The sequence below is a fragment of the Rutilus rutilus genome, assembly GCF_951802725.1.
Source record: "Rutilus rutilus genome assembly, chromosome: 19".
NCBI lineage: Eukaryota > Metazoa > Chordata > Actinopteri > Cypriniformes > Leuciscidae > Rutilus > Rutilus rutilus.
The window spans coordinates 29952274-30061517 of record NC_140232.1 but is presented as its reverse complement, the minus strand read 5'-3'; the positions used below and the strand labels follow the sequence as shown (position 1 = coordinate 30061517).

The window sequence follows — 109244 nt, the reverse complement described above, 5'->3', positions numbered from 1 at the left end:
AGTTTTCTAGCATCAGATTTGCTCTCTGATCTTTTACAACTCTTTGATTTTGCCAGTAAAATGTTTCACAGAGGTCACGTGCCAGAGGTCAGATCAGATTTACACTAAGCAAATGCATTCTGGGTGTCTTATGATGTGGTTCAGAGTGTTTGCACTGTGGTTTTTTTTTACTTATTTGCTCAGGAGAGACAAGCAGGCAGCAGATCTGTCCTTTGCTTATTTGCCTTTAATGAAGTTTGATGTAATCTGCGAGCAAATAGCGACGCAATCCAGTTATTCAAATCATGTGGCCCAGTAAATGGCTGTTTAGAGAAAATGACACTGCACAGTAAACAAACACCAAAATCGCCTTTTGTAAACACAGCAAATCTACGAATCCGTGCCTATGGCACTTCAATTGTAAAAGCTAATGGTCTTAAGAATGACTTCACTAATATGCGTTTTACAACCTCTGACTCCGGAGGGGAAATTTCCAGTCGTTTTTAGATGGAATGTCGGTAAAAATAATTTTCAGATATCAGATGTGAAGACAAAGTTTAAATCTAATGCTCCAGTTAGTATCTCAACGCTGAAACTACCGAGGTCCCAAAATAACCCGACGGCGGTTGGGTGGGATGGTAACGTTTGACTTCCCTGCTCTCCCCCTCCTTCTCCTCCTGTGATCCAGGCAGTGTTTGTGCTTGGCACGTTCTGCCCAGCCCTGTTCCCTTCCTCTGTAATTGTGAGCATCTGTAATTGAAGCCACTTGAGCCCAGCAACCCGTAGTCTTCGGTTCCTCAACCACATTGGGCTTTTGGAGGATGGTGCTGCTCAGTGCCGCTGTGCACATGCTGCGGCCCAACAAGACGGGTTGGAAAATGCAGGAAAATGGAGAAGAACGTGGGAGGAAACTTCCGGGGCTGATGAAAGAGTGTGGTTTGTCCTTGCAAACATAAACCTCATCTGAGTAAAACACTGTCGCATCCCAAAAACTAGCAATTCCAAAAGTATGACATTTAGATGGTGGGCTGTTCGTTTCATTGCGAAATCAGATTTAGAAACAAGTTTTTATCAACTAAGATCATCAGTCATGTGATTCAGGTTCCCAAGTTCAATCATGTTGGTTTCGCTTAGAAAAAAATAAGTGTTTGTCCTACAAAAGTACACAAAAATGCTTAAAATCAAACTCTGAGATATATTAATCATGTGATTCAAGTTTCCAAGTTCAATCATGTTGAGTTGCGGCTGGTTTTGCTTAGAAAAAAGAAGTGTTTGTCATAGAAAAGTACACAAAATAGTCATAAAATCAAACTCTGAAATAGATTAATCATATGATTTAAGTTTCCAAGTTCAATCATGTTGAGATGCGACTGGTTTTGCTTAGAAAAATGAATGTTTGTCATACAAAAGTACTTAAAATCAAACTCTGAAAAGCACTTTTGAGAAAGAAATGTTTTTGAGCCAAAATACAATAGAGTTTGATTTGACGCACAGCTTTTGACATCAACAGCAAAAAAAAAGCATCTACCGCTCATTTAAAAGGTAATATTCCTGTTTTGATCACATAGTAATATTTTATTATTTGCATTTAACATTGATTTAGCACATTCCACGACCCACTTACTGAACATACTGAACATCATTTATGCATTTAGCAGACGCTTTTATCCAAAGTGATAAAGCGATCACAACAAATCAATGCATTTATACACTTAAACGGCATCTAATGATGCTGTCTTTTGTTAATGCAACTAGTTAGTAATCTTAAACACGGCTGCTTAGCTCATCTGAAAAATATAATTTGAGTAATAACCTCTCATTTCATGCTACACCATGTGGTATCAGGGGGAATAAAACAACCTTTTCATCAAATGTGATGTCTGCTCCTTTTTATCATGTCATGCAGTTCCAGTGAATCATGATTTATTGCAACTCTAGAATTATTTGATTTTGCCAGTAAAACATTTTGCGGAGGTCATGTGATGTCTCATCTGAAGGTCGTAGTAAAACATATTCATGAGATGATGCCACATGTCTGTTTAGGGCCTCATTGAAACTTTATTAACCTTTAGAAGGATTCATAATGTTTATCACCAATTACCCTGATGTTTTTTTTTTTTTTTTTTTTTTTTGCGTTCTCATTTTCAAGTGTTAATTTATGCTATCTATTTTCTTTGAGTATACACTAATGGTAAAAAGTTTGGTAAAATTATGATTGAAAGAAGTATCTTATCAAAAACAGTAAAAACATCAATATGTGAATTATTATTACAATTTAAAATTACAGTATTATATTTTAAAATGTAATTTAGATGATTTGAGCAGCAAATCAGCATATTAGAATGATTTCTGAAGGATCATGTGACACTGAAGTTTTGACTGCTAGTGTACCTTAGACTGCCATATAAACACTATGGCCTATGAATACCCATAAGAAACAAAAATCACAAACGAGTTCTCATGATTATCTTGTGAAAGTGGATCTAAATGAATCATAACTGAGAACTTTGAGCAATAAAATTGTGCTTGTCTGCATTATGCGCTGTTTATTTAGACAATTTAAGACAAAAAATCAGCAAACGTGCATACAATGTGAGCATGAATGAAAAGAGTTGCTGAATTCGGAACCACATACTACGATACAACTCATAGTATCTTTCTATGGCATAAATAGTAGTATGCTAGAATGCAGTTCCGAATAAGCAGCAAGTTTCTCTGCATTGGGATGGACAACGTCGGTCCTGGAGAGCCACTGTCCTGCAGAGTTTAGCTCCAACACACAAACAAGCTAATTGTGGTAGGTAAGGGGACACTAAGACCTGGGGAAGAATTGTGCGAGGCATGACCGGTAAGGGTGCTAGGATTAATTGTCACACAAATTAGACCAGGTGAAAGAACTAATTTAAAGGGAGACAAAACGATCAGAAGAGCAAAGGGTGAACGGGAAGCTATAGGCTCTTTGATCGTTTAGGAGCAAGCTGATGATTATTGCAGTGCATAACGCAAGCTGCTAAGGCAAGGTATTAACTGCTTTTGTTTACTGTTTTCTAAGCGTGATGTTATGTTCCTTGTTGTTGCAGCATTTTGATGCTTCAGGAGCGGGGCTGATGACTAATATATCAGTGGATAGCACGAGCTACTACAACCAGGTATTAGCCGAATCGATAGTTGTTAGTAGCTTTACATAAGATTTACGGCCACTGTACATATCAGTAAGGATCTTAAAAATTCTCTCAGCTACCTCTCTCTCACTACGGGGACGTAATTTAATCTCCATACATGCCTCCCCACCCAAATGATGGACTTTTTCGGTCACTGTACAATTTCTGTCATCAATATAAGCTCGTACCTCCTCCACCCAGTCCTCAATAGTAACACTACTTGACTAGTCATTACCATAAAACTTAGGACATTTACGCTCTCTAGGGATAAATCTTTTTTTTTCAAAAGGCACATGATGGCCAGTGGAGGTACTTGGCCGAGAGGCATCAGGCTGTAGATGAGTGGACTGTTCTCTCAGCAAACGTTCATTAGTGGCTTGAAGTGCCTCTAACTGTTCCCTTAGTGCAGATAGTAGCTGTTCCATGTCATCAGCCATTGAATAGTCCTTTATAAACAGCAACAATCAGTGAGAAGAAAAATTATGGGTAGGAAAAAGAAAGTTCAGTGTCTCAGATGTTACTCCAATACAGGTTCACCCCAGCGAATAAGGTCTCTTCCTCTACTTGCACCGATTGTTATCTGTTACATCAACTGAATGATAAAATAAAATTTACACTGAATTTACAAAAATAAAACATCATGACTGCTGTGTTTACCCTGCCGACTACGCCAGATTGTAACCTCGCCCACTTAAAGAGCTCACAGGTAAATCATGTATTAAATCAACCAGCAGTCAGGATTTTGATAAAATGTGATAAAATGTAAAAGTGTTTATATTTAACAAAGTCCCTTCCATATGAACACATAAAAGAAACCTAATAATCAAAAAGAACAAAATAAAAACAACCTAGGCAGTACACTGAGGTACAAGAGGAGTGAAGAAATAAATAATACTCCAAACAAACAATTCATTCACCACAGCATTTACCTATATGTGACACCCTCACACCAAACCACTGCATCCACTAAGTAAACACCACACGTGCGCCCACTGCCCCTCGGGTGTAACCGCCTGGAAAAACCTAAAAAGAACAAACACAAACACACTTAAACAAACAACTCAGCAATCCTTCATTCTCATGAACACCATGCTATGTCATTACTTCCCAACAAATGTCTAGTCAAAAAGAGGGATTCACTCGACATATGACACACTTAAAACACCATTTCCAGTGAGTTAAAAAACTCACCATATTAAATAAAAACAGTAGAAAACAAAACTCTAAATTAAACAGATAACAATCGGTGCCAGTCCTACAATAAAAATGCACATGTTAGTACATTTTTAAAACAAAAACAATTACTAACAACTATCGATTCGGCTAATGATTCGATTCAGCCCCGCTCCTGAAGCCTCAAAATGCTGCAACAAACAAGGATCATACCATTATGCTTAGAAAACGGTAATCAAAACGTCTCCGGTTACTATCGTAGCCTTGGTTACCTGAGAGGCGGGAACGAGACATTGCGTAGCTACGCTGCGGGAACTCCTCCCTTCTCCACTTTTGTTGAAATCTTATGAGCTAACGGCAGCTTGAAACAGCTGGCCAATTGTCGCAAAGTATGCAAATACTGACAGGCTCACGGGCAGTATAAAATGGGTTCTTCCGGGTTCTACAAAACAGGTTTAACTACTTCCGGCCGTCAGCTACTGAGGTAAACACAGCGTAGTAATGGCAACCTTAATAGCAGGTGTTTACAGGAGCTACCCCTATTGCCAAACGGATGTCCAGAGCCCTGAGTACTCTGTTAGACAAGGGTTTTAAGTTTTACGCCTCCTCATTTATTCATAATTATGAAGGTATGTAGTATATGTAGCTTTTGCTAATGGCACCTGATATAGCGTTAGCTATCTATCAGTAGTTAGTTTAGACTTTTATTTTTGTTCGCAGACGATTAAAACAATCAAATGAAGACTGCATTTTAGCGATGGGGTTATAGTACCAACAGTATAATTACTATGATGTCCTGTGTGTTTATGCTGGTCAACCTTCAATTATGTATTCTTGACCCGCGGCGCCCCTTCCCGTTCCCGTCCGAGGTCTCGGTGTGGCCGGGTGTGCTCGGTCTCACCGGTGCCGAGGCGGGCTCTCCGGGGACCAGGGGAATCTGACTGTTTAATTAAAACAAAGCATTGCGAAAGGCCCGCGGTGGGTGTTGATGCGATGTGATTTCTGCCCAGTGCTCTGAATGTCAAAGTGAAGAAATTTAATAAAGTGTAGGTAAACGGCAGGAGTAACTATGACTCCCCGACACAGAGCAGATTGGCATGCAACAAAAACTGCTGTTCGGATGTTCCTGTTTCTGATATTTCAACATTCGTGACATTTTAATTAAAACAAATACACTAAAGTTTGATCAGAAATCTGATGCCTGATGTGGGGGGGGTCTGCGTCTGGACTGAAGAGAATACCTGTTTTGAATAATCTCCAGTAGCCAAGGTGAAACGCCTGGAATAACGCATCTAGAAAATTACACCGGCCATATAGTTCTATGGCCGCTGTTGCCAGTTTGTAGACTGGAGCCCTGCCCCAGCCAGGCTGGCTGCCGATTGGGCATGAGCGGTGTCGTGCACGGCGGGGGAACATTGGCACTCTCGCATTTTTCCACCGGGAGGCCAATATAGGCACGGACTGCGACTCCGTGCTGCTCGGGGCAGGGCGAGTGACACAGTGTTGAGTGCATGAGGAGGAAACGGCCCTTTGTGTGAAGGGATATGTGCTCTTATTGTGGAGCTCACACAAACAGCACACAAACATTGCAAATGTCGCCTACAGGAACAGGGGGGACATGATACAGAACATGGCGCTTGGGGTTGGGGCCTCCAACGAACTCTCTCCTCCTTTTGGATGGTCCATAGGACGAAGGCTTGGCAGCCGAGGATGGCGCTTTCCGTGGTCTGTGGCGCTACATTCCCGGTCCCGCCGCAGCGGGCTGCTCAGCAGATCTGTGACAGATTCGTGACTCATAGCCTTTGCGCTTCTGCGCCTCAGAGAAATGCTCCGTAACTGACTCCCGGCGTCACCAAGGAGGCCGGAGGGAGTGATCGGAACCTTTCTTTTTTTCAGCCAGATGAGCCGTGAACTTGCACTGAGATCAGTGCCCAAAGATGAATGGACGGGTACAGATGCACAGCGACGGTCTCCTCGACGGGGGGAATGCGCACATAGCCGTGGACTTCCGCCTAGTCCCTTTAGACGCACGCCGATTGTGGTGCAGACCACGACTTTACCATGTGCATGTGGACGTCGTGTAAGAATGAAGTCCTCCTCCTCGAAGCAGCCTGGCGGCAGCTTGATTAGATATGCCAGTCTTACTTCCTTTTTACAGGAGCCTTTCGCGTCGAGTCCTGCGAAAAAGACCTGGCCTCGTCGTCACTGTTGTTTCTGGGTGGGGGAAGGCCCACCAACGGCTCACTGGCGGCAGTGGGCATCGACCCCGAATAGCAAAAACCCTCTTGAGTGCGCACCGGCAGGTCGGCACAGTGCACGCACGTGGAGTCCAAGAGGGACTATGCAGTACTCGTAGGTGTGGGGTGGGTCAATGGGGCCCGCACAAATCCTGCAAAGGTTGGCCATTGGATGGAGATGGTCCTCACTGCAGAACACGAAATCCAGATCCAACTCCTCCCACCTTACATATACCTAAACCTACCCATCTCCACCCCCGATCCCTAAACCCACCCCTAAACCTACCCATCTCCACCCCCTGATCCCTAAACCCACCCCTAAACCTCGTAGGTGTGGGCCGGATCAATGGGGCACGCACAAATCCTGCAAAGGTTGGCCATTGGATGCAAGGAAGAAAAGATAACTAGTCCTCAGGTGCAACTTTAACGATGACAGCGTGAAGAAAGAGATTCTGACGCAATTGTCTCACGCCCATGCATTTTATACTGCCCACGAGCCTGTCAGTATTTGCATACTTCGCGACAATTGGCCCATAATATTTCAACAAAAGTGGAGAAGGGAGGAGTTCCCGCAGCGTAGCTACGCAATGTTGAGTTACCGCTCACGAAAGGGAACCAAAAAAGCAGTTACTACCTTGTCCCCCTACCTACCACATAATCAATGTCTTCAGGATTACTAAGGCTGCATCAAAAATCGCATACTTCCCTACTATATAGTAGGTGAAAAACAGATGTGACAAAAGTATGTCTGAACTCACAGTACTCATAAAAGAGTGGGCAAAAAGTACCCGGATGACCTACTTCCGGTGAGATTCTGAAGTGAGCATACAGTGGACACTTTACCAGTGTAGAGAGGATTTATAAATGACAGTGAATCGACACAACTGGCACTGGTAGGTCACATGATAATGACAACATTGCGGATGTAGTACATCCAGATTACATTCATACTATATAGAACATACTTTTTAGTGGTCGTGAAGTAATCACTTATTCAAAATAAGTACCTACTCGAGAGTATGTGATTTCGGATACATGTCTAAGGCTAAAGGCAGGAGAGATTTTTATCAAGGAGCTAAACTCTGCAGCCCTCCAGTCCAGGACCTAAGTTGCCCATCCCTGCATTAGTGCAACAACAGCCCTGACTGACACATGATCTTTAACCTCTTATACCCCTCGCTGCCCCCTGGTGGTTGGAGGAGCAAACCTTGAGGCTATTTTATAAGCTGTCTAGTAGAAACATGAAAAACTTATGAAACAAAAAGCACAGACAGGCTCTTGTGATTGTCATGGTAACAAATTTAGATATAGATCTCAAATTAAATTGCGATGCAAGAAAGGTGTTGCGGATTCAAGGCAAGTTTATTTATCTAGCACATTTCATACACTATGCCAATTCAAAGTGCTTTACATAGAGAGGAATAAAAATAATCACAAAATAAAAGCAGGAGAAATTAAAATAGTTATAAAAGGAATTAAAAGAGATAAATTATACAGTTATAAAATGAATTAGAGTAAAATGAATTAAAATAGCAAATAAACTTCTCATCTGGCAAAACACCGGTGTATCTTATTTTGACTCTGAGATTTCCCCATGACGGTCAGTATTCTTCTGTGGATTTTCATATACTGTGGATTATCTGAGCCCACCAGATTAGTAATCTGTACTAGTCACCACAGTGTTCTCTTGATAATCCGTACCAGACAAGTAATCTGTACTAGTCACCACAGTGACAGGAGCCTACAGGAGCCTCCGGACTAAGACCACCAGGTACCGGAACAGCTTCTATCCTACAGCTGTCAGACTCCGGAATTCTGCCTCCTGACATCTCACCCACATTAAAACTCATAGACTGAACATACACGCACTCTCACAACCACTGACAACAACCCATAACTGAACATACACACAATGGACAAAAAACCCCAGTATCCTCATACACACTCATACACAGTGGCTGGACCACCACTTACAGCCACATGCACTTTAATATTACTACTGTATAAATTATTCATATATATCTTACTGTAAATACTGTATAGACAACCATGCTGTACAATACAATACAATAATTATAGTTCTACAGCTGTTATTAATACTTGCATATTGTATATTTATAGTCTGTTATAGTCTTTTATTTATATCCATACGTATAACCTGTTCATAGCCTGTACATAGCTTGTACACTTACTACAGTTATAGCCTGTATATACTTATAGTTATAGCACTCATAACATTCCTTCATACCGTGTACATTGTAACATATCTAAAATATATCTATATTTTGTAATATATCTATATTCTTGCTAAAGCACTTCTGGATGGATGCAAACTGCATTTCGTTGCTTGTACTTGTGACGTGCAATGACAATAAAGTTGAATTCTATTCTATTCTATTCAGTGTTCCCTTGACCGTCATGAGTCAATCCCTCTCAAACTCCACCACAGAAAGGGGAGCACTTGCTCACAAATTTGGTCATCAGGACCATCGGGGTTTCCCCCACTACTACAATACCCTTCACAAAACACCGGTTAAAAGGAATTCAGTTCCATAAACAGCACATAAGCACACAGTCATAATGCCAATTACCAGTTTTTTTTAACCCAAAATTGTACGAAAAAACCAGGCCCAGGCAATCAAGCACTTAAAAGCACAAATATTAGGTTCATATATTGACTAGTTAGAATACACTTGCTCTTCCTCTGAAATGGCTTTTAATTCTGGCTGACATCATTTGGGTTGGATAATGCTAACTATTTGCCAAATAGCTAGTCAAATTAAATAAAAAATAAATAAAATCACGTCTTGTACTGCATTTTTGTTAATTGAATACAGGGTTTATAGTTTATACAGGATTATAGTTAACTCAAACTAAAACCATAAAAAGCATTTTTGTAACATCATGAAATAAAATAAATGCTAACATGTGGTTTAAATGTGTCATTTTAAAGAGGGGTTTGTTGTTACTTTTCTGTGTGATCTGACTGATGATTTTCATCTGGTGGATTATAAAATATAAACAAAGTCATGTCAAAAGACCAGAATATCATGTGGAGCTGGACTCTTTTGACTTTTTTTGACCAGAAAACAGTTATTCACCCTAAAATGAAAATGAAGTCATAAATTATTCACCCTGGCGTTGTTCTAATGCTGTATGCTCTTCTTTCTTTTATGGACCACAAAAGAGGAATTTTAAACAAAATGTCCCGCTCGTCCATATAATGGCAGTGAATAGCGGCCAGCATCAAGCTTTTTTTAAAAAGATGAAAAGTATCAAAGAATGATCCCATGCGACACGTGACATGTTCTGGGGGTATGGTTTGGTGAAAAAACAAACTGAAATGTAATGTATTATTTAATGAAAGTCCTTCGGCGCTCGACTGCACATTCAAGAGACTGCTGCTGTTCACTACGTCTCGTCCAGAAAAAGCACACAAGTTTTGAGAAATCTAAATGAACAAAAACACGACATAAAAAAATACAACCCATGTACCTTCTTCTCTGAGGTGAATATATCCGTTGTGTTCGTCGTAACGAGAAGTCATCGCATTCACATCTGTCAAATGTCATTCTAACTGTCATCAGACAAACTATTAAACTCAGTGAAGAAAGTACGGATACTTTTTTTTTGGAGATTTCTAGGCGTTGCATTTCATGTGGTGTATTTATTAATCTTGATTTCTCACGTCACGTGTCGCATGGGATCACTCTGATACTTTTGCTTTTTTTAAAAAAAAGCTTGATGCTGGTCGCTATTCACTGCCATAATATGGACAAAAGTGGGATTTTTTTTTTTTTTTTTACCCTTTTGTGGAAGGAAAGAAAGAAGGCCATACGGCATTAGAACAACACCAGGGTGAGTAAATAACTTCATTTTCATTTTAGGTCGAACTATCCATTTAAATTTAAATTCCACTGTAAAAATCTCACTTTAATTATCTGTGGTTGGCTGTCTTCTGTTTACACACATGGCACAAGGAAATAACTTTCAAGTGAGTGTGCAGCGGTAGATGAAAAGAGTGAAATAAAATGTTTTACAGCGACAGGGGTAAATGAAGGACTACTGCTGGTGCTTTAATAAGATCCCTCATCACCAGAATCGAGCTGGTTCCTTCCCAGTCTCTCAGGGAGGGGTGCCTTCTGTGGTTCAGACCCTCCAAAGTGCACACGTAATTTGACTAACAGCTGCAGTGGCTTATAGGGGCCAGATGTGCAGCGTAAGAGAGGCAAGAGAAGCTGAACAGGGCGGTTTTGGGGGTGTAAAAGCAGGCCCTGTCAGGGGGCCGGAGTGCCCAGCAGTGAAAATGAGAGAGAGCTATTGTCATGCATGCTGCTCGCTTTTTATGGTGACTTCTGCAAATTACAAGGATGTAGGCATCAATTTTCACTTGGGGGTTCGCTGCGCCGGGTGTGTGTTCCAAAAATTTCCTGCCATTTACACTTGCTTTATGAGCTCCTGCAAAACTTTCTGCTGCAGAGTTTTGTGCTTTTTTCCAGCAATTTAGTATGTCCACTTTAGTATGTAAAGCACTTAACGGAAAACACTTAACCATCTATATATATATATATATAGATGGTTAAGCTTTCCGTTAAGTGCTTTACATACTCATATATATAGTAATATTGTAAAATAAGTTTTATTTAGTATCAGAGATACACTGTAAACCCCCCCCCCCCCCCCCCCCAAAAAAAAACTCAGTGTAGTTCTTTACAGTGTAGTTTTTGTTCATATTTTGAATTACATTTTCTTTTTATATTTTCTTTTTTAATTTTAGTTAAAGTTTAAGTAATTTTTTTGTGCTGTAATCATTTTTTATTAGTTATAGTTTTTTTATGTCTAGTTTTTATTAATTTTATTTTATTTTTTGTTATTTTAGTATGGTGCTGAAACTACAACCTATAGGTAAAAGTTTTTTAATATCTTATTTTATTTCACTTAATGTTTATTTGATTTCAATTAATGAAAATGTTTTTGTGTGGTTTTATTTTTAGTCAATGCTAAGAACACTGATATGCAGTCAGACATTTTGTTGGATGGCGTGTTTTTGCTGTTTTATTATGCTGTAGTTTTCATGTGGCATTTCATGGCTTTTTGCCATCCTGCGGAAAACATTTGTAAAACTTCAAAGTGGAGCTCAAACAGTTGCCAAGCAACAATTCTTTTTGTACAGTACCCCAACAGCAGGTTGCACAGCATTATTGTCAGTGGGGTAGTCCTTTGGGAATTACTTGAGCTCAGTATTCAACAGAATATTGGGAAGAGGAAATCTCAAATCCATGTTTCAGTAGTGATCATGATCACTGGGCTCCAAATTACATTTATGCCACACACTGCAATGGATTTTCGACAAAGTATTATTGTAATAACACGCTTGTTCGACACTACTATGTTAAAATTCTTTAAAGCTCCCTGGAGTGTGCAGTTTAAATAAGGTGGTATGTGCTATACATACGGTATATTGGTAACTGAAAAAATATAAAACATTAAAGCATTTTTTCATTAATTCATTAATACATTTTAAAGTGACCCTATTCTATTTTGAATGTTCCTTGTTTTCTTTTGGAAGTCTCCTACAGTAGGTTTATATGCATCCAAAGTCAAAAAACACTTTAATTTTCTCAAAGAGTCTAAAAACGGTTTGTTTGAAGATTCAGTCTCTCTAAACTCCTCCTTTTAGAGATCCCACTCTGCTCTGATTGGTCAGATGGCCCAGTCTGTTGTGATTGGTCTACCGGAACGGCCATTAGCATATCTGAATTTCAGCTCCGGATCTTCCTCAGCTCATGATACACAGCGATCCGAACAGTAATGATGGCTTCAGCTTTTCCGAATCGATCCCAGCGCGAGTCCTCATCATTTGGTAGAGCACGCAAAATGGATTTGCAACTCTCGACATGTCGACAACACCAAACTCTTCCAGTGATTATAGTTTATAAAATTTAAATATGGATATTTTTCGCTTCACTTCAGAAGGCATTTATTAACCCACTGGAGCTGTATGGATTACTTTTTATGATGGATACTCTTTTTGGAGCTTCAAAAATGCACTATTCAGTGCCTTTACAAAGCTGGGAAGAGCCAGGATATTTTTTATTATAACTACGGTTGTGTTCGGCTGAAAGAAGAAAGTCATTTACACCTAGGATGGCTTGAGGGTGAGTAAATCATGGGATAATTTTCATTTTTGGTTGAACAATTTTTTTAAGTAGGTATGTAACAGGAAGTGAGATTGGAATCGCTGACGACTCCAGAATCAATTCAATCCAGAATCAGAATCAATTCCTTCTTTTAGGAGACAATAACTTTATTTGTCGTGCACTTTGATCTTTAAAACCTTGCAGACCTTTTACATTCACAAACAGCTATATTTCACACTGAATGAAGGGTAATATTCGAAAAAAGCATAATAGGGCACTTTTTTTAATCAATAATTATTAATATTAATAATAATATATATTTTTAAATAATTATATTAAATACATTCCATGTTTTTAGACATGTTTTTCATGATCAAGATTTTAGGTTACAATTCATAGGCCATAAGTGCATATTCTATAATAGTTCTTTTTACCATTTTAATCACCTTTTTGCTTTTTTTGTGGTTCCCTCAAATAGCCTGTGGTGTGACCCATGTATAAAATATCATGTGTGACCCATGTATAATAGCCCATGTATAAAAGCATCATATTATGACCATCTATACAAATCACAGAACATTTTTTGAAAACCTGAAAGAGAACTGCTTACGTATTTGTTGGCAAGTCAATTTTGACACACAAAAAGTGCATTTGTGAGTGATTTTCACCCTGGAAACTAGAACACCGCGCTCCTTGAATTCTGCTCACGTCACACGTATGCTCTTCTATAACTTGCCCACCTGCTACGAGCCAGATATTAGCTGAAAGCAGAGACATAATATCCTTCTTGTCACAGAATTGAATTTGGAACAACTGTTTTATGTAGCTTTCCTGTGCCCTTGTTAATTAAAACACATGCTGGAAATTACCTGTCACCTAGCAACAACGTGGAAGTCTATATTCAACAGAGCGAAAATGAATAATCACAGTTAGAGGGCCGTCGTGGGGGAGTATGGGAAATCAGCCCATGTGACGGAGAGAAATGATACGTCAGCCACCATCACTAAATCTAACAAAATGTCACAGGTGGTGTGTGTGTGCAACAGCCAGAGTCCCAAATAAATATTGGGAACTGCAGCACAGCGAAAATCAGTAGAACACGCCGCACAGTGTACACAATGTCAGCAGAACGCACTCCAGGTATTGATTCCAGCAGTTACAGCTAAATAAGAACAGACACACAAGGATGACAAAGAGCAGATGCAAACTTACAGTCTTATAAATACATCTTCTTCGATTATCATATTTTCAATAATAAAGAAAAGTTATTTAGTTAAGTTATATGACTATACATATATATTATATATGTTATAATTTTAATATATATAATTACATATAAATATATTTATTGCATTTAGTAATAAAATACATACACTTGCTGCCCAATTATATGCATTATATACACATTATATATATTATGTATACTACTTTAAAGATATGTGTGTGTGTGTGTGTGTGTGGTCCGGGTAAACCCAATGTTATTGGGATAAAATGTCCAAAAACATGGCAAGATCTGAAATTCTTGTCCTTGTGGGAAAATGTTTTGGTCCCCATGAGAAAAACAGCTTATAAATCACACTAAGTGATGATTTTTTGAAAATGTAAAAATGCAGAAAGTTTTCTGTGATGGGTAGGTTTAGAATGTTTGTACAGTATAAACATCATTATGTCTCTGGAATGTCCCCATAAAACATAAAAACACTACATGTGTTTGTGTGTGTAAAATGCATCAGAGAAGGTCATGGCTCTAAGAGGATGCATTTGTTCTTACTGTTATTTTAAACTCAACATTTCTATCCTCCAAAAGCAGCCTGTTCCAGTCACATGTTGTCACATAACCAGGAGACTGTGTGAGTGTGAAAGTGAATACACAAATCGTTTGCACTTTTGTCAGTGTGGATGAGTACAGATGTCTGTTCCTGGAGACGTGGACATCTGTAACGGAGAGAGCGAGAGTTGGCAGTGCCAGGTCCTGGCATCCGTTCACTTGAGTCTGGACTGGTGCTGGTGCTTTACAGAGAACGTCTCAATAGGAACAAGCTGTTGCTGCATGGAGATGACTGAAGTATCGCCTAAAGGGCTAAGAATTGGATTTTTTTTCCCACCGTCCTCGTATTTAGGGTTAGTGATATGAACAAATCCCTAACTCGAATTATTAAACATTCATGTGTAACATTGTTTGTGCTACAGACATGAATGAAACCTCAAATCATGCTGCTTATCGAGGAGATAAGAGGAGATGACTTATGAGGAAAATAATACATGATATCATGATAAAAGTGTAAAAATCAATGTCACTGTAGTAAATTGAAGATATATATGAAGTCATATCAGGTCACACAGGTTTACTTATCAGGTGAATTTATACTGTTTAAATTATTATTTTTTTTATTATTTTTTTGCTGTAAAGGAGTGTGCTATTTTGACTTGGGGCATACGCAACCCAAAACATACCAACCACCTAGCAATGCCCTAGCAAACACCCAGAACACCATAGCGAATACCTATGGTAACCACCCAGAACACCGTACAAACCATATAGCAATGCCCTAGCAACCACCCAAAAACACCTTAGTGATCACATAGCAATTCCCTAGCAACTACCCAGAAACAACCTAGCAATAACAGAATTGCTCTAGCAAATATCCAGAAAAATCCAATCACAAAGAATACATAGTAAAGCCCTATCAACCAACTTTGCAGTCACCTAGCAATGCCCTAGCAACTACCCATAAAAACCCTGAAACCACCCAGAACACCTTAGCAACTACCTAGCAATGCCCTAGCAATCATCTGAACACCTTAGCAATCACTTAGCAAGTCACTAGCAACTATCCAGAAAACCCCAGAAACCCTTAACGCCTCAACAACTAATGCCCTAGTCCCCCATACCACCATAGGTACTACCCAGAATGCATTACAAACCACAAAGAATGTCCTAACCACCTACTACACCCTAGCAATCGCCTACCAATGCCTTAGAAAGTACCCATAAAAACCCTAGAAACAAAATAGCGACACCTATACAGAAAAACCCAAGCAATCACCCAGAACACTTAACAAACCACATAGCAATGCCCAAGCAACCACCCAGAATATCTTAGCAACCTAGAAAGACCAGAGCAACCACCAAGAATATCTCAAAAATCACCTTAAAAATACACCCTGGCAACCACTTAGAACAGCATAGCAACACCCTGGCAACCCCTCACAACACCCTAGCATTCTGGCAGTGACTTTTCTTTTCCTTTGGCAAATTTTCGGAGAGGCTAGCAATAGCGAGTTGGCTTTGAAAGCATGAGATCCCACCCTCCCTTCAGAGCGTCTCCAAAGCCACGCCTCCTTCAAAACACGCGTACAGCAGGGAGCAAATAAAAGCGTCACAAGAGACGGCGTTAAACTACCTCATGTCTCAAAGCACACAACATTACAATAATAATGAACGTAAACAACTTAGAGAATTCTTTCTTGTACCACCTGACTGCTGCAGATTCATTTCGGCGTTGATAGTGTTGCCATTGAAACGCAAAAATTGGAGTCACGAACCACTCCGAGTATAACGTCACTGGTTTCCATCTATTCCAAATTACAGTAGCTATACCGTGAACGCAGCATATGCTCGTTGTTTTGGTTCAGGAGGAACTGTAAAAAGCAGCTGCTGTTTCGGTTGCGGCACTCAGTGACTGACGCACTGATGATGTGTGATGTCTGCGTGAGCAGGTGTGCAGAGGTGGAGATACATATGTAGGACATCAGACCGAATGCAATGACTGGACGAACATTTTATGGTCCTACGCCTTCCACAGACATATATACATCACTTAACTAGGTTAACTATCAGGATGTGAAGAGACTTTCAACCAGCATAACAAAAATGTTTCTGGAACACATCGCCTATACCCTACCTTTAAATGCCTCTTACATTTTCAGTGTGTTCCAAACTTACAGGTAAAGTGTTGCACTAGGAATTGCAAAAACAATTCTTCCAATAGTTATTGATCAGACCAGATAGCAGATATTTGAACTGAACGAGTTTAAAGATCTCAGCATCAACACCAGCTGCTGTTCCCAGAAACACACACACACACTCTCATGCCTGTGGTCTCTCTTCCACCCATTCAGCCAACACCCAGAGCTCAGCCCACGCCGAGCAGCGCTCACACTCACCAGCGAGCGCCCTCCCTCTGAGCCAGCGAGAGACAGACGGGTAGGTTGGTTACGCAGTGTGCAGCTCACTGTCCCTGGGGGAGTATAATCTGTAGTTAACCACAGGTCTAAATACTCTCCCTGCATCCCCTCATAGAAGCGCAACTCTTGCTCGGAGCAGACACACTTCAGCTCTGCATGAGGAAAACAGCATTAGACATGCATTTTATTTTAAAGATGTTGAAAATATGACATTTTAATAATTATTAGCACAGATTTCCATTAACGAGCCTTAGAAAAACAAACTGAACATGCAGAATGCCTCTCAGAGGAAAATGATACTGCTCAAAGGTTGAGCGTTCTTACCTAAGGAGACTTAAGGGAGTTCTCAACTATGTATCTTTTTAAAGTAATTTGTATTAGATGGTTATCCTAAAATTCATTGGGAGAAATAAAAATAGACAGGATGATTAAGATGAAGATTAAGATCACATGAACAGGAACTAAATGTTAAATTAATTATAAAATAATTTTTTAGAACAAAATAAAGATAAAAAAAAATGTCTAAATAAAGACATTATTTAGATTATATTTAATTTTGCATATATATATATATATACACACACACACAAATTAAAACTATATACAGTCGGCATGAAACTAAAGTCGGTCTTCCCTGTTGTAATGCATATGGTGGATCTCATGTGAGTGACAGGTTGTCCTGCCCTCACGTTAGTAAACACATCATCGGAGAAGAGAAGTCACTGCAAGAGGGAAGGGACAATATTTTGATTAAAGTTTACAATTAAAGTTTAAATACTGCAATATTCCATAAAAAAATAAGAATGGTTGATTTTGATTTCATGGAAACTTAAAGGAACACGCCGACTTTTTTGGACTTTAGCTTATTCACCGTATCCCCCAGAGTTAGATAAGTCCATACATACCCTTCTCATCTCCGTGCGTGCCGTAACTCTGTCTGACGCACCCACCGCTAGCCTAGCTTAGCACAAAGACTGGAGGTAAACGGCTCCAGCTAGCATACAGCTCCCAATAAGAGACAAAATAGCGCCAACATTTTCCTATTTACATGTTGTGATTTGTATAGTCAGGTGCTGCGAGGAAATCACTCCGCCCAAGTAGCAGTGCTTCGCCCTCTGAAAATATAGTTCCCAGAATGTATACGATTAGAAGATAGCTATGTCTCATGTGACCTTGTTATTTGTGACTATACAAATCACAACATAGGAAAATGTTAGCGTTATTTTGTCACTTATTGGGAGCAGTATGCTAGCTGGAGCCATTTACCTCCAGTCTTTGTGCTAAGCTAGGCTAGCGTTGGGTGCGTCAGACAGAGTTACGGCACGCACAGAGATGAAAAGGGTATGTATGGACTTATCTAACTCTGGGAGATACGGTGAATAAGCTAAAGTCCCAAAAAGTCGGTGTGTTCCTTTAAAGCAATATCACATGGACAGGAACTAATGGTTAATTATTTTTATTTTTTTTCATGTATCATTATGATCACAGCTTTAACATACTCAGTATTCCTGCTTAAATGAATACAGGATTTTAGCTAACTGCATGATTTATCTTAGAATTGTACATTTCTGCTATATGAACATTACTTTGACATAGTCACCTCTGACAACAAATTACTCTTAAGCTGCTGCTTTGAAACGAAATGTATTGTGAAAACGCTCCAAATAAATGAATGGATTCAAAAGAAACGAGGAGATTATTGGTGTCTTTTGCCGGAGAAAAATCATGACAGCAATTTTCTCAATTTATCTCATTGCCTACTAGGAGAAACAATTCAGATATTAAAGAGATGTGCTCAGCAACTTGGCCCGCCCTGATGAAGGGAAGTGTAAGTTAGCCAATCATAACAGAGTTTATTTTAGAAGTCATAAATGTACTTAGGCTGCGTCCGAAATCTCTTGAGTAGGTACTTATTTTGAATAATTAGCATAATTTGCGACCGCTAAAAAAGTGTGTTCTATATAGTTTGAATGCGTGTAGCATGAATATAATCTGGACATACTACATTCGCCATGTTGTTTTATCATGTGACCTACTAGTGTCAGTTACATCGCTTCACTGTCATTCACAAATCTTCTCCTGTGGCCTCACGGGATAGTAAAGTGTCCATCGCATGCACACTTCAGAATCTCACCATAAGAAGTAGGTTATCCAGGCACGTTTTGCCTACAGTTTTATGAGTGCTGTATATTCAGACATACTTCTTTTGTCACATACTGTTTTTTACCTACTATATAGGGAAGTGTGAGATTTCGGATGCAGCCTTAGTCTACAAAGATCTACTAGGATGATAAAGAGATCTCAGTTGTAATTTATCTTTCTTCCGTTCCAGTTTCTTTATGCACTATAAGCATTCATGAATGATATGATGCAGTCCATAGCATCAAATTACATTTGATTCATTCTAGAGCAGTTTTCATGCTCCGAACGCTACAAAAGGATATGAACACTAATGAATATGTAGACAGTAAAACACATCCCGACCTGTGGTAAATGAAGCAATATTCTGGCCCGAGTGAGCGGAAATTTGAATGAGTCAGACACAAAAGCAAATGATGTCAGAGAAATCTGACAAGGCAATTAAGACAAAGGCAACCATAATTAAACAGGAAGGGCTTGCACAGGATTCTCCTGCGCTGCCGTAAAGGCTTATTTTTAGTCCTGGAATACATCAGGAATCTTAAAAAAGTGTGTTGAGCGATGAGATTGTCATGTGTACTAGCTTTGCAGCGCTGGAGCTTTATGGCAGATGCCTGCGAGTCCATTCATTATCTGGGTTTCATTACAGTTATTGAACTTTCGCTTCCATGCTTCAGAGCCAAACTACTGGGCCTTAAATCCTGCGAGGTTCTTAATCAAAAGCAGGCCGAACCTCCTCTCTGCCTGTCTTACAGCAAAAATGTCATCTCTTCTCCAAACGTGCACCCTTCAACTCTCTCTCTCCCTCGCTTGGGTTCTGCTCCTTTCTCTCTAATGCGCTCCCTCGTTCAGTCTTGGCCCTCGAACTTCTGGAAAAATGCACCCCCCTGAAGCGGCGCTCTCTTATCCGAGTCCAGAAGAAGTCATCAAAAAGCCCGTGGTCGACCCGTTTCCCTCCCTCTCACAAAACTCTCCGCTACCTCAGCGAGCACATTCACTAGGAATGAAGCGAATAGACACATATGTGCACAATATATAGAGCCAAATTCGGCTTATAAAGTTAATGCTCAACTCTGTTTATCAATATTTATTGAAGGGGACATATAATAGAAAACATGATTTCTCTTGCTGTGGTGAAATAAATGCTATTTTACACAGTGCATGATTGCTTTGCCAAGTGCACTAGCTAATGAAATGAACTGGATAAAATGGAGAATTCAGTTTTGCCATCGCAGGAATAAATTACATTTAAAATTATATTCAAATAGAAAACATGTTCTTTAATATTGATCAAATAACTGCAGTCTTGGTGAGCATACTTCTTTCAAACATAAAAAAATCTAAATTTTTTCAATATTTTGACCAGTTGTGTGTGTGTGTGTGTGTGTGTGGTGAATGTGATTTCACCAAGTGCAACATGTTCCTGGGTCAACATATCTGTTGATCCTGGAACAACATTCCAATCAACCAATCAGATTTGAAGGACAAGTTTACAGTTTATGTCAAGTTTAGGCTCTCAACCAGGGTTAGGTGCTTCTAGATCAGTGTTATTCATCTATAATTTCTCTCTGATTTTATAGGGATAAGTTATGGGTAGTGTTAGGTTTAGGGGTAGGGGCAAGGTTAGGTCTACAATTTTGGATAAGAATGTAGTTCCAGGATCAAAAAAACATGGTCATCCAGGAACATGTCTTACTTGACAGAATCAATGTGACTGTGTGTGTGTGTGTATATATATATATATATATCACACTATGGGGTTGTTGAATGCTTGAATCTGATTGGTTGACGAGCGTTCTAAGGTGTGCAATTATTTCCAGGCAGATCTTGACCACATTACATGTCCATATCACTTCACCAAATGATTTTGCTTATTTCAAAGGTCCTTATAGCCTACAACACAAAAGAACCAAAACCCACAACGACACTGACCAAGCAAATAAACAATAGGATAAAAACGAAAAATTATTTCCATGTTTTTGCCACAAATTTACGTGTTGTCAGCGCTGCTCTGACGATTTTATCAGAAAAATTGTTTAGCAACTCAAAAGCTACATGACATTTCTCACTAGCTCTGTTCTTGAAGCAGATACAACTACAGTTTCACTATTTGTATGGCCGAACACTGTTGAGAGACGCACAGACTCAGATCATTCATACATGCTTAATCTCTCTCTCTATCTAATAACTGCACTGTTACTCTGCCATCAATGGCTCAAGCCACCATTAAAATTACACTTTGGAATTAGCAATGGAGGCTTGGGATGAGATGTGTAAGAAATTAGTCCTACACACAAGTGCGTTTTAACGACAAAAACCTGACAAACGCCTTGAAACACATCATCTGAACAATGTCTTGAGGTGTAGTAATCGTATTATAAGCGGAATAATTGACTCCCGGCTGTTGAATTATTGAAAAATAATGCTAACTTGAGGTATAACTCCGCTTCACATCGTGGCAGCATTACAACCTCGTGTGTGCATTATTTATCAAATAATTCAACAACCCTTCGTCAATTATTCTTTACATATATCAGTAGTGTACCATTTGGGACGATGCCTATTTCACTGCCCAATCAAAGGTTTTACAACCAAGGACATTTAGCATGAACATATATTAAATATGCACAACATTTTCTGCAAAAATGTTTTTTTCTTGCAGTGTAGGTTTTTTATAAAGAGCTGATTGTGTTTATTGTAAATGCACATGCATATTGTTGGTGTACTACTGAAGTCACTTTTGATAAAAGCATTTGTAAATGTATGTGACCATGGACTAATCAATAAAAGTCAAAGTTAAAAACCAGATTGACAATCACAAAATGGCCACCAAGTAGAAAAAAATAGTTGTCCGATACTGTAATTCAGTGGGATAAATGGATTAGTCTCCATGGAGACGGCAGGCGGGAGATGTAGTATGGAGGTATTGCAGTCTTCACCCAAACAGATGGGCAGTGAGACGGCAGGGAGCAGATCAATATCCATGTGCTCTAGTGAACACAGGCCTCCCTTGTCTGCTGGATCCAAACCAGCCCGAGGGCCGCCACGGCCTCTCTTCTCTCTCGCTCACTCGCTGTCTTTGTCTTCCCTCAGAATTGACTGTTTTCTCACTGACTGAAAGGGATGCTTCTGATCCCAGGGTCATAAAGAGACTTGCGGCGGTCTTTGGAGGACACTGAACGCTTTTTAAAGTCACACTCTGATTAATAACCTAACAGATGACTGTGAATCCATCTTGAAACAACAACGAAAGAACCTCACAGAGTGTTAACTGACTTGCCTTCATGGGAGCTGGTAAATGTACCAACTGTTCTGGATGCGCCAAGCGTCCTGTGCTTTATAGCCGTATGAGTAAAACTTCAGTAATAATCAGGAATAAACTGGGGTTAAGTGCTTAATGAGTGAATTTTAATGTAGAACAAAACACTGGAAACTATCAAAAAGCTCATTATATAAATCAAACTGTGAATGGACACGCACACAATACACACAGCATAAGCTGCCAGAATGCCAATAAAGGTGTTTACATGCACAGTAAACAGGGGTTAATGGGCAAAAATCTACACACGATGTTTCCCTAATTTGATATACTTTATTTGGTTTTTAACTTAACAATCTGGTCTGTAATGATGATCTGAAGTTCAAACTGAGCATCAAAATGGAGAAGAAGGGTGATTTAAGTGACTTTGAAAGGGGCATGGTTGGTGCCAGACGGGCTGGTCTGAGTATTTCAGAAACTGCTGATCTGGGATTTTCAAGCACAACCATCTCTAGGGTTTACAGAGAAAATATCCAGTGAGTGGCAGTTCTGTGGACAAAAGTGTCTTGATGCCAGAGGTCAGAGGAGAATGGCCAGACTAGTTCGAGCTGATAGAAAGGCAACAGTAGCTCACATCACACTTGTTACAACCGAGGTCTGCAGAAGAGCATCTCTGAACACAACAACACATCAAACCTTGAAGCAGACGAGCTACAGTAGCAGAAGACACACCGGTGACACTCCTGTCAGACAAGAACAGGAATCTGAGGCTACAATTTGCACGGGCTCACCAACATTGGACAATAGAAGAGTTGAGGTCTAATGAGTCTCGATTTCTGCTGCGACATTCAGATAGTTGGGTCAGAATTTGGACTTAACAACATTAAGCATGGACCTTTTATCAACAGTTCGGGCTGCTGGTGGTGAAATGGTGTGGAGGACATTTACTTGGCACTTTTTGGACTCCTGAGCATCGTTTAAACGCCACAGCCGATCTGAGTAATGTTGCTGCCCATGTCCATCCCTTTATGACCACAAGTACCCATCTTCTGATGGCTACCTCCAGCAGGATAACACACCATCTCACAAAGCTCATCTCAAACTTGTTTTTTTGAGCATGACAATGAGTTCAAATACTCATATGGCCTCCACAGTCACCAGATCTCAATCCAATAGAGCACCTTTGGGATGTTGTGGAACAGGAAATTCGCATCATGGATGCGCAACCGACAAATCCGCAGCAACTGTGTGATGCTATCATGACAATATGGACCAAAAGCTCAGAAGAATGTTTCCAGCATCTTGTTGAATCTATGCCATGAAGAATTAAAGGAGAACTCCGGTCAATTTTAACATTGAGCTCATTTTTTTGTACATTTGGAGTGCTGTCAGCACAGAGAACAACGACAAAAATCGGTGTTGCCTACACCGTGTTATCCTCTTTTTAAAATTTGCACCCTGTTGACTTCAATGGGGCAAGTTTTAAACCTGCTTTTAGCCTCTTCACATCATCTTGATGTGTCATTACAAGTGCACAGGTCATGTGAGTGATTCCTTCTGAGTGAACGCGAGTGAATCTGACTGCAGTAGATGTGAAAGAAATATATAAAAAATGATGTTTATTCAGCCAGCGCACATACCTGTATTTACATCCTGTTTTCGGTCGAAGTCCACAGTAATCGATTGTCGAGTTCACGCGCGTGATCATAGGTACTAAACCTATGCGCGTGAACTCGACAATCGACTACTGTGGACTTCGACCGAAAACAGGATGTAAATACAGGTAATAATCTGCCATTATTTTAGTCATCAGTTATTTTAAATTGTAATATTTCACAATATTACTGTTTTTACTTTATTTTTGATCAAATAAATGCAGCCTTGCTGAGCAAGAGACTTCTTCTAAAAAATATTTTAAACGTTTTACTGACCTCAAACTTGTGAACGCTAGTGTATACACTGGACAAAAAGTTAGCTTTTAAAAAAGTTGGGACTAAAAGTAGTCTCTAATTCTAATCTTGCACGCTAGATTCAAGTTCAAACTAAATTTATTGGCATGACTGTGGTACACTATATAGAACTGATACTATGCAAATTGGGATATTGCCAGTAACTGTGACTGTACTGTAAAATTACAATAATAATTCACTCAAACCATAACGCCTGACCCGCTCTGCAGCGATGTTGTGGATAAGAGAGATTTTATGGTAAGATGGTTTGTTCACTGGGATGCTTGTGTGTGGGGGCGTTCTTGGAGAGAGCATCTATGAGATGTTGCTGTGAGATTGCTCCAGGCCTGGGTTGAAAAGCCATGGCAGAAGGTCATTAGATTCTGGTTTCACATTAGCATGTGCTGAATGGGATTACCCAGCCAGAGGAGCTCATAGAAGACCAACACACACACACACACACCCTACAGGCTTTACTGCTAACAGAGCAGCCATTAGCAGAACACTAGCAAACATCCTCTCTTATTTGTCTGTCTGTAGATGTTCCATTGTTATTTTTTTCCTAGGAGTTACCATCCGTCGGTGTGTCCTCAGACTCCTCTATTGAGCTCTTTCGGTCTCATCACACTCATAAACACACGCACGCACGCACACACACGCACAGACACACACACACACACACACACACACACACACACACACACACACACACACACACACACACACACACACACACACACACACACACACACACACATAGTTAGTTGGAGCATGGCTGGAGTCAAAATATTCACTGCATGACTAAAAATGAGTCTCCGTTGACTGCAACACCTTCAGAGAAAATCTCCCTCAGGCTAAAACACATCTTCAGGGACTTTTTGATATAATAATCATTATTTTTGTTTTGGACAGCTCTTGTACAGCAACACGAATGATCAAAGGTGTATTACAGTAAGCAGTTCACCATTTATTAGTCAAAATAAAAATAGAAAATTTATTTCCCCATATATTTTAATTTTTTCCTATTAAATTGTGTTACTTAATACACCTTTGATGTATGTGTGTGTGTGTGTGTGTGTGTGTGTGTGTGTGTGTGTGTGTGTGTGTGTGTGTGTGTGTGTGTGTGTGTGTGAAAAATATACATAATATAATACACACACTAAACAAAAAGCATAACAAAAAGCCAGTTCCTTTTATATGTATATATATATAAAAAAACATAATTACATTAACATATTGAAGAAAATAACAACAACATACTTACAGTACATACATGTAAATCATGTTAATCTTTTAAAAATAACACCTGATGACAATGACATTCTACATGTTCTACATGCAAAAATATGCCACTGAAACTTTATTTGGAAAAATCAGAATGTTATCTTCATAACATCAGCACAATTCATGCTTATATTCATTCATTAATAAAGTAGCATCTTCCTTCACGGTTGCAAAAATGCCATACAAAGTCAACCTGTATCACATTTCACTAACGGTATATTGACCAATCAGCATCCAGGACCAGATCTATCTGTTTTATAAGAAGTCTTCAGACACTTAAGTCATCAGACAGGATATATGATTTCAAGTCTTTATGCTGCGGCCACATTAAAGAAGTCCGTCTTAACCAGACGATGCATGTTTGATATGGTGTAAAAGGCATCTCGCAGCATTTCTGCATGATATTGCTGTTACCATACTGCAAGAATGATTCATCATCAAAAACACGCATCCAGGAACGCTGCCAATAGGCCGAGCATCTGGGAAAACGTGCTCTCTGCTTTAAGCACAACTTAAGATTCCATTGATTTTCATGACGGAAATAAAAATCGCACTGGAGTTTAGAGGGCAAGTTTTATGGTTCTATCTCTGGAATGAGTGCTAAGATTGGGCAGATAGTCCTCACAGGATTTAGAACTGAATTTAAAACTCTTATACACAGCACACCATGTCATGCATTAAGATGTTCTTATGGTAAACTATCAAAAGGGTAGATTCATATATAAGATGTGGCATCAATAATTATGCACATGTTGTATTGTATGTAAATGACTTTATTTTTATGACCCGAGAGATCTGTCTTTCTGGGGAGTGCCATGAAGAGAAACTACACCTCAACGCTGCCCTCTACTGACAAACGCATCATATCGCAACAGTGACAAACAAGCTGTTGACTTATCAGGGATGTCAAACTCAGTTCCTGGAGGGCCACAGCCCTGTAGAGTTTAGCGTCGACATTAATTTAACACACCTGATCCAGCTAGTCAAGTCCTTCAGGCTTATTTGAAAACCACAGGTATGAGCAAATTCCAATCGGAAGCGAGCATCATACTCACTTTGAAGGGTACTGTAGATGCCTTTAAGTGGGGGCTTTGGAGGGAGCAGGGTGCTTGTGTGTCATAATGAAACCGTCTAGAACGCACTTCTAGGGAGCAATGAAAGACCAAGTCATTTCCTCATTAGCTTCACATGGAACGTTACCACAACAAAGGAATATCTTATTATTGCTGTTAATATGATACAAACTTATGACATTTAAGTTTTTAAAATATGCTTTATACGTGTGTGTGTTCCCAATAAGTTAAGCATTAAACACATTTCTTACCTATGAAACTTTTTTAAACTTAATATGAAATGCATGACGAAAATGTGCGTAATATATCACAAAACAAAACGACTTGAATTATTCTGTTTATACATTAACTCCAACTCTCCCGCCATTTCTAGATTTAAAATCAAAGGTGAGGACTTGCCACCCTGGGTCACATGACCATAAACAACAGAATTACTTCCTTGAAGTGACCATCGCATAGCTAACCGATTTGTGGAAGGGCCCTTCGTGAAGGGATTGATTTGTTTGGAATTCCCCCACAACTGGTGTCCCCTTACTGAAGTTCAAGGGTGTAAAAACGCAGTTTGGAATTGGAACTAAACTCTGTAGGACTGTGGTTTGACACCCCTGCTAAAAGGTCATATCAAATGATTTCCTTGATTTCTTGAGATAAAAAGGTTTGATGTACTATGAAAACATATCGAAAACCATCCAATAAGAACATTTATTGAAACTAAACAGCATCCTAAATAACAACTTACAGATGTCAGAATTTATTACCATACCATATACAGATTACCACCAACATTTACCATTATGGCACATACAAATGTGAATAACGTAAGTGGACAAAAAAAGAAAGAAAGAAAATGGCCCCTTTTACTGTACATCACACATGAGTTCTAAAATCAGAACTAACATTTTCAATTTCTTAAAGTTGCCACACAAATACATGAGTAAAGTAAACTACATAATCATACATTGCTACAATAATTAAAACCATAATACAAACAAAACTAGAAACGAAACGTCAGAGGGAAATAAATAATTGCTCTATTACCCAGCGTAAAAACAGCTGTGCATCATGTTCACTTTTTTAAAACCTAAAACCTGTTGCGGTTTCATCTTTCTGCACGACTCCATTCGGCCGGTGGATCTCGTGGGCCTTTGGGTTTCTTTATGCGACTGTTGAAACCTGAAGCGCAAGACAAACAAAGATTTAAAATCACCATGTGCCCTGAGAAACACAAGACAACAGAGCACAGGTCAATATGAAGTAATATTTTAAATGGATCTTGGTTCAGGATCAAATCTAGGTCAGTAAGATTTGTACATGTTCTGAAGAACACAACATCATCGAAAGGGCTTGGCGAGCCTTCAGCTAATTTTGAAGATTAGCCGAATGGGAAAACCTACTAGATACATACATAAGGAAAAACGTATTCTCGGTTAGCGCCACCTATCGTGCAGCCGTGAATCAGCTAAAGGCATTGAATCGTTTCGCATTCAGTGTGAAAGCTCCATTCGTCTGCAATTCCAATTGCGACAACGGAACAAAGATTTTTGAAGAATCTTCACAGCTAGTTTCTAACCAATTTTCTTTCAAAGTGTAATTTTTGATGCACAGAAGAAAAATTCATGTTTCCATCGACCTATTTTTATTCAAATTTTGGGATACAAAAATGCTGGATGGAAACATATGCGCTCAATTGAGTCCAATAAGAAGACATGCGCATAAAACTACGATGGAAACTCATTTACTGAAGGAATCCCTCAATGCGCAGCAAAAAACTTGCATGACTTTGCCTTAAGAGGATGTCATTGGATAACTGGACCAACCAGCGGATCGGTTTCACTGCACAGCATCTCAAATGCAAGTCATTTATGATGTAGGACAAAAGAGCCACAGTTGCCTCCCTGATTGCAAACTTCTATTTTTATTACAGATATTTTGCCACTTTTGTGTGTGTGTGTGTGTGTGTGTGTGGTTTGGTTGGTTGGTCTTGGTTTCTTCTGAGCTCCTCTGACTGGGTAATCCCATTCAGCACATGCTAATATGAACAAGTTTGTTCTCTTGAACACATGGGATAGAAACGGCGCTTTATTCGCAAATGTTTTAATGCGATATTCCAATTTTGCACAAAAGTTACATTTGCACCTTTGGATGGAAACATATTGTTGAGTGAACAATTGCTTTTAATAACAAAGATAGGGGTTTGTTTAAACATCTAACCCTAAATTCGAGCAACAGCAAAAGTAATGTTGGCATTTCCCAGATATGAACACGGTTGCCTGGAAACCACCACGTGATGTCACTTCTTTGTGGTTGTAAGTGTGTGTGTGTGTGGTCTGGAAAGTTGTGCCCTGCCCACAATCTATCAGATTACCTATTGTAAAACAGCAATTTATTTATTTTTATTTACTAAACGACAATTTACATGAGTACAATAAGATTGTTTTTGAAGACTGAGAAACTAGAAACTAGCAGATTTGTCCAAAAACCCATCCAAACCTAAATATTTATCTTCTTATGTTCAGAATGAAGATTTAGTGTGCATATGGTGTAACTCACCAAGGCCGCCAGGAGCAAATGGGCTGTTAGCGTCCTTGACAACGCTAGACACATATTCATAATCATCATCTGTAGAAGATTGGCTCTCAGCTGAGAAAAACATGTTTAACAATGTTTAATAACCTCAGAGCATTAGATTGCAACCAACACTGATCTAACGCTTCCTGTTTACTGCTAGATAGCGTCGATAAGGAGTCTCAGGGGAACTGAAATGACTCCTACATCACTATCAACACACCTTACTCTTTATAGTCTGTATTTAAAAGCATTCAAAAGTGGATTGATGACACAAAATGAGGTCATTCAACATCAAAATTCACCCGGCGGTGTGACCAACGCTGCGTCCCAATTCGCCTACTAGAAAAACGACATACTTTTATGCGTGTTTGTGTGTATCAGAAGATTAGTAGACATAATACTACTTTAAAGGACAGCTGTCACTTAGTTACATCCATCCTGTCACTGTTTAAACTGCCCTGTCAATCATCTTGTCACAGTTAAAATCCTTCACATTCAATTTAATTGAATGTACTACTTTATTTAAAGAGTAATATAGTAACTAGCACGTTGATCTGCCAGTCGTGGGTCTTTCATGCGGAGACTCATCTATTTGCAATTTGCATAATGATGCATTTAAAAGATAATGACTAAACATGTCTGTACAAAAGTTCACAATGCTGTTGCAGATGAAATATAATGTGGATAACACTGAATAAATATATTTTTGTCAGGTTAGATACTGATTACTCATCACTCAAACCCCTTTATCTAAACCTCTCTACTTTCCCTACTACTGTCGGACTCGCACATATACGTAATTTTTTTGTTTGTTTGTAGTTCTAATCATTATATAATCATTCTAACTCATTTCTCATTTCAACATAAAGTACTATAATTTGGGATACACTAATTCTAATACTATATATTCGAATAGGATAGTATGTGAATTGGGACGCAGCACAATACTTTTTTTTAAAGTACAAAAAGTCCTTGTAGACTCTCAGTTAATAGACCATAAATCATGTATCATAATTATAAAAAAAAGGGCTAAAATTAATCAACACCCCATTTAGCATAAGCATTTTTTTTTTTTGACCAACTTGCATAGTACATTTAACACGTAACAACGCACTTACTTGCACTTGGGGATCGTGAAAGAGGAACTTGTGGCTGAGGAACACAAATGCAATTTAATTAGATTTGATTATCAGGGTTACAAAGACTGTGATCATCAATCAAATACACATTAGAATCATATTCAGTGGAAATATTCAATCTGTCAGGTTATTTTTACTAAATGTACGTGTCTGCTAAAGCTTGTTAACTTGTGAGTGTGATCGCAGCTAGAAGCCTCATATTACAGGAAGAGGCGGAATGTGTATCTAATGTGAAACTAGTAAAAAAGTACAAATTTCACACATCTACAAGTGTGCACTGCAGAGAGGAAATATGGGCCAATAGCTGCATATAAATGAGTCGTATAAGATAAATATGTACTTAGCACTTTAATTTGACATCTAATATGCTAACATGGAAACCGAACGAACCCATCTGCCAAGCATAAATGACTGCAGAATCTTAATACCAATCAGATCATTTACCTGTGCATCTCTATTCATGGACCTCAACTCCCCTGAGAAAAAAAAAAGAAGGTTTATTCAGAAATCATGAATAAAATATATATATATATATTTTTTTTTTTATCTTATAAAAATTTATTTTTATCTATAAAAAGTATATAACCAGACCACCACCACTATTACTACTACAAAAACAAATTATTATTTTTCCTCTAAAACAGTTTTAAAAAGGCGAAATATATATATTTTTAGGCTTTATGCCATCTACATATTAAAGCATACAGTAAGCCATTGGTAGGTTGATATGTAACTGGTATGTAAACACTGGTGCTGTACAAACATCTGACGTATTACCCTTTGGCTCAGCAAATGAAAAAAAAAAAAAAACTGACTATTTCTGTTTTGTGGCACAGAAATTTCACACTTCACCTGTTAGGACTCTGCCGATACTTTAAAAGTTCAATAATAGATGAAACAAAAAGGCATTTTAATTCCCTGAGAGATATGGAAATATGAGCTTAAAATAACTGAACTTTTAACAGATAAACACCAAATGAGAGGGCTCTGAATACCCTGGTGATCACATGAAAGAGAAGAACTCAAATAGAACAGTCATGAGAGGACAGTGAAAGCTGCAAGCAGAAGTTTCCCAACTTTACTCTCCTAAAACAAACAAGTTCCCTCTGTCTGAAATGATCTTACTTTTAGTGTTGAGCTGAGTTTGCAGTTTTTTTGTCTACTTTAATTCCTTTTCAATTCAGCGAGATTCTCAGTATATAAGAAAATGTGTTTGGTCCATGGAAAACTTGAGTGTTGTGGATCGTTGCCAGGGCAGTTTTGTGTGGTTTTCCCTGAACACCCTAGCAAGTGCATAGCAACACCCTGGAAACCACCCACAGCACTGTAGCAACTGCAGCCACGCTATCAACTATCCACAACACTCAAGTTTTGCACTGACCAATGTCTGTGTTGTTGGTCTAATTAACTATTATACTAATAAATCTTTTTTTTTTTTTTATTAATTAATTGAAATAAAGGTGAAATAAAAATATATTAGATTAGATTAAAAACCTAAACAAATTGAGAAATGTTGCATTGGCAACTAACTGAAAAAAGAAAAAGTTTAATTTGCAGTATTAAAGAAAATTACTAAAATTAAACAGAAATCAAAAATAAATGAAAGCTAAAAACTATATTTTTAAAACCTATAAAACTACAAAAGTTTATAAATACTATAACAAGCATATAAATAATACTAAAATAATTCTGGTTCAGGGCCGTTGCTTCGTGGTTACTTAACGGCTACTGACATTTTTATTTGTTTCATTCGTCAGGTGAAAATTGAAAAAAGCCACCACTAATTATGGAATAAAAGACGAATTTAATAAAAATACGAGCCATTCAAATAGTCCCTTACCTGGCAATAGCTCATAACCCTCATGGTCCATTACTTTAGGTGACAGTCCTCCTCTCTGATTGGCTGTCGTTGATCTGTCATAAACCGGTGAGGTGGGAGAAGGCAGGAGTGATCCAGGTCTGTTTTTAGGTTTAACTGCACTGTAGACAGCGTTCTTATTGATTTTCTCTGAATTAGCATTGTCATAGTAATGGACAGAGTTCGAATGGGGGGCAGAGCTGGGGGGCTGCAGTTTTGGCTTGTTGACGACTGCATAAGTGTCGTTCATCCTGGTCTGAGGAAGAGGATGAGAAAGCCTGGGCTTGAGAGGAGGATTTCTGAAACCACAGACAGACAAGTACACATTTAAAGTCGGCATGATATGAAAAGTAACAGAGACCAGCTAGTAGGAGCTGTGCGGGTAAACCTCACTCCCCTGGCCTCAAGAGACACACTAGCGACTGATGCTAGAGGATGCAGTCTTCAGCGCACTTGTTAGCGTGTCCGCCTCCCATACCAGAAACGCCGATTCAAATCCCGCTCCGAGCGATGCGAGTAGAACCAAAGGGGTTACACTGGTGCCGTGACCCGGATGGGAGTGAGGATTAGGGGGATTGAGTGTAATGGAGGCCAGGTAGTTAGAGCTGCGCTCAAGAGGCGCACTAGCAACTGATGTTAAAGACTGCGGTCTCTAGACCGTCTAGGCGTGCCCGCCTCCCATCCCATAAAGTACACTTATCAGGGGCATTCTGTGATCTGACTTGTTGAACGATAAAATAAGCAAGAAAAAAAAAATAGACATATCTACAGACAGAATATTAGAGACATGCAGTTGAACTTCTTTGAAACAACCATTGCTAGCAACTAGCTAGCAACACAGCGGACAGTTTTGCGCAGACAAGCGTCCACAAAAAAAGCAAGAATCTAGTCATAATATAAGCCTCACTATGGTAAAGAGATGAGGTCACTAACATGTCAATTACATTGCTAGTTTATAAGTCAATGGGTATTTGTGACAATGTAGATTGCATTAAATTATACAGTGACGTAAGACTTGTACCTCACTCACATTTTGCTCTGGTTATCTTGAATACATTGGTGCATTGTGGGACCCCATATACAGCAACGTATAATGACCAATTGTCACATTTGCTTTCAATATATCTTAAGAAATATGTTTTTGACACAAGGCGAACAGCAATAACAGAACACATTGACTTAAAAATGAATAAATGCTCCATATAATCTAAGCATGCAGTCATGCAAAATAGTCACATTTTCACAATATTCACTACAAAAGTCATATTCATCTGTATGCAAAGCAGAAACGCCACCATGAATCCCACTGTGCGAAGAAATATATCCAGCGATGACTCAGGAGATTAACTCACATTAACTCTGATGAAGTTAAGTGTTTGACAAGAAAAGTGTGGTGTGCGAGACAAAAGCGACAATAACAGCTTGCATCTTGGCTGAGTCCACCTGTGTGACGCACGGCGCCGTAGTTAGCAGAACTGCGCTGTTGTCAATCTCAAATTGGCCTCTGGCTGTGTGGCCACCACTGATTTTAATCAGACATCCGCAAACAGTCAAACGAGGTTAGAAATTTGGAAATAAGAGTCATTTGTGGTCTTACCGTGCTTTAGAAGGTACGTTGAGGCTGCCTAATTTCAATGAAGCCTTCGGTGAAACCGCATTGATGTACAGAGAGGTCGAAGTCTTGTGTTTCCAATATAAAAAAAAAAAAAAAAAAAAGACAAACAAATAGTGAAATACGTACTCGATGTGGGAGAGCAGCTACACAGAGCGTCTGTGTTCAACTGTTGAAGGATGCCTGAGCATTTGCATAGAGGAAGCACACAGCAAACGTGTTTCCTGCTAAACTGCCTTTTTAAAGCTCAGGGCTCAAGGTCTTGAGGAAGTAAAACAAGATGTGATGTAAACATGCGAGATGCAATGGCAGAGAGATTTTATTTTAAACAACATGGTTATAAATGTAACTTTTAATTTATTACTTAAAGCACACTTTAAGTACTTTGATACCACAGCAAAAACTACTAGCCTACCCAATACAGTTCAAACATGACTGGAGGCAAGTGAACAGTCAGTCGAAAATAAGATCAAATACACTAATTACAAGCATAGATAAATACAATTTAACAAAGTTACAAATAAAGTAAGGTCTAACTGTAGTACAGACATGTAATAGTTAGGCCTAAATGTTAATTAACACTATGGTATAATACACACTGTACAAATTAAATATAAATTAATCTTTGTTAAAACTGTGTTTTGTTGTTTGATTAAAGCGTTAGTTCACCCAAAAATGAAATTCTGTCATTAATTACTGTCATGTCACTCCAAACCCGTAAGACTTTCGTTCATCTTTGGAACACAAATGTGTCACAAAAATCTTTTTGATGAAATCTGAGAGATTTCTGTCTCTCCAACTGACACTTTGACGCTTCAAAAAGTTCATAAAGAGATCATAAAACTAATCCATATGAATTGAGAGGTTTAGTCCAAAAATTTCTGAAGAGACTTGATCACTTTATATGATGAACAGATTGAATTTAGGCTTTTATTCATATATAAACATTAATTAAATCACACATCAGATCTGGTAAACGGAAGCTCAAGCATGTTCGCTTCACGTACGAGCACCAATGAGGTTCATTCTCATGTTATGCAGCACGTTTGAGCTTCCACAAGAACCAATGAGGTTCATTCTCGAGTGTGAACGAAATTCTTACGGGTTTGCAACGACATGAGGGTAAGTAATTAATGACAGCATTTTCCTTTTTGGGTGAACTCTACCTTTAAAGGGATAGTTCACCCAAAAATGAAAATTACCCCATGATTTACTCACCCTCAAGCCATCCTAGGTGTAAATGACATTCTTCTTTCAGACGAATACAGTCTGAGTTATATTAAAAAAATGTCCTGGCTCTTCCAAGCTTTATAATGGCAGTGAATGGCCATTTATGTTTTGAAGTATATCAGTATGCATCCATCCGTGATAAAAGTGCTCCACATGGCTCCGGGGGGTTAATAAAGGCGAAGCGATGCTTTTATGTAAGAAAAATATACATATTTAAAACTTTCTCGATTAAAATAACTAGCTTCCGGCAGACGGCCTACGCAAGTCGATTTACGCCAAAAGAGTAACACTTTGTAATTGGGTAATTGTCATTTACACCTAGGATGGCTTCAGGGTAAATCATGGGGTAATTTTCATTTTTGGGTGAACTACCCCATTAACATTACTGACTTAGATAGCAGCTTGCTGTCACTTTAAGACCGAATGCACGGATCCAATATAACGATACACATTTGATTTCTTTGTCAACTGTTTACGTTCATTTAAGATGCAACTGGCTGTGTTCACGAGAATACTTGCTGAGACTGGTATTTTGACATTATTTTGGTTGAGTTTGTCTGATGATAGCTTAGTATGAGGACAAGGCTGACAGTTTGACATTATTCAAATGCCATATTTGAATGTATTTAAAAGTGAATTTCAGCGCTATGGCAGAGGGGACGATTATCAATGAATAGCAACTTAAATTTCAGTGTGTTTTTGCACTAAAAGTTGTCATATGAATTTAGGTGGCTTTGAATATAGTGCACAAGTCATATGGACTACTTTTATTGTATGAAAGATAGTATGAAAGTATCATGCAGGTTTGGAACAACATATGAGTGAGTAAATGATGATAGAAATGTATTTTTTTGGGGTGAACTATCCCTTTAAATTGGATTTAGTTACACTACCGTTCAAACGTCTCTTCTGCTCACCAAAGCAGCATTTATTTTATCAAACATACAATACAAACTTTATTGACTGACAATAAAATCATATTTTGAAATATAATTACAACTTAAAATATGTTTTATATTTGAATATATTTTAAAATGTAATTTATTCCTGTGATGACAAAGCTGAATTTTCAACATTATTACACCAGTCTTCAGTGTCACATGATCCTTCAGAAATCATTCTAATATGCTGATTTGCTGCTAAAAAAGCATTTATTTTTATTATAAATGTTGATAATGACAATATTTTTGTATCTTGATTTTTTTTAGGATTCTTTGATAAATAGAAAGTTCAAAAGTACAGCATTTATTTGAAATAGAAATCTTTTATTACATAAAAAATGTCTTTACTGTCACTTTTGATCAATTTAATGCATCCTTGCCCAAATAGAAATATTAATCGTTTTCAATTAAAAACATCTTTTGAGCAGCAGTGTGCGTCTTACCTCTGTATTCTTGTTTTTCTCCTGCAAGACCTTCTGAAACATCTCAGCAACCGTATGAAAGACAAATCCATACTGCTCCTGAGGAGATTCACATAAACATGACAAAATGACATCAGGAATTCACATGGTGTTGTGGAATATGACAGACAGGGCTGAATGGGTCTATCCATGTGCTCGGATTAGATAAACACATAAGCATCAAGGCTTTGATATTTTACTTTAATGGGAAGAAGGTTCAATTACAGTTGAAGAACTTAAGTTGTAAATGCTTTCTATTATCTGTGCCATGCAAAAAAAACAAAAACAAATTTGTAATGTCACCTTGGTCTGCACAGCTGAAGGTCTCTGTCTTCTGAGCTCTAATACCAGGTCAAATATATTAAAATCCTCTTGTATTTGCTGAAAATAAAATAATGCATATGCATGTAATTTCTTTAGTCAGATCAAATCATATTAATAGTACTGATTTCTAGCATGTGTTCTTTCAATGGTATTTCTATCTATCTATCTATCTATCTATCTATCTCTCTCTCTCTCTCTCTTGTATTTTTATGTTGCTACATACATTATATATATATATATATATATATATACTGTATGTTTCACCTTCAAGCACTGTATATACATTTTGTACTGGTTATGGTGTTAATACCTCTGTCAGTAGTAGATCATTGACATAGTCAACTGCACAAATGACCCCGGTTCTACCACACCCGGCACTGTAAAGCAAGAGAAGCTGTCACATTTCCATACCATATGATATGATCCATTCTCCCCCGAGTCTCGGTTCAGAGGGTCACGGGGGGAATTATGGGCCATATTGTTGGACAGAGCCTCTCTCATGTATATAGAGAGAGGGTAATGAGTGAATCTGTGCTGAAGTCTGGAAGTTAACAGGCTTTTCCAGCGCCACATCAGGTGCTGAATATTTAACATGTCTCACTTCATTTAAATGGTGCCATTAAAATGCATGGAACCAGAGGAACACAGGCCGGCCCCTGCTGCACCCTAACAACACGGACGGACACGACCTGATGAATTTTCATGGGCAGATGGGTCATTTGTCAGAGGCACAGAAAAAAAACACAGAGACGGCTGTGTGTGTGATACAGACCTGCAGTGGATCACTACAGGGTCCGTCTGGTTGCTCTGTTTTTGGCGAGCCAACTCCATCATACCCAGAATGCCATCCGGCATGTCTGGAATTCCATGGTCCGGCCAGGCAGTATACTGGAAATGAAACACTTTACGAGCTTCCTGTGTGGAAAAGATGGCCAGTTTTGACCTATGAATGGAATATGGTTTCTACACCAAATTACAATGTTTGAAATGAGCTAAAATGTGAAACATCACACACTGAGATGGTTATAGCGGTTCCTTGTTTGGAACCGTTTCAGAGTAAACAGTGTTTTACAAGACACTCAATATGAAGTACACTGCAATTTTGTGGTTTGACAGATTTTCTTTAAATAGAAACTCTCAAAGGAACAGTTTACCATAACATCTCATATATATACAGTACCAGTCAAAAGTTTGGAAACATTACTATTTTTAATGTTTTTGAAAGAAGTCTCTTATGCTCATCAAGCCTGCAGTTAAAAAAAAAAAAAAACCAACCAGTAATATTATGAAATATTATTACAATTTAAAATAATGGTTCTCTTTTTTAATATATTTTAAAATGTAATTTATTTTTGTGATGCAAAGCTGAATTTTCATCAGCAAGTACTCCAGTCTTTGGTGTCTTATGATCCTTCAGAAATCATTCTAATATGCTGATTTGATACTCAGTTATTATCAATGATGGAAACAGTTGTGCTGTTTAATATATTTTTTTGGAATACTTTTTTCAGGATTCATTGATGAGTAAAACGTTAACAGCATTTATTCATAAAAACAGCATTTATTCAAAATAAAAACATTTCTAACAATATAAATCGTTACCATCACCTTTTATCAATTTAACACATCCTTGTTGAATTAAAGTACTAATTTCTTTAAAAAAAAATAGTTATTGTTCCCAAACTTTTGAACGGTAGTGTATATTGTTACAAAAGATTTCTATTCTAAATAAATAAATACAGTTCTTTTTAACTTTTTATTCATCAAATAATCCTGAAAAAAGTATCTCAGGTTATAAAAAAAATATTAAGCAGCACAACTGTTTCCAACATTGATCATAAATCAGCATATTAGAATGATTTCTGAAGGATCATAAGACACCAAAGACTGGAGTACTTGCTGATGAAAATTCAGCTTTGCATCACAAAAATAAATTACATTTCAAAGTATATTAAAAAAGAGAACCATTATTTTAAATTGTAATAATATTTCATAATATTACTGTTTTTTTTTGTTTTTTTAACTGCAGGCTTGATGAGCATAAGAGACTTCTTTCAAAAACATTAAAAATAGTAATGTTTCCAAACTTTTGACTGGTACTGTATATATATATACAGGAATTATAATGGAATTGTTTAAGAATATATATATATATATATATATATATATATATATATATATATATATATATATTATATTCTTAAACAATTCCATTACATCAGGTCTATATCACATCTACTAATGACACACTGGAGACAACACTTACATCACAATATTTTACCACCAACGTCCGAACAACGACTTCCTCATTTGGTCGCAACTCATCAAACTGCAGACATAAACATGACAGTAATCAGGAGAACTTCATCTAGTGGGGCCTTGCAACTGCACTTTGCATCAAACTGCAGACAAAAAACTGACACAAATTTCATGAAGCGTGGAGATAACATCAAAAGGAACTGTTGTAAAAGTTGTGAATATCCTGTCTCTTAGACCTAACTGTTGAATTACACACATTGTTCATTGTTGAGAAGCACAGAAAACACTTACAGTTGAGACAGTAAAGGGACCAAAAGTGGATGTGTCTGTGGTTGATGCCCAGTAGACTTCACATTTTTTCTAAACAACAGAGGTTGTTAAAACAGTAAATGGCAAGAAAATGACAGGCGTATGACAGAACAACAAAGGAAATATTAAGATTACCTTTCCCATCTCAATCTCGCGACAAGCCATGATTATGACCTAACAAAAAAAGAACAGACCAGACTTAGAAAAAGTAGAAATAGTTCAAAAGCAATGAAGTATGCATTGAAGCTATAAAGCTATAAATTACCTTTACATTGTGTTGCCAAATCATACGCCAGAAATCAACCACAGTGCTGCTCACAGGGCCTTGGGTGGCAATATACAGCTTGTTCTTAACAGCTCCCTAGTGGTGAACAATATAGAAAATGAATATAATACAACAAAAATAATTTCTATCTATCAATGAACAAAAACTACCTCTACACCAATGTGTCTTACACATACTGTACAAAATGAACTACTACGTTCTTAAAAAGCTTTTTTTCTTAATCACAAAAAAAGTACATAATGCTCCAAATAAGAAGTGTTGAAGTTAAAACACTGCAGTACCTTGATGAAGCTGGCATTAATATAATCAGACTCATATTCAGATGTGGTTGGAGTTAGACAGACTCTGGTCTGATCATCTGGAATACAAAAAAAATTAAAAATAATAACAAGGATTTGCATATTTTTCCTCTCATCAGTGTGAGTAACTCATAATAATTTATCAGGAAACACACTGTGGAGACTCAGTTATGAAATATTATGACATGCTTTTGGCATTGCAATGCTAAAAAAAAAAAAAAAAACAGTACTGTAAGTTAACTATAGGAGGCATGTTTTGACAGATGTGACAGATAATCATGTAAAATAACTTCAGTGCATTATTCTGTGTCACACTGAGAGGAACTGTGAGTCACATATATTTCAGAGCTGATGAGATTTGAGATCACTGTCAGATGTGAAAATCCTGATAGAATATTAAAGCATGCAATTTACGAACACACAAAAAGTGTTAGTCTTAGCATCAGTTAAATGGGTTGTAAATAATAAAAAACACCATTTATGCCATTGTTTTGATGAGTTATATTGTAGCTGTAAAATGTATTATTAGTTATTATATAAACAATACACTATTGCAAACTGTTTTAAAAAAGTAATGTTTAATGAAAAATATAAATATTAAAATGTATATGTAATGTATATGTAAAAAATAAATGTAATATAGTTTGTGGAGGGACTGACTGGGCCAGCACAAAAAGCCTTATTGTTAAGCACTGACAACATTTTTTTTTTTTTTTTTGTAGAATTATGCAAGCAGCTTTTTTGACTGCAAGTATATATTTAATAAAGTTCATTTGTTGAAGTCTCACTGCAGGACTAATTGAATTGCATTGAATTTAACGGAACTTTTAACCTAAAACGTTGATGTTGGAAAAACAATAAAGGCCATGTCCATGTTATCAGCTAACACATCTTTTTTGTAACAACTGCATGGTGTGAATTGCACTGAATTTAATTACAGAAACTGTTTCACCAAGAAAAAGCCTTAATAACCTTTAATAGAATTAAAATAAACCTTTTCTGATAAGACTACGTACAGGGTAGAATATCCCTATAGCGGTTTTTCTTCACATTTTCTTTGATTTCTCCTGCCGCAGTGGTCAGGCCACATTCCTCTTTCAATGATGCACTTTTCTGTCGTATCAACTGAAAAAGGAAAGAGAAAACACACAGGTATGAGATCAAAAATATATTTTTTATTTGTTTTATTAAATACATCACGGTTGCAACATGTGACCACAAGGTGGCATCCTGTTGCTTGTTATGCTATGGTGAATTCCTTTTTAATAGCTCATAAAAGCCATGAAAGGGTCTTTTTTTGAGGGTGGATATGGTTTTAAAACATTACAGATCAAACCCAAATGAATGCTATTATGCTACTATGACCAAACATACTGAAAGTATAACATTAACTTAAACATGTACAGTACATTCATGCATTTGGCAGATGCGTTTTTATGCATAGGGATTTGCATTGCATTCAAGGTATACTTTTGACCCATTCATGCATTCCTGTTTCACACATGATTCTTTGTAGCGCATATCCAGTTTGTATGCGGTGTGGAAGCAGCAAGTGGCCATTGTGCACTGCTTCACCGCACCGATCCTGCAGCTCACTTGTCACCCAGCATGTACAGTGTGAGTGCTCTAATAAATGCTGAAATCCATATATGAACTGGAGTATGTGTGAAACGGACCTAGGGGTTGCTAGCGAAAAGCCGTCAACTCATCTCAAACAAACAAACAAGTAATGAATGTCTTTAAATAGAGGCAGCCACAGACTGCTCTCTGTTGTACTTCCACGTCTAAAAACAGAAGAGATCATCTCACATGCGTTATTTTCAATACGATGCTCTCGGTTGGGTCTCTGTAAAAGAAGCCACAGAGCATCACAAACCATTTCTGTCCCCTTTACCACAAGCACTAGAGTGTCGAGTGTTTTTTTCCACAGACGCTTCATCTTCTGAACGCTGCCAGTAAAAACCGAGAAACTCAATGAGGAACTGTAGACTGTGCTTCTTACAAATGCCCTCTTACTTTCACTAATGCAGCCAAACGAGTCAAAAAACAACAGATACTTCTGTAAAATGTTGGTATCATTGTAACCACATGCAGTAGAATGTAATAACGAACAGTTAAAGGGATAGTTCATCCAAAAATGAAAATTCTGTCAACATTTACTCACCCAAGTTGTTCCAAACCTGTATGAGTTTCTTTCTTCTGTTGAACATAATTTTGAAGAATGTCGGTAACCAGACAGTTGATTTCCACAGTATTTTAGTCCATACTATGGAAGAAAGTCATTGGTGCCTGTCAACTGTTTGGTTACCCTTATTCTTCAAAATTATCTTCTTTTATGTTTAACAGAAGAAAGAAACTCATACAGGTTTGGAACAACTTGGGTGAGTAAATGTTGACAGAATTTTCATTTTTTGGGTGAACTATTCCATTAAGTCTAAGATAATTATGATTTTAGATTATTAAAGTTCACTGGCAGGGAACATAAATGTCTTAAATATTAAATATGGAGCTCTTGCGCGCGCTCTCTCTCTCTCTCTCATATATATATATATATATATATGTGTGTGTGTGTGGGATATATATATATATATACAGAGGCGGACAGAGTACACAGCTTCATTACTTGAGTAAAAGTACAGATACCCCTTGCTAAATTTTACTCAAGTACAAGTAAAAGTACTACAGTCAGATGTCTACTTAAGTAAAAGTACTAAAGTACTTGTTTTTAAAAGTACTTGAGTATCAAGAGTACAAGAGTACATTTTCTAAATATTGCATTACTACTGCCACAGTGCTTACATTGGTAAACACAGCAAACACTTGAAGTGAAAACTATCATTAACTTGTTCAGAAAATTGAAATAGTCTGGCGAGGTGGGTCCATGGGTTGGCACAGTCCCGGGATGGACCTGCTGCGTCTTCATCCATTGTTTCGTCCATGGTTTTGTCTCTTATCTAAATCTGACAATGGAGTTGACTTTGGTGGAAAGCTGAGGTGATTGCTGATAGGCTGTCCCAATCAGTGGCGCCTGCACAATCCAATCACGTTTGAGAGGGAACCAACAAATTGAGGGTTTCCGAGATTTTTTTTTTAGAAGAAGTAACGGGTACTCACGGTTATGGATAGAAATGTAGTGGAGTAAAGAGTACAATATTTGCCTCTCAAATGTACTTGAGTAAAGTCATGAGTACTCCCCAAAAATGATACTTGAGTAAAGTACAGATCCCTCAAAATTGTACTTAAGTACTGTACTCAAGTAAATGTACTCCGTTACTGTCCGGCTCTGCATATATAATATATATACACATACACATACACACACACATATATATACACACACATACATACATACATACATACATACATATTATATATATATATATATATGATGTAGGCTATGGTATAATGTGTCCTGGCTCTCACATCTAAACAGGACAGTTAATTGTCCAGTAGTGTATGTAAAGTGCACTCAATACAACCACAATCCTCTTCCCAGCTAACGGAATTATACTCTAGAACATTTTGCTAATGTTCCTATTAAGTTATGAAAACATTATTTCTGAATGTCCTCTGAAAGTTTAAAACATTTTGAAAAAACCTGACATTTTGAAAAAAAATTATAATCTTGGTTATAAGAACGTTAGAGAAAACATTAAGGGAAAGTTACATTTGATAATTTTGCAAACATAATGGGACCGTTGCTTTTGAATGTACTCTAAACTTCTGAAAGTAGCACTGTTTAAAAATGTTCCATGAACGATGTATAAATAAAGTAATTTTTTGTGTGTGTGCCAATGTTTTGAGAATGTTATTAAAGACCACATATCTTTGAATGAACATTCTATTAACATTACTGGAAGAACGTTTGTTCATAACTTTGAGAGAATCTTGAAGGTTCCCTGTCAGCTGGGTTTAAGATTCTGAAATGAAAAAAGCTTGAGTGGAATGAGCAGAAAGATCTTTCAGCTGTTTACTGTTGCTCATGCAAATGTTGTGTGAATTGTTTTTTATCTAGCATGCCGTAATCAACTCATTTGCAAAGAAACATAAATAAACGGTTGTCTAAAATATATTTAACACTAAGGTAAAACTAACTCTCACTCATAAAATTAGCTACAAAATTAAAAACTAAAGCACGTTCATGTAGTTAGAAATGTCCATAAATTGATCATGTATTTACACCACGGTATAGTGATGATTCAATATATGATGGTAGTTCCATGGAACTTTGATTACCATAATCAAATACCATGGTACAAAGTACTTCAAATACTGCTATCATTACCATGGTATCATGCCTACAAAACATGGTAATGCAATGATACAGTGGATGTCCTTTGGTATACAATGGAACTGAATTATTTCCAAATCCATTTACCGTGGTCTCTACACTACTCTAAGGAACTTCACTTACAAAGAAGTACTCAAGAGTACTATGGTACCATTCTTTTTAAATGTAAGTTACCATGGTAAAACCATGGTATTCTTAGAAGTAGCCTGTCTGAGAGTGCTATGTACAGTACCAGTCAAAAGTTTGGAAACATTACTATTTTTAATGTTTTTGAAAGAAGTCTCTTATGCTCATCAAGCCTGCAGTTTAAAAAAAAAAAAAAAAAAAAAACAGTAATATTATGAAATATTATTACAATTTAAAATAATGGTTCTCTTTTTTAATATATTTAAAATGTAATTTATTTTTGTGATGCAAAGCTGAATTTTCATCAGCAAGTACTCCAGTCTTTGGTGTCTTATGATCCTTCAGAAATCATTCTAATATGATGATTTGATACTCAGTTATTATCAATGATGGAAACAGTTGTGCTGTTTAATATATTTTTTTGGAATACTTTTTTCAGGATTCATTGATGAGTAAAACGTTAACAGCATTTATTCATAAAAACAGCATTTATTCAAAATAAAAACATTTCTAACAATATAAATCGTTACCATCACCTTTTATCAATTTAACGCATCCTTGTTGAATTAAAGTACTAATTTCTTTAAAAAAAAAATAGTTATTGTTACCAAACTTTTGAACGGTAGTGTATATTGTTACAAAAGATTTCTATTCTAAATAAATACAGTTCTTTTAAACTTTTTATTCATCAAATAATCCTGAAAAAAGTTATTAAAAAATATTAAGCAGCACAACTGTTTCCAACATTGATCATAAATCAGCATATTAGAATGATTTCTGAAGGATCATAAGACACCAAAGACTGGAGTACTTGCTGATGAAAATTCAGCTTTGCATCACAAAAATAAATTACATTTTAAAGTATATTAAAAAAGAGAACCATTATTTTAAATTGTAATAATATTTCATAATATTACGTTTTTTTTTTTTTTTTTTTTTTTTAACTGCAGGCTTGATGAGCATAAGAGACTTCTTTCAAAAACATTAAAAATAGTAATGTTTCCAAACTTTTGACTGGTACTGTATGTAGGCTATGTGTATTTCCCAAAGTATGGTATTACCATTACAGTAGCTACCATGATATCACTACAGTATTTCCGTAAGGGTTCACACACCAATAAAAATAACACCTTTCAAGCAAAACGTTACACAAAGAGAAGTTTGTTGTTTTGACTATTGACTATACATATCATGACAATATCCAAAAACATATTAATAGCATCGTGTGTCAACGTATTTATACTGATATGATCTGGTAAGTAATATGAAGCATTGGCAATTATATATAAAAGTTTAGGACTTACGCTGAACTCGGTGGAGATGAGTTGGTCTAGACCGCTGTCATGGTCGGGCAAACTGCGGACCCGCTCCACGAACCTCAACAGGTGCGCTTCCATCACCATATAATCACTCTCATCAGCATCTTACTGTGTCATACTGGACTCTTCTAACTTTCTTCACCACACATATGATCATTTAGCAGCTAATATGCCCTGTTTCCGTCTTGGTAAAGTTATCCAGGCAGCAAAACTGACACAGGGAAGTTTCTCACGCTGATTGTTGTTGGTCAATGGTCACCTTCATGTTCGGCGTTGTCAATCATCAGCCGTCGCCACACCCACTTTATCATTCCAGCCAATCCGCGGTCAGAGCCTCACCTGAAGCGGTAAAGGGAGAAACCAAACCACTACAACTTCCTCATTTAGTGAAAAAGAAAGATCACAATCACGTAATGTCACAATTGCTATTTCCAAACTTGTAACGTTAAGTAGGAACTTACACATGCTGAACTGATCTGCCCAATAGTCATTTTGGGACACCAAACCAGCTTATATAGAACAGTTTTCGCTTAAATAATAGGCTACACAGTAGGCTACACACACACAAAAGCGCTTATTGTGTTGTAATGGAATATCAGTCACCACTGTCAGTCATTATGAAATTAATTAAACGATTTTTACAAATTATCAGTCATAGTAGTAGTAGGCTAATGTTATTTCATAGTTAGGCCTATGTCATAAACATTGGTTATTATGGTTTTGATGTTAATTGTGATGCTATGTGGTAGCATTCAACTTTAAATTTTTTATGGACTGTATTTTTTATTAATTATTTTGATAAATGTTTATCATATTTTACATTTATATATCATATCATATCAATTTCCCTTTTCTTACTTGTTTTCGAGGTCTAAATCTAAGAGCTAAATCAATAGGTGGCCTAGGTGTGATGGTTTCATCAACTCGTCCAAAACATTGTCAAAGTACTCCTAATTGTATACCTGGATGCAATATTTCCACTGCATTTTGACAGTGCTTTAGCATTCAATCAGTTTTATGTCCCACTTTAATATAATCTAAGTCAGCAATGCCACAGACCAGTTCTTTCAGCAAGAAACGAAGCATCATGTTCATCCTATTACACAGTTTTAACCGTTCTCTGATCCCCAGGCATCATGTGATACCTCTGGGATTCCAGAGTGAGTAATGGAGAGCCACAGAGATCCATTGTGTGACATCAATAGAACAAGTGTTTACACCCTTAAAAGAACACCAAGTCCAGACACTGAAGATTTTCACTTTGAGGGAAATGAGAACGAGACGACATGCACAGGAGCGAGAATAGAGGAAGCTGGGAGTTTCAACCTGAGGAGACCCTAATAGAGGATTCTGGTGAGTTTCCATCTTGCTTGGCCCAGGCGAACCTCAACGGGCAGAAAAATGACCCCACTGCAGGTTGTGCTGTGGATGTCCCAGGTCCATCTTATCAGAATGAAGATATAATGTCAGAGAGTTGGAGGCAACACAGGAAGCATGTGTTTGTGCTGAGCGAGGCAGGTAAACCTATCTACTCGCGCTATGGCAACGAGGAGGCCCTGTCCTCCACCATGGGCGTTATGATGGCGCTGGTCTCCTTCGTCCAGGCTGGAGGCAACACAATTCAATCTATTTTTTCAGGTGAGATTCACCATCTTCATCTAGGTTTTAAGTCTGATAGCTGTCTTTGAAAAATACAGTGGTTCTTTGCAGCACCTTAAAGGTATTGCGGAGGATTTTCTTTTTACGGGTGGATCATCAAGACTATTGGTCCTCCTAGTTGTCAATCATTCTGGTGATATGTTTACGTAAGGGCGTCGTACGTGCTCGTCCCTAGGTAGTTTTCGCTTTCTGCGCATGCGCACTTTCGGGTGTATGTGTGTGGTGAGCTAACGTTACGGTTTCAGCCATTCATTGAAGCTCGCCGTTCTCACCGGGTTTTTTCAAAATGTCGCAAGAGAAAAAATGTCTACGAATTGTATGACAAGAAGAGAAAGGCCTCTGAAGAAAGAAACAAGACCAGAGTGTTTTTGGGAGAATATTTCACACGCTGGTGTGCGCTAAAAGCACAGGTTGGGCTTCCCACTGATGCCTCAGTCGCGAAGTTTCTACTCCACAGAAAGTAGGCTTGTATGAGCCATGCCAACAGCAACTTGTAAACAGAGCGTGCACGAGGAGAACTAGGCTCGTGCATGCTCTCTCGTGCACACGTTTAATAGGCGTTCCCTCTCGGGAGCAGGTAGTGTTGCGCATGTGCATTTTTTCAAAAAGTGGAGAGGGCGGTTCTTTTCTAAAATTCGGGAAAATCCTCCGCTATACCTTTAAGTTTAGCAACAAATCAAAAGACTTCAGGTTCAGGTTGTAGATTTCTTTGGAACGGTGTAGTAAAGTAAAAAAGAATAGCGTCTGATTGTTTGAATATATGTTGAATGTTAAAGTTTATATATATATATTTAAATGTGAATTAAAGCCCCCTTAAATCAAAGTTTAGAGGTCACCATCAATATGTTAGTGTATAAACAAGTTGACACAAAGAACTGTTATCACATTTACATTTAATATTTAGAGTATTTTTTTTCTGGGACAACATAAAAATATTTTTGAATTATTTAATATTATATAAATTATATAAAATATTTTATTTTGTAAATATACTGTAAACACTACATTTCAAAAGTTTTTAGTCAGTAAAAGTGTGTTTTTAAAGAAATTAATAGTTTTTGTTCAGCAATAAATTGATCAAAAATGACAGTAAACAAAAGATTTGTATTACAAATGAATGCACCAAATCAGCGTATTACAATGATTTCCGAAGGTTGTGACACTGAAGACTGGAGGAATGATGCTGAAAATTCAGCTTCGTATCACAGGAATAAATAAAAAATTTCAATATAATAAAATAGAAAATAGTTATTCTAAATTGAAATAATATTTCACAATGTTACAGATTTTTTGAGCAAAATATTGCAGCCATTGTGAACATATAAAAAAAATCTTATCAACCCAACATTTATTCTTATTCTCAGCATTTGGTTGCAAACAAAAAAATAAAAGAGCTGGGTCAATTTGCAAGCAGTAACTTTAATCAGAATAAACTCAAAATTACACTTCCTCAGGAAATCTAGTAACAGAACAACCACAGAAGAGACAATAAAAGCAACTGCTAATATTATTATGTTCTTTCCCTCAGATAATCGCACTGTGGTATTTTTGCAGAAGGGGCCGCTGGTGTTTGTATCCGTTTCTGCCACTCGCCAGTCTGAGCAGCAGCTCCGCAGTGAGCTCCTCCATGTTTATCATCAGATAGTCAGCCTGCTCACGCAGGCCAGCATAAATCGTATCTTTGAGCGCCGGAAGAACTATGACCTACGGCGTCTGCTGTTTGGCTCAGAGAAGATTCTGGACAGCCTTCTCGATGTCATGGATTCTGATCCCGGCTTCATGCTCTCGGCGGTCCAGTGCCTGCCTCTGCCATCCTCTTCCAGAGACGTTCTCAGTCAAATCCTACAGAAAGCCGTCACCCCGAATCTGGTCTTTTCCTTTCTCATTGCCAATAACCGACTTGTCTCCATCGCTCAGGAGAAGATGGTCCTGGAGGATGCCAGGCTAAAACCCAGTGACCTTCATCTCCTCTTCAACCTCATCAGAGCCTCTGCTTTTCAGGCTGGAGAGATATGGATGCCCATCTGCCTGCCTCTGTTCAATCATGACTGCTACTTTTATGCTTATGTGGCATATCTAGACCCCCCCGAATGTACTGTATGCCTTGTTCTTCTATCTACGGATAAAGACGCTTTTTACGCCATGGCAGAATGCAAAAGGAAAATCGAAGAAGCTTTCGCATCCCAGAATGCCTTGCAGTGTGTAGCAAACACTCAGATGAGCTGTTTTGATAATATTGGTGTAGCTAATCTCAGGCACTTCCTGTACAAGCCCTCAAATGTGCAAGACTACCATCGCCAGCTCCCACAGTTCACATGGTGAGTAGCTTGTAGTGCTTCATTTAATGTACAGATGAAATTAAAATAGACCCTATTAACTTTTTAAAAATGTTACGCCTTTTGTAAAGTCTAGATTTTGTTTTTGGGGTCTACTAAACAGGTTTTCATGCTTAAATCTTCAAACAAAAACAAAAAAATCTTCTTGTTTTTCACATATCTTAAATTGTCGCAGAACCTCTATTCCCAGTCTATCAGTAACACTCTGTGATTGGTCAAATACTTGTTTCAAGCATGTTTCAGAAATGTCATGCCCCCTTACCATAATTGTGCTAGATTCAGGGTGTATAAACAGCGTCTCTTGGACATGGTGACAACACTACCGCAACTCATCCAGGCCTCGCCCCATTCATTTTACTAATGCCTTGTGTGGGAATTATTTAAATGAGGAATATTGTGATGTGTTAGTTCCTGGAAGAAAATTCAAGACTACAATGGTGGCATTTTAGGGAATTTAGAAACTGCTATAGTGATATAGAGAATAACTTCCTTTAGAGTGACTTTGTAAGACCTTTTTCATACTGAAACAGCAACATTACACACTTAGGAAAGTTGAAAATATAAAAAAGCATAATAGGTCTTCTTTAACACATGTTCCTGGTCTTATGTGCACTTCACCAGTGCATTTTATTCCAAATTAAAAAATGTTTTGCCTTCGTTTACTTTCACGAAAATGTAACAACTTGATCTTCCTCTGAAATTTATTTTCGGATGTCATGGGCCACATGGACAGGAAAAATAATATAGCTATTCAGGCATTGTAAAAGTAATTGAATTATAATTCTAAGTAATTCTTAAGTATTTTAATAGTTAACAATTAATTAATTAATTAATTAAATGCTACGACAATAATGACAAATAAGAGTAGATTCGTGGGCAAAAAGTCTTCTCAAAACACAGAGTATTAAGATCTGAAAACACCCACTTTTCATCATCCAATCAAGTTGCGCGACTCATGGCTTGTTTATTACAGAAGTAAAATGGGTTATGAATGCAGTTTTCACTTAAAGCAGTCACTAAAAAGCGTTAACCACAAGTAAATGAACAAATCATTAGTGGTTTGACTCATTTACCAGAATCAGTGGTTCTTTTGCCAGCAGAAACAACAGATGGGTCTCATATCCTGATAAACGATGGCCTATAATCCAGGATTTCCACATTCTGCTAAAGATTAGACCACTTTGCCATGAATTCTACAACAGTAATCACTTGATTCAGCTAATCACATGGCTGAAATGTTTCAGACACAGTTGAGAGGTCCCTTTTATGCAAAAATGCAAGCAAATATGGTCAACTGAATGATTAGACTGAAGCATCAAAGATCACATGATGTCTGGTAACAGTCTGTGTCTGTTTAAACCGTGTCTATCTCGAATTGACTGAAACTGAGTTCTGTTTTCATCATCTGGTTTGCATTGAGTCTATGTTTTCATATGACACATCTCTGCCACTGTAATAATGTAGGTGGTGTGACCAGGTCACATGTCTTAGTGAATAATGTCTGTTGTAATCGATGATGATATCGATTATCATGCTAAATGATGCCTCTTTTTTTTTCTTATATCGCTTCACTCAGCCCAGAGATGGATGTGGCATACAGAACCCAGGATGAGAAGATACGTTTGCTGGATCTGTATCGCAACATGCACAATCGTATCCACAGTATGTCACGGCCCCTTAAACTCATCTACCATTCTGCAGAAAGAGAAACTCTGCTGGCGTGGGTATGTGACAATCTGTTTTTAGAAGAATCAAGATCACTTTAGGTCAGGATACTTGAAAGAATGTTCTGGGTTTAAAACATTCAACAAGAAAACAAAACGGACCTATTTAGGTTTTCTTAGTGTGTGTGTGTGTGTGTATAATATATATATATATATATATATATATATATTTTTTTTTTGACAATCATGTGACAATGAAGACTGGAGTAATGATGCTGAAAATTCAGCTTTGATCCCAGGAATAAATTACATTTTAAAATATATTCAAATAGAAATAAATTATTTAAAATTGTAACAATATTTCACAATATTAATTTGTTTACTGTATTTTTGATCGAATAAATGCAGCCCAGGTGAGCATAAGTGACTTATTTCAAAAACATAAAAAAATCCAACCCCAACCTTTTGAATGGTAGTTAATATTTACAGTATGTATTTCTTAAACTCACCCTCTTGTTCTATAGGTCACTAGCAAGTTTGAGATGTACGCCTGCTTTACTCCTCTTATCACTAAGAAATCAGCTATCAGTGAACTCACTAAACTGCTGCGATGGATCAAAAAGGAAGATGACCGTCTCTTTATCTGTAATCTCCCAAAATACTCCACTACCCCGCAGCCAGGCAGGAGTTCTACAGACAGGGGGAGATCAGATAGACAGAATGCATCAGACACTGGCATTCTGTCTCTCTTGTAGCCAGGGCCGTCCTTAGGAAAGTGCAGCCGGTGCACCCCCACCCCGGAACCAGATCTCAAAAGGACAGAGGAGGGGGACCCCAAACCAAACGCTATCGGACTGAGGGACGGCCCTGCTAGCCTTGTGTAACCTACTGGCCACCACACTAGTTGCTGTTTTACTTCTATATTTCATGGTAAATTCAGTTTGTTTGTTTGAATGGGAGAAGTGTTCCTTGTTTGTGGGTTCGAAAGGCTTGTTTCCTTAATGAAGTTCTGAAATTCATGTTAATTTTTCAGTTCAACTTTTGAGTCATTGTTCTCCTGGTAACATAGTTTTGCAATGACAGACTATTGTACTAATAAAGAATATACACATATATATGCGCCTCTGTTGAATCATGAGTTTAATCATTACTTTTATGCTTATGTGGCATGTCTAGATCCTCCTGAATGTACTTTATGTAATAATAAGAAATGTTTCTTGATCCTTTGACACTGAAGACTGATGCTGAAAATTCAGCTTTGCCATCACAGGACTAAATTACATTTTAAAATAAGCTAAAATAGAAAACAGTTTTCTTAAATATTTCAATATTTTACTATATACTGTATTACATTGTTTTACTAAGAAAGCAGCATGTGCAAAACTGGCCCACTAAAAATTAATAAAAAGTTTAATTATATTCAAAAGCAGGATGGATTTTTATCCGTGCCACTTTTAAATCATATTGAAGAAGAATTTGCTGGTAACTGCTTGTAAAAGTTGTTAACTAAGCATGTGACACTTTTAGATGTTGCGCATGTGACACTCAGATGTTGCATATGCTTTTTCTACAGATACAGTAAAGTTCATTGACTTACAAACCTTATCAGAGCATCGGGTTTCTGTTATGTGTTCTGCAACAGCAGTCATTTGACAGAAACATTTATGCTTTTCCTTTTCATTCTCTGTCACAACCAAGAGATGTTAACCTGGTTATTTTGTCAAAAGCGTTGATTGTCTCTTTGACTGTGGTGACAAAAAGAACATTCCTGTAGTCTCAATTCATTCATCTATGTGAGTGCTTGATCTGTCAGTATATATAAATAATTTGTGACAAATGAGCACAATAGGGTGCCGTCGAGCTAGTCCGCTCACTGTGTATGTGTTTGACAGCCGTCCCCAGAACTAGAACTACAGCAGTGAATACATTGTCTGAGTGCGCCATCTTCAGGACAGGCGCAGTCATTACTCATGGTGGCGTTTTTCTCTTAGCAAGCCAATGCGTTTAAATGGGCGACATCAGAAAGCTGCTGCTTAACCTTCAACTTAACAGAATGACAATTATTTCGGTTATACAAAGCTATCAGAAAACAACGTAATAGCAGATAGAGAGAGTTTTATTCTGCCCAGCAGTGTTTTGCTGTAGTGAAGATGGCGCAAGCACTGTCAGAGGAGGAGTTCCACCGTATGCAGGTACAAATCTCTTTATTTGCGCTGGGATTTGACATCTACCACAATCTTTAATTCACATACGAGATCTTTAATGTGTTCAAAATTGATTTTCGGTGGTAATATGTATAAACGGGTATATTTTAAGGCTGAAGTTGACATTCATCTGAGCGGATTGGGACTCTGTTAGCTGTAGCCGTTAACCTGCCAAGCTAACTGTTATGAGGCCGAAAATAGTTTTAATTGACAATTACGATATTTTTCATTAATGCATGTAATAGTTTGGCTAATGAAACGGATGTTTGTTGAAATGACATGGAATGAAGTATATATATGACGAGTTTGTGACACACAATACAAATGTGTTTAGCTTGTTAGCATGCTAACCTGTAATTAATGACCGTTAGCACGTCAAACTGCAGTTCATTTTGCTTTTCTACACAACCAACGGGTTTGAAAATGATACATTTAGTTTCGGAGACGTGTTTCGAGTGAATGTTAAGATGCTAAATATCATATCCCTGTTGTTTTGCGCTAACATTCTTTTGTTTACAATTCCAGAAGCATCTAATATTCAGTTTTATAGAAACCAGACTCTTTAATTAACGTTAAATGTGTCCATTATGTAAATACACTTTGTAAAAAACTGCATTAACATGATTCATTGCATAAAAAGACGCTGAAATTTGAATTATGCTTTTATGATGATGTGTTGTCATAATTTCTGTTTTACAATAATCAATAATATGTACATTAATTAAATGCCCTGTTAACCTCAGTAAACAATCTTTTGCTGTGTTTAACTCTTTTAATGCGTGTTTGGTCAGGCTCAGCTCTTGGAGCTGAGAACACAGAACTACCAACTATCTGATGAGCTGCGAAAAAATACAGCTGGTGAGTAGAGAATGTAAACCTACACCTTTACTTATTCAAGACAGACCAGCTGACCTGTCAGCGTCATTAATATGGCAGATTGCAATTTGTTATTAAAATCAGGTGTAGTATTGCACCTATTCCACTGAACCATTTTCTGTGGTTATTTGTAGTGCTGTATTTTGCCGATTTAAATGTCAGAAAATGTCTGAGAATGAAACTCTTTTTGACAGCTGGAAGCACAATCAGATGTACAAAATTAGAAATATATAAAGATAGGCATTCTAATTCTGTTAACCAATTCTGAGTAGTCTGAGGCCGGTTGCACCAGTTGTAAGTCCGGTTTAAGCATAGATGGCACTAAGTTACAATATATGAATGAACTGCTAATTATTAAACTTGGTGTGAAAATGTGAACTAATATATGAACTAAATATTTAGAGAATATCTCAATCCTTTAGACCAGGATTTCCCCAAAATGCGCAGGTTTCTTGAGTTGGTAAAAAAGCTAGTAATTAGTTAAATAATAAAAATGTCAAATTAAAATCAATAAATAATTAAAAATAAAAACACAAATAAAACTTTTACTAAAAAAAATTTGAAATAAAAATAAAAATATGTATGTTATGTGACCGTGTGATTAGAATAGAGAATCATGAAGTGGAAATGTGTCGTTACATTATTGATATATAAGCTTATATATAAATAATTTAAGGTCAAAGGGTTTTCACAGGCAAAAGCATTTGGGATTCCCTGCTTTAGACTTAAACGTTGCTGAAGACATTTTAAGACGATGCTACATTTTAAGAAATGATAATTGAAATGTTCCACTATTGGTATTTATTTATTTTCCCAGATTTATTTTATGTGCAGTTCCAGGATACATATACTCAATGAAAATTATGGAATAAACTTTTGACAGTTATGAAATGCAAGAACATTTGAAAACAACAACTGCAAAATGTATGGAAACTAAAATGTAGCCTATGGCTTTTATTTACTGTTTTGAAAACTGCTTATTGGTAGTGGTGGGCAGATCGAGGCTTCGTTGAACACTGAAACAGTTGAAGCAAATGTGCCATATTGTGTCGAGGCTCCGAAACAATCCGACACCCATCTCCACAGGGACCCTTAGTGGTCAGAACAGTGTAAATGCAACAAAAACCCAGGTCAAACATGTATAAAAACACCTTTTACAAATCTATTGCAAATTTGTTTTTGAAAGTAATATCTTTCAAATGCAATTATCTAATCATCTAATCAGATTATCAAGTGTGTATGTTCTATTATCAATTGTCAGGGTTTGTTCTATGAATGGCTCAGCTAACAGGCCAATAAGAGACTATTAACTATTATTCATTTTAATTATACTAATGTCTAATTTAAACCTCTACAAAGGTATAAAACTGATCAGAGATCTGGTAAAACTCACAGACACTTGTTCATTGGTTCTCAGTGACTCCTCATGATTCATGGGTTGACAGAGATCATCGCCCTCAGCGGTGTTTCAAAACGTTTCAAAACAGTTATGACGTAATGAAGCCTTGTTTACTGAAACCACGTGACTCTGGCAGTTTGATACACGGAACAAAAGATTAATGTAAAGGTTTCGAAGCTTCATGAAGCAGTGTTTTGAAATTGCCATCACTACTTATTGGATCAGTAAACGTTATATCAACTCATATTAGTTTAGAGATCGTATGACCTACAAGCTGAGACTTGCTTTAATTTGTAAGATCTTATGAATGACTTATCCTCACCTGGTCATCAGTGAACACTTATCAGTGTTCTCTAAGAAAACATGAATTTCAAATATGCAGGGAGTTATGTTGACTAAATATGATATAGTCCTGTTAATTACTATTAACAAAATGACTTAGCAGTTTATGCTTGTGCAGCTGTCTGTCAAAAGTGATTAATGCAAGTATATGTGTATCATTTTGTATGTTAACTTCTTATTCTGTATTACAGAGCTCAACAGTGTCCGTCAGAAGACCTCGAACTTAGAGAAAGACTATATCAAAGCACAGAAGGTAGTGTTTACCTTGATTTTTCGGCAGGTCATTGCCATGTGATAAAGGTCAATTTGAAAAATATTCAAAGTGCAGTCATTGTTTCTTCATCTTGTGTATGTTTTCATATTGAAAGTAGTTGTCTATTCGCTAATGAAGTCTAATGAAATTCTGTTTTAGATAATGTTTTCTTCTTCATTTTCACCCTTAGGCTTTGAACAAGAGCAAGAAAGCACAGGTGAGATTTCTTCTGAAAATCAGCTTTTGATTTTTGACAATAATTGCTATGAATACAAATGCAATGATATGATATCCAGAGAGAGTAGTATGTGAAAAATCCCTGTCTGGTAACCGTGCTGTATTATTCTCTCTTTTTCAGGAGGTAGATGCCTTACTCAGTGAGAATGAAATGCTTCAGGGCAAGTTACACAGTCAGGAAGATGACTTCAGGCTGCAGAACAGCACCCTCATGCAAGAGCTGTCCAAGGTGCTGAGCACACACACATTATTGAACCCCTGTCATGAACATGAGCATGTGAACCCAGACAACTTAGGTACAAGTCTACCAGAAACGTATTGCTCACACTCATAGCAATTAGTAATGAAATACAGTAATCTATCACCTTATTTTGCAACAATGAAGTAAGCGATTTTCTGTGAATGTGTGTGATTTCTGTTTCATTAGCTGCTATAGGTAAATAACTAGAAGAATGACAAAGTGCAGTAAACGGTATAACTATTTACGCTACAAACCAGTGTGTTTAGAATTATGACAATGCTTTAAAATAATGTTTTGTACAGCTCAAAATAACTGGAAGGGGATCTTGAAGCCTTTGCACATTCAATTTACAAATGCCAGCTCCCAATCTTACATTGAAAATAAGGTGGATGACCAGGGGCCTCATTTATAAACGTTGCGTACGCACAAAAGAAGGCGTACGCCACTCTCTACGCAATAATTGGTATTTATAAAAAGCAAACTTGACAGGAAAATGTGCGGTACTTCACGCAAACTCTGACCCAGGCGTACGCACAAAAACGGGTGAAATGAGAAATGGCGACACCGTCGGCAGATGGAAGAAACACGTGAAAGTGTGTGAAATTGTGTGAAACTGTAGACCGGTGTGTAAAAGAAATGGCAATACTGCCTCTCATAAATACCATGAAGACTTCACAAAGCAAGTCTTACAATTAACAGCCTACACGAACACCCGTTTGATCGATCTGCAGTGTAAAACAAACAAAATCAAACGAAGATTACAACAGAAATGCAAATTAACACATATTTGCAAAAAGAAAAGTGAAATATGTTCTGCCATAATATTGGCATGTTATGCAATTCATCCTCATAACACATCTGTAGCTTGTCAGATGCAGTCAAATGGATGGTAATAAAATGCCATGATGCCATCACAGTGCGTAATGACGCACAATGGCTGATCTTGCGCTCTTAGAAGATGTGGCAAATGGAAGGATTCGAAGTGAACGCATCTTCAGACAGCAAGAAGACTTTGATGTCCGACCATTTCTTTTGTATTTCGGCCACGGTCCGAGGTTGTGAGGCTGCAGCATTAATGGCGTCTGCAACCTTTTGCCACTCAAGTGCCTTTTTGGCATTAGTAATGCCACACTGTGCCCTCCAAACAACATTTTACTCCTCTTTTCCACCTCGCCAACGATAATTTCTACTTCACATTGAGTGAAGTTACGTTTCTTGGTTTTCCTCTCTGTGTTTACCATGATTTCGCAATCGATGAATATTAACTTGTGGGCGTTTCACGGACTATTTATGGGCAACTATGGGCGTGACATGAAGCCGCAAAAGCTGCGCTACATTTAGAATTGATTGTGATTTATTAAGGGAAAACTGCGTAAGATGTGCGTGCGCACGGTTTTAGAAATCCGAATATATCTGTGCGTACGCACGTCCTATGTTTCATCCGTACGTTTCATCCGTCAAATCCTACGCAAAGTTTTATAAATGAGGCCCCAGAACTTTATTCGCCTCACACAGTAGTCACATGGCTAATGGGACAATTTTGACAACTTTACAGCTCAACTAGCTCCATTTTTTTCATAAAAGACTGTTAAGGGTCTAATAAGTTTCTTATGCTCACCAAGACTGCATTTATTTAATGAAAAAAATTGTAATATTGTGAAATATTATTATTGTTTAATATTATGTTTTCTATTTTCATATATTTAAAAATATAATTTATTCCTGTGATCAAAGCAGAATTTTCTCATGATTCTTTCAAGTTTCATGATTCAAGTTTTTTTTCATGATTCTTTGATGTATAAAAAGTTCAAAAAAATGCTTTTTTTTTCATGTGAATATTTTATAACATTGTAAATGTCTTTACTCTCACTTTAATGTGATTTTACTGTCAGTTCAATGCATCCTTGCTGAAGAAAAATAGTAATTCCTTTTTAAAAAAAAATCTTTTTTAATCTTACTGGTCCTAAACTTTTAAATAGTAATGTAAGTGCTTTAACAAAAGTTGCATGTCAGATGATGTTCAGAGTCTCTACCTTTGTGCCCATTATGTGATGTCACACCAGAATCAGTTGAGTTTTTATTTTTCTGTTTTCTAATCAGTTGCTGTGTGTTGGTGTAGTTATGTTCCCAGATTGAGCAGTTAGAGTTGGAGAATCGAGGATTAAGGGAGGGTCAAGGGTTGGAAAGACCCGTCTCCAGCCCTGCCTCTGTTCCAGTGGATGCTGAGCTCCTGCGGCTTCAGGCTGAAAACTCTGCCCTGCAGAAGAAATTGACAGGTGAGAGGACCTCATGCATACAGTCCTTATCAATTTTTCCTCACAAACACTTTAGGATAAAAATTATGAATCAGGATTAATTATAGTATTCTGTGTGTGTCTATGCAGCTCTTCTAGAGCGTGCAGATGTTACTGATGGAAAAGCAGCGCTCATCGATGGAACGGCCGGCACTAATGGTGTCCAATCAGATGCCAGCGGTCACAGTGATGAACCTTCTGTTTCGCGAAATGATCAGGTTGATCAGGTAACAGATAATAGGTTTCAATCTCATCAGGGTTGGGATGCTGTTCCATACAGTGGAGGTTTTGAATGAGAGAACCAATAAAAATGAAATGTCCAAAACTTCTGATGGGATAATAATTACACAATGTCCATGTCACAGTGCAGCAAAACCAGAACTCTCAGATGACTCTCAATGAAGCCCACTACTTTGCAAGCGAGTGTGATTGTCATGTGTCTCGTTGTGTTCGTGACAGTTTTCAAGGTTTGAACTGTTGGATATACTTAAGCAACTTTCTAAAATTCAAGTTTGAGTTTAAGGTAAACAAGTTGCAGTCAGGGTATCCTAACAGTTTCAGAGCGAATCAATTATTCAGCTACGCAGTGCTGCACTTTTCGTCTGGAGGAGTGTGTTGGAGTTCACTGAGGGCATGTTTAATGCAGGGGCTACAGATGCTGGGTGAACTGTGGCCAGACACAGCAGAGACACCACCATCAGCTTTTTCTGTGAGATCAGCCCTGTAAAGATAAAGGGAATTGAAGGACAGTGAACTGGAGTCTAGTGTTAGACAACCACACCCCATTCATTAGCATTACCAAATTTGATAAAATGAGGACTGCTGCCAAGCGGTTATTCTTTAAATAGTTTTGTAACTTAGTTTTTTTTTTAACATTCCCAACTGATTTTAACTTAATGTGGTGCAATTTCAAAGTGAAACAGAATATCCAGCAGGAGATGATGTAGAATGGGACTTTATTTTAACCTTCATGATTTGATTGAATAACGAAAATTAGGTTATGATGTTTTTGGTTAATGTTTTTTTCCCAGCCTGCATGTCCTTGATTTAAATCAGCAGAAAAGTTGTATAAGGGTCCGTTCACACAAAACAGAAAAAAGTGAGAGAGCAGGGCAGTGAAGAATAACTTGCATCATTTACAATAAGTCTGGAAACATTTATTAAATAAGTAATTGGGTTTATTTTAATTTACATTGTGTGTTTGGTTTGGTGTAGAAAATCAGCTTTCATAAAGTGCTTTCCTTTCAACATCAAGTGATTTCTGCATTTACTGGGGTTTTACATATCTTGCCACTTTGTAGAACCTGCTGTTAAAATCCTTTGTGAAGAAGTTCAATTTCACAGTGTATTTTATTTTATATTTTTTTTGTCTCCTTCTGTTCTGTAGGCCGAAGTGCAACGCGTCAAATCGGAACAGCGAGATAATGAACTGAGTGGTGAGTACATCTTTCTGACAACTTCCTTTTTAAAGTTGTGACCTTATCAAACTCACTTAAGAGTTAACGGAGTAGAACCAAGGAAGGTTGTGTTACGGATCTTCAAATGGTATGACTTTGATTGAGCATCAGTTGAACACTTCTCCAACTCAAGATATTTTAACGCTGGGTTTCAGAGGTGGCATTAAAGCTTCAAACGGAAATGGAGGAGAAATGCTTACTGAGGGAACAACTCCAGACACTAGAGGTAAAAAAAACATCAGTTTTACCCTCTAAATACCCAGGACAGCAGAACAGACAAAAGGACTGAATGCTAGGATTCATTTTGCTGATGAGTGTATATTTTTTTACCCTCACCATGGGTGCTAATTTTGGAGACATTCATTCTCACCTTGCACCAGAGAATACTTCCACATCTATGATGAAACGTCCTTTTTGGAGGTTTAAATGTTTAAAATGTTTTCCCAGAGGCAGATAATAGAATGTTTTGAACTTTATTTTTCAGTCTGATCATCATATAATAAATTCCATTTATCATGCATTAAATATGGTATTTTCAGCTAATTTATCCGACTTTGATTATTCACTTTTTCATAGATCAAACTGATTATTTTTCTATTTTTATGTTTATCCATATTTTATCCCTCACACAAAAGACTTTTCTTGTTTTAATGTATTTCTTCTCATTTTCAGATGTCCAAACAGACAGGCATCACAAAACTACAAGAAGAAAATGCTAAAGTTAGTGTTACAAGTCTGTTTCAGATAGCATGTGTGCTCGATGATAAAAATGACAAGTGATAATGTATTGTTTTTTTTTTTAGTTGTCTGATAAGTTGAAGAAAAAACAAGAGAGGTAAGTGCTAGTTACTTTTATGCTTTATTTTTTAATATTATGTGTTCAGCGCTTTCATATTAAAGGGATAGTTCATCCAAAAATGAAACTTTTTATTTTCTACTTTTGTGTTAAAAAAAAAAGGTCATGTGGCATTAGAATAACACGGGTGAACACTTTAAGTACATTTAATGTACATAATATAAAACTGAACTTTATGGCCCAAAATTCACTTCATATATTCAGACATATATTCATTCTTTTTAAAATTAAGACTATTTTGCTACATTTTTTGTGTCACTTTGCATTTCTTACATATAGTTTTTAAAAGTAATATTAATTTCTTTAGGGTCGTTTTTTTTAATGAGGGGAAAATGACTGGGTGCACCTTTGAAGCTGTGTAAGACTGCAACTAGCGATGATTGATTGAAGGCAGTGATAGATTGATTTCATGTAAAACCTGCTGAAAGATGGAAGAATGAAAGTTAAAGACAGTTTAAATGGACACTGTTCCATTTGAACACCTTATCTTCGGAAGCACAAGATGAATGACTTTCAGTCCTCCATTTAACTCAAGTCCACGATACACTCTTCCTCTGTGCAGTAATATGATGATGAAATCATCCCTTAGCGTTCCATCCCAGGTGCTGTGGTAACTCAGCTGTGGCCTAGCGACAGTCACTGTGTCAGTGTAATGAGTCTGAACGTGAACTTGTGCTGGCACTCGCTGTAGACTGCTGTATCAGCACAGACTGCCTCCTCTCTGCATCCCTCTGGTCAACACAGGAGATGCTGCCTGTTATTTACCACTGCTGTGTAGGGTTTTTTAGGGCCAATAAGGATTCAACTCTCTTTATGCTTCTCTTACAGCTTCCAGCGGCTACAAGTTGAGAAGGAAGCACTTTACAATGACAGCAGGTGAGAAAGACAAACCCAGCAGAGCAGTTATTTTGTGACAGGGACTGCCTGCTTTTTAGCACCTTGAGCTCTGGAAATGTATTTCCCATTTATGTTTTTTTTTGTGTCCTTTTTTTGGACATTACCTTTCATGTAGTGTGTAATATAGCTGTGAATGTAAATGGTCTGCAAAGTTTCAAAGATCAAAGTGCACCATAAATGGAGTTATTGTCTCCCAAATGAAAGAAACTATTCTGAACTGCTTGAAACGACTCATCAATAATTCTAGTCTTAGTTCCTGTATGAACCATGTATGTAACTAATTTGCATAATGCCAGCCTATGATCTTCATTGGCTGCCCGTGAACAACGGCTACTTTGACCTGCCCCCAAACACTGTTGTTGTAACTGAGGGCTGGGAGAGTTTGGTTCGTGTTGTCGACATGTCAACAAGACGCTGTTTTAAGTGATGCAAAATGACGAGGACTTGGGATTTAATTTATACGGTAAAACTGACACCATCGTTACCGTTCATGTAACTGTGTATCTGAGGAAGCCTCCTGAGCTGAAATTGGGTGTTTCGTTTTTGACATGCGCTGTAAGCGGTAGACCAATCACAACAGACTGAGAAATCTGACCAATCAGAGCAGAGTAGGCTCTTGGAAAGGAGGGGTTTATAGAGACCGAATCCTTTATCAAACTGTTTCAGACATTGTGAGAAAAGAGGTGATGCTGCAGTGTATTATGAGAAGTGTTTTTTTGACCTTGGATGCATGTAGACCAGAAGTGTCCAATCCTCTTACTAGAGACATGCCTATCTGCAGAGTTCAGAATCAGATCATACCCTAATCCAACACACCTGTCTGTAATTATCAAGTGCTCCTGAAGGTCTTATCTATCTGGTTCAGTTGTGTTTGATCAGGGTTGGAGATGAACTTTGCAGGAAGATACTGTATAGAACTACAGGAACAGGATTGGGCAGTCCTAATATAGACCTTTTGCTGGAGGCCTACAAAACAAAATTAGAAGCCTTTACAGTTCACTGTTAATTTATTTTTTAAATGCTAAACATGTATTTCACTGTGAGGATTTTAAATGCCATTTTTACTCCTGGAACCCAATTCTACAGGGTGGGCCATTTATATGGATACACCGTAATAACATGGGAATGGTTGGTGATATTAAAGTCCTGTTTGTGGCACATTAGTATATGTGAGGGGGCAAACTCCTCAAGATGGGTGGTGACCATGGTGGCCATTTAGAAGTCGGCCATCTTGGATACAACTTTTGTTTTTTCAATAGGAAGAGGGCCATATGACACATCAAACTTATTGGTAATGTCACAAGAAAAACAATGGTGTGCTTGGTTTCAACGTAACTTTATCCGTTCATGAGTTATTTACAAGTTTCTGACCACTTATTACATCTGTTCCCATGATGTCATTTATTCTCTCCTGTAATGTGTTTTTTTTTTTTTTTTTTATGGAATTTGCTGTTTTATTTTGGTATTCATTTCACAATACCTGAAAATAGACACCACCACACATTATTCACATCAAACCCCTGATAGCATATAATGTGTTTGTTTCTACAGGACTAAAATCGATGAGATCCAACAGAGGAAAGAGGAGGAGCTCAAATCCATAAACCTTCGTGTGCAGAAATTGCAGGCAGATTTAACGGCCGCCAACCAGGTAAGATCCGCTCAGGCCCGCCCTGCCAAATTCTTAAATATTGAAGGCCATTTGTTGCACATCGCAGAGGGAAATCGATAAATGGCCACTAAGGGAGTATGAAGATAAACATTTGCAAACCCTTGGGAGTGGGCTGAAGACTGTAGTCAGTGCTTCAGCGTTAGACTCTGGCACTGAGGCACATCTGCAGGAAATAATGGACTGTAGACACACTGCTGCATCCATCACTGTCATACTAAAAATGCATCGAATCGTCCTGCCTGACGGATTGTGTGTGTGATTTCAGAACGTCACTGAATTGAAGGAGCAGTTGCAGAGCAAACAGAAAGAGCATGAGATGGCCATCCATGCGCTCAGAGATCAGGTAGCTGTGTCCTCCTTTTACATGATCAGCAAACCCGTTTAATTTTAGATATGTTTGGGTTGGTGGTATGCTACTGTCTTTTTTTATAAGTTCTGTTTTTACTTGACTTAGTTTTTACAGTATGATGAATGAATCAGAAGGTTCATTTTTGCACGAGATTGGTTAAAAATGTGAAATAAACATTAATTTCTGAGATGGTCATGTGACAACGATGTTGCATGTCACCGTTTGAAATGTTCAGCATAGCATACTGTAGTGTAGTATACAGTTCACACTGCAGATTGTGCTAGCATTTAAATCCAAAGGCACTAAAAGGAAGAATACAGAAGATTAATAGTTGGTTAAAATGTTCATTTAGCATTTCTTTTAAAGTTTATTCCATCACAGATGGTCGTTATTGCATCTCCAGAGAACTAATCTGCAATTTTCCCCTTCTGCTGGTTGGCTGTTTACTAACAGGTTTATAAAAGAGAGAAAGCAGACAATTAATCTGCATAAATTGAGTGTGATTTTAATGATAATGGGTCCTACAGATTCAATTAAATAAACCGTAAAAGGCTCATGTGGGTGTTGTTATCGGCGTGGAACACACTTTTTATTGTTCAGCTTAAAAAAAACAGATAATGAAAATTGGACTTTGTTTTTTTAAATGGCAGGAGGCAGTTTTATGATTATTTAGCTGTTTTCGTTCTCAGCTGTTTCAAAATGCAGTTTAGCTTCGCTTTTCAGTCTTAAAATTCTGTTCTCATTTCCTCACCTGTATGACGTTCTTTCTGCTGTGGAACTCGACAGGAGAAGTTTAGCAGAATGTCCTGGGTGCTTTTTCCCTATCCAGTGAAAGTGAAGGAATACCAATCATTATTGAGCTCCAAAAATGACAAAACAGCTTCATAAAAATAGGACTTAGCACTTTTGCTTTATATTCAGAGATTTCTTGAGTCACATGATAACTCTGTGAGAGGAACAGACTGAAATTCAAAAAGTGGTCAATTGGTCATTCATTAATAATCTTCCCCTCAGGTGCAGCTTTTGAATGCCAATCACACTTCTTCATATTCACTCATAGCTTTTTATTTTAATTGACTTTGAACCTGGAGTGCAGTATATTTAAATATTCATGAATGTTTTTTGAAACTCTTGGAGGGCAAACATTTCAGCTAATATGTCTCAAAGTAATTAAATCTGAATTCAAAAGACTTGAAATATAGTTTTAATTTTTTTTTATTATTTTTATCATTAATTAATTAATTAGAGTTCATTTTTGAGTAAACTATCCCTGAACTGGAAGACATCTTTACTGTGACCCACCGGTCTTTCTGCTGATAGCAAACTCTTTGTGCTTAAGGAGAAGTTGGTGAAGTTTATAATTACCCAGAGAGCAGTCTGTTTAATTGAGCATTTATGGACGATGGTGCTAGGATCAGCGGAGTAATTAAGGATTAGTGGGGCTCAGTGCCGGTGGCTGAGGGGCACACACGCTCTGCAGGGGCCCCTGAGGGAAGGGCCCCTCTTATAACGCTGTCGGCCCCGACTGCAGCTCCCGCCACCACAAATGTCTTTCACTTCCTCCATGAGGTCACAAATCTTAATTAAACAGCTACCTCTAATGTGCAACAAGCAGATAAGGGTGAAGAACCTCCCTATTCTGTTTTTCCATTCAGAACTGCTTGACTGGGTCACTTCTGTTTGATGTGGAGTTTCTAACTTGGCCTGTTTTCTTCTCTCTTCTTTTCACTTGTTTTGGGCGTTCTACTTTTTCTATCTCTTGCCCTTGTTCACCCCCTTGGGCTTTATTCTTTCTGAATTCATCTTCAACACTCCCCCTACAATCCCGTGCTGTTGTTTCTTCATGATTTTTTTTTGTACTTTTTTCCTTTTTTTTTCATAAAATTGAATCTTTTTTTGTTCATTTGAATTTTTTTTTTCTGTATTCTTTCATGCTTTTTCTTTTTGTTTGTTATTCTGTATTTTTTTATTATAAAATATTCCTATTCTAATTATTTTATTATTTTTATTTTGTTCATTCCAATGTTTTCTTTGTTAATTATTTCATTCTCTTATTTGTTCAATTGTTATTTTATTCTATTTATTACATTCATATTTTGTATTTTTCAAATACAATTTTTTATTTTTTTTATTTAATTCATTCTAATTTTCTTAATTTTTTCGGTTTATTTATTTTATGTTTTCATTCTTTCTTTGTACTCTTGTTCTTTCATTCATTATTTCATTTGTTCTTTATTCTTTCGTTCTTTCATCTTTATGTTCTGCTTTATTCTTTTCTCTCTCTCTCTCGTGGGGTGGTTTTGTTTGGGCGGAGCTACAGGTAGCGTGTCAGAGCGCGGTCAGTCAGGAGCAGGTGGAGGGCATGCTGAGTGAGAACGATGCTCTCAGGACAAATCTAGCGGCCCTAGAACAGGTACCTGACCATGATATACAGCATCACGACCTTCATCAACATAAGTTCCTGCATCCTCTTAACTCAATGACCATGTCTGGTCTAACACGCATGATCTTTGTGTAGCACTTGTTTGGATTATACAGTAATTAATTAGTAATTAAGTAGTTTTTTCTGCTGCTTTATTATTATTATTATTATTATAATACAGATAATATTTGAATTCTATCAGAAGGACTAGGGATCGCTATGGAGACGGCGGGTTAGCATACGAAGTAACAGACAGACACAAGATTAATTTAGAAATATAATTGTTTAAATTTAATTTGGACGAAAAGTAGAAAGTCAATAAAATAAAATAAATGACAGAAACACAATAAACAATAAAACTGACTGCAAATTTCCACCTCGAGTGCACTCTTGTCGGTGTTTTCACATATATACCCACATAGTCAGTTCAACATTCAGGAAAAATAAAATAAATGAAACAGACAGAATATCACAAAAGAGTATAATCTCTCTCTCAAAGGGATTTCAAGTGTCTCTCATGAAAAGTTAAAGGTCTCTCAATTCTGGGTGATAGTTGACCATACACCCTCAAGAGGAAAAGAAAAAGAAACTGTTCTTTAAATCAAGTTTGTCGTTCAATGCGGTTTCAGTGGAAACTCAAGGAAAGGATATCGGGCCTCCTCTCCACCACGCAATGTCTTCTTTTCTACAACTGGGTTGGCTCGCCATCAAACTCGCAGTCTACAGGATGTTACAGGAGGTCGTGCAGATCTTCACGAATCAAGAAGGAAGAAAAAAAAAGAAAAAACAAAGAAAAAACAAAGGAGAGAAAAAAACCTGGCCTGATCACAGACCAGAACATTCATTAAGTACATTTCAAAATAAGTTCCACATCTAAGATCCAGAATAACATCTAATACACAATTAAAATTTCTTCACGAACTAATATAATCACATTCGTTTACCTCTAAATCACTAGTTCTCTTTCATACAGACACGTAGCCAACAATGGTGACGCTGAACTCTGAAATGAACAAATAATAACCATGCGGTTCACTATGACCGCTCAAACTTAAGTAATTACATACTAGTACATACAAATATCTTTTTCTTCACAGAACTGCTTAACTAAGTTACCTTTATGATCGATTTTTTTCTTTTGCTCTCACTCGGGCGCACCTCGTGTGTGATCGTAAAATGGCGTCGATGAACTGCAATGTGCAATGGCCATGCGCTCTCACTCAGGCGCACCTCGTGCGTGATCGTTAAATGGCGTCAGTGAACTGCAATGTACAATGACCATGCGGTTCACTTTAGACATTTGTTACCACTCGGATCAAAATACAATTTTTAAAGAAAATAATCAGTCCACAGCAACTAATTTAATGTTTAGTAGCAGTAATTCTATCCTATTATGAAGGATTAGTCTTTTATTTTCATTAATTATGTGATACTGACTCACCAATAATGATTTATTCCTCTATTCAGTCGGCTTCTTGTTCAGAATGCATCAAATTAACTATATCTCAACTTCTCAATACTTTTTTTTAAAAGATTTTTAACCTCAGATACATAAAATGGATCGCAACGGTGGGATTGCGTCTGCTCTTCTCAATCAAGCTTGTCTCTTCTGTCATCGCGCATGCTCGTCGACACATGACGTTAATGACAAGAGAGCTCTCATTGGTTGATCGCTGAGAATTTATTTTAGAATATATTCACATATTTTTCTTAATATTCTTAATCTTAATAATCTCTTATCGACTTTTATTAAGGGAAAATCATATAACTAAATTGTGTAAATTAAATATTAACTTTATTTAACCTGTGTTACATTCTCCCCTCCTAAATTCATGCAAGTCCCTTTGCATGTTCTGCTCGGCTGACTGGTGACCACACCGTGTAAACCATTAGGCAGCAAGGGAAGGACATTCAGAGTTTCATCTCCACCAAGAGATTTAACAAAAGCTGAATTCAGACCTTGGAACAAAGATTGGACCACATATATTAATGGGTTTCCTGGCTGAAAATAAGTAAGTCGCTCTGGTTCTCCTCTCGGTCTAACGGAACGCCTCGGTAAGGTGTCTATCTCATCTTCTGATTGTTGTTCGGCTTTTTCACAAACACCTGAACTTTCAACAACACTGGTTACTTCAACTTCATCAACAGAACTGCCCATTACGGCTTCGACTTGGCCCTGACCAGGTAAATTACTCTGTCCAAGGGTGCCGGAAACATTAAGAGGTAAGTGCTCATCGAGTGTGTCGACAGGTAAGTATTCACCAGGTTTATCAACTGGTAAGGCTTCAACAAGTAAATTACTACTTTGGTCGCCCTGCAAGGTGTCGCCAATAGGGAAAGATTGTTCGGCCGAGTTATCAGTAGAATCAGCGTTCACTGTCTCTCTTTCCGTACAGATATCATGAACTGTAGAGAAATGTGCTGTCTCTATACTTGGAGTATGGCTGTACTCGCAATACGAATTTCCTTCTTCGGAATCAGAGAGACAAGTGTCATCAATTAACGGAACCTTAGGATTCTGTCGTGTTCGAGGTCTTGAGATGGATTCGTTTAGAGTGGGTGGTTCAACTTCGGAAGACAGTAAAAACCCACACGGGAGCAACATATCTCTGTGAAGAGTACGCAGAGGACCGTCCTTTCTCTCTGGACGAACAGTATAAACTGGCAATTCAGCTGCCTGACTCACCACAACATACACCTCAGACTCCCACTTGTCTGCTAACTTATGCTTCCCGCGTAGCCTAACGTTCTTCACCAACACTCGATCACCAATCTCCAAAGAGCAATAAGTTACAGATTTGTCAAACCTAGCTTTGTTTCTTTCTGCACTTTTTGACATACCACGTGACGCAAGCGAATAACTTTCTTTCAGATTGTTTTTTAGATGACTGACATACTCCGAATGAGACTGTCGTGGACCATCTTGATACGGCAACCCAAAAGCAAGGTCAACGGGTAACCTGGGTTGACGTCCAAACATCAATTCGTAGGGAGTGAACCCAGTGACCTCATGTTTCGTGCAGTTGTACGCATGAGCTAAAGGTTTTACGAAATCTCTCCAACGAACCTTGTCTTTTTCTTCTAAGGTACCCAACATACTGAGCAGGGTCCTATTAAAACGTTCGACAGGATTTCCCCTGGGATGATAAGGGGTTGTTCGGGTTTTCTTAATACCTGCCACCTCACAAAGCTCTTTGATGGTGCGCGATTCAAAATCTCGGCCCTGATCGCTATGAAGACGCTCGGGGAACCCATAGTGCACAACAAAATTTTCCCAAAGACATTTCGCTACCGTTCTTGCCTTTTGGTTGGGTGTGGGGACTGCCACAGCATATTTGGTAAAGAAGTCAGTGATTACCAAGATGTCTCTCGTGTTACTTTTGTCTGGCTCTAATGAGAGAAAATCCATACAGACCAACTCTAAAGGTCTTGTGGCTTGGATATTAACCAACGGTGCAGCTTTTTGAGGCAATGATTTCCTCCTCACACAACGACCGCATGTCCTGATCTTTTGTTCTACCTCCGCAGCCATCTTCGGCCAGTAGAACCGAGACCTTACCAAGTCTAGAGTTCTCTCCACCCCCATATGACCCATACTGTCATGCAAACTGGTCAATACAGAGGGCCTCAGTTTCTCAGGTAGCACGAGTTGATAAGTAACTAATTCCTCTACCTGCCGTTTCCGGTAAAGCACCCCACTTTTTAACTCAAGACGGTTCCACTCTCTTAGAAAAAAAGGAAGATCTGGGAGTTCCCTCCTGACTGTTGGTGGAGGCTTTTCTCCCGACTCTAGGCAAGATACTACTTCCCGAATGACTGGATCTGCCCTTTGATCATCACCGAGGTTCCCTGACAGGTAAGATACAACAGGTAACCCCTCAAAATCACCTTCTTGTTCGTAACTATCAGGTACAGCATCAGGATAAAGTGCAAGAGATTCAACAAACGCAGCACCACACCCAACGTCCGTTGGCTGTCTGACCAGATGTTTCTCACATATAGCCTGAACTACTTCACTTGCGGTGTCACAAGAATCTGCAGCTTCCGTGAGATGATTCTGCATAAACTGTTGAATTCGTTCGTACTCTTTTTGAGATAAAGGATTTTCGGGCAACTGTTCCTGTGGTCGCCTTGATAGACCATCAGCATCAGCATTTAGCTTGCCTGCTCTGTACTGTAACTTAAAAGAAAAAGTGGAAAGGGCAGCAAGCCACCGGTAGCTAGTCGCATCTAGTCTCGCCGTGGTTAGAACATACGTTAGAGGGTTGCTGTCGGTAATGACGGTGAATTGGCTACCATACAGATAGTCTCTAAACTTTTCAGTTACTGCCCATTTAAGGGCAAGAAACTCAAGCTTGTGCGCCGGGTAATTGGACTCACTGCGGGACAACCCTCTACTTGCATATGCAATGACTCGCATCCTCCCTTCCTGTTCCTGATACAAGGCTGCTCCTAAACCCTTGGTGCTGGCATCTGTATGTAGGAAATAGGTAAGTTTAGGGTTTGCAAAGCCCAACACAGGCGCAGTAGTTAGTTTGTCGATAACAGACCGAAACGCTTCCTCACAAAGCGGCGTCCAACGGTTTCCGAACGACTCTTTAGGGTTATGGTATGGACCCTTACTCTCACTCCGTTTACCACCTTTCCTAGTCGGCGGATACCCTACAGTCAAGTCGGTGAGTGGTTTCACAACCCTAGAATAATCTTTAATAAATCGGCGGTAATACCCCGAAAAGCCCAAAAACGACCTTAACTCTTTAAGGTTTGTGGGACTCGGCCAGGTTTTTAAGGTTTGTACTTTCTCTGGATCGGTCTCTACTCCACGCTCTGACACTATGTGCCCTAAATAACGTACAGACGTCTGAAAAAACTTGCACTTTTCAGGGGCGAGTTTTAGCCCATACTCTCTGAGCCGAGAAAGAACTTTTAACAGCCGTCTTTCATGCTCTTCCAAAGTTTCAGAAAATATGATCAGATCGTCCAGGAAGACAAGTACTTCCCTGAGATTGATATCCTCCATACACTTCTCCATCAATCTCTGAAAAGTACTTGGGGCGTTAGTGACCCCCTGAGGCATGCGATTAAACTCCCAAAACCCCAGGGGGCAGACAAAGGCGGTTTTAGGTTTGTCTGCCTCTTCCACCTCTATCTGGTAATACCCAGATTTCAAGTCGAGAACGGAAAACCATTTTGATCCAGTTAAAGCGGAAAACGTCTCCTCGAGATTGGGTAATGCATATGCGTCTTTAACTGTTTGAAGATTTAACTTCCTATAGTCTATGCACAACCGTACATCTCCATTTTTCTTCCGCACCACTACAATAGGCGAAGAAAAAGGGGATTCAGACTCGCGAATAACGTTGCTTGCGAGAAGATCGCGCAGATGTCTGCGGACGGCTTCCAGATCTTGCGGATGGATAGGTCGCGCCCTATGTTTAAAGGGAGTTTCATCGTGCAGATGTATACGATGTTTCACCTTTTGTGTATGCCCAAAATCTAAATCGTGTTGGCTGAAAACATCAGGCATTTCTTTGAGTTTTTCCGAAATCCGGTCCCGCCATTCTTGTGGCAATGGGGACTCACCGAAATTCAAGGCGAAATTAGAATCCTGAGTAGGCAAGTGCTTACTAACAGGGGAAACACTCGGCTGGGGGAGCACGGACTCAACTGCATGCAGCTCTGCTATTATGCATCTTGGGGGAATGGCTATATCGTGCTCGGTTTCGTTTTTTAGTACCACAGGTAACCAGACAGATTGACTAGAAGGAGTAAGTAAGCAGCGCTTCACAAACACACCACCAGGTAAAGAGGATTCAGACGGGTGTTCTACCACTACACACTTATCTATCCCACCGGGTACCGCAAGAGAGCCTTTCACCACGACAGTTTGACCAGCGGACATGACCTCCGGTATGTTGCCTCTTAATCTCACCTGACTCAGAACGCCACTCGTGTTCTGCTTTCGCCTCGTTTCAAGAGTTTTCAAAACCACTCTATACCCAAATAGAGATGGCTGGTGCTTCGGGGATACTGCCACTAACTGCTGCTCATAGAGGATGTCGAGAGTGTTTGTACCTATTAAGATCAAAGGCTGAGTGTGAGACTTTACATCTGGAACGACTAGAGCTACCGTGGCCACTTCAATAGTCGCACCCAAAAACTCCTCAGGGAAAGTGATGTCTACCTTTACGTAGCCTTCGTACGGAACGGAAAACCCATTGGCGCCTTCTACTTCCAAAATATCGTCAAAAGGGTTAATCGGGTGCTCTGAGAGGTGTCGTTCATAAAAAGACTTAGGCACAGTTGTGACCTGCGATCCAGTGTCGAGTAGACAATGACATTTCTTACCAGCTATGCTGACTTCGGCAACACATCTAGCACCAACTAAGCCCTTAGGTAGGTTTGCACTCTGCTTCCTAGGAGCTTGGCATTTCTTGAAGACACGATTTACAATGGGACCACTCGATTTAAGCTCAGTTCCTGTATGTCCCGCGACAGGAACTGCCTCGAGTTTAAATCTACGCTAGTGGAGGGATTCTGTGACTCCCACTGTAACTGTTTCTCCCTTAACAGCCTACGTTTAGTAGCGACAAGCTCGGGGTTTGGCTCAGAACTACAGGACGATGCAATGTGGCCATCCTCACCACATGTGAAACAGTACCACGGTCTAGGTCTATCAGTTGGCTTCTTATTGACCGGAACTACACTCGCAGCAGCCCCTGACTTCCTTTGGTCAGGTGGTGCAGGCCTTTTGACTACCTCTCGCGACGGAGTTCTCTTTGGATGTTTTGGTCGGACTGCAAGATTAGCTAACTGACTCTGCAACTTGACAATCTGCTTCTTTAACTCACGCGTTTCAGTTTCAAGAGGACTCACTCTAGGAGCTTCATCTTGTTCTAACTCAGCAGAAATCCACGCTTTCTGAGAGTGCATAAACGCTCTCTGCTTAGAAGACCCAAGGTGTTGCTTCATTCGAGTTGCTTTCGCAGTATGTCTATCCTCCTCTGTACGAAGCATAAGGAGAAGCTGTGCAAAGGAAGGAGGATTGTTTCGCTTTTGCTCTAGTCGTAGTTCGGCGATCAAGTCATTATCCCAGCAGCCCCTGCAAAACTGCTTTAGGAGATGCCTATCTGCCTCTGCTGGGACAATACCATCTCTTTTGACGGTTGCACTTAAAACTGACTGTAACCTGTACAGATAAGTAGATGGCCTTTCACCTGCATCCTGCAACGTGTTCATGAATTTCGCTAACAATTCGTCCCCGTCCTCCACAGCCCCGAAAGCGGAGTCCAACAGCTGGAGGTAAGCAGAAGGAGGAGATTCGGGATTCAGATGCTTTATAACATCCGCCGCAGGCGGCAAAAGACTGTCTAGTATTCGCCTAGACGCATGCAAATCGGACAAAGACGGATCTTTCAAAATGAATTCGACACTAGAACGCCAAATGTCGTAATCTACCTCGTTTCCAGGCCTAGGGCATTTTCCTGAAAACACTCTGAGCCTGGGCTGTATCTGCCCTTGAGCAACCACTTCACTGCTCCGCACAACATGCTCAACTACTAGCCTTTGGACCTCAGGCGGGTTGAGAAATTTGGACGACGTGCGAAGGGTCGGTTCAATCAAATTGATAGGAGTAGGTTGGGACGGTACATCATCTATCTGACTTGGTGGATTACGAATTGGGTCGAAATTCCCATCCGGAGATGCCCAATATGGTTTCTCACAGGTATTGTCACCAGTACTACCAGAAACGGCAGGCTCTGGTGGGAGGTCAGCACTCATTTGCGACAGCATTTCACTCAGTATAGACTCAAAGTTGTTTCCGCTCAGTTCTGCTATTTCTTTTAATCTGTCCAGGTAGGATTTTGTTATGCTACTACCAAGTTGCTGTGTAAACACACTGGCTAATGCTCTCACATCGCACTTAACACCTGGTTCGCTTGACAGCTGGTGAGTAAACGGCAATTTTGGTCCGAGTGATTGCAACGCTTGATTACTGTTGTACTCAACGATTACGTTTTGGTAGAACTCGGATTCTTTGTCATCGATGCGCACGGTTTTGGCAAATGACCCGTATCGTTTCAGAGCATCAAACAATTCGTCATCGCTCTCAGTGTCTGTTAAACCACTGACTATTACGGAGTTTGGGATAATAATCCCTTCAGCTTCAATAATCTCCATTATCGTCGCTTGCTTAAAAGCAAAAGAGAAAAAAGGAAAATCAAATGTGTAGCTGTTAGTTCTCTGCAACAGCGCCGTCTCCTGGCTGGCTCGCCAAAGTTTATGTAGCACTTGTTTGGATTATACAGTAATTAATTAGTAATTAAGTAGTTTTTTCTGCTGCTTTATTATTATTATTATTATAATACAGATAATATTTGAATTCTATCAGAAGGACTAGGGATCGCTATGGAGACGGCGGGTTAGCATACGAAGTAACAGACAGACACAAGATTAATTTAGAAATATAATTGTTTAAATTTAATTTGGACGAAAAGTAGAAAGTCAATAAAATAAAATAAATGACAGAAACACAATAAACAATAAAACTGACTGCAAATTTCCACCTCGAGTGCACTCTTGTCGGTGTTTTCACATATATACCCACATAGTCAGTTCAACATTCAGGAAAAATAAAATAAATGAAACAGACAGAATATCACAAAAGAGTATAATCTCTCTCTCAAAGGGATTTCAAGTGTCTCTCATGAAAAGTTAAAGGTCTCTCAATTCTGGGTGATAGTTGACCATACACCCTCAAGAGGAAAAGAAAAAGAAACTGTTCTTTAAATCAAGTTTGTCGTTCAATGCGGTTTCAGTGGAAACTCAAGGAAAGGATATCGGGCCTCCTCTCCACCACGCAATGTCTTCTTTTCTACAACTGGGTTGGCTCGCCATCAAACTCGCAGTCTACAGGATGTTACAGGAGGTCGTGCAGATCTTCACGAATCAAGAAGGAAGAAAAAAAAAGAAAAAACAAAGAAAAAACAAAGGAGAGAAAAAAACCTGGCCTGATCACAGACCAGAACATTCATTAAGTACATTTCAAAATAAGTTCCACATCTAAGATCCAGAATAACATCTAATACACAATTAAAATTTCTTCACGAACTAATATAATCACATTCGTTTACCTCTAAATCACTAGTTCTCTTTCATACAGACACGTAGCCAACAATGGTGACGCTGAACTCTGAAATGAACAAATAATAACCATGCGGTTCACTATGACCGCTCAAACTTAAGTAATTACATACTAGTACATACAAATATCTTTTTCTTCACAGAACTGCTTAACTAAGTTACCTTTATGATCGATTTTTTTCTTTTGCTCTCACTCGGGCGCACCTCGTGTGTGATCGTAAAATGGCGTCGATGAACTGCAATGTGCAATGGCCATGCGCTCTCACTCAGGCGCACCTCGTGCGTGATCGTTAAATGGCGTCAGTGAACTGCAATGTACAATGACCATGCGGTTCACTTTAGACATTTGTTACCACTCGGATCAAAATACAATTTTTAAAGAAAATAATCAGTCCACAGCAACTAATTTAATGTTTAGTAGCAGTAATTCTATCCTATTATGAAGGATTAGTCTTTTATTTTCATTAATTATGTGATACTGACTCACCAATAATGATTTATTCCTCTATTCAGTCGGCTTCTTGTTCAGAATGCATCAAATTAACTATATCTCAACTTCTCAATACTTTTTTTTAAAAGATTTTTAACCTCAGATACATAAAATGGATCGCAACGGTGGGATTGCGTCTGCTCTTCTCAATCAAGCTTGTCTCTTCTGTCATCGCGCATGCTCGTCGACACATGACGTTAATGACAAGAGAGCTCTCATTGGTTGATCGCTGAGAATTTATTTTAGAATATATTCACATATTTTTCTTAATATTCTTAATCTTAATAATCTCTTATCGACTTTTATTAAGGGAAAATCATATAACTAAATTGTGTAAATTAAATATTAACTTTATTTAACCTGTGTTACATTTGTACCATTTACTGTTAAAATACACATGTACTAATGCCACTTTCACCAGCTTTAAAGCTATTGCCTATGTACAAATCACTTTCAGTTTACGCCAGTTTGTTTGATGCCATACTTTCTTCTAATTTCTTCTCTTAAAAAAAAGTGTCAATATTTAAATGACGATCATGGTGGTTCAAATAGATACATTGTTTTGCTTTAAGATCTTGTTTTTGTGGTGTTGTAATTTCTAGTCGCAAATTCAGACCGTGTGACTAGTGTCTTATGGAAGTATGGCGGTGTGAAAACTTAAAACAGAAGTTATAAGTTAACAGTCATATTTAAATACTGTGCTTACCCATAGCTGATTAGATTACTTACAAAGTATAGTCCATTACTGAATACAAATGACTAAACTGTAGTTAGTAATTGGGAAGTGCTCGAAGCCGAATAGCTTATTAGGAAAGGCATGGATATAGTGGCTTCAAAACGAATAATGAATTCAACCGAATAATGTTCGGCAGACTATTATTTATCATTTAGTATTATTGTTTTAATTAGAAGATATTTCAATACATTTTATAATTATAATAAAAAATTATTTGCTATACAAGTCTTATTTGTTAAAGGAGTCATAACCTAGTATTACATTGGATACCTACTGCTGTATTATAGTCTTTCAGGCCCTTCTAAAAAAGAAAAGTGGAAAAAAAATAAACACAGACCTACTTTTACCCTTATTTCTGAAGGCATTATTGTCTCGCGAGATCAATGCGATGTTTTGGCTGTCGTGGACGCTCATTTTAATAATGCAAATGAGGGGCGCGTTGATTGGTTGAAGGAAGGAGGGGGGTTGACACGCAGGTAACTTCAGCATTTTGACTGAGACATACATTAACATCGGTAACGAGCTAAAACGTTTGTTGCTATTTTCTCCCACATAGGTTTACCTTTTATTTAATGTCGATTACATTAACGGAGATGTAGTCTACTTATTTTATCAGCTTACAGTGGTTATTGAGATGAGACGTTTACTATCATGTGCTGTTTTTGCCTTGTTTCACGTTATTTAGACATTCAATATTTTTCTTCTTTAGACAGGTAACGTGTTGTTTTTCTTTATGTTTATTATTACTTTACTGTTTGTTTTATTTATCTATGTATCGTTATGTATTCTATAAAAAATCAATACAATGATATGTTGTCATAGTTATATAATATACAATAAAGCGCACACACATAACGATACGCCAGTTGAAAGGGTTGTTGGGACAGCGTCATTAAAAATGAATTTCATCCACTGGTCCCTGATAGTTTCGTCCGATTTTGGGAGATAAAACACATTTACATGTTTTTTATGGCAATCAACCACAGAGCAAGTCCGGTGTGCACTCGGTTTCTCCATCTTTCTCGACTGAACTGAATATGAGGGGGAAAGGGGAAGGCTTCCTGCTGCGGTGTCCATATATGGTATATCCTACTACCTCATGACGTCAAGAGGGAGCTGAAATCAAAATCTCGTATTTGAGTGCGCGTGCACGCGCGCTGGTTTATTTACCCTGAGGTAAACAAACGCTTCACTTTTAAATATCGGCTTCCCGGCCAGTGTATAATCGTTAGTCGATCATAACATACATTGATTCTCGTGGAAAAGTGAAAATTGCAGGTTATGACTCCTTTAAATGAAAACTGAAGGGAACATAATTGCATTTAAAACGGTCTTCCCGTGTAACTTCACAAACTTTCGGTTAAAGCCCTGCCCACTTCTGGATTTATCCAAATACAGTTACAAATAATATGATTCAGATATTGGCTCTGCTGCACAATATTACTTATTACATTACACATTTTAGATAATAGAATTTGACTATTTTAGATTACTTTGGACCTTACTCTTAGCCTTAACTTGTTTATCACAGATTTGAATAGGATAATCTTGTACTATATTGATATAGAAATACAAAGTGAAAAACAAAAGATTGTTGAAAAATTGTCAGCAACAAAATGAAGTGCATTAAACATTACACTACATCAGGGTTTCCCAAACTGGGCTTTTTGAAGGAGCTGCAGGGGGTTTGTGTAAGTTTATGAGAAGGTAATAATTAATTAAATAATAAAAATGTAAAACGATCAAAATAAAACATTATTAAAATTAATTGTTAATGCTGTGTTGCCTCTGACTTGTGTAATTCCACAAAACTAGAAGACTTTCTGAACATACATAAGCAATAGGCTGTTTTGAGAATCAATAAATTATGAATAATTTACTGCCATTTTGTGAGTTTTAAGTAATCATTTAACTAATAAAAATGTGTCTGTAGTCTGATTATGAGTATTTTAAAACGTAATGTAATTACAAGTATATACATTTTGGAATCTGTTTGCGTTATCCAGATTGCATATAATCAGTTATAATCAGCACTGGTTATTACTGTTTTAGCTGATGGCTCACCAGCCAAACTAATTATGCTTATTTATTTTATCCAGAGTGACTTACAATGTATTTAAGGTTTATTAGCATTTCTATGTGCACTTCCTGGGAATAAAACCCATTACCCATTGTGAGCAATGGCTAAATATTAATATTTAAATAAATATGAATAATTTAAGTTGTACTCCAAGGAAGCATAAGGTTTATTTGGCAGGACTTCCACTGCACTTTAACCCTGATTGAGGTTTTGAAAACTTTTCCATGTCTAATATATTGCTTTCTATGCATGTAGTACTTGTGCTAGCCTAGATACTTTGTTTATATATGTTCACACATACATGCATCCGTACATGTATGTATATTGCATCATGCATTAAGGTTTATATTTAGCTTTAAAGCACTCATGGGTACATTTATATTGATATTGGATTCTGCATTGTGCTGAATTGCATTTTTCAGCTGTTCTCTGGTGTTAAGCTCTTTCCGCTCCTTCATAACCCTTCTTTTGTCTTCTGTTGGCATTTTCTCGCTGATAGACTGAGGAAGACTTCATTCAGTTGTCCTTGGTTCTTTAAATATCTGAAACTCAGTGTGTGTTTTTCACAGATCCAAACAGTGAAGACTCAGGAACTGAATTTGTTGAGGGAGCAAAATCTGGCTCTCAACGCAGAGCTTCAGCAGAGACGTACAGAACAGGAGAGCTTCCTGGCACAGAGAGATGATCTCAACTCACAGCTACAGGTATTTTGGTACCTGTTCAATTTTTAAACAACATAGAAAGGCATTTGCAACAATTAAACATTGTATTTCTGTGTAAAGTGCTATTTGATAGGAAGCATATTAGACTATAATATTAGTAGTTCATATTATTTTTCCAATCGTTTTGGAGATTGAGAAAGTCCTTTTTTTTTCTTTAAATGCTAAAAGTACTTTCATTACTTCAGCAGTTACATTTTAATATAGTTAAACGTAGTGAAAAATGTTGCATTTGCATTCAGATTATACATAAAAATGCTTTAACAACTTCTTGGTGATCAGGAGTCAAACCGAGCGAATAGTCGACTTCTGGAGCAGCTCACTGAACTTGGTCTGGAGAAGGACAAGCTACAGCAGGAGTTAGAGGAGGCCAGAAAGGTGATACACACAAACCCCCCTATTTTAGCTTCTGATCCTTTCACAATTCAGTAAATTCCCACTGCAGCAGGTGAAAGTAGTTAAACGTTTGGTGCACTCACCATCTCTCACGTCATTTAAGCTTCTTTAGTGAGTCAGTACACTCTGCTCGTTCTTCCATCAGTTAATACTCTGATCTTTTGACCATCATAATGACTTTATTAATGTCAAATCGGATTTAGACACAAATGGGCTCTGGAAGATTCACCTCTTTTTGTGCACTTTTTCTTCTTCTTCCTCCCTCTAAAATCTGTAATGTTAGTCAATGTTTCTTGCTCCTAACCAGTTTTTACACTTTTACATGATCATTTATCTCTGTCTTTTCGACCATTTGATTTAATCAGGCTTATTTTGCTACATTAATGTAAATCATCCTGAATGAACACACCCTTTTCATTTAAAATCATCATCACTTAAATTCAGTACAAAAATACTATCATGATGTATAAATACTGTTAAAATGTTTTTTTTTTTTTTACATTACAGTAATGTCAATTTGAAAAAAAAATGTCATTAATTATCATGAAAACAATATCACTATAAAAAAATCGTAATGTTAAATGAGGATGAAAAATGATTTGGGGGGGGGCAGTTCGAGAAAAAATGCCTTTGGAGTGACTGTGCTTTGAAAATTTGCAGACCTTTTTCATGCTGAAACAGCAACGTTACACACAAAAGAAAGGTGAAAATGTAACAAAAACAAAAGCATAATAGGACCTCTTTAAAGTCAAGCTTGTCTATAGCATTCTTTATATTAAGTAATAAATTAAGATTTATATCTGTCTAAATACCAGTGTTTGAAGAAGATAGTGCCTTATGTTTTATGAAAAGTTTTATGCTTGAATCTTGATAATGACTGAACCTTTGAAACCGCCACATTTTATTTAAAACTAAATGCCACACTGTCCTGTCAGACTGCAGATAAGCGTAAGGTCATGCTGGATGAACTGGCCATTGAGATTGCGCAGGAGAAATCTCGGCAAAAAGAGGAACTCGGGAACGTGCGTTTGCAGCATGAGAAGGAGGTGCTGAGCATCAGGGGACGCTACGAGAAGGAGCTCCGCGGCCTCCACGAGGACAAGAACCGCATGGAAGAGGAGATCCGCTCACAGCTACGAGATGAGAAAGTAAGGAACCTTTCTGGGCCCGTAACTGAACGTTAGTAGGTCGAGACATGAACTTTCAATAAAGCACTTAACCTCAGGTTGCTCCAGGTGGATTGTTTCTGTACAAAGTGTACTTTGGACAAAAAGGATCTGCTAAATTTCCATTCACAATTGTTTTTTTTTTGTTTTTTTTAGGCTCGTACCAAAGAGCTGGAGGGTCTTCAGCCGTATGTAGAGGAGCTGAAAGCTCAGGTTCAGTCTATGGAGGGGACGAAGGGCTGGTTTGAACGCAGACTCAAGGAAGCCGAGGTGCTGTGTGTTTACAGCCATCTCTCACTGCAGAGCAATGCCAGAGATGGAAACAAATGTCTTTTGTTGTTTACGTCTGGGTACATCAGTATCATTCTGACCACATGATGTCAGTGTTGTTTTTGTCGTTACCATGTTACAGACTTTAAAATGCAAAAAAGGTGAAAAGAAGAGCATTTTTGATGGATTTATTTTTATATAAAAAAAAGCTAAATGTTGCATTAATCTTAAAACGCTCACTCTTTGATGTTTAGTTGATTTATATTTTTGATGCTGTGTGTGTTGTGAGCAGGAGACCATGGAAAAGAACAAACTGGACCATGCGGAAGAGATCCAGCGGGTACAGAAAGATCACACAGGCCAGCTGCAGGTAAACTGTACGTGATGATAAAAACACGTGTGTGTTTAACAACTCTTAATGGAATACAGTTGGCTAAAGCAGGTGAAGTAATAAGCGGTAAAGCTATATATAGCAGATCTTGTCTTTATGGCACATTTGTTGTCTTCAAACATATTCAAGTCTCAGAAACCCTCACATCTGAAGGCTTTATTCTGTCATGTCTCATTGAGTCGATGGATGCTTGCTGTACATAGAATTTTACTAAATGAGCTTAAAAAACGATAAAATGCATGAAATGTTAAGCATTTAAGCTCAAAAGTTAAGCATTTCAGAATGAGGTCATGAGAACCCAAGTTCAAATCTCATATAATTACTTTTGTTTTCATTAAAGTAGCTGGAGTACATTTGATGGCATTTAATTTATGATTCTACTTACCTGAACCAATAAAAGTCCTGGTGGTCTCTATGGCCAGTCCATCTCTGGTGTGACTTGATTTTATACACCTTGATATGATTGGATCGTATAAAGTTGGATATGATCTTACCATTTAATATGATTTTTACCGTGCCTGCACTTCCTTGGTTATGTCAGCATAAAAGAAAAGTTATTTCAGAAGCAGAGTAAGTTGTTTTGATGAAAGATTTTGAGAACTAATTTTATATTCTTTAGAACTTTTCTGCTGACATAACCAAGGCTGCAAATCATTTTATGCAAGCTGAACTTGTCTTTTTTTTTTAGAAAATATATTTGTAAAGAAATATATATTTTAGTCAGTAGTTTTTCAACACCATAAAGGGGTCCACTTTTTTTTTAAAAGAACATCTGAAAATTGCTAATGATAATGAAACAAAGTACATGGAGCAAATCACATGAAACAACTCCCCTATTTCCTCAACCAATGTCCATCTGACTTTAAAGGACAAGTTCGGTATTTTACACTTAAAGGGGTGGGGGGTGGGGTGGGGGGGGAAGCGAAAGAAACCTAAAATTCTCGGGACAGCAGCATGTGTCCAAATTTTAATCTTAACTGTTCTATTTCATCAGAAACGATCTGTGAACAGGGCTTTAAGTGTAAAATACCGAACTTGTCCTTTAAAAAGAATCAGTTTGTTTAAAAAAAAGAAAGAAAAAGTGTTCTATATTATTATAAATAAAAATGTAGTAAGAAGGGGAACCACCACCTTTGTGCATAAAGTTTTTGCCATACAAGTTTAGCTTGCATGGAAGCTGGCATGGCATTATTTGTTGCTTATGCTTATGTTATAAGCATAACCAAAGCCATGTGGGCATGGAAAATTGTATTAACCAATATCCATTTTTAAGTCTGGCAAATCACACACAATAAGACCAGAATATGTATTAAACAAATAAATAAGGTTTATTCTGTTCCGAACTTTTTTCCATTGTGCATTTTAAATGAATGAATGAACATATTTCTGCCCTTTCTCAGGCTAAAGCTGCGGAGGTGGAGGCAGTCAAACAGCAAGTGGCGGAGATGGAGAAAGAGAGAGAAGATCTCAACAATACAATCGGCAAACTCAAACAGGTGTGGGAACAGAATGCATTCTTTTTTCAGGCGGTCTCCTAGTGGCTCTGCTGGAGCTTTAGCTCTTCAACATGATGAGAACCATGTGTTTTTAAGATGCTAAATAAGGCATGACTCAGATATGGAGGATATTATGGGGGTGTGATTGCTGGAGCTCAGCAGTTATTTTTAATGTGACTCAAGAACGATTCGTGACTCATCAGTAGGATGAGATTGTTCTTTGCATGAGCATCTGGTGCTTGCAGCTCCTCTGGGATGTTTAGTTTTCAGAGCTGCAAAATTGGTGTTTCCTTGTCTCATCTGAATATTTTTAGGATGATTTATTAGGACTTTCCTTTTTGTCATTGTTATTATATAACTAAGACTGGTTTACTAAAACTAATATTTAAAGCATCATACACTACTGTTGAAAAGTTTGGGGTCTGTAAGTTTTCTTTTTCTTTTTCTTTTTTTTAAAGTAATTAATACTTTTATTCAGGAAGGATGCATTAAATTGATCAAAAGTGACAGTAAAGACATTTATGATGTTGCAAAAGATTTCCATTTCAAATAAATGCCGTTCTTTTGAATTTTCTATTCATCAAATAATTGTGACAAAAACTGTTTCACAATTTCGCAGAAATATTAAAATAATAAGACGAAACATTTCTTGAGCACCAGATCATCATATTGAAATGATTTCTGAAGGATCATGTGTCACGAAAGACTGGAGTAATGATGCTGAAAATGCAGCTACATATATTAAAAATATATTAAAATAGAAAACAGTTACTTTTAATTGTGATAATATTCCACAATATTACTGTTTTACTGTATTTTTGATCAAACAAATGCAGACTGGGTGAGCATAAGAGACTTTTTTTCAAAAACATTAATCTCATAACATTATTTCTGAAGTTTGTCTGTAAATGAATTTCAGGGTTCATATGGGTGCTTGAAATCCTTGAAAATGCCTGAATTTTGATTTTGTGTTTTCAAGGTTTGAAAAGTGCTTAAATTTTGGATAAAATGCTAAAATTGTAAATGTATTTCTTTCACAACAAATACCTATCTGACTGAATAGTTTGTTTATTAAATGGAGAAATAAAATGCAGCCCTTCAGATACAGAGTGATTTGCGCTACGCTGGCCAGAGCAAAAGTAGGCAGAGTTTTCATTTTGATTTTGATTTGTTTGGATGCCCCGTTTTTATTGGTCGAGCGGGTAATCGTCCCACAGCGCAGCGGCAAAAGTTGCACTAAATAATAATTTTGACTATGTATTGGTATGTAATTTACGGTGGTGTAAGGTGCTGGATAAAGCTTTAAAATGGACCTTGAAAGTGCTTGAATTTGACCTTGGAAAAGGTGTACGAACCCTGGAAGTTCCTCTTTAAATGAATAGTGCTTCAGATATGCTCTTTTATTGTCTAAAATATAGAAAAATGAAAACTATTTCAAACTAAACAGAAAAGTTATTTGAAAATAATTTTGAAATAAAGACTTGCTGAACTATAATAATCTTTGTGTGTATTTCAGGAGATTAAAGACACGGTGGATGGACAGAGAATCCTGGAGAAAAAAGGTAGTTCAGCGGTAAGTGGGCAATCCAGCCAGAAAAAAAAAAAAGAGATGAGTCAGGGCTTTCCCTCTCTCCATTTCCCAGAAAGCGAATTAAAATAGTCCCAGGCGATGGGCAGGACACCTCTCTGCCCTACAGACCTGAAACCAGACCTCCCATTGATGAGGGCCGATCAGCTTTCATTAACGTTTTAGCCGTTTTATCAATAGAATCTCGTTTGACATTTCCAAAAGCTATCCATGCCTTTAGCTCAAAGTTTCGGTTATAATTTTTCTGTGGCATTGTTTATTATTTATATAGTCACACTGTTTATAAGGTTACAAATGCTGTCCCTCTGGAAAGTTCCTTCCTGCTTGAAGTGATTTTGGCCACAAAATGGATGAAATTTCATATATCTTCTCCTCTTTTTTTACCTTTCGACAAAAACAAAAAAGCTTTTGTAGTGCTACTGTGGCAAAATGGATGGACAGGATGTTTACTTAATGTGAAATATATCTTATTGTTCCGAATATGAGACGACCCTCCCTTTTTCAAGATGCATCCCTTTTGGAAAAAGTCTTTTTGAGGACCAAATCTGGTCTTTTATAAAGAAAATGATTTTATTTGAAAATATTTTTCCTATTTTTATATTGAAAATATGGTAAATACTGAAGAAATATACCAAAAATCATATTTACAAATAAACACTTTATGGCATACCGTAAAAATAACCAGTATTTCTCATTTCCAGTAGGTTTCACAATGACTGATTTCTCACCTTTTTGTGTACAGTGACAGATGTTGGCATGTCAAAAAACACAGGTGTTTGATCTGCATTACTTACCTGATTAGTTTTATTTCTTTTCTTAGGCCAATCACATAGCACTGAAAAGACAGCAGTTTCTCCCTGAAGTCGGAGGGCAAGCTCTAGGCAAGACTTGTTCTGCAACGTAATAATAATCCACTACGCCGCATAATTTTTACACCGCATCAGAGCGGCCGCTTAGAAGAAATTGACAGGCAAGTGTGTCAGTACGTAGCTGAAATAAGAAATGAGAGGCCTCGCTGGTGGGCATGTTCAGCTCTTTGGTGATATCCAGTGCCTTCAGCTGGATGACGGCTCTGGTTATGGGCAGCCTCTCGGCTACATAATGACACACTCGCCTGTCAATTTCTTCGAATTGGCCGCTTTTAGGACCGTGATAAGCTTTTATTTGACTCTTAGCATTTTTTAAGACTGCCTTTTTGGGCTCGCCATCTCTCACTCTGTCACAGCATATTTTTTGGGCTGCTTAATGAGAGTTGTTTGACCGCTGCGTTTATCAGTCCTGGGGGGTCATACTCGTTTTACAGGTATTTGACGCTCCCCTATTGTTGTGGGTGTATTATTGTCATGTAAAAGTCTAGACTTTTTTTTAAAGAAAAAAACACTGTCTTATATTTGGAACAATACAGTATATATATTTTGGTTTGCTATTGTATTATGTAATACAGTGATATTCAGACATTTTTAAGTGTGGCTTAAGTGTCCAAATACTTTTAAGGCCAATGTATGTACTGGATTCTTAAATGCCTATCGAGCTAAATGTCCATCTGCTGTCAAAATAATTCCTGTCATGTTATGTCTGCAGCTGAAAGACTTGAAGAGGCAGCTCCATCTGGAAAGAAAGAGAGCTGATAAGCTCCAGGAGCGGCTACAGGAGATCTTAACCAACACTAAGACCCGAACAGGTGAACACTTTCTTTGTCCCTATGTGATACACTTAAGATTTTGAGACATATTTCCTTCATCACCATATAAAGCAGTTGTAAATGCAGGGAATAAGGCTTTTTAGAGTGGTCGACAACCCTCTCAGGTGATTTTAAACTGCAATGGGCTCTGCAGTCGCTGTTTCACACATGAATGAACAATTTAAAGCAGGTAAAAGTAAGTAAAAATGCAGCGCTGTGCATAAATAAGGCAGCAGATGAAGATGGCTCCACCCCTACAGTAAATCGCTATAAATGAAACAAACCCATAGCATGTTCTTACCACCTGAGGTGAATTATAAAGAGCCTGTCCGCTTTGTTCTTGCATCAGGTTCCTGTGGGATGTTGAGCAGTTCACTTTCCTGCATCGGCTCATTGGCTATAAATAGTGTTTTCCAAGAAGGCAAATTACATTAATGTAGCTTTTCTTCACATTACAGTGGTGTTATTGCATATCATGGAGATTTTTGGCTCTATTCTGGAATGTAACACTCACTTTTCACAATCCACAATCCTCAATCCTCTCCCATTTACATGCAAATTTACATCCCATTATTTGCTTCATTATTCTGATTATTGCCACACCCCATTATTCACATACCCTAATGCACAGTACAAATGATGAACTCGCATACAGTAGGTGTGTTAATGGCCACTGGCCACTTGCGTCAAATGCAAAATGCACTTCTATGGATGTATTGGATTTTTTTTCTGTGGCGCTCCTAAAATTTCTTTTCACAATTTCGATACCACAGCTGAAACTACTAGGCTAACTAATATAAATTAAAAGAATTATTAAAGACAAGTAAACAGTCTGTAATAAAATACGACCAAATAATCAAATACATGCAATACAATAGCAAATAGAATAAAACAAATGAAATAATTAGTGCTTTTTTAGGTAGGTCCAACAGTAGATTTCAGGTGCAGAAATGTATTAATCAAATATAAAATAACTTGCGTAGTCTTGTATAAATAACTTATATCCTTATCAAAGTTACAAAAGTTATTCAGTCAGTTCCCTTTTGCGTCTTCTTGCGCTTGAATATTTAAATGGAAACTACTTGGAAACTGGTAATTATGGTGATTTTTAACAGGACATGACCACAGGGTATAATACCTTAGCCCTGTGGTGTTTATAATCAAATTTTAACATTTGGACCATATGATGGGCGACTCAATAGTCCAATGGTCAAACGCTGAATCAGAATCAATACAGTATCCCAACTTTTCAGGGTACATTCGTTCGTTTCTTCCTTCAAAACTTTTAACTCCTGTGGGGACAGACCCCACACACAACAAGGAGGGGAGAGACGAGTGCTGTAAATATTTGATGGAGCCCCTTTAAAAATGTGCTACAGATCCATGCATATGTGCATTTGCTCTCTGTAGATTGTTGGCAGTGCCAGGGCACTCCTCTTTTGAGCCATTTATAATTTAAAGTAAACTAAATGTTTAATGTTTGCAGTACAGAAAGTTTAGAATCAGACATTTTAAAGTAGGGAGCTTTATCTTTGTCAAATGTCCAAGATGGTCTGAAAGTATACACACATCATAAAAAAAAAAAAAGGTTTCGGCTTGTGTTTTGGTTCACTGGCCCAATCTGTGGGGAAAAAAGGTAACAACTTGGCACTATACATATAGATTTCATTGTTGTCTCCTGTCCTATTTATAATTTTCTTTTTTTGAAAGCTGTATTTATAGCTCTGTCCAATACCTAGTGAGCTTGCTGTCTACTACCTAGATAGATCTTCTAAGGCTGCGTCCTAGCTAAAATGTAAACTCAAAAGAGATTCAGCTCACAATTTATTCCAATGTTGGCTGACTTAACATTTTGCTAACAATGTCATACTCTGAAAACATATAGCACACACATAATGGGGAATATAATCAGCTGAAATTTTGTATTTTTGGTATTTAATGCTATAAAAGTAGATTTATTAATATTTTCTTGACTAATATGCTGATTTGCTGCTCTTGAAATATTTCTTTTTATCAATGTTGAAAACAGTTAAAGGAGCCGTATGTAAGATTGTGGCCAAAACTGGTACTGCAATCACTTTCAAATTACTGTAGAGCGGTGTATCCCCTCCCCCTCCCCCCTGACTCGAGGTTGCCAGATAGGCTGCAGGATCCAGCACGAACGTTTGTAGCTGCAGCTGTGGTAACTAGAGCAGAGCTGGCAACCCGGATGCCGAAACACTACTGACTTCGTGATTGGTAGATAGGTGGAGGGTGGCGCTTCAGGCCAAAACACAACATGACAACATCAACATCAGTTGAGGGCTGCAACTTCACTTTTTAAATGACAATATCCTGGCCGGACTACTGTTGTCAGTGATATAAGTATTTGAAATGAACATGATTTCTTAATGTCTAGTGACATATCAGGGCCATTTTATGATTAATTAAAATACATTTCATACATTTTCTACAGCTCCTTTAAATGCTGCATAATATTTTTATGGAAACTACTTTTTTCAGTATTCCAAGTTTAAAAGTATGGCATTTAATTGAAGTAGAAATCTTTTGTAACATTATAAATGTCTTTACTGTCACTTTTGAAAAGTATTAAGTTCTATTAATTGCTGACCCCAAACTTTTGAACGATAGTGAACTTCCATACATTCTGTAATTAAATGTTACATAAAACGGATGATGTCTAACTTTTGTGAATTGTTTACCTTGTAGATTCTCTGTCCGTGAATGCAGGTATTAATGGATGACATTCTGCTAAATAGCCTGTATGTTAGCATGCTTATCTCTAGTGTAGAGTAGTTGTTCCCTTGCTCTCTATAGATTATGAATGTCATTTGTGCTGATATTGCTGCTAACTAATAATTGCCTTGCAATAGCTAGTTGTTGATCATAATAGCAGTTACCTTATCTGGAATCTGCTATTTAGTTGTAACTATGACTGGATGGTATATCGATAGATTTTAAAACAAGATATAGGAGGAGACAATACCATCGATATACTTTGATGTGAACGCTTCTGAAAAATAACTTATTAACATATAGATTAAAGTGGCTTGCCCACCTATCAGATGCGTGTGGTGTTCATAATTTGTATTTTACGGTTATATCATTTTCTGTACATGTACAAAATGCATTCGAGTTTTTCATTTTGCATCTCGTCTCATCCTGATAGTGAGCGAGTATGCCTAAAAATACAGATTTAAGTTTGCCATTATCTAGCTAACCTGCAGCGCTTAGTGATTTATGCTCTTAAAATATTCCTCTTTTTGCATCATGTATGTATTTGCAGGTCTGGAGGAGCTGGTGTTGTCTGAGATCAGTTCCCCGAGCCGTACGCAGCAGACGGGTGACAGCAGTAGCATTTCCTCCTTCAGCTACAGAGAGATCATGAAAGACGGCGCATCAGCTCCCAGCACCAATAAGGTAGAGCCGCCCACTGGGGGCCAACGACCCTTGCTAATACGGTCGCCACAGTTGATGCTTCCTTTTCTCCAGCTCCCAGGAGCTTTTCTGTTCATTGCATTTCTGTCCTCCCAAAGCTACTAACAAACACCCGAACAGTGTAAATTCCATAAATATACCGTGCCTGTGAATAAACGGGAGAAAAGAATGGTTGTCGTGACATGCTGGACTATCTTGAGGGATGTGAGTGTGGTTTAGTGTGGAAAAACAGAAACTTGCAGCATGCATCTCGTCCCTCACCATACAGACATGAATGATGCTTTATTCTTAAGAAATCTAATTGACTTTCAAATGAATTTATCAAAGAACAACATGTCAAGACTCCTGTTTTTATGCCATCAATTTGAAACATAATGCATATCAGTCATGTCTGAAATGTGTTTAAGGAGAATTGTCATCTTTCTTTAGTAAGAGACCATACTTTTTTAAGCCAGAGGGAAAATAAGACTCATGGGATGAAAATGGTACACACGGGACGGAGAGAGTCTCCGGGACGAGCCGACCTTCATTTGTTTGGATCATTTCCAGCTCCTTGAAATGCCCTGAAACAAACTGAGGGACAGAATAGAAGTGCCATACGATCGAGGCTGGTGGAATTCCTTCCTGTGACTTTCATGTGACATTGAATGGCACTGTGTTAAATTACAGACAGTCTTTCTCTAAAAAATAACCTGAAGTTGAAGAGATAACTCTTCCGCGTCTCCTTTTACTTGAACGGTATTCTAGTAAAACGCAGTCGGTTGTGTCTTAAGTGAATGTAAACAGTTGAGAAATCGGATGTGTGTCATTATATTAGATCCGTGCATTAGGTCATGAAGTGACAGCAATCTATGTCATTGTTAATCAAACAACAAAACACAGCTTTAACAAAGATTAATCTATATTTAATTTATACAGTGAACACTAATGTTATTTTACATGTGATTTACATTTCTGTCGCTAAATACTACTGTTAGACCTTACTTTATTGTATTTATCTATGCCTGTAATTTGTGTATTTGTTCTTATTTGATTAATGACTGTTCACTTGTCTTTTAATAATGTTTAATTATTAAAAGCTAGATTTTTGCTGTGGTATTGAAGTTTGAAGTACTTAAAGTAGGCTTTAAGTAATAAATGAAAAGCAAAGTTTTTTATTTTATTTTATTTTTGCTGATCCGAAAAATCTCCGTGAGTTTAGTGATCCGTTGCACCATTAAAAAATATTATAAAATATAGGTTTAGTTTTAATTAACAGTAACAACACTGGTGACTTTCTGTCTTCTTTGGAACATATAACAGGACATTTTGGAAATACAGTGTTTTTGTCAATACAATAAACATGTTTTGGACTTTGATTGTATGGACAACAACAGTTGAAACGTTCTCAAAACATTGTCTTTTCAGCAGCAGGGCTTAAAAACGAAAAAAAAACCCCAATAAATCGGTTCTTTCTGAGCAGTATCAGTATTTTCACGTTTCTGTTAATTCATTCCTTCTGTAACATTACCGTTCTGAAAATAGTTTGATTAGGGAAAAAAAGATACTGGTTAATAACTCGTTTTTTTTTTTTTTTGTGCCTATACGTTTTACAAGAGCTTGAATAGAACTTTATACTAAGAGCTTGTGACTATACGCTGATTTCACGCAGCCGTTATTTTGAAATCGAAAGCTAGGCTCCGGTGGGAAGAAAACCGGAAGTGTCGCCTTTAATCATAGGAGAGTCGTGAATGCGATGGCGTATTGTTGTGTTTAATGATGTTGTGTCAATTCTAAAACTGTACATACATTTCTTTCATACTTTAGACTATATACAGTGAAATTTATTTATAAATAAAATATTTTTTTTATATATAATTCAGAGAGTAAAAAATGAAGCAGGAATGAACTATATACATATCCTATATTAGATATTATCTTCCAATAGTGTAAATCGCGGCAGCAGCTTCAGGTTGGTAGTCCAAGGCATTGTTGTTTATCTGTACTTCCGGGGTTCTTCCCACCGGAGCCTCACTTTCAAGTTCAAAATGGCGGCTGCGTGAAATCAGCGTATACCTCGTAACTCCAGTGGATCCTCAAACTGTCTGCAAAAACTCTGCTACACCCACCTCAATTGTGAGTGAAGCGCTGCACACTTTTTGGAGACTGTCTCTGCTTGTTTGTAGTGCTAGGGTAAATAAAGAACTGGTTCTTTGAATAAGTATTGTGTTTCCTTTACTTAACACAATGTTTGTAATGGCTAATGTTTTATGTATTTGAGGAGCAGAGAAGAGAAGCCAAATGTTTTAAACGACAGGAAAAACCAAGTGCCCACATGGCAACGATAAACTTTGTAATCTGTAAGTTGATGAAAACGTAATGCGACGCACTTACTGTCTCGGATGTGACCGTTTTAATGACTGACAAAAGACAAATCTACGTCATTCTCTGGTGAAAATCCTCATAACTGTCTGAGCCCTGTCTGTAAGTTCTGGAGATGTTTTGGTGAAGTTTTGTTTCTCTTTCCACAGTCCAACACCAGCAGCCCTCAGTCCCAGCGACCTGCTGACCTTTCAGACGACGAGGTCAGTGAGCTCTTCCAGAGGCTCGCTGAGGTCCAGCAGGAGAAGTGGATGCTGGAGGAGAAGGTATGACGTTTTAACCAATCATTACAGACTCATGTTACTAGGAAAGGTTTAACTCGCGTGGCACTGCGCAGGTTTGCAGTCCTGCACCTAGCCTTCACTCAGACAGTTCTGCTGTGTGCTCCACGGGGGGCTTTAAGTGCTGAATTGTGTCTTTGGATCATGAAATATGCAAGCAGGTATTGATGTTTTCACATTTGAATCGATCGGTCTTGGTTAGCAACTGTTGGAATGGAAATATGTAGTTAGGGCTTTGACAAGTTACATCACCCTTTCTACAAAGAGACACTGTAAGATCAAACATGTCAGTGCCAGTCATATTGAACATGTTATTTCATAAATCATTTGGATTTTGCAAAAAAAAATTTAAACTTGTGTACATTTTTTGCACAACTGGAGTTTTATCATTATTTCTGTCTATTAAAATTATGATAACACTTGGATGGTTTAAGTACATGTTGTATTTTATATTGATAAATCTGTTTGATACATGCTTAAATGTATGTTTGATACGTTTAGATTAATATTAAATTAATTTAAAATAATTATAAATGTATTCATGTAATTAATTAGTTTTTCAAACATTGACATCAAACAAACAACAAAGAATTGCACTACTTTTCAAAAGTTTGACATTTTTTGAAAAAGAAATTATTTTGCAACGATCCATTAAATTGATCAAAAGTGACAGTAAATGCTTTTACATTGTTACAGAAAAATGTCAAATATACTTTCTATTTATCAAAATTGTGATAATATTTCTCAATTTTACTGGTTTTGCTTTATTTCTATTCAAATAAATGCAGTCTTTGTGAGCATAAGAGACTTCTTTCAAAAAACTAAAAATCTGACTGATCCAAAACTTTTCAACCATAGTGTTTAATGTTTGGTTTGAATTTGGGACGCATAATCTTAATTTAATTATTGTAAACTGCTATATTGGTAAAATAATCAGCTTTTTCAATTGTGAAATAAATTGATACTTAAATTGAATAAAATGATTAAATTTCACATGATACTGACTCAATTTAAAGAGCATTTTCTTAATCTAAAACCAAACACTGTATGAAAATGAACCCTAGCTGGCAGTGATCACAGTGTCCAGAACTGTCTGCTTTCGTATCAGGTTTATCACACCTTTGTGTGGTTGTGGTGTCTGGCAGTTTATTGCAGATCTTATCTTTGTGCTCTCGGTTCAGGTTAAACACTTGGAGGTCAGCTGTGCCTCAATGGCCGATGACATCTGTAAAAAGAGTGCCATTATTGAGATGTACGTCATGGACAGCCGAAGAGGTAAGCGTCTCTCTGTCTCTCTTTGTCATTGTTCACAGCCTCAGACGTGTTTGTTTTCTGAAAGCACATGATGTGAAGGTTTACAGATGAGGTCTGGTGATAGCTGATGTCGATAATACTTTTATTCTAAGGAAAACTGACAGCTGAAGAGTATCAAACATTTGGCCGTCACTTTGTTGTGTCTGCGCGGATAAAGACCTTGTGCTATTAACTCAATAGGATGGGTCTATTAAAAATAAAAGGCAATGATTTAGACTGATACAGAGAAATTGCATAATTTTCTTTTTGTACGTTTTTGTTCTATTTTTATCTCTGCACTCCCACTTGCATAATCTCCTGCTAAATGTTTTATTGGTTCTCTTTGTAACGCTACTATTTTGGTTCCACTGTACACTTCTCAATATTCTTGAAAAAGCACTTTGCAGCTGAAAATAGTCACAGCCAATAAATGTCTTTTTGTAGGGGATGTATGAATGCAGACGTGTTTTATTCCTATGACGCTTTTGACGGATTGGAATTAAACAATCCCTTTTTGTTATCTCTCTGTCTTTACTTTGTTAAATTAACAAACATCGACTCAGAACAAATCGAGTCCCTTTCTGTCTAGTTGCAGTAGTTTTTGCTTTGCTGATTTATAAAATCATTTGGTGAGAATATTGCTGGGGTTCATTTGTATTCATGATTAATCAATAGCTAATTGTATTCTGCCAATTGAATTTGACAGTGCTAAATGTAATAGCAAAATGAATCTGTACTGGAGTATAGGTCACCACAAAAGTACCTGGATTCAGTACAAGATCTATCGACAACATTTATTGCATAAGTCACCACAGACAGTAACTTCCTGTTAAGTTTGCTTGATTTTTACATTGTTTTATGAGTGTTAATGCCACCAATGTTGTTTAGTATTATTTATATACAGGGTTTGAAGTGAACCTTTTAACCAGCCAATTTGGGCACCAATTAAGTTAAGTCACTAATTAAGTTACCAGTAGCCAGTTAGAACTTCTACTCTCCGAAACAAAAATATCAGAAATTAAATTAACCAAATTATCAAAGTCACAGGCTAGTTTTAAATATTTATTATTAAATCTGATTCTGAATTATTGTATTGCTTTCAGCTTTACAACAGTCAATCACTGTTTGCAGATACATTTAAAATAAAATAAAATGGGGGGAAAAAACGAAATTCTCTGTGACTTCTCTTATAATTGGCATGAGTGTACCAATAATTGGCATGAGTGTACCATAGGGCGCTTTTTGCCCAAAAGTCATGGAAATGCTGCATTTATGAGAACGGGCAGGCTTAAGTTCAAGGCGGCAGTCCAAGTATATTTATTTAAGCCACCACAAAAACAAACCAGTTAGTGAAAAATGCGCAATACACAAATCTCCCTAGTCCATACTGACATATATTTGTCCTAAATCGTTGTATTTTAATGGAAAGCTATGAGGGACACTGTGGTTTGGCATGATTTTGAACAGCTGTAGTCGTAGTTGGGCGCTGCCAGTGTGCGTACGGTCGTAGAAAACAATGTTTTTGAATTTTAAAGACATGGCGCTGCACTGCATTTCTCTCAGTATGCGACTTTAAGCATTGTTTTTCTAATGTTTGATGCTGTTTTCAGGGGAACGGCTCTGACAGCGATGCCATAGCAAAGTTAGAACTTAATTTATGAATCATAACCCGCCAAATTGGCTAGTGTGTTGATGTGTGTTATCTGCCACAGGGGATTTTCTGTGGTAATCATCATTATGCTACAAATGCTGTCAGTAGCTTAACTTTGAACTTGTATTGAACCCTGAATTTTCCATTCAATTTGTCATTATATATAGTAAATATCTTGCTTAGAAAGTTGTCTATAAACTCTTACTCTTTCTATGAACTCTCTAGCACTATTTCTTGGTGACATTCAAGTAACAGTCACTTTTCCAGTGGACTGAACACGCTCCTGACACATAATGACCGTTTTTAGAATTTGGAACCATTCAAATAGCTTTTGACAGCTTGGTTTGCTTGTGTGCTGGAAAGCAGTCAAATTCAATAATATCGGCAGGTCTGGTCTCATAGAAGTTTGGTCTAAAGCTCTGGATTTTAGCCCTCAAACTAGTCTTGTAAAAAAAAAACATTTCAGTCTCCTGTGAAAATAGCACTGGTACTTTTCAAACTGCCACAGCCCAGCCTTAGTTTGTAAACAGAAACTTTAGATTTACATAAAAGTTAGACTTATGTAAAGTTATAGTTTTTATATTTTAGCCACCTTTTATTTAATTTTTTTTGTAAAACAACAAAGTTCAATTCATTAACATTGCATACGTTATATAACAATGAACAATACTTACAGCATTTATTCATCCTAATTTTATTCTATATATATATATATATATATATATATATATATATATATATATATATATATATATATATATATATATATATATATATATACACAAATTAACATTGGCCAATCTGTTATGAGCAAACATGAATTAGCAATAAATAAAAACTGTTTTGTGTCACCACCCCCCTTCTGCACTCTACTTGTTTGTCAAGGTGTCTTGTAGTGTCACATGACCGATTTCCACCTTCTTTATGACCCTTTTGATTAAAATGGATTGTTGCAATGACATCTTATTGAATAACCTGTGTAGTTTATACTGTCTTTCAGCAGGACGAGCAACGTAGCTGAATACTGAATTGGAGTGAAATGGGTGGGCCGTATGTTAATGAGCTTAAGATTGTGACATTATACCCGTTAAGATTTTTGAACTAGACAGGCAGAATCTTAATTGAGCTACTTGTCCATCTCTGTTTCTGATTGTAAACATACACAAAATGTGTATACATAAAGGCTGCATTTAATTATAGAGACTGATTTATCATTTCAAACTTTATTTCTTTTTTTTTTCGCTTCTTTTTAAGCAAGGCTTCTCTTGTGTTTCCCTGAGGACATAGCGGAGGTGGTAATGTTGCATCTTCCTGTCTTTCCCCCCATGTGTTCTCCTGTTTTAATTTCATGACTGACTGATTTAACATTTAATGGCAGACCAGATCCCATTAAGGCTGGTGTTGTCTAATTGTAAATACTGTGCTATAAAAGTTTAAGATCTCTGGGTGTCAGGAGAGTTAAAAAAAAAAAAGGCTTCTTCACGTAAAGGCTTTTTTGCCCATTGCAGAGACCCATATAGTGGTGAGGTTTGACAAGAACATGTGGTAACAATGTTTTTAGTATCGAAATCAATCCAAACTGGGAAAGAATATGATGTATGTGGCCATATCCCAGTTATACTATTCATAATGAGGCTCAGTGTTATCTGTGGCAGTAAGTCTTGTGTTTAACCATATCCATCTGGTTCAGGCCAGGATAGTCTTTATGAATAGCATTGGAAACGATCCTTTATCTCTTACAATAATTGAGGCTAGACATGGGTAGATATAAAAATGGGAAGGTGGAGACTTCATAGAAAAATGAAGAAAGGATGCAAAAGTTAGCAGTGCTAGATGAGAGCTGACATTAGCAGGATGTAAATGATTCAGAATGCCGACATGCCTCAGTGAGCCCAACACTCATCCTCAATAATGCAGCAGAAAGACTAAGCACCCCTCTTGTCTCCTCTCCTCCGTCCTCTCTCCCCTCCCTTTTACTTTATCCTTACACCAGTGCGGCTCCCCATAAATTCATGCCAGTGATATAACAAATGAAACAGTGCGACATTTTATCTCATAAGTAGCCTTCTGAATCAGTAGCGTTTTCCGTTGTTACTAATATGTTGAGGAAATGGCAAGTCAGGAAGTGCCTCAGATAAGCCAGACGTATGCCACTTTGGGGGTATTGTTGACCCTTCTCTTGCCAGAACTTTCTGAAATATTCTCCCCTTCAAGAGAGGGATTGCATAGAAGATTCTGCAGATTGTAAAAGGCACAACAGTTTTCCCAAGCGTTTGGCCTGAGACATTGCGCAAATCAGTCGCACAATCATGGATCCGCCTCTGCGGTGTTTCAGGGGACATGCTCCCAGTAATATAATCCCAAAATCATTCCTTATTCGTTAAGACAAATGCTAAAAATGTCAACTGTTACGTAGCGGTAGGCAATAATATATGCATGTTCATAGGTAGAACTCTGCATGTGTGTAATATAAGACAGCTGTAGGATGGTTTATATGCGCAGCCTCCAGTAATCAGCCATTCAGCAACATGCCGCAGTCATGTGTGCACACCCTTCGCTCCGCCTAAGTGCTGCTGGAAGAAGTCAGCTGGGGTGAGGTGCTGCTGCAGTCTGGAAACCCTCTGCCTGCCTACTTGTACCTTGTTTTAGGCCTCTACTGAAGCGTGAAGTAAGCTAACCTTTCAGTGTACTCTGGCCTCTTACTGCTGCATCATTTAAGGGAGAAACTATCCTTATCCTGTGCCCTTTAGCTCAAGAACCCACCATGATAATGGGAGTAAATGTGAGTCACAGCAGAATTATTTTTCTTCCCTCTACAAGCAAATTTGGTCCACTTTAGAGCGAATTACACCACTGGGAGCAGGTGCTAATGGACACTCTGCTTACAAAGGTTGCGAGAACAAATATGCGAAAAACATATAATTGATGTCCACACAGATTCCTTCGAAAGAAGGTATCACATCTGTAACTGGGAATAACATATGGCTGCAAATAGGAAGGAACCTTGTTGTCGAGATGAAATAGCCTGTTCGCCCCCTGGCAGAGGTTTCAGTTAAGTGCTGTGTCTCCAGTGAGAGATGGCTGAGAGGTTGCAGCCGCCTTGCAGGATCTGCCAGTTTGACTGATTCAGGACTGCTGACTCCTGCACTGGCCTGAGGAGATTCCCAATGAGGCTTGCAAAGAAGTGGCAACCGTTTCAGTGAGGTTCAATTGGATGGTAATTGTATATGTTTGCTGTTATCTTGAAACTAGCGTTGGTGCTTTGAGGCTTAGAGTACATTCTTCATAACTCTCCTCTGTATCATCACTATCTTCACTTATATTTTTCCTCTTACATGCAGTAAGGGCATTTTCACTCTAAATTCACCAAAATTCAGAGTTGAAGAATTGGCTCCCTTCAATTCACAAGTTTGAATTAGAATTAAATTGATCACACTAGACATAACAGTATTTAAAATAACAGGTTAAATAATTTAGAAGTTCAGTTGATTTTAATGCTACTTCCATACATTTAAAATTGCAATTCTGCATCCTGATTGCTACCTAAATTAAAAATTAAATTCACAGGTAGTGAATTGGAGTTCAAAAGACATTCATAATGGTGCACAACCCTGTCCAGTCCCACTTCATTTTCTGCAGGTAGTGACCTTAGCACTGTTCTGACGCAGTCCAGCCGAGCGTGTGATCAGGGATCCCCGAGTCGTGAGTCAGGAACATCTGTGTGCCTTTAGTGTACCTTCCATCCCACATCGTCATTTGCTTTTGTGACTTTTTAGGTTCACATTCTCTGCTGGTCCTACAGTAGAGCCCCGTCTGTGAGAGCACCTGGCGCCCAGTGGCGTAACTTTGTTTTAAAAAGTGGGTGGGACAGGTGGGGTGGGGGTTGCTAATACAATGCTAAATCAGATATATGTACATCAACATTACGATGCCCAGCAATCCATTTAAATAGTAGGCTACATGGGGTTTAATGAGATGTAGCCTAATATAATTTATAATAATGTAATAATATATAATGGTCCAGTGATAGAACTTTCGCCAAGCGTGTCAGAGGTTCTGGGTTCTAATCCGCACTCATATATTTTTCTTTTTCTCATATAGTTTGTTTTTTTTCTCATCAAAAGCGATTGTTCATCAGTGGTTGTATATCAAGCAGGGACACGTTTGTGTGCATTATGTTTTGTGATTTCACCAGAACGAATAGAGAGAATCTGCAACGGATTGAAGTGCGCATCCGAGTGAAGACAGTGCGGCGAGCCACACGAGAAAACACTATCCGCACCACTGATCACAGCGGCAACGAGCACTTTGAATGTGAGCACTGAAATGAATGCTCTGCCAGTTAACTGGAGATGTTTTATTTATTTGTAGAATTGGTACATTCGTGCCGCAAGATGTTTTAAATAGTGGTGGGGACAAAATCGACCCCGGCAAAAAGTGGTGGGAACATGTCCCACCCGTCCCACCCACAAATTACGCCTATGCTAGCGCCATTCCACACCTTTGACAGCCATTTGCCCAATATTTTCCAGCCATTAGAACAGGAAGTCATCTTTGTAAATCTCCTTTGTGGATTTATCAAAGTGTCTTCATAGAGTGCTCGCCCTTACACCCCAGCAAATTAAAATGAATGCCACTAATCAATATGGCAGAAATATAGGTTACAGACAGTTGTGTAATTCTATTTGCAATGTCATTAGCACAAACATTGATGTTGCCAGCGAAGGATTCACTTGTTTTGTTCTCCAAAGACTTGCATTAACTTTGGTGTGTGTTATTGAGGACCCCCATGAAAACGAGATGTTTCATCTCAAGGGGTTGATCCTCTAATAAATGTTCATAAAATAAATCATTCATACTGGGAGGGAGTTACGCTGTGGTGAAAGAAGACACTGCAACATCACAAGATGTGTTTTTCCCTATTGTAGATGTTAATAGAATTCTAATGAAGCAGTGCATTGGTTGTAATAGGCTATTTGGCTGCCATACTAAGCAGGCAGTGGTTATTGTAAAAAGACAAGTTTGGAAAGAAAAGGTTCAGTACTGCAACATGGAATTGCAAACTTAATGCACTTTCCTTTCCATTATGGAGGTGTTTCTTTTTTCTTTTTTTGTACACTCTCTAGTTTTTTAAGGTACCATGTATAAAGGCCTAAAATTAATTTGTGGCCATTTTTGTTTTATTTCAGTTAGTTTTGGAGTAGGGATGCAAGCTTTTTCCCACTTTTTTATTATTTAAATTTTTATTCAAAGATGTTTTCAATTAGTTTTTAAATTGTATGTTTTCATTAACCGTAACACTGGACCATAGCAATACTGTATCCATTTGAAGTGTCAAAGCTGCTAATCTTCACCAGGTATAGTATTCATTTTATGCTTCTGTTGTGAGCTGACAAGGTTAATTATCTCATAGTCCAGATAAAGAGCCAAGAGTGCGCTTCATTCATGGCCTTCAACGCTTAAAGCCATGCATTCAAAGGTTGAACTGGCCTCTGGGGGCTGAAGTTAACATCTCAATTAGCAAGAATGCATCACGTTCTGCTTCATTTTCGTGGCTCCAGGCTATAGCATTAGCTCAGTGTGACCAGGAATGCTTGTGTGCTGCGCTAACGTTGAACACGAGCGAGGCTCTCCTGTTAGCCACACATATATGCTTCTCTTGCGCCAATCTAATAAGGTTAAAGAGGCGTGAGATTGCTAGTGCTTAGCTTGATATACTGTGATGTAACAATGCGTTAAGCTCCTCAACTAACTGTGTCATGGCCTATCATGAGAACAGGTCACGGTCGCTTGAGCAACGTAATGTTTTAAAAACCCAGGTTAAAGGGATAGTTCACCCAAAGATGAAAATTCTGTCCTTAATTACTCACCTTCATGTCAATCCAAACCCATAATCTGTGGGCTTTCTGTACATGCATGTACATCACTAGATATGCGTAATATTGTTACTGAAACATATATAATCTGTTCTTTATATAGCTTAAGTGGCTGCTATAGCCAGGGAAATTATCATTTTGAATTTTAGTTTATTTGTTTTTGCAGTGTTTTATAGTTTTAGTTTTAGGATGTGTTTTAATTTTAGTAAGTGTGTTAACTGATATTATTTAAATAGCTGCATTAAGTTTCTTAAATATTAAAATATATTTTTTTATTCTATGCCAGTTGGAGTCATGAAAATGATATTCATTTTTATTTTATTTCAGTTAACAAAGGTTTTCACTTGGGTATTTGCCTTTTCAGAGATTATATTGGAAACTGCATTTGAACACCCACAGGAAGTGACACATTTCCCATGTGCTCCATCATCAGACCACAGGTGTAAGAGGTTATTTGACAGCACCGTTTAGGGACACACTGCTGAGCTGACCTTGAATGTCTCCACTCACCCAGATGAAGTGAAAACCGAGAAAGAAGCTGCTCGATCGAACTTATTGCTTTTGCCCTTGACACGCAGAGGCTGGCCAGCTTGATTCCCTGTCCTCCCTCAGAGGAAAAACTCCACTAAACTATCTGACACTTCACTAGGAACCTGACAACATCTTAGTAGCCAGCCTTTAAGGAGGCTTTCCAACGGGCAGATAAGAGGCCTGTGGTATCTCAGCCTTTCCGCACACTCACCTCCATTAATCATCAATTAAGCAACATCTTTCATTTTTTAACACACCACCTTGTCCAGTTACAACCCCACACCGATGTCCCCTGCTTACGGTCATTTCCGTGGTTGTGTATTACTGTCATGAACCCTGTTGACAGACCAGGTCAGGCTGCCTTTAATTTGACTCCATCCTTACTGTCAGTCTCTCTACCTTAACTGGGGTTTGAATTTCTTAAACGCTAGAATTCGTTCTCGGCGGCTCTCATGACTGTGCAACGGTGTTTATTTGCCAACTTTAAGACGTGCGTGGCTTTTCGGCAAACCTGCGGATGATTGTACTCGAGGTGCTCGTAAATGTTGTTGCGTTTGAGCGAGAGCCGCTATAAATGCTTTCCTCCAAACGCAAGCACTCTGTATTCACTCAGCAGACACTAATGGCCCTCTGATAGATCATCTTTATTCATGGATTTTGAGGCATTACTGGTGGAAACATGGTTAAAAAGCACAAGCTGGGGTGATAGAGTGTTTGCCATCATTAAAAATGCTCCCTTTTTTTTCCCCTCTCTCTTTCTCTCAGATGTATCAGGACTCCATGGAGTGGCCCATGGTGTTCAGGGTGAACGTGGAGGTTTGAGTTCTGTGCTGAGGGACTTGGTAAAACCTGGAGATGAGAATCTGCGTGAGATGAACAAAAAGCTGCAGAACATGCTGGAAGAGCAACTGACAAAGAACATGCACCTACAGAAGGTAAATAGAGGGACGACCAGCCCTTTGGGATGGGAAAAACAAACTTTTATGATCAAGGTCAATTTAGGTTGGCTATAAAACCTTCTTTTAAAAGGCTATTATTAGGCCCACATGAAATCTATGCGCACAGACCTTCAAGAAAACTCAGTAGATATCAGCAGAATATGAACATCACAACAAAATGAACAATATTCTGCTCCTTTTGGTTTTCCTCATGATTGCAGTGCTTCCAAGCCAGCACTGTATTGTAATTTCTCTCTTCATTTTTTTTATCCTCTGCAATTAAGTCAACCCGAACAACTTAAAATACAGCTTTTATTTTATTATTTGATTTGATTTATTTTATACATTTTATTCTTTTATTTGATATTTTTGTTTTATAGATATATTTCTTTTGAAATTGAAGGCTAAAGTTTAATACCTATATTTGGTATTTATAATTCTGGTAATCTACTATTATAAAAAGCAAATGCAAATTTGGATATTTGGCTCTAACACAGAACCATGTACACATTTTATATTGTTTAAATTAATTCTGCAGAATTCTACTAATTCTACAAATCACTGTGGGAACTGCAACAAAAATTGAGCAGATTTCAAGTGGGTCTTATTAGGAATAGCCAAGTTTCTTGGCATAGCATTGATTAAAAAAGTGAAACATGGGTGTAAAGAGCTGATCCGTGTTGAATTGAGGTGAACACCATGAGTTTTCCACTTGCTAGAGAAGAAGGTGGCTGCAGTCCCTCTGACAGTGTGATCGGCAGTGTGTGTGATCATTGTGTGTGTGTGTAAGTGGCTTCCTCTCATGCGGTCTTGAGACTCCACTGAGAGGTCTTATTCATCAGGAACCAGAGGGTGGGCGTGTTGTTAATGCTGAAATGTTTCTAGGAGCAGGAATAGAAAGTGCATGTCAGGCAGCCTGCAGGGTGATGCGTTTGATGGGATTACACCATCACACAGATTGACTAATGACAATTAACCTCTCACACCCCTCTTGATATTTCCAGAGCCGCACATCGTTAATGGGAGGTTTGTTCCTGTAGTGAAGCCATGTGTTGTTGTTGTTTTAATTGGATAAAAAAAAAAAAAAAAAAATTAGCTATAAAATTATAGCTTATAATTTATACCAATGATGCAAAGCTGAATGTTCAGCATTATTACTCCAGTCTTCAGTGTCACATGATCTTTTAGCTGATTTGCTGCTTTTTATTATCAGTTGAAAACTGTTGTGCTGCTTAATATTTTTGTGGAAACCGTGATAGATTTTTTTCAGGATTCTTTGATTAATAAAACGTTCAAAAGAACATAATTTATTGGAAATCAAAATCTTTTGTAACATTATAAATGTCCTCAATGTACCGCATCACAAACATCTGTTTTCAAACATATTAGAATGATTTTGAGGGATGATGTGACTGAAGACTGGAGTAATGATGCTGCTGTAAATTCAGCTTCACAATCAAAGGAATAGATTATCTAAATAAAAAGCAGTTAAAATATATCTGTACCTTGAATGCGTTAAAATGTGTCTGTAGCTTTAATGCATTAATGCAGCATGGCTTTGGATAAAATAATCTGCTAAAATACATACATGTGTGGTGTGTATATATAACAACATGCTTATTTTAGCTGTAAATTCAACCTAAAAATGTCTAGATTACATAACCATTTGGTAATGCCAATTTTTTGTATAATCCAGTGATTTGAATACTTTATTTTATTTTATTATCTTCTCTGTTTATATAGAACTGGATGGATGCAAACCAGAAGACTATTCATGTAAAATAAATAATTCTGGCTTCATGTTATATAAGTCATGAGTTAAAAACAAAAGACTCTCAACAGTAATGCATTATAAATTTGATTGGATGAGCTGCTTTCAGAGACGTCATATGCATACCTGCAACCTCACATCTGATACATTCTTTATGAATGCACCAATATGTGATGCTTGGTACTCTGCTTTGTGAATGTGAATAAAATCCTTACTGAGGGGGCGTTTGAGCCGATGTGAGACAGTCTGGATCTTGGCGGAGTACATCGTGTGTGTGTGTGTGTGTGTGTGTGTTGGTGCCCAGGGGGAGTTGTAAGTTACAAAAACACCCTTCCTTAACCTTGGCAGAGACAAACGATGCAAACTAAGACCAAGATGGAGTGATGATCCCTCTGCAAAGCTTGTCCATAACTAAAACAGGAAGGTTTGCTTTGCAGAAAACTTTCTAAATCGATTTGCAAACATCTTGAGAAGCATATGAAGGGTCAAGTTTAGTACTATAGTTATATTACCAATGTGACGCTTATAGTTCCAACTTTAAAATGGGGAAGACACTTTTGAAGCTGAGGAAGAGGTATTGTTTTATTTTATTATTATCATTACCAAATGTAATGGTATGCTACTTCATGGATAAAAGCCTTAACTTCATTATATATCATTCATTATGTTTTAGTCATCTTCATCCTTTGGATTACATGCACTTATATGTGTGTAAGATGTGTATTTGCAGGTTTTGTTGTCACAAACTTCCTGTTTTTCCCTCTGTCTCTGATGGTGCTCATCACTCCATCAAAACCCAAAAGAGTATTTTCAGTTTTTATGACACTGATGCCACTTTAAAACTCAAAGACAAACAGCTTGAATATATGTCCCCTGATAGTTATAAAAGGCTGAATCACATGATGTCTGTCACATTTCACCCCAAAATAATACATTTTAATAAAGAAAATGTATATATTTTTGAAACATTCAATTTATTTTAATATTACATTCTCACCACAACTATTTACCCAAATCCACCTGTTAATTTTTGATTGCATTTGGACTTTTTTTTTCCCATATGTACTTTATATATAATATGCCATCAATGGAGAAGCCATAACTACAGACCAAAATGTCCGCTGTCTACGGTTGTGGACTTTCGACATCTCTCTCTAATCCGGCGAGCAACTACCTCATGCATATTTACTGGCAGTTGGGGCCGTCATGCCAGAAACAAACAGCCCGCTTAATATTTGATGGCTTTTTTGCTTTAGAGTGAGCACAAGGTGCATGCAACGCTGCCTCTGCTGTTGCGTGAGTGTGTTTGTGAGAGAATCATATTGTAATACCATGTGAGATTGCAGCTGAACTCAGGCCTGACTGCCTAATGGGTCCTTCATGGTTTTTTTCTTTTTAAAATCCACATTTTCAGAGGGATATTATGGGTTGGGTGCAAGCTAATGTGTAAAGCCTAGCAGGAGGGCGCCGCCGCAAATAAACATTAACAGTGTGCAACTACCGCACATTTTTAATACTATAACTGTGATCTTTATCAGAATCACTTTTAAACACTCTGTTTGTTTTGCAGGATCTGGAAGTTTTGTCTCAGGAGATTGTGCGTTTGAGTAAAGACGGCACCCCTGCGGAAAACTCCAAAGCCACGGGCTAAAACTGGACATTATCCATCCGATGATTCTCCTCTTTCTCCTTCTCTCATCTCTTCACGGCTACCAGGAGGAAACTACATCTATCTCTTACAAAGTCCTCCAACAATCTCCTCAGATGTACTAGGAGCACAGAGGGTTGAAACAGATCAAGTCTATCTGTGATTTACATACTACTGAATGTAACGTAACACTTTATATGTTGTTTCTCTGTGACGGAAAAGAACTGGTGGACAAGTGGCCGTCAAGCAAACCCTGGCCGCTTGATATCCGTGAACTGTGTGCTCGGGACAGTGGCATGGCCTCGGTGGTCCAAGCAGGACCGCTCTACCTACCACTAATTCCCCCGTTCAGGAAAGCGTGTGTCCGATGTTGGCGTCCTCAAACTGTTATCACTGTTGTATTGCCTGTTTTGTATATTTGATTTCTCTAAAGACACTTATTTTGTGCGTGAATGTGTGCATATGGGGCGTAGAACGGATCTTTTCATCTAAATTGTATTTATTTGTGCCAGAAAATCCAAATATCATCATGTCTACATCTTATGGTATGCTGCTCCTGTCTGAAAGGTTCACTATATCCAAAAATCCAGAAAGTTTTCCGGCGAGAATGAGATGGAGAGCGTGCGCTTAATTGCTGCGATAATTATCTGAGCATTTTTTTTTTTTTGTGGGGCTCCAAACGTTCCCGTGAAGGAAAGAGGCTCCCTGGGCGACTCTCGTTAAGCAGCAATCTCTCCGCAGCTTAACGACTCAATTTGACACCTCTCTGTCTGTCTCAGAACTGACGGTGCTGTTGGGGAACGGACCAATTTCTCATAGTGCGCACTTGACTCCTGCTCGACTCCCATGAGACGCTAGCCGCCTGTTTTAGTGTAACAACAGTTTCGCCCGTGTGTGTCTCTGCCCCTGTTGCGACATGATTTCGCTTTTATGCATTCCGCTTTTCGTGAACATTTTAAATTCTGACACACACGGAAGTGTTTTATTTGGAGCTAATTTAATATTTTGCTGTCAGTCTTCAGGCTCACTTCATATTTTTACTGTGTGACTGCTTGCACTGATTTTTCCAAACATAACCAGCTTACTACAGCTCTTATAAGGATATGCCATAATTAATGTAACAAAAAGAATGAAAATTCATTATTGAGTTGATCAAATATCAGCCTGATTTTCATTCATGTCAAATTAAATATGGCATCTACCCCACCTAAGGTCCATTCATCATTTTAGATAGAATGAATATTGACCAAACAACTATGAGATTATTATTTTAGTTTGTTCTGATCGCACAACAGCACATAGTAGATTGAACGTTTTAGTCACATGAGATTATGGATTCTGCGTCTACCTTATTCATCAACGGTTCTGCATTAATTTAGAGATATACGTATGTATTTACCTGGCAAAATTATGTTTTATGGTTTGTGAGATATGAAGGATTACCATTCTATTTCAAGCCTTTGCATTGCTTTAAGCTGTATCGCGACAACGGTTCGTTTCCATGTTCTTGGCACATGAGTGACGTTTGTGCATGGTGCGTTAAATGCCTGTTAAATCCCTCTCTCTGGCTTCTAAAGGTAATCCTGACGGAATGCTTTTCCATATTGCATCCATTTTACCATGCAGAAGTAGAAGAACGATATTCTTCATTTCTGCCATTGAGGAAACTGACATACCAAACTTCACTTGGACCATTGTGCTCAAAAGAATGAAGGATGTTTGCCTTTAAAGCTCAGAGTTGTTTCAGTTTTTGCCTTTTTAAACTTCTAATCTAATATCTGCCAAACATGCTCTTCTTTAATTAAGATCATCAGTTAATCATCACTAATTACATGCAAGCAGATTATATTATTGATGTCCATTCTCCCACTACGTCTCTATGGCTAATATTTATTTATATGCATTGCATTGTCATGTTGCAGACTTCCATAACTTGCAGTGATAATAAAGAATGGCTGGGGGGAAAAAAACAGTGTCTGAGTGTCAAACTTCATATAGTTGGTTCAAAATGTACATTTTATTCATTTGACAGATGATTTTAATTGTGTATTTTTTTTTTTTTTATCAGCACAGGTGTTTCCTGGGAATCAAACCAATGACCCCTTGGCGTTGTTAGTGTCATGCTGTACCAGTTGAGCTAGAGGAACCACAAATCGTACATCACAAAGGTTTTTTTCTTTCTTGATGTTTAACTTATTAAAAAAAAGTGCATTACATTTATTTAATAGTTCAAAATTTTGTCATCATTTACTCACTCTCATGTGGTTCCAAATCTGTATGACTTTCTTTCTTCTGTTGCATTAAAGAATTCATGCATTAACCATCATCAGGGTCCAAAACAACATTGGACCCCATTGACTCCTTGAATGGACAATGAAAATAAGACCATTAAAAAGAAAAAAAAGAAAGTCATGCAAGTTTGGAATAATAAAGGCTGGTTCCTCCCCAGGTCAGTGGACTAAACACACAAGCAGTATTTGTCTAATACACTCGTTAATCTCTCCTCTGAGCTCAAGCAGTGTTTACCGCACTATCGA

At 37.8% G+C, this 109244-nt stretch overlaps 3 protein-coding genes across 4 annotated transcripts; 2 read left to right on the top strand and 1 right to left on the bottom strand.

Annotated features, from left to right (window-relative positions):
- Positions 1–27265: 27265 nt before the first annotated feature.
- Positions 27266–45882, bottom strand: ptpn18 (protein tyrosine phosphatase non-receptor type 18). The gene is made up of 17 exons (XM_084389534.1): positions 45590–45882; positions 40885–40993; positions 39851–39927; positions 39549–39644; positions 39419–39457; positions 39266–39334; positions 38982–39044; positions 37488–37630; positions 37026–37092; positions 36695–36772; positions 36374–36451; positions 33745–33827; positions 32130–32446; positions 30734–30765; positions 30269–30302; positions 29133–29222; positions 27266–27755 (listed from the first exon to the last, which is right to left on the bottom strand). Exons 1-17 carry the CDS (start codon positions 45686–45688, stop codon positions 27682–27684), a joined length of 1548 nt encoding a protein of 515 aa, XP_084245660.1. The 5' UTR covers positions 45689–45882; the 3' UTR covers positions 27266–27681.
- A 1008-nt stretch (positions 45883–46890) lies between these two features.
- On the top strand, positions 46891–52123 carry mon1ba (MON1 secretory trafficking family member Ba; the record flags this gene model as incomplete). The annotated part of the gene is made up of 4 exons (XM_084389535.1): positions 46891–47242; positions 48792–49581; positions 51176–51323; positions 51788–52123. 4 exons carry the CDS (start codon positions 46891–46893, stop codon positions 52016–52018), a joined length of 1521 nt encoding a protein of 506 aa, XP_084245661.1. The 3' UTR covers positions 52019–52123.
- Positions 52124–53211: 1088 nt separating this feature from the next.
- Positions 53212–108667, top strand: gripap1 (GRIP1 associated protein 1). 2 transcript variants are annotated; one of them, XM_084389122.1, is made up of 28 exons: positions 53212–53455; positions 54259–54325; positions 56276–56337; positions 56528–56554; positions 56696–56803; positions 58935–59091; positions 59200–59336; positions 60497–60545; positions 60722–60792; positions 61239–61286; positions 61370–61401; positions 62251–62298; positions 63871–63970; positions 64257–64334; positions 66661–66753; positions 79782–79916; positions 80214–80309; positions 81263–81475; positions 81650–81763; positions 82056–82133; positions 83555–83650; positions 85167–85223; positions 86820–86919; positions 90206–90339; positions 92868–92984; positions 94181–94274; positions 103116–103285; positions 106630–108667. In XM_084389122.1, the coding sequence occupies exons 1-28, from the start codon at positions 53414–53416 to the stop codon at positions 106708–106710; spliced, it is 2604 nt and encodes an 867-aa protein (XP_084245248.1). In that variant the 5' UTR covers positions 53212–53413; the 3' UTR covers positions 106711–108667. The 2 variants fall into 2 exon arrangements, with proteins under 2 accessions (XP_084245248.1, XP_084245249.1); XM_084389123.1 differs by lacking the exon at positions 66661–66753.
- Positions 108668–109244: the final 577 nt, after the last annotated feature.

Excerpts from the sequence above, each read along its gene's own strand:
- gripap1 (XM_084389122.1), top strand. The coding sequence starts at position 53,414 with ATGGCGCAAGCACTGTCAGAGGAGGAGTTCCACCGTATGCAG. Across the intron at positions 92,985-94,180 it reads AGTGGATGCTGGAGGAGAAG|GTTAAACACTTGGAGGTCAG; the intron begins GTATGACGTTTT and ends CTCTCGGTTCAG. Across the intron at positions 94,275-103,115 it reads CGTCATGGACAGCCGAAGAG|ATGTATCAGGACTCCATGGA; the intron begins GTAAGCGTCTCT and ends TCTTTCTCTCAG.
- ptpn18 (XM_084389534.1), bottom strand. The coding sequence starts at position 45,688 with ATGGTGATGGAAGCGCACCTGTTGAGGTTCGTGGAGCGGGTCCGCAGT. Across the intron at positions 30,303-30,733 it reads CCATGAATAGAGATGCACAG|CCACAAGTTCCTCTTTCACG; the intron begins GTAAATGATCTG and ends TGTGTTCCTCAG. Across the intron at positions 27,756-29,132 it reads ATTTGCTCCTGGCGGCCTTG|GTTTCAACAGTCGCATAAAG; the intron begins GTGAGTTACACC and ends CTTGCGCTTCAG.